General features: G+C 41.1%; 5 protein-coding genes across 6 annotated transcripts; 3 read left to right on the plus strand and 2 right to left on the minus strand.

Annotated features, from left to right (window-relative positions):
- Positions 1-3,746: 3,746 nt before the first annotated feature.
- Positions 3,747-10,391, minus strand: slc47a3 (solute carrier family 47 member 3). Its single transcript, XM_085796144.1, has 17 exons — positions 10,169-10,391; positions 9,936-10,037; positions 9,782-9,850; positions 9,528-9,676; positions 9,385-9,427; positions 9,005-9,049; positions 8,388-8,485; positions 8,188-8,285; positions 7,463-7,576; positions 7,311-7,378; positions 7,061-7,169; positions 6,675-6,750; positions 5,074-5,143; positions 4,845-4,977; positions 4,616-4,710; positions 4,484-4,526; positions 3,747-4,188 (listed from the first exon to the last, which is right to left on the minus strand). Exons 1-17 carry the CDS (start codon positions 10,298-10,300, stop codon positions 3,989-3,991), a joined length of 1,644 nt encoding a protein of 547 aa, XP_085652270.1. The 5' UTR covers positions 10,301-10,391; the 3' UTR covers positions 3,747-3,988.
- A 4,905-nt stretch (positions 10,392-15,296) lies between these two features.
- Positions 15,297-21,485, minus strand: slc13a5b (solute carrier family 13 member 5b). The gene is made up of 12 exons (XM_085796145.1): positions 21,363-21,485; positions 20,188-20,316; positions 19,972-20,108; positions 19,515-19,735; positions 19,213-19,393; positions 18,996-19,118; positions 18,648-18,860; positions 18,424-18,530; positions 18,204-18,322; positions 17,363-17,524; positions 16,105-16,242; positions 15,297-15,654 (listed from the first exon to the last, which is right to left on the minus strand). Exons 1-12 carry the CDS (start codon positions 21,462-21,464, stop codon positions 15,529-15,531), a joined length of 1,758 nt encoding a protein of 585 aa, XP_085652271.1. The 5' UTR covers positions 21,465-21,485; the 3' UTR covers positions 15,297-15,528.
- A 4,196-nt stretch (positions 21,486-25,681) lies between these two features.
- On the plus strand, positions 25,682-40,084 carry wdr81 (WD repeat domain 81). Of its 2 annotated transcripts, none has more exons than XM_085796146.1 (12): positions 25,682-25,954; positions 26,796-27,301; positions 28,053-31,618; positions 32,430-32,537; positions 32,657-32,856; positions 32,953-33,134; positions 33,441-33,606; positions 33,934-34,099; positions 34,207-35,040; positions 35,146-35,291; positions 35,451-35,633; positions 38,259-40,084. In XM_085796146.1, the coding sequence occupies exons 2-12, from the start codon at positions 26,940-26,942 to the stop codon at positions 38,583-38,585; spliced, it is 6,240 nt and encodes a 2,079-aa protein (XP_085652272.1). In that variant the 5' UTR covers positions 25,682-25,954; positions 26,796-26,939; the 3' UTR covers positions 38,586-40,084. The 2 variants fall into 2 exon arrangements, with proteins under 2 accessions (XP_085652272.1, XP_085652273.1); XM_085796147.1 differs by having other exon boundaries at positions 25,846-25,959; positions 26,802-27,301.
- Positions 40,085-41,467: 1,383 nt separating this feature from the next.
- Positions 41,468-44,324, plus strand: serpinf2b (serpin peptidase inhibitor, clade F (alpha-2 antiplasmin, pigment epithelium derived factor), member 2b). Its single transcript, XM_085796148.1, has 8 exons — positions 41,468-41,528; positions 41,644-41,718; positions 41,866-42,118; positions 42,277-42,420; positions 42,597-42,785; positions 42,981-43,123; positions 43,242-43,446; positions 43,565-44,324. Exons 1-8 carry the CDS (start codon positions 41,475-41,477, stop codon positions 43,915-43,917), a joined length of 1,416 nt encoding a protein of 471 aa, XP_085652274.1. The 5' UTR covers positions 41,468-41,474; the 3' UTR covers positions 43,918-44,324.
- Positions 44,325-44,953: 629 nt separating this feature from the next.
- rpa1 (replication protein A1) lies at positions 44,954-82,779 on the plus strand. The gene is made up of 17 exons (XM_085796150.1): positions 44,954-45,094; positions 45,491-45,538; positions 46,070-46,148; positions 46,550-46,658; positions 46,838-46,926; positions 47,092-47,169; positions 48,347-48,461; positions 49,560-49,662; positions 49,780-49,848; positions 50,171-50,363; positions 53,919-54,055; positions 56,817-56,965; positions 66,395-66,524; positions 72,609-72,785; positions 73,672-73,779; positions 74,110-74,196; positions 81,821-82,779. The coding sequence occupies exons 1-17, from the start codon at positions 45,068-45,070 to the stop codon at positions 81,923-81,925; spliced, it is 1,803 nt and encodes a 600-aa protein (XP_085652276.1). The 5' UTR covers positions 44,954-45,067; the 3' UTR covers positions 81,926-82,779.
- Positions 82,780-134,339: the final 51,560 nt, after the last annotated feature.

The following is a 134,339-nucleotide window of genomic DNA, read 5'->3' on the forward strand; positions in this document are numbered from 1 at the left end:
CAAACATCTTGCGTGTTCATTTCATAGCATAAATGTCACCACTATACTGTAGCTGCTGGACATGGTTTGAGGCTGTCAGGTGATAGTAGGCTACTTCGATGACTCAGGTTTGGAAAACGCTTTGATAAGATTATATAAAACACTGTTATTTATTTTTTAATGGACCCCTTACTGCTGTCCTTTCCAAATGGTAAATTACATCATGCAAAAATAAGGAAGAACGTGCAACACTCAAAAAAAAAAAATAAAGAAAAAAGTCAAGAGGTGCTCGGCTATAGAGAAACTCAGTACAAACAAAAAGCCAGCAACACTCAGTTTCCGTCGTGTACAGGCAACTAAACACACAGACCGGTTTTGACAGCTGTCTTCTTCAGTGTGTAGCCTATACTAATTACTGATTTGAATTGAATTTGAATTGCTGATGGTGTTGGTGATCCTTCAGTAGGGCATCATCATCCTGCTGTTGTTCCGTCTCGATCGCCTTCTGGGGTCTGCTCCTCAATGCCGAGGCCATCCTCTTATGTCCGGGCCAGGACCCTGAGGTGGCCAGGTAACTAACAGCACTAAATCTGCATGTGATACCCTTGCAACCACATCCAGACTGAATAATAATAACCCTCTCAAGTTTTACACAGACCATCTCTGCATTACAATATGTAGTCCCAGCAGGTTCACTGAACAGCTTGAGCACAAACAGTCTGTGTTTCAGATATTCACCTCTTTCCTAATTATATTATGTAAAGTCTCCTTCGTTTTATAGTAGTCTTTTGGGTTAGTTTTGATTTCAGAAAATGTTGATGAACCCAGCTTTAGTAAACAGGATGTTTTCCTTACTTTTGTGTTTATGAATGTCAGTGAAAATATATATGAAATTAAGCCAATGTTGCTCAGCACTGACTGCAGTAATATTATAATGTTTGTTTAAGGTCTTTGAACTGATGTGTACAGTGTACTAATTTCAGAATAGCCCAGCTCTACAGTGCATTACAGCCTTTCTCCCTGCTGTACTGCTGAGTCCAGACCACAACAGTAGCAACAAACCCTCCTTTCTGTTTGCTTACATTTGGTGGAAGAGGCTTCATGAGAAAACATGGGGAGGTGAGGGACAGTTGTGTTTAGTCTACCAGGACCCAAAGGTTTTTATCTCTCAACATAAATAGGAGTTGCTCTCCCCCTTCAGGCAGGTCTGTAGAATCACTGCAAGAGTGGGGCTCCTATTATACTGTGCTTTGGGTGGTCTTATTATGAACTGCAAGGATTTTTTGCGGGTAATCTATTGTTCAATGAAATTTGATTTCATTGAACAAGAGACAATATTTCCTGTGTGATCAGGGATGCTGAGTGAAGATAAGCAGGCAGCTCAAAATGCTGTGGTAATAATGTCATTTATCATGGTGTTAATGCTCCTGTGGTCAGAACACTAGGCTACATTTTAAATATTTTTTATTTATTTATTTATAATTTTCACCTTGTCTGTCAACTTGTCTTGTCTTTACACCACAAAGCTTGTAAACATTTTGACGGGTTGATGCAGCCGAGTATTTTATAGCCTTACATTACTGTGAATGAAGTCTATAGGTGAAACTATGTTGAATCTGTTGAAGTTCAAAGAAGAAGAACATGAAGAGTTTGAAGACTCACAGGCATTCTAAATCAGATCAGTGGGGACATAGAGGAGGCTCACCTACTTTAATGTCAAAGTCCAACACATACACACACAGACAGGCAGACACTCACACAGACAGACACACACACACACACACACACACACACACACACACACACACACACACACACACAGACACCGGTTTACAGCTCATTAATGACCTTCCCATATCTTTGAGGGGAATTTTTAAACATCTCAACATTTCAGTTTGTTCTCATACTGTAATGGAGATTTCAGACTTCATATCCTGGGTTTTGTCTTTCACCTCTTCAACCTTTACATTTTACTTTGAAGGATTTTAACGTTTTCTCATTAATTCCAACAATTCAGACTATTTCTCGACCATTTTTGGAGTTTCAATTTTTTCAGCTGAATGTATATATTTTCACACTTTTTCTTACACTTATCATAAACAATTCAGGTATTTTCATCCTTTTCATGTCATTCATCCTCCTGCTTACAAGTTATACTCTTCAGGTATTGTTTCATCTTTTTTAATATTTGTTCAACAAATATTTTAAAGTAGCCTACAAATATATTTATTAATTTGAGTAGACTTGAATGTTCATTTATTTTCACACTAATCTTCAAAAATTCAATCAATTTCCCAAATATTTCATAAAAATTCAACATCCTTCTTTTAAGTTCTACCTTTTAATTTTTTTCCCCCTATTTCAGGTTTCAACCCTTCAACTGTTAAACTATAAATATGCAGGATTTCTACATTTTCCTCAAACTTAAAAAAAAACAAAAAACATTTCTACTGTTATGTTCCACTTCAGATATGATGTAGTTATTCTTATTTATTCTTCCCTTTAAATTATTTTATTCTACTTTTACTCTTCAGATATCGTTTCATCTATATTAGTAATGGTTCAAAAATGTTTTCAAACTGTCAGTTTTAAATAAATCTGAGTAGACTTTAGCCTTTCAATTTCTTCATACTGATCTTCAGCAATTCAAGTAATTTCCAACCATTTCATACTCCTCATATATTGTTTCATCTCTTCAAGATTTCTTCAGCAGTTTCTTCCCTTAATTCATAATTGTTTCAACAATTTAGTCAGCTCATTCAGCTTCCATTTTTCAGCATTCACCCGTATTTCCTTCAGGAAATGCATTCTCTAGTTGAACTTAAGGTTTACTTAGCTTGAGACATGTTCAGTTATCTTCTGAACACTCTCAGAAGCAATCTCTTTTTCTAAGGAACTTTGTCCAAAATGATGACTACAGTTTATGTGCATGTGCCTGGGTTGGTAATGCTCTCAGGACAGGGGATAATGCCAGGGTAATCCACGCCAGCAAAGTATCCCTCAGTCTTGGTTGAAGGTCTGGTACTGAGCTCTACTAAAACAGTGATTGGCTTCATCTTCACCTCTGTTGAGTGAGTCTCCACAGCTGCTCTCACATTTCACTTCAGGTGATTGTTCAAGTACGTGTGCTACACATGAAGACCAGATAGGAGAAATATAGCTCTAACTTATAAAACCTTACTTCAGGAAGATCATAGGTCTGGTTTTGCACATGATGAATGCTTACTGATGTTACAGGGTGAGAGTGCATATTAATTAGAGATTTGTATTTACACCCTAGTGTGTGTGCACTAGAATGCTCTTGTGCATAGGCAAACAGAAGATACTGTACCAGCAGTGGATAATCTCACTTGTCACTACTGCACTGGGTATGTATAATGTTTGTGGCAAAGCTGAGGGCATTGGGTCTTTGAATTCATTTTTTCCTATCAGTTTTTGCGATCCTACGCTCTCCTTTTAATTTAACAAAATATAGTAATGGGGACTGTTATATTTCTTCTCAGTTACATTTCTGTAGCACATGTGGTCCAGCAGGTGAGGGGAAATTGTCTCTCCACCACCCAGCTGATCTTTAGGAGAGGCCTCACTATGTTTTTGCCTGTCGGACTTCTGGCTGTGGAGCAAGTGTGCACTTTCTTGTGCCCTTATCAAAGGCCTTTTCATCTGAGGTCGACTTTACCAAGAACTGGATCGATACATACACTCCTCCTCATCAAATAGTTTTAAATGTTCTGGTATTAAGTGAAGAATCAGAATGATCCCAAACACTCAAGATGACCACAATGAACTGTTTAATGTTGTAAATACAGAGGTTGTTGAATGTGGTTGTGAACTGAACACTCAGAAGAGATCCATTGATCATGGAGCATTTCACTTCCTGCTTCCTGCTCATCTGCTGCTCTGCCTCTCTACTGTGTCCTTTGACATCCTGGAGGGCAGACATCTGTATCATATTGAGCACTGGTGGCTCATGAATTACTGGACTGAACACAACAGACTTTGTTCATGTTCACGTAACCAAGTTAGTGATCAGTAGGTTTGTAATGATCCCAGCAGCCAGGACGAGAAGCATGGCAGCCAGAGCCAACCCCCTACGCAGAACCAGAGTCCTGTGAGGCAGCTCCTCCTTCACTGTTGGTTCCTCAGCGGCAACCAGGTCCATGCTGTCTATTTGGCCATGCGAATTACCCAAATCATCTGGCTGTGGACCTGGACATAAATATAAATATAAAGATCACATTTCCACTTAGACACATGAAACTATTTTTTGTTTGGTTTGTACTCTGTATACACACATACACATAGGCTACACATATGTACACATACACATACACATACACATACACATACACATACACAAACTTTAGAGATAATAGTCATGGCAACAGTTCTCTTTACGTCAGCAGAGATACAAAGATAATATTTCCCATGTTGACCAGAATCTGTGTTTTTCCTCTCTTTATAACAGGATAAAACGCTTCAGTCACTGCACAGTTCTTCTTACTTGTGTCTGAGGAGCTCCCACACACGCCTGCTCTGACTTGAGCCTGGAGGAAAAACAAGGTGTGAATGTCATATTCATAAAGAAATAGCCTCAAGCCATGTATAATGGGAGGATTTACCACTGAATACTAACCTCGACTGTTGCTTTATTCCAGTTCATTCTTGACAGGTAGAAAATCAGGAAGGAGCACTGCAGAAACACACAGGTAAACAAGCCTGTCCACAGACCTGTAAAAGAAATGAGTTGCTTGGGAACGGTAGCAAGAACATGAGCTACTAAAAAATAGACACTGGGGACACAACTTGAAAACTACCAGTCAACAATGTAAAGGCTAAAAAAAAAAAAAACATCGAAATCTCACCTTTGATTCCTAACTTCACGACAAACATCAGAGGGATTCCAATTGGGAAACCAACACCGTAATAACCAAGAATATTGCAAATAGCCCCAACTCTCTGTTTACCAGCTCCTTGTATAATGCCACTTGAGGCAGCCTAGTCACACACAAAAAATAAATATGTCATTTGACCAGCCAAAAAAAAAATACAACAATATATGCTATTTCATGAGATCTCAAAATATATACTTACTGATATGGCATCTAGGAGTACAAATGGAGCATAGAAAGTTAAGACATCAGAAACCCTTTCTCTAATTTGTCTGTTGACAAAGAGGAAAGACTCAAAATTCAAGAAATGTGTAAATGACAAGAATATTTTTTTGTGTGTTTTATTTTTGAGCAATTTCATACATATACTATTTCTGAGAAAAGAGAGTGCCTAGTCATTATTCCTGGATCATGTTAAACAGCATGAGTGCACCTGTCAGACACATTTACCTCAAGTTAATATGTAAAAGAATAACAGAGTTCATTGTTTTGTTTTGTTTTTCTTTGCAGGCAGTAACTTATATAATGGTGAAAGTTTACTAAAGACCTGTTATCTCTGACAGACTTGTGTCATGCAGAGCCAGTTCAGACCTGCATGGGGCCCTAAGAAAAATACTACTAAGGGGCCCTTCTACATGAAGTCACACATGGAACCAGACGCTCCCACTCCTCCCCCCCTTTGAACAAATTACACCACCTGTTGGTCTGACTAAATTAACAGACCAATAAAGAACAATGGATCTGTGCTTGTACTGGTTGATGACCCAGCATCTCTGGACAAATTTAAGCCTAGCACCTGTACATTATGGTTACTATTAATTCAGCTCCATAAAAGTTGGCTGCACTTGTTTTTCCTGCAAAATTTTCAAATAGGAAATTATTTATAGCACCACTGTAGAAATATTTCATGATTTGATTTACTAAGATATCTGCATCTATATTTGCCTGTGGGCTATCCAAACAAACACAAGCAAACAAAATTCAATCTTCAGTCAACATTTATCCATTGTTTTTTATTTTGTATAAATTAAAGGGATACTTCACCCAAAATTGATATTTTCACCAATTTTCTACTCACCGTCACCGATGAACGAACATCATGCAGCAAATCTCGCGCATACGCACAAACATCAACAGAGCCACTGGGAGCTACTGCTACAACAAGGCTAAAAACAGAGATGAATTTTTTTTTTTCTGAACTACTTTTTCATGTAGCGGCTTCAGGACACTTGGGTCAGTACGGACGAGCAGTATGGAGGTATTTGTATGTTTCATAGTGTGTGTTTTGGACGATTCAAAAGTGAGCGCTATCCGCCGCCATTACTACTGTATATGAAAATCCATTGCCAGCCGGACTCCAAAACTCCAAAAGTGTTTTGATGACTCTGAAAGTTCTCCAAACCCTTCCTTGGCATGACGGTGAGTAGAAAATTGGTGAATTATCAATTTAGGGTGGAGTATCCCTTTAAGTTGTAACTACATGTTGTGAAAATGAAACGCTAAACTTTAACAATGTGGACACACGAACACAGTTCACAAGTAGGCAGGTTATTTGTCGCGCTGGTCATTTTATATCATTTGTATTTACCACTTTCTGCAAAATATATATTTTGAAAATGAAACGCAGATGATGGAGCTACAGGAGTCTTTTTAGCCCCCCATTATTCGCATTATTTTGCAGGGCCCTATGCAACGTGCGTAGTGTACGTATTGGTCAAACCTGTACTGAGCAAATGTAACACACCCTGAGAAAAGTGAAAGGTCTGTAGTTAGAAGAATGATGAAGGAAAAAGATGTACTCACTCATCATATGTGAAAATGTATGACATATGGTCCTTCAGAGTCCCAATGAGAATTGACAAACACACAGACACTGAAACTTTGGTAAAGAGAAACAGAGTTGATTAGCCATTAGTTGCATCATTCACAAAGGGACAAACCAGCAGCTGTCTGATTTTGGCCAATAAGTAGCTCTGCTGGAGCGGCTCAGAGGCTTCAAGGCCATGTTCAAGGGCAGGTGAAGTGAGAGGATGTTCTACTCAGATCGTCAGTCACAACTTGTTTGGAAACCTCTGAGCTACTCCAGTAGTACTTCATTGTATGAGTGAAATTAGAGCAGTTCAAGAATTATCCCATCTTCAAATAGATGTCATTTAATAAGATTAAAAAATGTTCAATTGCACACTGACCTGAGCAGAACATTGTCATTTTAGCAGACAGTTTCGCCTGCTCTGTTTCTCCAGCTCCCAAGGCGTTTCCAACTCTTACGGTGCCTGCGACACTAAAACCCATAGGGAACTAATGACACACATATGTACAATGTTAATAAGATGTGCTGTTACACTGCCTAGAATAATCAATCATCATTTCACAAGCTAACAATTTAATGTCTGTTCAGTATTTGGTAGAGGAAAGATTATTTCACATAAGTAAAGTCACCATGTATGCGACATTGGCCAGCTGGTATACAACGGACTGAGCTCCAAGTTCCACCTCACTTATGAGACCTGTCAATGACAAACACACAGTTAGATGTCAGGTCAACTTTACTTCTCACAGCTGCTTTAAATCCACAACAGGACCTACAGTACCTGCAAGAAAACCTCCAATTTCATATGTCCACCACTCAACACACATCATGACCATGCCGGGGATGGCCAGGCGGATGTATGAGCCCCAGTCCTGCAGGCACTCTTTAGACCAGCCTGTGTAGTCAAACAATGGAACAATAAGTCACCCAGTTACCCAGTCATTTCAGAACAACAAAGACCCCATATGATTGTTCAGCAAAGACTCTTCCTCGAGTACTACTGCTTGCACAAAAGGGTATAAAACTACCCCTTAGTTTAAATGCCCTCAGGATATCAGATCCTGTATACGATGTTTACTGGTGTTGTAGAGGAAGAAATATCAACAGACAGGTGATAAATTAAATAAAAGGAATAAAAATAAATTAATAATAATAATAATAATAATAATAATAATAATAATAATAATAATAATAATAATAATAAATGAAATACAATGTTCATTAAAAAAATATTGTAAAAATAATAATAATAATAATAATAATAATTAAAAGATAGAATAGAAAAAAATAAAATAAGAATGATAAAGTTAGCATTAAGACAAGGACATGATATAAACAACTAAAATTAACAATATGGCCTAGGAGAGTTCTGGATGGCTCATAAATTCAAAGCAAATCTGATAGACAAGAAGGACTAAGAACATTAAGAGCTTTTAACACACACTGGGAAAAACCACTGGAGGCTCTGATTATATGATCACTATCTGCCTATGTAAATGGGCTCACCTCCCCATGTGGCCTTATGAAGACCTCGCCACATGATATAAGCATAGAGAATTGCAGCCATGGCAAACTGAGAAATGGTGTTGGCAACTGCAGAACCACTGCAAAGAATATTGGAAAATACAATTTTGGTTCTACAGTATGATGCCACCAGTAATGATGATACTGAAAAAGCCATGTGCAGTGCAATAAATGATACTCACGCTACTCCCATATTTAATGCGTAGAGAACGATGTAGTTGATGAGTGCGTTAAGAAGATTCACCACAAAGCCTGTGATTACCTGAGGCCATATGATGCCCTAGGGTATAGTGTCACAAATGATTCCTGTTAGACAAGGATAAAGAAAGAACCCACATGACTGTAGGAGCTCTTCACTTGTTTCCCCACTGTGAGTTTTTTACTCTCATTAACAGGAAGTATAAGTATGTATAATGCAACAAGACATGGATATGTCTGCACCGGATACAGAGCCAATTTGGACTTGAGTGATGTGGCCTTGTGAGGACAGTGTTAGTAGAAATTAATGTGAAAGTAGAAATGACGGCACAGTTTGGGACTTAGCACTTTGAGGCTTGTGGATTCACTCACAAGTCCCCTGACAAAGAGAAATTTAGGCAGCACTGACCTCATTACTGTTTGAATTGAGATAATAGTAATCCCTAATGTCACAATCAGTATGCAGCCTGGGTCTATCTACAGTGTGGCTAAATGAATAGAAACCGGGCTAATAGAATTTTTCTGCCAATCTCTGTGACCCCTCTTTATTGTATATCATCAAACTGTACTGTTACTTAATGATGAGTAATTATGGACTTACCTGGTTTTGCAGATATCTTGTTTCTAATGAATACATGAATGTTGCCTACGAAGACAAAACAATAAAGGTATCACATCTTGTGTAGGCCACAATATATATAAAGCAACAAATAACAGAGGAGGAAATATAGTCGGACATAAAAAAAATAAAAAATAAAAAAGTCAAACAGAATCAGTGATTATAGAAATCTGTAAATAGGTTCAAGGTTTAAAATCACCATGTGAGATGTCGTGCTCAAGATATAAAATGATTTCACATCTCAGTTTTATGGTACCAAGTTCTGGAGTCAGTCTTTTCAAGTTCACTGTTCACCCACAGGACATCAAAGTTAGAGATCTGAACAGCCTAAAATTAGTTGTAAAGTGATTAGACATACTCACAGGAAGGGCTGGCATAAAAATCTTCACATACATCTGAGCCAGCCTAAAGAGAGATATATTCCATCAGAATCAACAATAAAATAACAAGCAGATGGACAGGGAGTGATTTGTATTTATTTATTTATTTTTTTTAGATATCTGACCTGGCCACCTCTGGTTCCTGTTTGACAGCCAGCAGAATGGGCTCTGTGTTGATAAGGATTGCCCAGCAGGGAAAACATGCCAGGAGTAAGATGAGAATAGCCCGTTGCATAATGACTCCAACTCTCAGGAAGTTACGGCTCCCAAAGGTCTGAAATATAAATGTGTGCGTGTGTGGTTTTTTTTTTTTGTTTGTTTTTCAAACATTTGGCCACAATGGGTACAAAAAATGGGTATGACAAGCTGAAACTCTTACCTGAGAAATTAAAGTATTACATGCCGATGCCAACCCAGAGCCAATTGATATACCTGTAACATTAATGACCTGAGGATATAACAAAAATATATAGTGGGTTATGTTCTGTTGGTTTTACTTGTGAGAACATTATATTTTACACTATAGTACTTACTGCTATGGCTAAAGACACAGATGCCAGCTCTATCCTTCCCAGATGGCCACAGAAAATAGTGCTGACTAAACTCACAGCAAAAATCATGAACTGGGATATAACCTGAAGAGAATAACAAACATAAAGCCATTGTTATCATCACTCTTCTTCATTATTAATACGGTAAAATGATGAGTGAGAGAATGATTGGAAAACGACTGTAGATGTACAGTACTGTAATGGAAGCTACTTACCACAGGTCCGGCCAGTGTAGACAACTCTTGGATTTCTTTCTTGAAACCAACAGGGACCAACCTGCGGATCCGCTTCAGCACAAAACATTCACTCCAGGAAGAAACAGATGAGCCCTGTGCGCTGCTCTCCATGATTCAACAGGTATGTAGGCTATAGCTCCTTTCACAGGTGTATGTGGCTATTGAGACCCTCTGAGTCTGTTCAGTTGAGTGGAGGATCTCTGTCAGTGATTGTGTGTGTTAATGAAAACTGACGTAACACTGCTTTCACACATGTCATGTGAAATCTGTAACACTTAGTTAGTTCCTGTGAGTCAGCTGGTGTTAGCACCAAAGGTCACTGGGTGAAGAGACACCAGATGAAACGTTTTCCTTTGATGCCGCTTTGTCCCAACAGATGGAGCCATATCCCAATTTACTGACCTTACTCTTGATGTGAAGCTTCACAATGAATTTCATGTGTTTTCTTTTATGGACACAGCACAACATATATGGAATTAAACTAATCATTAACCACTGACCTTATACCTCAGAGATAATCTGTTAGTCCATCGAAGTAACTTGTTTATTCCTAAGTGTCCACAAATTTGCCTTTAATTCAACATGAAATTATGAAAAGTGCCATTGTTTAAGACTTGAAATTAACAGCCATTTATTTACAATTAATAATGGGTTGATTACCAAGCCACCAGTATTTTAGCGGGCCAAGGTCCATTTTATAACCCCTGAACCCTGTTATCTGGACTTTCTTGGTATAACTGTGAAGACCAATGTTTTAAATCATACTTTCATGTTTTATTTATCCATAATCCAATCTAGCCAATAAAAGTTGCTTAAAGGGAACTAAACAGGACATGTTGACTCCCATGCCATTATTAATCCTCTTACTTCACTTCAGAGCACTATCATTGCAGGGAACAAAGACAATTGTATGTTATCCTGCATTAAAGTGCATTAAAGGTAAGTGGTTTCACACAGGTTTGATCCTTATGACAAATACTGTGACTTTACCACTAGATCATGTGCTGGCTTGACTCTGTCATTTATTCTGACCACCTGAACATAAAAACAATCACAAGGATCTCTTTCACAAGAGGAGCATAAAGGCTGCTCATCATGTTTGTTACACCGAACAACCACAGCATCAGTTCATTCCTTCCGGGAGGTCTAAAGGGAAGACGTCATCGGTTTGGGGCACTTAAGAGTAGAGGTGCACACTCTTATGGTCACCAAAACGTCTGTGCTTTGTTTTGACATTCAAGAGAAAAACACACAGGCAACTTCATAAATGTCAATTCGGGACTCAATTGACCCCACAGTTCATCAAAACAGTAAACTGAAAAGTCCAAAGGGAGAAACACAATAGTAGGTTTGCATTGCCTCAACCTCTTATTACACCAAAAAATGGTCTTTCTGAGAGTGAAGCGGTGCATAGAACACATGAACTGTGGTCATACAGTTCGGTGAGTCATCCCTTACTCTGTTTCTGAGCACATGTGTGGCCCACGCAATTCAAAGTGTCTTAAAGTAGAACCATCGCTAAGGTGCAGTGTTCTGGGTGCAGTTCAGTAATATGCATGGTATCAATATCACCAGAAATAGAAAAGAGCTTAAATTAGATTTTGACCCATGATGGGTAATACAATAGGACCTATCTTTTCCCAACTTAAGTTAGAGTTCTTTAGAATATATGCCACTGAGTAAAACTGCAGCTTTTTAGGGGGTCTTGCTTTCTATCCTCAAGACAGGTGCCCACTTTTCCCAATTGATTATCCAGCCATGTATACACAGCACCACAAAGAGTCATAGCTGCTCTGTGAGGTTGATGGACTGACTGACTGACTGACTGAAGACCAACAATGACAGCATGGCTAAGAACCTGGATTGACAGGCCACTCTCATGAAGATGATGTGGACAAAGACTCATTCTTTGGATGTAAAAAATATTATGTAAGCGCTAAAAAGCTCTTTTTGTGGCATTGTTATCACCTCTGAATCATCACTGTTTTATTAATTCTCTTATTTTTACTATTAGTTTAGCCTGGTCAGTATGAATGTACTTCAGCCTGAAGAGTGCAAAGAAAGGCCCTCTGTCCTCCTCTGGATCTTTTAGCCTCTGGCCTCTTGTACGCAACTTAATTGGATATTCGGAAACCATCTCCACACACAGGTCTTTATGTGCCAAGGAGGATTGATTGTATCAAACAGGGTGCATATTGTTCTCCTGTGTAATTGATACAGAAAAGGAAGAAGGCCAGTGTGGCTTTAAAAAAAATCTTCCATCCACAAAATACTCTCCAATGCAACAGGTAGATGAAACACAAATTGTGCTTTTTGGCTTTTTCGCCTGGGAGATTTTCCCGAATCCCAAATGACTTTATATTTGTCTGAGAGTCATTTATTAAGCTTGCAACTTGCTTACTCTGCAACAATAAGGCCTAGATAATAACATGCTCTTGGGTTCAGCAGAGGTCTTATGTGTGCAGTTAGTCGCATGAAACCCCAGCAAAGAACAATTTGCAGGTTCAGTCCTTCTGAAGCCTTGTATATATAGCCAATAATGGAGGCTATGATACACAAGGATGTGTTTCAATTGGATAATGAGTGGGTGGCTGAGAGGCAGCAAAGGGAGAGAAGGGCACTGTAATTACACAAGTTCTTTTTCCCCAGTGGGCCCAAGATCATAGTGATCTCAACTGCTCTATGCACCCAACCGCTCGTTAACCACTTTAAAACCGTCTAAGATTTTAATTGTTGACCAGAGAACTTTCCCGTGATCCTTTCATTTCTCTCTCCACGCTACCGTTGCTGCAATGTAACATTTTCTATAGTAACACAATACCACCAACATGACTTGGGTCTGTTAATTGTCATGTATGTAGTTTATGATTGATGATCTTATGTCTTTCCTGGGATGTATGATGCTCATTGTGGTGACTGATAATCACCACATGCTCCAAGGGTTGTAATGTGGACTAATACTGTATATACATTTTCTGGAGTGATGAGAAATTCTTCCTTGAACTCTTATGCAAGACGATGCTGAACCATATAACTGCCTTGACCCTCTGCTCACGCACTGTCATGGCCAAAGGAAATGACACAGAGCTCATGCCTACAAACATTAGGTGTGGCCTCTCAGTGCAGGATTACAGTGACTTGCTGCACTGTGTTTACAGGATCATATAAGCTTTGTGCACGAGACGAGAGGTCACTAAGCGAGAGGCAGAGGAACACGTGAGCACTTTAAAACACAAGTAATAGTCATATTAAGTTGAGAAAGAATGGGTTGATGATGAAGGTTTTGGATGAGTGAGAGATGACAATACTGTTTTTAAACTGGGTTTCTATCCACCTGCTTTATTAAAGCCTCTGAGTTGTTTGAAAGCTTAAACCAGACTATTATGATATTTCTGTAAAACCAGCGACTTAAATTTTAAACCCAGTATTTTTCTAACATTTGAAAATATTGCATGAATGTCTCATTTGTTAAATTCCACTATGAGTAAGTGTGACTATGTATTCTATTCCAGTATTGTTAAAGCAGAAGTAAGCGATCCGGTCGTTTTGGCTACTTCTTGTCAGCCGATGGAGTTAGCAGTCCCCGCCCTCGTCATGGATCTATTGGTCCTCGTCCCTACGTCACCACATTCAGGCGCATCCCTTGGCTGCACACACAGCCCTTCATGCCGTTCTCTTTCCTCATTGGATAAAGGTTGTAGGATACAAGGAAAGTTTTCTCCTCAGCTTGCAGCAGAGCAGAGTGACTGACAGACGTGTGTTTCGGACCAAACACTCTATGTAAGTGATTGCTGTCGGAAGATATAACTATTTAAGACTTATATTAACACAAACATTCCGCTTACTTCTGCTTTAATATAGTTGTCACTATATGTAAATTGATGTTTAAAAGGAAGACACATTAAAATCCACTATAATAAAACGGATGTCTTTTATTTAAATTTTTTGTCATTGAAAGCCATGATTTCTTTTTCCTTCAGCCCACTGGACATTTAGGCAGAGAAGATCAGTACAAAAAAAGTACAAAAGTGTTGAATTTTAAGAAAAAATATATACAGTGATTACCAAATACCACTTTATTGCAATTCAGACAATATTATTTATTATTGCAGTGAAACATTTCACAGTGTTAGCACATACTATATACTATTGACCGAAATACTGAAACCTTGCTTACAGTACAATAGGTCAGTATGTTCATACAAGGGAGATACAGATGTCTTACTTCTGCAGTGATGATACCGTTCAAAGTTCAGCTGATGCTGGAAGTATGTCATCCCTTCATGTTCTGTATATGTACAGATATATATAAGTCAATGCAAGGGATGATTTGGATACAAAGGGGCAAAAGTCCATGTTAACTTGTGGTCAAGTTTTTGTATACATTATCTATTTCCAAACAACTTATCTGATTAAATGTTTAATCTGTTTTTGGAGATAGGAATATTTTATAACAAAATGTTTTTTTTATATAACAAAAATGTATCAAAAGTAAAGCATACACATAGAAAGCAGGACTACCATTGTCATATTATTAGTTGTAATTTTTCTTGCTCATTACCAGTGTGTTGATATAGACAGTTTTAATGTTGCATCTGTTTGAAGTGGGCTAATTATAACACCTGTCTGCAGAAGGCTAGTTATCATTCTTTAAAACCTGAAAATATTTTACAAAAGCATGATACTGTAGCCTATGTTTTCAATCTAAAATCTTAATGAAAAGCAACCACTAGCTACAACTGTCAGATAATTAAAATGTTTCTTCTGAAATGTAGTTAAGTAAAAGCAGAAGTATCATGAAATGTTTATCTTTGAGTGTAAGTACTTCAAAGCTGTACTAAAGTGCTGGACTTGGGTAAATGTGCTAAATTAAGTTCTTACATTATGCAGTATGGCTTACTGCTATCAAGATGTGACTATGTAAAACATCTTTGATTTCATGAATTCTTCCATTTGGTCATATTCATGTGATTTAAAAAAATGTTGGCTTGAATGGTGTTTCTGGAATTGACTGTTCGGGTGGATAACAGTCTGTCTACCGAAGTTTTATGACTATAAGGGGTCTGTAACTTCATTTTGATGCAACATAATGTAAAAAAGTATTTCATTCTTCAACCACTCTACTTCAATTCCCAATCATATTCATCACCACTTTCTTTTAAAGGCAATACTCAGGTGTCACAGAAAACAAGCCTTGTGTGCTTTGCCCTAGCAGCAATCAGACACATGCAGTCCACTGTGTGGTCCCATGCTGCTGCTTTAACCAGAGATCTTTGTGTGGCACTTGTGGATAGGGAGGGCAGGGTGTGCATGGATCATCTCCCATGGTGGAAGCAAACTCACACCCCAGTGACATTGGCCCAGACAGGGAAGGTGTCCAGGTCAAACATGGCCTTGCCCCAGCTGTTGATGGCCAGTGTAATACATAGGATGCCGATGATGTTCATGACTATTCCTGTTCTGGCCTGGTGGAGAAGAGGATACAGTACAGTGGTCTTAAAGCAACAGTTCAGTTGAGAAATATGCATATTCATTTTCTTAAGTTAGGTGAAAATCATTGTCAATACCTGCTGATGAATTCTGTTAAATTGTAATGTTGAATAAGATTTGCTACAGCATGCAGATATTTAAAATTAATAATAATATGTTTTTTAACAGGTAGTAAACTCAGGAGCACTCTTCAATCTGTCCATTAAATGTAAAGGTACAGCTAGCAGCCATGTTTCCTAAAGACAGAAACATGGGGGAACAGCTTTCCTGACTCTGTCCAAAAGCAACCAAATCTGTCTATGAGGTTATTGCTCCTTGCCAAGAAACATCACTGTATACTGAAATTTAGCAGGGTAACTATGGGCATAAAGGCACAACATCTTCAAGGCGTAATTTACTGAATACACACGACAAACCACACTCACCATGTCAGCGACCTTGAGGTAGCCATAAGAGAACACTATGGCATTTGGAGGCGTAGCAACAGGCAGCATGAAGGCGAACGAAGCACTCAGAGTACAAGGCACCATGACGTACAATGGATTGATCCCAATGGACTCAGACTGCAATAATCACACAGAGAGATTCAACAGTCTGAGACAAGGATGACAGTCTAGCCTTGATCACTAAATCCTCCACATCACCAGCTGGCTATTTTTCTTCCACCGCAACCACTGACTCATAACTCAGAGTGAAACGTGAGCAGCTCAATGCAGAGTGAAAACTCTCATTAGGTGGGTGTAATTAAGATGTAATTCCTGCAAGCTTGGGGCTGAGTCATGATATCTGGAAGAGAAAAGCACTACATATGTAGCGATAATGGCAGACTGCTGAGACACAGAAAACATCACTCTGTGGAATTTGCCTCTGAATTACATATCCCACAGCACAGCAGTTTATACACGCACAGTAATTTCTGGTTCTGAAAATAAACAAAGAGTGAAAAGACTTAAAGTTTATAGTTAGTCGTCTTTAAACTGCAGGCTGTATATCTGGTCTCCATGATGACAGTGTTTTATATCATCAGATGCTTTTTCTTTGAATCAAATTGGTGAAGATTCCCTTGACAGGATGACACATACAGTGACATGCCACAAGCCATGACTACCACAAAGTATTATCTCCCCACTTTCAGCTGCAAGTACGGTAACTGATCAGATGCTCTTTTCTTTCCCTCTTTTCTCTCCATAGCTATTTTCACATGAGGATTGGAACCCGTGTGCACCCAATTGGCTTTGCCTGCAATATCTATGTGAATAGCCCTGCTTGGGACGGTCTTTCGCAACCCAGCTTTGGTGTTCTTCTGAGTGCTTGACTGGCAGGCACAGTAATGCCATTCTTCAGCAGCAGCGGGGTGGGCAGCATCGCAAGGCACTGGGCTGAATTGGTGTGTTTGGCAAGTTATTAATGGGAGGAGGGGCCCGGGGAAGGGGACCAAACACATTCATCCTGAATGTACAACTAGTTGGGTGACCAAACAAGGGAAAATAGGCCGGTTCCCACTGGGAGTGGATTCAGAGCCGGTCTCCAATTGGGGAAATTGGGTACAAAAGAAATTACACTAGGAAGCACTCCACCTCACTGAACCCCTGCTGCTAAACATGGTTGTCTGTCTGTTGCAGGCTCAGATCCTGCCTCTGCTGTTTCTCCATCAAATACATTTCACTCTCTCTGAGAACTTACCATTGAGGCCAAGACAGGTAGGAAGAGGGTGGCAGTAGCCACATTACTAGTGCACTCAGTGAAGGTAGCAATCAGGAGGCACAAGACAATAGCAATTGCCCAGGGAGGGATATGTTGGAGTGGAGTCATTTGATCACCCAACCACTTTGAGAGTCCTGATTCCTGAAAGGGATATGTGACATAAACATATTAATGTTAAACTCTTCCCTTGACATGAACACAGTCTTTATCTGGAGGGCTGAGTTGACATATGGTCATTTACTTTGAGTACACTGGTTTGTCCACAAGATAGAATATTGTGTAATATTTGCCTCAGTAATGTATTGCTATGACATTTAAAATTTCCACAGGGGGATTAAATAAATAAAAATAATATGATTAATAAGTAATCTATCTATCAAAACATTCAGAGGAACATTTGAAGGAGTGACAGGACATTCATTTTGCAGTTTTCTGTTATTGCATCGCCAATGTTAGCATTAAAAGCTGTTTACGTCTTCTGCCCTTGATGGCTACCTGATTGATTGAGTGAATGGATCTCTCCCTGTCTGTATTATTTATGTGTTAAACTTCAATAAAAATGTTCATTACAAAAAAAAAAGCTGTTTATGTATAGCAGGTCAAAAGAAAGTCCATTCCTTTACTTGCCAAGAGACAATCATCAAGGCCACCTCCACCACTTGCTCCATGCAAGAATCTGTGCATTATATGACTACATTTGAATTTTGAACATGCCCCAGTGACACCATCAAACTGCTTTCCCCCGGCAAAAACATTATCATATTTTGTGTTAGCCTTCGGCCAGTTTTCCCGTCGACATACGACTGTCAGTGTCACTTACTTCACTGCCCTTGGCCAGGGCAAAACCACCCCCAAGAAGAAGCACAATGCCCCATGGTAACTTCTTCTGTACAACTTTCCAGGTGAGCAGAGGTGGAGTTGGGCCAGTTTGATGGGGCACTGCAGATCAAATAAATTCAATGTCAGCGTACAATCATTGCGCAGTCCTCATCTCTGTTTTGACACACATGACACATAAGCTACTCAGAAAGTCGACTTACCTGCGTCAAAATGTCGAGACCTCCATGAACAAAAACGTGGAGGTTTAGAAGGCAGTACAAAGAGAAGGACAGCAATGAAGATCGCCACAGTGGCATCTGTCACGTACCTAAGCGTGGGAGGGATGAAAAAACAAACTCAACTACATAAAGACTTTATCCTCTCGATCATTGTATTAGTGACAGTTAATTACAGACTTAGGAATTGAAAAATCTTGTATACAAACTCTGCTTTGGCGTTGAAGATATCTGTTGCCCAGCCATCAACAAAACCTGGATCCCTTGTGAACCACATCACCACCAGCAGAATGAAGAGACCCAGGACGCTGATCTCTCCAAAAGACATGGGCCCCAGCATACGATGCTGCTCACGGATCACATTATAGGCAGCAATCTCCTTTTCTGTCTTCACAGCCCCACAGCCCCACGTCTTCTTGAAGCTGCAGAGGGATCACATGGGAAAAAAAGGAGTCTCACCTCTGCACTTGGTCATTACTCTTTATGCGGTGCAGGCTTCTTGATGTTGATTCAAGTCTCTGTCACTATAATTAGGCTTTAGCCATCACCAAACTCACTTGAATCCCATGAAGACAAACTGCAGCCAAAGCCAGGCCAACGTGAGCATGAGGATCATGTTAGGGAAGGCAAAGCCAAACCAGGAGGCAAAGTTAATCACATCTCCATTGTCAGGAAACAGTCTGAGGAAAACAACAAAATGGATGGAAATATATTTGTTAAGAAGATTGTATTAAATATTGGGCTGCTACTTAGAAATGGCAAGACAACACTCACTGGTTCATCTGGCCTTTGAGCACCAGATTGGGACCAGTTCCTGTCAGTGTGGCGGTGCCTCCAATGCTGGCAGCGTAGCAAACACATAGGGTCATCCCTTTACACATTCTCTGCCTTTCCACCGCCTCCTTATGCCTGCCCGCCTCAACTGCCACATCTAAGAAAGTCACCACCACTGGGCCTTCAAACAAAGAGCAAGGAGCAATACAGTTTTATGAGTGGAAAAAGTCAATGATGCTGTGCATGTTATAAAAAGTTTTTTTTTTCTTGGCCAGACAGACAGACCATTGGGTGTATCTCACCTTGTCCCTCGGTTTGTTTCTCTGTCTGTGAAGGCTGTTTGCTGTCACTCTCTGATGTCTGGACCTGCTCCTCTGAGCTGAGGATCTGAGGCATTTCTGCCTCACTGTTGTTGAGCTGCTCTAGCACAGCTTGGACAATAGGCACCATCATGGCTGTGGTAGCCGTGTTACTGATCCACATGGACAAGAAAGCTGTCACACCCATGAAACCCAACATCAAACTGCCGGTAGGATTAAAAAAAGAAGAATGTATTACTAGTGTTGGATAGCAAGAGTGGCCTGTAAGTGTTTTACTACAACCAACAACAAAAGACAGACATTTATGACAGCAATAAAAGTCTGTTTCAAACAGTTGCTTTATCTATATCAGGTGTTACTGATTTCCAAACTGATTACAGTAGATATGATTTGAAATCTGCTGAAGAATCTGCTGTGAAGGTGTGAAAGTGTTACTCACAGTGCTGGGCGCACACCAACGAAGAGCAGCACTCTCAAGGCGATGCGCTTGTGCAGATTCCAGTGCTCCACAGCAACCGCAACCATCAGACCCCCCACAAACAGCAAGTTTGTGTCTTTCAGGTATTGCATACACACCTGAAACAGCAGAGTGGCTCATGTGAGCAGAGACATTCATCCTCGTGGACCAACTTCTGCACACAGCTGCTTCACTTACATCTTTGGATTGCATGATGCCAAACAAGGGGAAAAGTAGGGCTGGGAGGAGAGCTGTTATCGCCAGTGGTAACACCTCTGTGCACCAGTACACTGCCATTAGGATTATCACATAGGCACATTCTGCCTCCTGCATAAAAACAAACAAACATGTGAAGACATATCAGCAAATACAAACACATTCTGAAAATAATCAGCGACCTGTTGTAAAGATGTCATACAGCTACAAAACAGTTTCTGAGATTAGGAAGTATTGCATAAGCTTTAATGGGATGTTATGGTGGTTCAAAGGGTAAAGATAAGTGCTCTTTTTGTTGCTATTGTTTCACGCCCAATTGTAGTATGATTTTATGGCATCACCTGCTCGTTTGCCATGATTTATTTCCCTGCAACTCTTGTAATTTAGACTTTTAAAAACTTGAATATGCCTTGATTGATTGTCAACTGAAAACAAGTCTTGGGCTTTTGTGAAGCTTCCTAAAGCTAGTCCCCTATCAGCCTGAGTCTTCATCCCTCCAAAGAGCACCTCTGTTCACAGTGGACTCAGGCATGCCTCTCCTCTCTGTCCATGCCTGTGTCTGTCACAACATGCTTACAGCCTGTGTGCATGTCTGTATGTCACATGTAGTGATAGCAACGCGGACAAAGCCCTTTGACTCCTTTGTGTTCCCACGCTGGACATGACCCTTCATGTTAACAACAAGGAGTTAAAACAACAGGACTTTAGAGTGCACCAGCCTCAGGCAACGCAGGACAGCTCCCATGTAGTTTGCTCCGAGTGCGCTGTTGTGCACTTGAGAGTCGCATCAACAGGTGCACGAGAGAAACACTGCAGACTCACTCATTTAAAGGGCATTTTAGGCAAAAGAAGAAAAAAAAATCGCTGAATTGCTGAATACACAGAATTTACGCATGGATTAAGTTTCATAGTGTGTTAAAAAAAAGTAGGCGTCCGCATCCAAAAGAAGTTGCGTTGTCTCTATTTAAACTATAGCATTTAGAAATGTGATTAAAAAATAATAATAAAAAAAAAACTCTATGTGGAACAGAAAACCAATAAATTAGTTTATTGATCCAAAACTCGAATTATTCAATGCCAAAAACACTTCTTAACTTTTATCAATGTGGCGAAGTTTCATCAAAGTCAATATTGTTTCATCCAAATCAGCTACATACCGATGTCCCGATCACTAAAGGCAGTGGAAGAAGGAGAAATGGAGTTGAGAAGAGGATAAGCCCATTCTTAGCAGAGCGAAGATATTTGAAGAATGCCATCATGCAGGAAAACGGAGAAAAGGAGGCTTTCGCACCATGGATCGCGCTTTTGAGGCGCTGCAGAGAAGAGGAGGGGGAGTCCCACGGCAGATAAAGGAGAGGCGAATCACAATGAGGAGAGAGAGGGAGAGAGAGAGAGAGAGAGAGAGAGAGAGAGTTGCTCACACACCAAAACAAAAGAAGTGACGACTTGATTATTCAGAGAATCAACAAAAAAAAACTTTCTTCCACCTAGGCTTCGACTAAATTACCACTGAGCAAACTCAGCAAATGTTATCATTAATTCAGGTCACAATGACAGGTGCTTATGAGTCGGAGCCATTACTTCATTAACCACTATAAGCTATACAGTTAGGGACACTATATGTGACCGGTGCGAGAGTGCGTTTTCTCATCCTCCTTTTACATCAGCAGGTCTGTGATATAATGTGTGGAGTATGCAGTTCACTTTGTCTTGTGAAACTTCACAGGTTTTGACCTCAAGGAGGTAAAGGTCCACACAAAGTTCACTGCAATAACATGAAGGCACATTCATCTGAATCATTACTTTTCAATAAATGATTAATAAATGATCAGAGCCTTACCTTGGATTTTAAAAATAGTGATATGATGTGTCCAGATCCCCAGTGTCGCCCCACCCACCAAAGAAATATTTAACTTGCCTTTATTATCACTTTTTATCAGTTAATTTAAATTTCACATAACTTTGAGTGGTGTACAGTACTTGCTACACATTAGCTACAGCATACAAATATTTTATTTCCCCCCCATTTAAATCTAGATTTGAACGAAAAAAGGTGAAATTATCATAATGTTAAAAATCATGACATCATATCATTCAGTCAGAGGTTACATATAAGATGCATCCTAAAGACAAACAAAAGCAACAAAACAACATTTCTGAAGTTTTACTGAGATGCAAACACAAAGTCTCCATCCAAGGCAGCATGAAACCTTTAAAACATGTTGCGACCAAGAAGCCGCTGTTCTAAGAATTGTGTGTAATATTATCCACCCTCATTAAATAAATTGTATGTCACAGTCATTTCAGTGAATTTCCACCTCTTTCCTCTGCTGGCCTGGATACTATTGCCCATTCACCTCTCTCCCTCTACAATCTTTCAAATGCCTATAACTCCCAGAGCACATAAACTATCATTGTGAGTTTGTCGGTTTCAATCAGATTTAAGAACAGGGTCATCAAATCCAAAAGGGATTTTCACATTGTGCTGTGTTAGGTTCAGTAAACAGTGATAACTGGGAAACTGCCTGACTATTTCGGGCACTGGTACTACAAAATACAACCCACTTCCTTAAAAAATAATAACATTTCAGCAAATTTCATGGACTTCATTAATGTTTACCACTCAGTGTGTTTCATTCATTTGTGTGATTGGGAAAATATTTTGTAAGAAACTGACAGACTTCATGAATGGTAACCCAAATGTCTTGAACTGATGATTGTGTGTGCTTACAGTGCATCTGGTAACAAATAAATTGAGTTCCCCTTATGCCAACAGGCCACGTGACTTCCCCAAATGTCATCCACTAAATTCTGTATAGATCCATTTCTTTACCAGCAGACTTCATATTTCAACATAACAGTAATGTGGATTTTCCTTTACTAGAGTGCGTATAAGTCACATGACTGTCCTAGTTTGGCATGTTTGGTTAGTTTTTTGCGAGCCAACTTGTCTTGTTGCTTGTGTCATCTCAGCTCTACTGCTTTTAAAAAATATCTGAAATTACAGAATTGTGTCACAAGCCAAATAGAGAATCTGCTCCAACCGGCCAAACATGCAAGAGTTTGCTTTTGAGTCATGTGTTTGCATCAAAAAGTGATTAAACTTGCTTTGGGAAGAGTTGAAAGGTGTGTCTGTGTTGTGAGAGATAGCCTACTATAAAGTGCTTTATAAATGATCATATTATGGCGGTGGAAACAACTTTTATCACCCAAGGCAATGTAGGCTACTCATTGGATATACCATATCGGTTTTTGGTCAAAGGACACCTCAGGTCATTCCCTCAACCATGTAGACATTGGTGAATTCATAACATGAGACCTTCAATAGCACATGCAACAGTCACGCAGTGAAAAATAATGAGCAGTAACTACACTTCATTGTGTCCGCTCCCTTTAAATGTACTGTAAGTTCAGGATATTTGCAGGGAACGCTTTCAACCAAAACCAACGTTGTGCTTCGGGACATAAAACACATTTTGCTTGGCAGTTCTATAAAACTACTAAGAGAAGAACATGATATGCTGAGCCAAGGAATGTCATGTTCTCTGGCTGTAGCTTCTCTGTAAAAGTGCTGACAGTAATTATGCCGCATTGGTGGTATGCTGAGATGAGAGAAGCTTTTAATTTGTCTCCCTGTAATTGTGACTCTACAACTTGGTGTGGGATTTCAACATTTACTCATTTTACCAATTCTAAGGACAGGCAAAATTTGTAATCATTTTAACAGTTCATTTACTTTGTTGAGCTGAACTGTGACACAAAGTTCCTTTTGATCCACAACTTGATCAATGTTTTTCTTCTTTTTTGTCCACTCCATCCAAAAATAAATGGCATCCAAAATATGCTTGCAAAACATCTATACATAAAAACATGTGCACTTAAATGCCATATAAAGCAGCCTGCTTTCACAAAAGTACTTTCCTACTTGCTGACAACAGCATAACACATATCACTGTAAAAACACATTGCACAATGAAGTATTGTTCAGTAGTTCTTTATTAAATTGCATCCACATAACGTTTACAACATAGGATCACTGCAAATAGCCATATCATTTGAGTACTATAATGCATTGTAAAGGGATTTCAGCAAAGCAAGCATCCAAAATAAACATAAAAAAATCCTGATGATTGTGTCAACCTCTTCATCTCATTTGGCTACCAGTCACCACTTACACAGCTGTGGTGTTCAGAGGTCCTGGTGCTCATAGATTAAAGTTGGAGCCACTTGAACAAAATAAAGGAAAGTCAAATGACTGGAAATGTATGAACTCTAAGCTCTTACTTGCACACAAGTAGCTACTGAAGAAATTGTCTGTGAAATTGCAGATATAATGCCACCTGGTGGAGATAATGCTCCTCACATCCCAGCAACCGATGCTGAACTGAATAAGATGAAGAAGATAATTTCCTGGCAAAATAACAACAAAATCTGCCTAAAATGTGGAACTGTGGCAGAAATATTATTCACAGCATCAGCTGGGTGAAATAAGAAATCTTAGCCATTAAAAGCCAAAATGTGATAAATAAATAAAAAAATCTTTTCATCATTTTTGATTTATCAGGCTATATTTTTAAGTTATCCATGAGTTGTTCCAAGCATCTTTTAGAATTTGTGGATTCAGGTTGTTTCAGTGTCAGACTGACTCAATGATGTTGAGATCGGGACCCTGTGGGGCCCAGATCTCTTACAGGACTCCTTACTCTTCCTGAACCCAGTTCCTTATGACTTATGATGGTTGTATATTTGGGGCCCATGCTGCTGCAGAATGTCAGATGTCTCCTTGATGTTATGAAAAGGAATCTAAATAGTAGCAGTTTGCACAGTATGCTACAGCAGTACTTTGGTGTCACAGGATTGTCAGGGAACCCAGCTTTTTATTTAGGCTACCACATGCAAACCACTGGATTTAGGCTACCATGTAGCTAAAGTTAGGCTACATGTTAAACTGAAAGCCATTTAGAAGATAACAAAAACGAGTGTAATTGAATATAGAAAGGGCACAAAACATTTTTTAGACTTTTGCTTGCCACAAATTTTACTCGCCTATTGTTGTTTGTAGCCTACAGTGTTGTTTGCGTTATGATCTTATTCAGATAGCCTATGTGGTATTTTGTGATATTCTCTGGGCGTTTGTTTAGTGGTAATCATCAATAATCTCTCTGCCTGTGCATGTGCATACTGGAGACAGGTAGGCTTATGTTGAAGGAGAAAATAGGACATGTGGAGGCTGGGGTGATGAGCATCTTGGAATATGGTACCCAAGGGAGGAAGTGCATACTGTAATGCACTTTAGATATTTAGTAAGGAGATATGGAGCCTGAAGGAGGCAGCAACGCAGATAGAGGATGCCAGCTGTTCTTAAAACCAAAGGAGGATGAGAAGAAGAAGAAGAAGTAGTAGAAGAAGCAGGCTCACAGAGCTCGCTGAGGATGGAAGCGCTCCTGCTCTGTTTTTGTACCAGCAGCAGTCACATGAGATGGGGCTGGTGTTGTGTCACGTGAGATGTCTCCTCTGAAACATGGCTCCGACTAGCTCACAGGAAAACAACGCCGTCGAGACTGACCATCTTCTGTCCGCTGACACGCATCTGTAAAGAGCAGAAAACGTAGCAAGTAGCCTACACGCCAACCCTGCAGCATGTCCTGGTTGTGTGAAGTTGTTGCGGTACCGACTCATGATGCGTGACACCGGCGCTGCACCGTTAGCTTAACGCTAGCTAGCTGTCAACTGCTGCAAGTGGGAAGAGGTGAGCTAAACATTAAACAGTCCGCGCTGTTGTTCTGTAATAACTGCGGAGTTACGTTTAACATGCATAACTGCTCTTGTGTTTTCCGTGTCAATGATTACACCGTCTGAATGGCGGCTTTCTGTTCGTCTCGGTCAGGTTTTGTAACGTTAGCCTACCCTGTAAGCTAACTGTTAGCGTTAAGTTGACGTTACTTCCCCAATTGTCTTTGAGCTTATTAAAGCTGTTTCCCCCCTTCCTGTTCACTTCTAACGTTTAAGAGTGTGACATTAGCTGAATCATATTTAACGTTACATATTTTATTTGAGACATTGCAATGTTAAGTTTTGGTTTTAAGTTGGCCTTTGTTCTTTCTTAGATGTTATCTCTACCAGTCAGTCAGCTAGCAACGTAGCTAACGCTGCACAAGATTCATTCTGAAAACTTTTAGCTAACGTTACTTGTGCTACTGTACAAGAGCGTTTCTGGGCGCTGCGCACTCAAACAGAGGCACCCGGCAATTGTGCTGGTAGTGAGGGCACAGTTAAAATCACTAACAGTAACATACAGTATGACAGTTTATAGGATACTTGACACCAAGGGAGAGTAGATTTGTTGATGGGGCAGAAATCGTCCGGTCATGTGAGATGAGCTCAAACTTCAGGGACCTGCTGCAAAAGAGCAAGAAGTCATGTGCACTCATCAACATCACATCACTGTCAGCTTTTCTCCTCCCTCTGCAGAAAAAAATGTCTTGTTTTAGTATTACACAGGAGCATAGTTTTCAATGCGTGACAAGAAGGAGTTGTTGCTTATCTAATTTGTACTTAACCTAATTTATTAATTTCCTTGAAATCCTCAGTGGGACAGGCAGAAGGAAGGCCTGTCCTTGATGACTTTTATTTCCTCCTCCATGGGTGTTTGAAAAGCAAGCCCTCCGGAGGGAAACAGCAAGGTGAACACAGCTGATCAGTCTGCAACTTTGGATTAGCATTGGAGACTCACCATGGATTGGCTGATGCATGCAGTTGAGAAAGACTTGGGGATTGACCGACGGCAGCAGGGCCTGGGCCCCCGCCCCCGGGAGCTCATAGCCCTTGTTCCTACCCGCTGGATGATGGGCCTGAGGGAAAAAAGGATCATGCGCTGTGCCCGCTTTGACAGCATCAATGAGGCTGAAATCCGCACGTACCTTCAGTGTTCCCAGGCAAAGCTGCCCCCTGGCTGGACACGAGTATGCATCCAGGGTCTGAGGAAAAGCAAACTGAGCTACAGACTGGCCAGAGACCCATGTGATCAACAAATGGAATTAATGTCACAGGATTCATATGTCAAAACCATGCAGTGTGTTTCACAGCACAATGTCAGGTACAGTACATCATTTATTTTATCAGGTAGTCCTTACACAATGATTCGTCAAGTTGATAATTAAAAAGTTGATCTGAAACAATTTTTTATAACTTGTGTACTTGTCCCAGTCAATTTTCCTGTAAAGAAGCCAACTTTTCTCTGCCCTCTGGACAGTGAGAATTATATATTTTTTTCCCATTTTGTATTACTTAAAATTTCTTTATTAACTCTACATTATGAACAGCTGGTTATTAAAAGTGATTTGAAACCTTGGCATTTGAATTACGAAAGGATGACATTTTGGAGGGTTAGGGATATTACAAAAATTAAATTTTCAGACATTTATTTATAACAATTAATTGTTAAAATAATGGTTTGATCAATTGATAATAAAAAATAAATGTTACGCTTCCAACATCAGGGTACTGGGAGCTTCATTTTAAATGGACTAGATGTTGCTATGTACGTTGACCTGCAATGGTTAGAACCTGGCTTTTCATTCACTGTGTGAGATTCTTTATTACTGCACAGGTAATAACAGTCAGCATTTAGTTCTTGTTTATTTGTCGCTTTTGAAAGGTTTCTGTTGTCAGAGAGTCAGGGTTAACTGTTTGTCTAGACAGCTTAATTCTAAAGATTGATGTCAGGTAAATGTCTTGCATACAATAGGTTTTAAAGTTTACTTCTGTAAGATTTTGTGCAGATTTAAAAATGTAATTTCATTGAACATGTTTCAAATAGTAATGCATCTGCCTTTTGTCTTTTTCAGGAATCTGTGGCGTGAGTTTCATTACAAACTTGTGCAGCCGTATGCGGGAGCCAGTGAGCAGATGCATATTGCAGCTGCAGATGCAGTACGCCATGCGCTACAGAAGCTTTTCAATTCCACCTTCATCTCAGCAGACAGAGTGTCACCATCCCTCTCTCCAGCCAGAGAGAAGGAGAAAGAAAGCTTCTTGCCATCCAGTTCATCCTGCTTTTCCAAATCTCAGTCAGACCATCTGTGTCCTAATGTTCTGCCTGCAGAGTGTCTGCTGGAGACAGTAGAAATGCTGTATCTGATTCTACCATATACTCAGTATTCACTCCAAGATATTGTCTCATTCAGCCCAGCCAAGCTCGCTAACAGCCATGCCAAAGTGTTGTTCATTCTCTACCAGCTACTAATAGCTCTGCAGGCATGTCATGCAGCAGGTCTGTCTTGTGGCGAGCTCTCTCTACAGGACATATCAGTTGATGAGCAGCTCTGCAGCCGTCTCAAACTCAACCTAGCCCATTATGAAGAACTAGGGTTGGTGGAGGATGCACACAGTGATGTAACTGGCAGGCAAGTGCCAAAACGAGTCCTGCAAGGTGAGAGTGTATGTAGGAGCCAAGAGAACAAAAGACTTTGCAAAGACTGCTTTGATGAGCTCAAGAAGCTGGTTCTGGACTGGGTTCATGGACGAGTCAGCAACTTCCGCTACTTGATGGAACTGAACAGATTAGCAGGACGCAGAGAGGGAGACCCTAATTACCACCCGGTGCTGCCGTGGGTGGTGGATTTCACTGTGCCATTTGGAAAATTCCGGGACCTCAGGAGGTCAAAGTTCAGGCTCAACAAAGGGGATAAACAGCTAGATTTTACATATGAAATGACCAAAGAGGCTTTGGCAGCTGCTGCGGGTAACGGTGTTGGCGGGGGCGGTGTAGGTGGAGACCTCGGTGGCTCTGTAGGCTCTGGTGGCGCAGGACCCTCTGACCACCTCCATGTACCTCATCACATATCTGACGTGCTCTCAGACATCACCTACTATGTCTACAAAGCCCGGCAGACACCGAAGTCAGTGTTGTGCAGCCATGTTAGGTCCCAGTGGGAGCCTAATGAATACCCAGCCAGTATGGAGCGTATGCAGAGCTGGACCCCTGACGAGTGCATTCCTGAGTTCTACACAGATCCTTCCATTTTCCGCTCCATCCACCCCGACATGCCAGACCTGGATGTGCCTTCTTGGTGCAAGTCTTGTGAGGAGTTTATCGAGGTCCACCGGCGCCTCCTGGAGAGCAAAGAGGTGTCCCAGCATTTGCATCACTGGATAGACCTCACCTTTGGCTACAAGCTGTCTGGTAAAGAAGCTGTCAAAGCCAAGAATGTCTGCCTGCACCTAGTGGACAACCACACCAATCTGACTACCTATGGCGTAGTTCAGCTGTTTGACCAACCCCACCCGCCCCGCTTATCTCCCTCCCAGTACGCCCCAGCAGAACCTCCTCTCCTTGGCCTTGCTGCTCTTAATGTGCCTTCTTTACACATCCCTCAAATCGACACCGTAGCTGACACTGTGGATGGAATGGTGCCCGAGTCCACGGGGTGTGAGTCCAGTGGCTGGACCATGGTGGACAAAGATGAAGAACTCGAACAAGGTACCGAAGCCTTGGACTCATTAGCGTCCACTGGCTCATCCAGTTCAGTATCCTGCTCTGTGCCACTGCCAGGCGTCAGTACAGCGGGAGGAAAAATAGGAGGAGAGCACACAGCACTTACTGTATCACAGTCCCCAAGTTCATTCCCCGGTGATTTTACAAGCAGCTTAGGCCCTGGTTTACGCAGTGCAGTGTTACAAAGAGGTGGGCCAATGAACAAAAAACTTGGGGAGGGAAGTGTGGCTGCCACCAGTACAGAGGAAATCAAGATAACCCTCCCCGAAGGCTTCAGTCCATTGCAGCCTTTGGAGGAGTTGGAAAAATTGAACAATTTCCTGGTGAAGAGTCTGCATGCTGAACTATGGCATCCTGCAGGATCTAGCGACTGCATGAGAAATGGTGTGATGAGTGAATCTCTGCCCTCTCTTACACAGCTCTACCAAAGAGACATGCAGGCCCTTGGTGTTCTCATCGCTGAGATTTTCTTCTCCTTTAAACTGAGAGGACTCAAACCGGGCACCCCCCTCAGACGCCGTTTCCAAGCTGTAATGAAGCTGTGCTCCGCCAGCCTCCGCGATGTGCCACTGTCTTTACACCATGCCCTTGAAACACTGCTGCTAATAGAGAAACACTCTGGAAAAGCACACAGAGAAGTACCAGATTGCCCACGTCCACTTCTTTTCAAATATGACCCCATCTGTGATAGACTTCCTCCTCCAAACCCCTGCCAGTTATTGAACCCAGTCATCACTCCCTTTCCTTTCCCCTCTTATTTTGCAGCACTGCATGACTTTATCTTTTCCTATCGCAGTAAAATGGCAACTACATGCAGCCTTCAAGGAAGAGATGTTGTCTTTCACCTCTGGCAGCAGCTTGAGACCCTGTTGCGTGGTAACATCACAGCTGAGGGTCTTGAGATTCTCTTGCCCTTCATTCTAGCCCTCATGCTTGAGGAGTCAACTGCAGTCTATGCTGCTTGGTACCTCTTTGAGCCCATCTCAAGAGTGCTGGGTCCTAGAAATGCAAACAAGTACTTACTGAAGCCATTGATCAACGTATATGAAAACCCCCACTGTCTTCGAGGACGTTTCTATCTCTACACTGACTGTTTCATCCTGCAGCTCATTGTGAGGCTCGGCCTGCAGGCCTTCCTCTCCAGTCTGCTGCCCCATGTGTTGCAGGTCATCACTGGCTTTGAAAGCTCCATCTCAGGCACCGGTGGGGAAGCATGTAAAGGACTGAGAGCTGGCACATGTAATCTAGGCGAGGAAGAGGAAGAGGACTGTCAGTATGGTGAGGTGCGGCCATCATCAGGGTCCGTTAGTGGGAATATGCCCGGTAGCAGTGGAACCAGTGTAGGAGTTGGGGTGGTGGGAGATGCAGGGCTGGTGGACTTCTCCTCTGGCATCAGTCTCAATGACCAAGTGTTTCTTGCAGAGGACTTTCAGAATGGATTCTACGTTAACAGCGGAGCAGGTGTAGCTTCTGGAAAACAGCCGAGCCAGAACTCTGCATCCAAAGATCAAGACCAGGAGTCTCTAAGTGTGGGAAAACTGAGTGACAAAAGCAGCACAAGCGAACTCTCACTGGGTGATGGAGACTCAATGCGGGATCGAGCCAGCCTCAAATCAGCTGACAGTAGCCAGGACCTGAAACATGCGAGTGAGGGAGAGGAGGGAGGAGAGCTGGAGGAAGAAGAGGTGACCGAGACTGATGGTAAAGAGGAGACAGATGACGCTACTGTACCCAACCTGGAGCTCACTCTCTCTGGTTGCACAGAAGGTTCAGGAGCCACAGTCGCCACTTTAGAGGGTGAGTTTGTGAATGGAATGGCACTGGAAGAGACTGAGAAAGGCATTGTGGGAGAGCAGGAGGAAGATGACCACGATCCAGCAGAAAACTCTGAAGAGAAAGAGCAAAAGATTCTTCTAGGTGAGTGAATAGTGGATGTGTACACAATAAGCTTGTTAGGTATACTGGTATTAAAATGGTATGTGGTCCGAAAGCAATTAAAACAGTACTATACTGCATTTGAAAAAAAACAAACAGTATATGAATATATGAATGACTGAAGCATGTAGCTGTCTGTGTTGAGGGGGAAGAGAAAACAGCAGAGAGAGAGGCTTCTGACTGTACATTAAGTAGCAGCGGCCTGTCTATATTTTATAGAGATTCACAAACCTGGACCAAACCAGCGCGTCCAGTCGGATTGTTTGGGCCAGCACCAGCACAGGCCAATAATAACCTCTACTGAGGTGTCCTTAAAAATCTCCTCTCCTTCAGCATTCATGTTCTCACTCCACGCTGTTCCGTTGCCAATAAACACACAGCGAATGTGCTGCAACTGTTACATTATTGGCTGTTTGCCTGTCACTCGTAATGTCCAGGGATATGATACGCTGTTTCAATGTTGTGCATTTTGTGCACACCATCTTAGGAGAATCGAAGAGCTATCAGTAGGGCTTCTACTGTGTACAGTATGTACATAATAATAATAATTTAATAGTTTCTTTGTTGCATAAAATTGCAGTTCATTCATTTGTTATTCTCAGTGGTAGGTAGCCACAGGATATAGATTCTAACGTCATTTTTTGTGTTCCCCTTTTATTTTGAAAAATATCAAAAAACATATTGGTACCAGTACCGGTATCAAAACGTTGGTATCAGGACACAACACTAGTACACAATGCATTTGTTTATTAAGGGATAATGGCCAATGTTTGAAATGTTTTCCCACACACAGATACAGTCTGCAAAACAGTTCGCTGGCTGTCAGCGAAGCTTGGACCAACAGTGACATCTCGATATGTCGCCAGAAATTTGCTGCGATTACTCACCAATTGTTACATTGGTATGCCAATTTACAGCGTAAAGCTTTCTTATTCCCTTTACAAGTTTATATTGGCAAATTAATGCATGTGGCTCTGCATATGATTCCTTCACCCCCTTTTCCTTGTCCTCTGCCTGCAGGGCCCGAGAACCACCAGTTTGTGGCCCCTGCATCTGAGGAGAGCAGTTTGGACAGTGTAGGAATGGGCAGCGTTTATGAGAAGAAACCCGTGGTTGGCGATCAGACAGCAGGACCCGTGTTGGACTGTCTCATTTACATAGCTCAACTTTACGGAGAGCCTGTTCTCACCTACCAGTACCTGCCTTACATTGGATATCTTGTAAGAGGACATAAAATATATAAATAAGTGAACACATGAACTCACTTGGCTCTGAAATATTGTACTTAACATTTTACCAATGTGCATTGTTTCCAGGTGTCTCCACCGGCCTCACAGCGTCTTAACACTCGAAAGGAGGCAAGTCTGCTTGGAGCTGTTGCACTCACACAGAAGGTGGTTGTCTTTCTCTCTGATACCACCCTAATGGACATGCTGATGAAGATCAATCAGGATGTGCTTCTACCACTACTGGACCTTCTCACCACCCCGACTATGGGGTAAATAACAAACCATATCCATAAACACACATAAAGAAACGTTGAGGCACCATACACTCCATTGCCTGAGGGTTCTATGGTTCAAACACAGCTTGTCAAACAGCAGCGTCGTTGTGAGATATTGCAGATTGTTTGCTTTTTGTTTTGTTATTTTTCCCTTTGGAATTGCAACACACTTTGAAGTGTTCGCAGTTTTTGAAGTGCTATATCTTTTTCATGTTTGTGCTAGAAAAATAATCAAAAAATGTTCTTCAATAGATATGACATTCATCCTCTGCTTGGTTGTGCTCGCTCTGCTGTACTCAGGTTCCCCAGCGGGGTGCAGACTCGCACTGCCGTCTGTCTCAAGACGCTCAGCCTGATGGCTCTCATCTGTCTGCGCATTGGGAGGGAGATGGTGCAACAGCACATGGCTGACACTCTGCGTCGATTCTTTGCCGTTTTCTCTCTGCTGCATTCTCTGCAGCCCCAGGTATGTACACACAGACTCATAATACAGAAGGACTGACTGATCCCAAGTTTATTTCTGGAGTTTCAGCAAGCAGATCTCTCACAGAGAGCTGTATGTGTAACAAATAACACAAAGGCAGATGGAAATATGGATAAAAATAAAAACAGAAGACAGAATCTTGGAATGCGAACTGTATGACAGACGGAGAGAGAGAAAGTACGCAGTTTTGAGTGTGACTGGAGGGTTGTTGTTGCAGATCATTTAAATGTTTATCCATCAACTTCTGTCGTTGTAAAAATGGAATTGTAAAATACACAGATGTGGTGTGCTGTCTGTCTTATGATGTAGCTTGACAGTGCCCCTCGCAGAGTTGTGGGAGAAGTCACGGTGGTGGATGTTTGCACAAATGAACAGTCGAACGTGACATATGAGTTGGGGGTCTTGGAGGAGCTGCAGACTGTGTTCAGCCCTGAGATGGCCCATGCCTCTTACATCCCCTTCTACTGTCTAATTGGTAGGAAAATGCCTCAGTTCACGTCAAATATGATACGTTATCCAGCAAAAAGAATGCAGCGATAAATTACATGTCAGTGGTTTAAATCAGTTTTATATTTTGATTAGGTGACATGGCAATTCGGAGGCTGGTTCCCAACCATGAGCTGGTTTGGCAGTTGGCCCAGTCCTACCATCAGACTGTGAGCCAGGGGAGTCCAGAGACCAATCTCACAGCAGCATCCAGAGGAGAGCTGCCTCCATCCTCCATGGGTCTCTCCTCCGGTTTTGGCCGACATGTGGGTTGCAGCCCCTTTCCTGCACCCTCAAGTAGCTCCACCCCACTGGGAGACTCCCTCCCTGAGTCAGGCACCTTTGGGAGCCACCTGGTAGGAAATCGTATCCAAGTCTCCCGAGATACCGATTACGGTGGAAGCCCCAACCTGGGCTTGGCCAACTCTTGGGGTCGCTCCAGCCATACCACCCCAATCATCACCACTGCTTCCACTTTCACCACTCCATCTGTTGGCGCCTTGGCTTCATTTTCTACCTCTTGGGTAACAGGCCCTACCGTGGAGGACAGTGCCCTGAAGCAGGAGCTCCCTCGCAGTGGACGCTCCCTGCAGGGCAACTGGTTGGCCTACTGGCAGTATGAGATTGGCCTCAACCAACAAGATCCACACTTTCACTTCCACCAGATCCGACTTCAGAGCTTCCTAGGTCACTCGGGCACCATAAAGTGTTTGGCACCGTTGGCAGGAGAGGATTACTTCCTCTCTGGAAGTAAAGATAAGACCATAAAGCTCTGGCCACTTTATAACCATGGCGATGGGACACAGGAGGTGGAGCCTCGGCTGACGTACAGCGACCACCGAAAGTCTGTCTTCTATGTTGGACAGCTCGAAGCTTCACAAGAGGTTGTTAGCTGTGATGGTACAGTACACCTGTGGGACCAGTATACAGGTATGAAATTTCACATTGCATGTCTGCTCATCACCTGCACATCTGGAGTTTATAATGTTGTTCATGTACTTTGCAATGCAACTACAGTCTGTTTTTTGTCCTTAGGCAAGCAGATCCGCTTCTATGAAGCTGTGGATGGAAAGAATCCCATTACAGCTGTGACTACCATGCCAGCTCCACACTGCAGTGTTGTGTTTGGCAGCGCAGATTCTGTTCTTCGCTTCATTGATCCACGCAAACCAGGATTGCAGGTACCAATTTCACCAAGCTCGCTCTGTTGAGACCTGTGCTATGAAACATTCAGCAATTAATGAGCCGTTAGAGTGTTTTCATAAGCGCTAGCACTTTTTACACTTCTCCAAAGAGTTCTTTTAGACTTGACAGTGACAAAACTTCCCTTATATCCCCAGCATGAATTCCGTCTGGCATACAACAACCTGAGCGCTGGACTCATTCGCTCCCTGGCAGTGAGTCCTTCAGGGCGCACAGTGGCTGCAGGTTTCTCCTCTGGCTTCATTGTTCTCCTTGACGCACGTACAGGGCTTGTTCTGAAGGGCTGGCCAGCCCATGAGGCAGATATCCTCCAAATGAAGGTATACATGGCATGTAGTTTTCTTTACCTCTGTTTTAGTGAATAAAGTAGCCTTTGGGTAACATCTTAGTTAGTGGGGCTAAATAAATGTAAGTGGTTATATTAAACAATTTGTGAACATTATGCAAATGTTAAAAAAACAAAAAAACATCAATGACAAATCTAGATAGTTGGATTTTAAGTTCAGTAGATTTGTTGAATGCATTAAGAAATGAGTAAAAAAATTGTTCTAAGGCTCTATTAAAACTACTGCTGGGTACCCAGCTGACTTTAAGAAAAGGGGAAAGTAAATGAGAAATACCTGAATCAAAATTAGCTTAATGGTGCAACTAACATTTATTTTGAAAAAATCTTAAGATGTACCAAGAGAAGATTTTAAAAATGGCTTCTTTTGTATTACCTTATCATGATAATGTGTCAGGCATTTCACATCAAAGAGTGTTTCTTTAAAAATCCTCATTAGGCCTACCTCTACAACAACAACAATTTAAGGCATAGAATATCAGAACCTTCAAATGCAAACATACTAAATACACTCTACATTCTTCGTATGTTTACACAGCATGAAAATGTACAGTGTGGATCCACAATAACTTGAGCCCTTGTTAAGAACCAATTTTCAACATGGTGCTCAATACTGAGCTGATGAATGGGACTTTCTTAACGGTCAAATTGTTCACAGAGGTGATGAGCCTAGGGAAGCAGGTCAAAGGAAATTGCTAATCATTTTCTATGCTGTGGTCATACTTATTCTGTATTCTGCCAGATAAACATTTTCTTCTTTGTTATTTATATCACAATAAATACTTCAGGTGTTTATTGTTTTTTCTGGTGGACAGGAGAGTAACAGGAGGAGAAGTTTCTGTATTGGTGCATTAACCAGCAGAATCCAGTGGGTATGAGATCCTAATCAGATTCTCTAAGACAGTGGTTCCCAACCTTTTTCTTAAGGGACCCATATTTTTACCATTGAAAACTTTGGTGACCCCCCCCCCCCCGATGAAAATAAAACAAGATAAGGAACATCATAACTTCTTTTACATGAAATACTTTATTATATTTGAGTAATTTAATAACAGCATGGAACAAACAATCAGGAGAACCTGTGTATGTTTTTAAAAGTACAAGTTCTGAAGAAATATGTTGTAATTTTACACAGGTTTTTTCTCATTTTTCCATGCTGTTTTCCAAATTCATTGTGCCTGATATTGCCCTGCTGTATATTATGTATTTAATGTTTTAATGTTGATATTCAATCATCTATTGATATAGGCTTATAATTTATTTGTTTATCTATTTAAATACACAAATAAATGTTTAATGTGGCCCTTGAATTTAGTTGATTGTGTCACATATATGAATTAAATGCTTAGCCTACTCATTTATTTAACATTTTAATTACATTAAAATTATTAAACCTCTTAAAATCAAAAGGGCTTCGCGACCCCCCCTGGATCTTTGGCGCCCCCCTTGGGGGGTCCCGCCCCCCAGGTTGGGAACCACTGCTCTAAGAAACAATGGAAACTTTTATACGTTACTGTATCAGCTGTGGAAAAACACAATACGTGCCATGCAGCTGCGACTTGTCACTTGTGTTGACTCTTTATCTGAGTGACTCACAATACTTATGATGACATGTCTAACACATCTGTGTGGGTTGTCTTAATGGGGTTTTAATTTTATACCGATACTTATTTTTTATTTTGATAAATGTTGAGAACTGCCTGCCCCTGATGAAAAGGAAAAGTGTTTGCTATAATTAGAAATCAAAAGGAAGACATTTAGCACCCTCCAATGTATGTAAAGACCTGAGGTATTGTATAACACTAGTACTGATCCCCAAAACTCCACCAGAAAATTGTTATACTGTATTTCTGGGCATCAGGCTAGAAGGTGTGGCTCTGCTTTCCGATAATCATGTGATTAGTTTTGAAAAAGACAATCAGCCAAGTGGCTTTTATTTTGACATATCCCAAAGGCTGTGGTGTAGAGATGGTGAAAGTTGTACCCAGCAAATCTGTTGTCAACAAAGCGCAAGGATGAGCAAACTTTATTTAACCCCAAATTAGGTCAAGGATTGTAGCTCTAGTTTTAAAAGCACAGGTTTAGGCAAATATGGACTCAGGTTACTCATTATAAAGACCATGGTGGTTCTCATTGGCACATCGATATTACTCAGATGTCCCAGTGTTTTTTTTTTTTTTTTTTTTCATATTAAATAATAACTGTAAAAAAAAAAAAGTTTTACCTTGTTTTATCTGAAATAAATATTAGGATTAATAAAGTTGTTCAAACTTATTTCCTTTACTCAGGAACATACATTCATCAATTTTCAAGTGCTTACAAATAGGAACTGTAGATGATAAGAAGTGAGGGATTAATATAATCAAAAAAGACTCTTTTTTTGCTCTTGCCTGAATTATGTTTCAATGTTTTAAGTATCATTACTTCAAGGATATTGTATCACATGTTCTTAAGTCTCAGTTTATAAAAACATCTTTATATTATTACTTTGCATGTAATCACAAATGTTGACAAAGGACTTTGGAAAATGTCCCCTTTCAGTATCTATCAGCAAATTGATTGAAGTAGCAGTCAGTGATGTCCTTTCTTGTTTCCTTTTCAGGCTGCAGAAGGAAACCTGGTCATCAGCTCCTCCACTGACTACACGCTCACTGTGTGGAAAGACCTAGAGAACAAGCCTGTACGCCAGTACAAGTCACAGTCTGACCCCGTCCATGCCTTTGACCTTTACGGTTCGGAGATTGTAACAGGAACAGTGGCTAACAAAATCGGAGTCTACTCCATGGCAGATATCTCCCTGAGCCCCGTTAGCAGCACAAAGCTGAGCTCAGAGAACTTTCGAGGGACTCTGACCAGCCTGGCAGTCCTGCCCACCAAGAGGCTTCTGCTGCTGGGCTCTGAGAATGGTGCAATTCGGTTACTAGCTTAGATCTGTGGTTCCCAGTGACACTAAACACTCTTACCGCTGACCATCAAAGTGTCTTATTTTTGAAGACAGCTGGTGTCTGAGCTCTCTCTGTCCCTTCTCCTGTGCTCAAGGTCAATTGTCCTGGTAGGGCAGGTTGTCAGTTCTTCTAAATGGTTGTTTGAACGAAGCAGCACAAGTAGAGGCATATAAACTTCATGTCTACTGAATCCTTACGCTCTGGCTGTTGGCACTGAATTTGATAGACCAGAAACGTGTGTCACACTATCGACATTTATCATGTACAGTAAATCCCATTAATTTTTTTTTAAAAAGACTATAGATGTATAGATAATATATAATGGGAAATCCTTGACAAGGTCATTTATTCTGTTCAAAAGAATGAATCAGAAGATGTGCTCAGGAAGGTGGAACCAAACGCGGTTCTCATGTAGTGTTTACACTTTCCAAATAGATGCATAACAACACCAAAAATACATTGACCTCACCTTTCATTTCCCTTGATGACAGAATACATGCGTATCCAAATGCACTGATTAAACTATGCAGTATTTGTGGATCAAATCATTTGTTTTTGTTAGTGATTCTTCGTTGTCCCTGAGACTTGTTTCAGAGTGGTGGGTTTATACTTCATGAACAATAAAAGTTCACTCATTGTTTCAACGACCATCTCTGTACATCCTCTCAGAGTGGAAGCATTTCAGTTATCACACACAAATGTCAGTTACTGATGCACAGCCTTTATTCTACTGCACAAGTATGGCCTGAATTGTAACATTTAGATTCTCACTCAGATTTTAAAGACTGAATGTTTTTATCCACGAATAAATTACTTGAAGTTGCTTTGGGATTTTCTAAACTGTGTTTAGGGATTCTTGATTTAGCAGTTAGAATCTGTAGCAGCGTTATACTGGTAGTTTATCTTGGCAGACACCACTTGGACTGGGTATGCCAGTTAGTAGACTCACCACTTTCTAATCTGACTACAAAAGCTCACATAGGAACAGTCAATGCCAAGATGAACAATTTTGTATTTTAACATTTATAAGTAACTGCATATGGAAGTTATACATCGATAAAAATGTGGTTTAACTTGCTTTTTAGAGCGTAATACACATTAATGCACATCGATTTTGTTCCTCAAATCAAGACCAGTTTTCATTCAACTGTTAATGGATCTAAACACGCTTTCAAAGCCCACTATTATCCAACAATGAAAGCTTTGCTCTTTGTATGATTTTATCTCTGTTATGTTGTAAGACAGTTTTTCTAATTATTTGCCCAAGGCTCAAAATGCTCTGACAAGTGTACTACACTTTTTGATATTTTGTGTTTTTGTAAGCCTGAGGTCAATCCTAAAACAACCATCTTGGCTTCAAAAAGAACATTTGTAGTTGCACGACTGATGTTGAAAAATCTGATCCAGAATCTCTGTCAACATTTTAAAAGAACTCCATGAAAAAGCTTATTTATTAACTGGATTAATAAAAAATACTTCCATGTTCTCTGTGTTACTGTTGTGCTTTGTGATTCACATGCCTCCCTCGCCTTACAGTCTGTACTGAGTCACAAGGGTTCAGATTGGGCAAAGTCCCCTCTAGTGTTTGCAGATGGTTGTCATGTGATCGTCTTTTCTTAGCAGTAAAATGTTAGCAAAATCAGATGAACAAGTTTCTTTTCTGCTTTATTTGTTTAAGTCACTTAAATATATTATTGGTCACAACGTGTAACTGATTTTTTGACCAAGCAGTTAAGTGTGGCTGTCAATTTTGTTAAATTGGTAGTATATCAAAGCCAGTGGTTTCCGCTAAATGTGTGCTTGTGTTCTCTGACATCAGTACCAGCAAATTGTATTTGTTCGCCCACAAACAATAGGATTAACCACACTTTTGCAATTAATCATGTCATGTTTGCTGTCATAGATTTAGATGTGTCATGATATTATCACCTGCCTATTCACATGCAATCTAGCTAAGCATTTAGGCTTCAATATTTAACCCTGCGAGAGTCACGGTAGCTACATTTACAAACAAATAGTGGTTTAAATGAGGCCCCAATCAATGGAAGTTGATATTTAACTGTTTGCTGAGCAAGTGCCAATCTTTTTCTTTCAGGAATTCTGCCATCCACAGTCAGTCGCTCCTTTTTTGGACAAGGCAGCAAGTTTTTTTTTTCTATTTAAATTTAAGGTAAGATCAAATTTACTTGAATACATTTATTGAGATACTACTGTACATTTGAAAAATTTGAAGAGTATACTACATACTGCTCAGTTATCCATATATTTTAAGGTTGTGTTAAGTCTGCAAAAGTAGTTTTGAACCTGTATCAGTTACTGATACAGTACTTAGACCTAGTTTTATTTTGATTAAAATGCACTGGCACTAAAACTTTTCTCTGCGGAGGCAAAAACAATTTCTATAAAAGTGTTTTATTAAACTTTAAATCTCCAATATTAGGATATGCCTCAAGACAGCCTTGGTAACTGCTGAAATCCACTGTCACTTTAGCTGTGACACTCTTACATGGTTTACAATAAGAATCTTTTATATTTTAGACACATTTCCAGATGATCCTCTAACAGTGTGGGTGACTAAGTGAAGAGAAAGCACTTAAGACTTGCAGACAATATAGTAAAGATACCATTTTTGAACTAAAGGTGAGAATGTTACGCTTTATGAACCTTTTTGTTTCTTATTTTTACCAGCTTCAATCTAAAGCTGGAGGAGTGAAAATGTAGTCTAAAGAGGGATATTGATTTATTGCACAATACCTTACAAGGCAATAGGGTTTTTGAATAAGATAACTATATTTACTGCTTCATAAAAGTGAGCAGGCCAGACATTTTTCAGCCATCATAATTTCTTTTTTCTACAGTTACGCTATAAGGACATGGACCTTCGTCTGACACTCCTGTTGATCTGTCTCTGCAGCCAAGGAGTAACTGTAAAGCCCTGTTATGACTAATAAAGCACATCAAAGATTATACAAGATGACTATCATCTATGGCGATTATATAATGGTTGTATAGTTTATTTCATGCTACCTTTCTGTTCAACAGAATGCCATGGAGGCAGAGGATGAGTCAGTCCCCTTGGTGCCTCTTATTCCATTGATGCCCAGCCACCCCAGAGAGGTTAGAGGCAAATTAGAAAAGTTTGAATAGAACATTTTTCTCTTATTGTGCCTGTTTTGTCAGATTACTGTTCATCTGGTCATCTTTAATTCACCGTTTGGAGAGTGTGTCCTTGTGCTGAACATTTTCTCCTGTTTCTGCCTTCAGAAAGTAGACACCACGCAAATGCCTACACCAGCAACGACCATTACTAGTGGGCCGAATGGGGGCTCGTCAGAAGAAGAGCAAGATGGGGGTTGTCTGTCTGCCAGCCGAAACCCAGAGTCAAGAAAGGTCATTGCTGCTGCCATTCAGAATCTGGGTGTGCAGCTGCTGGAGAACCTGGAGATAACACCAGAGCAACCAAATATCATCATATCTCCTTTCAGCATATCACTAGCCCTCTCCCAGCTGGCTTTAGGTGTGCATGTCCTGCTGCAGCTTAAATAGAATGTATCTAAGCTTGTATTACACATGTGTATTTACCACATTTAATGAATTGTGTCAGCAACTTGCCCTTTTTATTGTCATCTAGAGACCATTACTGTTCTCATTTAGCTATTACACCCCTCTTCACAGGTGCAGTAAATGAGACAGAGGAGCTCCTGATGCATCATCTCCACGAAAACACTCTCCCCTGCTACCACGAGTCTCTGCATAAAGTCTTGGAGCAGCTCCGAAATGATGACTTGCAAATTGCCACACGTATCTTCCTGCGCCAAGGTTACCCCTGAAAAGAACACAGATTTTGTCAAAACTATTTTTAACTGTGCTAAAAGTTGTGACTGCAGAAGCTTCTGCTTGCAGAAACTCTCTTGTTACTTATTTGTGCGGACCTAAAGAGGTGGTCTATGAGAAACAGGGTCTGAAAATGCATTTGTGTTTATTGTGTGTTGTAGGGTTTGAGCCAAAGCAAGACTTTGTCAATGAGTCCCAGCGGTTATATGACTCAGAACCAGTAGTGTTGGAGAGCTTGCAGCAGATAAATGACTGGGTAGAGAGGGCAACAAAAGGAAAGATGACCGACTTCCTGTCTGCTTTACCACCAAATCTGCTCCTCATGCTTATTAATGCTGTCCATTTCAAAGGTGAATGTGAAATGAAATTTCATCATATTCATGTAATGCAAGATGTGATGGTTGTGGTGAATACTAATTTCCCTAAGATTTCAATGGGACATAATCAATGAAATTTCCTGTTTGCAAATTGTATTTTGTCAAGCTTCTGTATGTTTAGTTATGTCATTATATTTTAACCGAGATGTTAAAATATGTTCCCCACAGGCGAATGGAAAGCTCGATTTGACCCGCGTTTTACTTCCAGAGGTGTCTTCTACCTTGATGACAACCGCATGGTTGATGTTGAAGTGATGGAAGACGCCAAACATCCCTTGAGTTTATTTATTGACAACGACCTGGACGCTCAGGTTAAATGTAGTTTAATCTATTAGTCAATAGGTTACATCACTGTTCTTTACATCTACCTGTTACCCAATTTAGAAAGAAGGAATGTCTGACAGAAGTGTGTGTCCTCTCCCTGTGCAGGTAGCGAGCTTCCCATTCCAGAAGGGAATGAGCTTGTTGGTGGTTATGCCTTTGTCCAGCCAGGTAGATGTGTCTTCCCTTTATGCAAAGCTGAACATCTCGGACCTGTATAATCGCCTGCCTAAGGAGAGGGCCGTTCAGGTTAAAGTCCCCAAATTCAAACTGGAGTATGCTCAAGAGTTACAGGATGTATTTATCAAATTGGGTAAGACATATTTCACTGTTACAGTAGTTGTTGTTTTTTGGTCACTGATAAAATGTTATTTCTGACAAAAGTGAATTTCATACCTTGAGTTGAACCTTTGCTTTCTTCTCTGTGTTAGGCCTGGAAAAAATGTTCTCTAATCCCAACTTGGCTAATATAGCAGATGGCCTCCTGATGGTGTCCAGTGTGATACATAAGTCCACCATGGAGCTAAATGAAGAGGGTGCAGAGGCTGCTGCAGCCACCACTGTGGTCATCTCACGTGCATCCAACCCTGTTTTCCACCTCAGCCAACCCTTCTTTTTTGCCCTATTGGATGATACGACTCAAATACCGATCTTCATGGGTGTCATCAACAACCCTAATCCGGGAGCTCCTGTCATGCAGAGGTGGGATCTTGGAAGCAAAGATAAAGTGGGATTCCCAATTGACAAGAATCACTTTAGTTCATTTGGAGGCCCACCTAAATAGGAGCCAACAACCTGCCAGGCTGTCCGATGGAAATTCAGACCAAGACCTTCATGATTGTACAAATTAAATGTACATTATCATTTAGCTGGATTTGCGTGAAAACATCAGTTCTTTCTTTATTTCATTTCACAGTAAACAATATGAGAAGCCCAGTATCCCATTTAAAAGTAAAATATTTGACTAAAAATAATCATAGAGTTGCTGCATTAGATTCTGGTCAAGAGACTCTTAAAATTATAATTAGATACAAGAAATGGTTCATGTTTTATTTGATAATATATTTGCCAAGGTGTCAATATATGAAGCCAAACGAATCTGGTGTGATGTCACACTTTTACAGCATCTGTGTATGTAGTTGAATTTCGAAAGATGTTATCTAATGGCATAATAAACTAAATAGATGTGGATTAGTTGTCACAGTGTCGACAGAATCAAACGGTAAAACAACTTGAATGAAAAATGGTTTGAAGCTTCTTGCCAAAACATGACATAATCATGAAACTGATAATGTATTCGGTCTTCCTACCACAAATGTTTTCTCCTTGTCTTATTTGCGTGTAATAACTGACTGCAATTAAAAGAGTTGATTACAATTTAAAGTGTCCCAATTCCTTTTAGCCTAATAGGCCTAATGTTTTATAAAACTTTTTATCAGTGCTTTGCTCATGCCCACTTAATTCTTGCTTTCAAACTGACAGGAAAGTAGAGTTTTGTGCATAATGTGTCATAAGTAGAACAATGACTGTAAATTATGTTTAAGTTTGATACACTGAAAAAACACTCATTTATCGGGTTGTTTAGAAAATGAGCCCGAGTGGAGTAATTTCCCTGTGGCATTGAACGCATCGTAGTATCAATCCCTGACGTCACGTTAAATTTGGCGCTGACTTTCGAGCAGCTGGTCTCAGGTCAGTTTACTGGCCTACCAAGGCTATGAGAGCGACGGTGCTGACAGAATGAAAAACAGACGTCGGGTCTGTGAACGGAAACGGAAACAGGAGCAGCTTGTAAGACGCTTGGCGCGTTTGTCCAAGTTGTTGGCGCCACTGACACAACTCACATAGTGCTGTGGCTGAAAGGAGCACAGAGTTATTATCAGACTATTTCACGAATATTTGTCTTTGTTGGCTTGAAGTATCCATTCGCAGACATGAAGCTCTCAGATGGCGCGATAGAGGTAAGGTTAAACTGCTAAATGAGCTAAGAAGATTTTTTTTCTTTCTTTCCAAAAACGTAAAACTGAAATGAAAGATGGTTTGGTGTACCTTTGTTGTATAACGTTAAAGTTAGTCTTTGTTTGGCTCCAGTAACCAACAGCCTTTTGTTTACTTCTGTGCTTAGTGTAACATAAAGACGACGCGTTACCTGTGTCGTTGATGTTTGTGTCTTTAAAAAAAAGTAACGTTGACAAACGGACAGTTTTGTCTGACACGATGGAAAATGAGCTACAACGTTAACCGAAGATGTGACTGTTTAAAGGCTTTCGAGGAAAACAATTATTTGCGACATATTTACAAGTGAAACATTATGCAAAATACCCAACGTCAAAACAATTAAGGATGTGTGTTTACAGGCTCTGTCCAATGGCACCGGTGGCAACGACGCAGTGCTTCAGTTGGTGGTGAGTCACTAACAAAGACCTAAAATATTACCATCAGTTTTTGCTTCTTTTTTAAACATTTTTAAGCCACTTCCTTACATTACTGTTTATCAAATGAAATAACTATCCAGTGATTGACTGATCTAGGAGGCATTATGCGAAACAAAACTGCATACTTAGTTTTTTTCATGGTGGAACAGCTCCTGAACATGTCCTAACATTCAACTTTGAGTAAAACACCAGAGTCAGTGTCAGTGAGCAGCTGGTTCAGGGTGGGGGAGTACAATACATATATTCAACAGCAGGGCTGACTATTGTAGGAAACTGGGTATAGTATGTTGATCAGTGTGTGAGAAGCTGAGCTTGTGTATTTGTTTTATTTACAAAAGAAAACGCTAATGCCAATGTTACCTTTCTGCAGATGATTTTTGTTTGTACCATAGAAAACAAATGAAATAAATGCTGTCATAAGATGCACAATCACACCATCAGACACACAACAATAAATGGGTCAAAGATGCTGAACAGTTGCATTTTCCTATCACCTTTCAGCACATTCGCAAGATTGATGGGGGAAATGGTCCAACTCGCTTTCGGGTGATGATGAGCGATGGACGCCACTCACTGTCCTGTAAGTTTTTTGTACACGCCTATTATAAAAATAAATAAATACTAATAGTAGAGTGACTTGTGTGTCCTCTGACCAAATTGTCTCATCCGTGACTCTAAAGATTCAAAGCGGTGCATTTTTATCCTTATACGCAAACTGCTGGACACACAAGGTCCACAGCCACTACATTTAATATGATCAAGTACAACATGTTACTCCAGAGAGCAAGCAGCATGTAGTTATGTGTTGGACCAAATTACTCAGTTAGACTGTAAGTCAACTTTGTTATGTTCTTTATTTCTGTTAAATACTGGATGGAGGATGTGCATGTGGGTTAAAGATGATGCTTAGAGGAGTAGTTATTCCCAGTCATGTTTATTGTGCTCATGTCTTCTTCTCTCTTCACCTCTGTGCCTCTGCAGCCTTCATGCTGTCCACTCAGCTGAACTACTTGGCGGAGGAGAACACACTGTCCCCCAACTGCATCTGTATTCTGAAGAAGCATGTGACCAATATACTGAAGGATGGACGGTATGTGCTTTGTTTATGCATTTCTTAACTGCTTATTTACTTGATGAACCAGACTAGAGAAACGCAAGTGTTAAAAGATTGTGCTAATGCATGTTTGTTTTTACTGTGAGCTTGACAAACATTTTGGACAGCTAAACATGAGAAGATAAACTGTTATTAATGGAAATTATTCTTCACAGACGAGTGGTTATCATTTTGGAGGTTGAAGTCATCCAGTCAGGCGAAGACGTTGGCGAGAAAATAGGTGACCCTACTCCTTACACTGAGGGTAAGGCTTCACAGTTTGTAATATTTGCTGCTTTTAGAATAACTAATGTACATTTAAAAATCACACTCAGTGAATCTTTTTCAGGTGATATTGCTATTTAAATGCACATGAGTCATACACATTGGGTTGGAGTGTCTGTCTGCTCACGTGAGATGTTTCTTGTAGGTCAAGCTAAAGGCCCACAGTCGGCTCCAAAAGCTGCTGAAAGCCGCCCTCCACTGCAGCCACAGAATAAAAACGAAGGTACGTTTTTATTTTAATGAACATGAACGAAAAAGGGTGGAGGTGTTCAGAACTCACAGTTTTTGTGGAAAAACACAGCAGAAAAAGTGAATAAAAACCCCACCAGATGGCACCATTTCTCTACTGCTTTGGAACATTTAGGTGACCCCCAGATTTACAGGACACAAGTAATTTTGACAGCCCCGCTGAGAAACATGTTCATTTTTAGCTTTCTCAAGTTTTCTCTTCTCAGTGTGATTGACCCTCTCAGCTCTTCAGCGAGAGAACTTTAACAACTGTGAGATTTTGTTAATTAGTAGCTGTCTTTGCGTGTGCATATTGATCATTGTTTACCTTTTTTTCATGCAAAGTCGAATACACAAATGAACAAACGCATATTAACACAGGCTCCCAGGAGAACGCATATTACAAACAGATTTCTTTTTTGAAACATTGATACTTGTTCATGTCAGAGATAAGCAGAGGATCACAGCATAGCAAATAACTTGGACCAGGAGAGATGTGCAATCCAGCAGTCAGATGGGTTTTGCTGTCTTCCAGTGTCTGTCATAGCAGGTATTCATCCGTCTAATCTGCCGTGTGGGAATTGAGGTTGTGGCAAGCACCCTCCTCATCAGCACAGTCATTGTTCATTTCTCTGTGTGTGCCGCTTGATCTGGGGGCTTAATTACCAGAAGTGCAGTGGTTGGCAAAGTGGGAGGACTTAAGTGGACACTTTGAACTCTAATCCTCCGCGTGAGACGCACACAAATCAAATGTGCAGCGCTTGTTCAAACGGAAAATCTCAAAGTCAGGCAGCACTGCTCTCCGGGGGAAGAGCAGCTCCAGTTTGTTATAGCATTTCACACTCTGCCCGGATTTTGTGAAATGTGAATCATCTTTCTCACCAAAATGCTGGATCACACATCTCCAGCAACTTGGTTTGACAAGATTTTTGTTTGCTGCTCGAGTCTTTCCTCTTGCTCGTCTCGACGGTGATGAATTTACTTTAAGTCATTAGGTTTTTCTTTGAAACTTCCCTCATGAAGTGAGATAATTACAGTGATCAGAGTTGCAATCCAAAGAAATTGGATTTTTGTAATTCGTCTCTGATGAATAATGTATGTGCCTCTCTCTTGACTCCTCTCCATCACTGCTCTTCATGGATCATTTATTTCTCTCTTCATTCCTTTAACAGTGAACAGAGGTTTCAGTAGAGACTTTGGGAAGAAGACCCCATCTGCTATGCCCAGTACTCCAGGGGGAGGCTCCAAAATTGTGCCCATTGCCAGCCTCAACCCCTACCAGTCCAAGTGAGTATGTTCCCTAGTCACTGGGAAATTTAACATCATGCCAAAAATGATTTATATTTGCTGTTTTTGGAACAGTAAAAACACATGATTATTGAAAATGTATGAGAAAATAGAAAATTGCAACAACAATTTGCTTCACATCAGCAAGACTGTGTGAAGTGTTGCATGTGGAAGCTTGATGTTGAAGATAACAGGAGATTTGCACAATAACAAATGCCTAAATAATTTAATGCAATTCTATACAAAAGCACTGAATCAACTCTGGATTTTGAAAAAGCTATAGTTTGTTGTGTGGTATTGGATTGTCCTCTATTGGAAGTTGCAGTGGAAATATTTTTACATAAACTACATCTTGAAATTGGTCTTAAAAACCAAATTGTGCCATCTTAATTCTCACATGTCCATATTGTTTTATATGTTCCACGATAAGTAAAGAGGCAGTGCAGAACAGAAATAGAAATGTGTAAGGTGTGATTGAGGTCAGTGCCTTCATTGTTTTTCAACAAGAGAGCAGTGAGATTTTTATTTGTCCAACTCAAAACCATCCTGCAAAATGCAAATCTGCTTGGTACAGATCAAGGTCACAACTCTGATATATTGTCGTCAGTTTGTGTACAGCGAAAATGTGAGAAGAGTTGCTAGAAATTAGATATCTACAATGATTCTGATGCCATCGTAAATGTTGAAGGCACAAACCTCTCCGCACAACTCAACAGAGCAGTAATGTCTCACAGTGGACATGTTTAAATGGCCAAACACAGGTATCACTGATAACGTTACTAATGACTTATTTTCTACTGAGGAATGGCAGTTCAGGGCTCATGGTACTGATTTACCGAGTTAATGTCCTTGGCAACACCTGTGCTTTTCTCCTTTTCATTTAATTTGGAATAATCCAACTAACCCCCGACAAGCTGATTGCAGTGGAGGCAAGGTTCACAGGTTTAATATTGTCCTTACATGTCGTCATTCACCTAAAGGGCCACAAGGAGGCAGAAAAGGCTGAGTTTGTGCATAAATAAGAGTTAATGAATCAATGCATATGTGTAGGTTTAACTGAAGGGTCCATTCACTAAATTCAGCCTTGTCTCGTGATAGGTGGACCATCCGTGCTCGTGTAACCAACAAGAGCACCATCCGTACATGGAGCAACTCTCGCGGCGATGGCAAACTCTTTTCCATGGAGATTGTGGATGAGAGCGTGAGTGTTAATGTGGCCCGATTGTCTATTTATGCAAATAGACCACAAGATCCTGAAAATCCTCCACTGTGTCTGCCCTACTTTTGACGTTAACCACATTGTTGTGTTTGCTGACAGGGAGAGATACGAGTGACAGGTTTCAACCAAGAGGTGGACAAGTTCTACAGCCTGGTTGAGGCTGGCAAGGTGAGATCTTCCTCCAGATAATGATTCACGGCGTCATAATTATTTGCCAAAACCTTCTTCCACCATACTGTTAAAGACAGATTTGGCCGCAGCATGTTCTATCAACAGCTGCCAGTACTTTGTGAGTTGAAACCTCAGAGACTACGAGTGAGTCATCTGGCTACACTGTACCCATACAATAAGCGGCTTATGATCATCTGCCAGCCTTTGTTGATCCCCCCCCTGACTGTCTGAAGTTGTATCTTGTTTGCACCATTCAGTCAGGTGAAATGCTCCCCCAGATCACTGATTAACATGTGGTTGATCCATCTCTGTGGGCCAGGTCTACTACATCTCCAAATGCTCCCTCAAGATCGCCAACAAACAGTACACATCGGTGAAGAATGACTACGAGATGACGTTCAATGGAGAGTCCACAGTCATCCCATGTGAAGACAGCTGTGATGTTCCCATGGTGCAGTGCGACTTTGTCTCCATCGCTGACCTGGAGAACAGAGACAAAGATGCTATCGTTGGTAAGGAGCACAAGTAATGATCTCAACAGGCATCTCTGAGCCCAGCCTGTGTCACATCAGGCGGCTTTATGATTTTTTTTTTTCCTCCCTTACCTTTCCAGACTTTACTTTGAAATTCAAGTACTGAACAGCCTTCAGCTTTAAATGCATATACAGAGACATTGCATACTGTCAAAAGTAAAGCCCTGAAATGTAATCAGCAAAAAATGTGTAGAGTCAAGCTCAGGCCTGATACCTTTATTATTAGATAATTAGTATATGAACAGTTCAAGTTTTGTTTTTTGAGGTTGCTGATCCCTCAGCGCAGGTTCTTGGCTGATGAAAATCAATTCAGGTGCTTATAAATATTTAATGGGTGGATTGGATGAGTGAAATCGTCGACTTTGGCAAAGAGAGTATAGCTAAATAAGACTTCTTATGTCAGATATTAAATAAAATTAGCCTACAGCTCTAAGGGCCCGTCCAGACGAATACGCGGCTTCACTGCATCCGATCATTTTCTTAATCGTTTTGAAAAAAATCTCCGTAAACACGGCATCGTTTTCAGAAATATCTGCGTCCACACGGATCCACTGAAAACGACCCAAAACGCTGTAGTACATAGGCCAGGCGTGTGTGGAGCGGGTGGAGCGTGTGTGGCGCTGTAGCGCTGCCACACATAAACACTTAAGACAGAGAAGAAGACGGGAAGTCCCCGCTGAAATTCAATAGAAGAAGAAGTCCCCCGCTGTATTCAAACTCAAACATGGGATTAAATGTTGACAGGGAGTCGTGTCAGAGTAAATATTACGATCAGTGATGATTAAACAGGCGCGATTCCACTGCAGCGTCTGAGCGACCTGACGGTAGTCGGCCGTTGTTGTTGTTACGTCCAGACTGTCAGTGTGTGTGTCTCAGGTTTAGGGCCCGACCGATATGGATTTTTTGGGGCCGATGCCGATTACGATTATCAGGGGGGGAAAAATCCGATAACCGATTAATCGGCCGATTTTTTTTTTTTATATAAAGTTTTAAAATTTTATTAATTTAAGTAATATATCTACATAAATTATATAATATATAAATTAGGGCTGCCAAAATTTCCTTGGTCAATTGGTTGCAGGAAAAAACAACAACATTTGGAGCCCTGTCTTGTCAAAATTAAGTCAAAATCAATATGACTGAACTGTGAAAGGCTGTAGGCTTTTAATTTGAAGGGCCACATACAGGAAGTCATGACACGTGACACTTTTTTGTTGTTGTTTTTACACGGCACGGCGGTCTCTCTCTCTCTCTCTCTCTCAGCGACTTTTTCCAATGTTGTTCCAGACATTTCTGGTTTGTTGACTCTGACGTGGAAGCAGGTATCACTGCTGTTTTCAACCATTAGCGGGTGCTGCCGCGAGCCCCGGTCCCACAGCGCTCACAGGCGGTCAGTCTCACAGTCTCACGGAGCACAGACATGATAGTCCCGCTGCAGTCAGAGACCCGCACCGCCGCCCCTCCTCCCCCCCGTGTTACAGCCTCAGTCAGCTCAGTCACTCACCCACCTCATTTAGGTATTAAATTTACTGTGTGTATTGGTGATAAACGGGCATACTGCCGGTAATTAGCCTACGGTAAAACCCGACCGGCTTGTTGAATCTCGGACCCAACACGGCCGGAGTCACGAGCATTAATTAATTCACCCGACCGCGGCAAAAAAAAGAAAAGAAAAGGAAAGCATGTCCTGCTCAGTCACTCTGCTGTGCTGTGAGGTGGATAGTGGAGAGAGAGGATGCGCCCTCTACAGGATAAATAGCCTAATGTCGGGGGATCTTTTTTTAATGGGGGAACATTTTCAAAGTAAAACCAAGTCTTATTCCCTGCATTTTATTTCTGAAAATATCGGCGACAATCGGCGTGTTTTGGCTGATTACCGATTATTCTCAAATGGGCTATACTCAGGTTACAGGTAGAGTGGCGGGGGGCATGCCATCATCATTTCAGAAAAAAGCCGTATTGGCCTTCCAGACGAAAACGCTGGGGCGGCGTTTTCAAATTTTCCCACTCTGGGACCCGTTTTCAAAAAATACCGTTTTCACCCCCTGAAAACGCCGTATTCGTGTGGACGCGAGGCCAATCCGATAAAGTATTTATCCGGATTTTAAAAAAACGGATTCGTGTGGACGGGGCCTAAGTGTAAATATATGGTAGGGGAAGAAAAAGTTTGCATTATGTTAATTTTTATAGTTGGAGACTCTTTCCTGATTAACACTGTGACGGCTATCCTTTTTGACAGAGGAAGTAAAGATAAGGTGGTGAATTGGCACTGCTTTCACAACAGATAAGTGAGCATAATTTGCATTTCTTGAGCATTTGAGTTTTGCTGTTGAGAAACCCACCAAGCTCCAGACTGTCTCATGTTTATTACTCAGAATCAGGTCGTGTAAACCCTTTCAGGAAAAAGCTTCGGGCTCAGTTTGTTCCTATGCTGCATTGTTGTAGTGGGATGATCCGTTTAATATGAGCTGTTTGTTCAGTTTGAATGGTGGCAACGTTTTGCCAAGCCATTTTATGAGACATTAGTTTTGATGTTGGCTCATGTATTCTGTGCCCCTAAACAAATGTGCAGAGAGCAGGTCTGTGTTGCACAGTGCAGGTCTGTTTTGCACAGTGCATAGGGGAGCGGGTGCGTCATTTCCCATCAGCTACTGCACCATGCATCAAACTACAGGCATAACCAACCGACCAATATATCAAAGCCCACCTCCTAATGAAGTGTTCCCAAGCACAGCACCCAATAATAAACTATCATAAACAGAGGATAGAGTTTGTAGCAGGAAGTAGAGCCGGATATGCTAGGAGGTTGAAGTAATTACAGTATAGGAGCAGAGAGATAAAAGTGGTATTAATAATACTGATGACAGTAATAGCCTGTAGTGCAGATTGACTTTGGGCCCCATGGCAGAGCTGATGATAAAATGAGAACCTGCTGTCACAGGTAAATTGAAGTAATAAGGAGCCTGTTGTAATTTTTTTAATGTACTGCTGTTTGACTAATTTCTCACCTGCACACCAGTCAGCAACAAAGTGTAAATTTGTCATCACGGTTGAATACAATGAAAATCCCTTTACTCAGTGTTATGTGGGGAGGGTTTTTTAGATGAGCATGTTAGTAATGCTACTCCTGCTCCTTTACAAATAAATGGTTACGTCCCCATTTATTGTGCTTGATTACATGAGTCAACAAAATGCGCATGATTAAGTGTGTCTGTAGAAATAATTAAAGCCTGTTTCACAGATTCTCTGCTATATTATGGATGTAAGTGCCCACTATACAGGCCAATGACCTGCAGGAAATGGATGAATTACTTATTTTCCAGCAGCCAATTTGTGCTGGAAACCATGGCTCCCGGAGTGACCTGTGGGTGTAAACACGACAATCAATATTTATGATATGAATATGTTTGGACAATCAGTTTTCCAGGAAAATAAAATCACATGTGGTTCAGGTATTTTTTGAGTGTGAGTTCACAGTATGAATCATTTAAACCAGTTTCCGCTGCTAATGTGGAACATTGTTTTTCATTACAGATGTGATTGGAGTGTGCAGGAGCGTAGACGAGGTAACCCGCCTCACAACAAAGACCAACAGAGAAGTGTCAAAGAGGACACTCGATCTGATGGACCAGTCTGGAAAGGTGGTGAATGTCACACTGTGGGGAGAGGAAGTGAGTATAAACAGTAGATGATAGGAGTGTAACGGTTCACAAAACCCACGATTCGGTTGGAACTACGGTTTTTGACTCACGGTTCGGTTTAAACCTCGGTTTTTAAAAACATAGTATACTGAAAAACCTTTTGAAAAACTTCCAGAAAAAAATGTCTGGATTTTATTAAAGGATTGTTGCATTGTAATATCAAGAACATGACTTAAGTTATATTAAGTATAGTATATCAAGTAACACTTCTCTTTAGACCAAATTAATTAATTAAAAAAAAACACTTGTATTAATATTAAAATTATCTATCCAGAGATACAAAAAATAAACATTTGTCTTAAGACCAGTCTACATTGTCTTTTAGCACAGAGCCAAAGGGAGACCTTTATGAACCTGATTACAGATGCTGAACTGGAGTTAGAACGGGCAGACAGAGAGAGAGGAGGGACAGGGAAGTGACGAGCAGTTGGACCCACAGTTGTAGCTGTGAGGGACACGGTGACCGGGTGATGATCAGTAATGCAGCGCAGTCTGTGATGGAAGATCAGACGGACAAACGTACACAGACGACAGCGATTAAGAGGACGATTTGTTTTTCTTGCCGTTATAGTGAGGCGACGCACCAGCCATGTCCACTGAGCTCTGGCTCCGCTGACCGGTGGTCAGATGGCGGTTAGATCTTCTTGTTAAACTCTTTTTATTCAAAGTGCAGCCAAACACCTGGCTGAGAGAGAGAGAGAGCTAGCAGAGGCTCCTCTGACAGCTGCAGGTGAGCTGGCTGGAGAGTGTAGCGCCGTGTTTTTGTTGTTGTTTTTTTTTAGGGGCACCGTCCTTACAGGTGATGCACGCTGTCTGTCTGTGTACATTTGTCGGACTGATCTTCCATCCCGGACTGCACTGAATTAGGCTACTACTGATCACCTGGTAACACTGTCTCTCACAGCTGTGGGTCCAACTTTAGCTTGTCACATCTCAGTCCCTCCTCTCTCTGTGCTAACTAAGTTCGGCATCTGTATGCGGGAGGGGCTGGCGGGGATGAACCGATCGGTTCGGGTAGATAGAATGAGTTTCTGATCCGTAGTCCTTTGAACCGCGGTTTGGTTTTGGTTCAGAACCGTTACACCCCTAGTAGATGGGGAAGTAAAATGCGTGGGCCTGCGGTATTGTTTGGAGCTTTATAATTGGCTAATGGAAATCAATATAAGCCCTATAATGGAAGCACATGCCTGTTGGAAAAACACGTGTTGTCAGAAGATATCTTGAGCCTTACAAGTATTAATAATCACCACAATCCCTGGCCTCGAATCTAGACAATCTTTGGACCTGTCGACCCCCTTAGAATCTCTCACACCAATTTAAAAAAAGTTTAAGGCCATTCAGTTTGGGGATTTTGGTGATGCTATGTCACAAAGGTATTTTATTTAAAAAAAGTCTTTTCAACACCCAGGCCACTTTTGAGCATTTTCAGGACCAGAGATGGTCAACAATGTGTGCAATTTTTTATAGGGGCAGAAATATTTGACTAAATTCCCTGTCATGGGCTGATGAAATAACTGAGCCCCTGCAGTTGATTTTACCTGTGTCTCGGAGGGACTGTGCTGAGTGTGCCACCATTTCTTTCCTCCTGACAAGAAGCACAGCGTTCCCTGTTTGTTTGTTCGACAGATACCCCTTCTCCAGAGGGACATGCTGATGTACACAAGATGTATGTTTTACAAAGAACAATGGCAATGCCAAACAGCAAGTCTTGGAGATAGTTTCCTTGTCCCTGAAGGCGCTACTGTTGCCCCTCTCCCCTCATGCAGTTGATGTCCTCAGGTTATTACAGAAAAAAACACACAGAAAAGAAATGGAAAAATAAAGTAAACACACAAAATTTGTGAGACTAACCTTGGAACTGAATGAAAAAAGTGCTCACACATTAGAAGTTCAAGAAGTAATCTTTGAAACCCACTGTGGTTCAGTCTGTACCATGAGGCAGCATATTACTCATTGCAATATCTTAAAGCATAGATAGTCAACTGGTGGGTTGCCACCCAAAAATGGGTCATGGACCTGTTCAGGGTGGGTTGTGAACCGCTGGTCCAAAAATGAATAAATATTTATACTTCCAAAGCAATGTATAATTTCCGTATCCGGTGTGCAGCCTTGGCCCGGTTCTTTTACCGAGTGTATAATTCTTATAATTATGTTTTCATTCATGCAACTACAAATTGTTGTGCTATTAGAATGAACCCTTTCAACCAAAATGGGGATCATGTCCTCTCCCATGGAGCCTGCATGTTTCTACAGCAGCTGACGGCCTTCCACCATTTTTATACTATCTGAAGGTTACTGTAGGCTCTCCTTCATGCTTGAAAAGGGGCTGATGAAGAGGAAATCAGTCAGTTGTAATCTACAGCAACACCACTAGATGCCACTAATTCCTACACACCGGTCTCTAAATATCTGATCAATGTCATAATTAAATTTTGTACAGGCATTAACAATACCTAATCAGTGTATCCATGTTTCTTTGAATCTCAACTATTAGGTCAAATCCAGTGAAAATTGGTGCAGATTTCCTGAGTTACCAAATGATGAATGCTCAGTATTATAACTATTAATGATGAGCATGTCAGCTCACTGCACCACTAGCAAAGCCGTGAATTCTTAATTTTCTCATACAGTACCAAGTACCAACGCTTACCTTGATACACAAAGAAATACAAAAAAATTAAATGAAGTTTTAATCAGTGTGCTATTTGTCCATGTCTGTTTTGTTGTGTAGGCAGAAAAGTTTGATGGCTCTGGACAGCCCATTCTAGCCATTAAGGGGGCGAAGCTTTCAGACTTTGGAGGCCGGTCTCTCTCTGCATCCTTCAGCAGCACCCTGATGATCAACCCAGACATCCCTGAGGCATACAAGCTCAGAGGCTGGTAAGTGAGCCTGAGGTCCATAGATAATGCAGTGCAGAAAATTGCCCTATGTCCCAGCAATTGTATGTACTCTACTGTTTCTGTAGGATTAAAACATGTGTATACATTCAACGCCAAAGGGCTTTTTCTTGTTTATTTCATCCCGTGGAAGCCAGCTTCTCACACTCGAGCATTACTGTTGGAATTTGAAGAACTCGAAGGATTTAAACCCTTGGTTTCCATTTCCCAAGTTCTGAGAGTGCATGCTCTGATTCTCATTATCAAGATTAGCTTCCCCCCATTAGCCGCATTGTGCTCCAGTGAAGCATTACATATAAATGGAAATCATACTTAATCTGTGGAAATGCGTTTTTTACTCCCTTAATCGCCTTTCGAGATGAAATGAAATCCAGACTCATTTCTGTGCGATTATGTTGATTTGTGGCATTTCTTTTATCTGTGTGGGGTTGTGCAGTGTTTACGTTCTTTCATAGTAGTTTTTCCCTTGAACACAAAGGATTATGTCGAAATTAGACAAGATATCTTCATCTTTAAAATCAGAGTGGTTACCTGTGAACGTAGTCGGTGGTTGCATTCATTAGATGTACTACAGCCACATGCAGAGTTGTATTACACTAACACAATTAAGACATGTGACTCTATTCCTTGAAGATTTTCCGTTGGCTTTTCTTGCAAATGAATAGAGAAACATTTAAGACTCAAGCTTTCATCTTTTCTTTTGGCTCCCGTGCCAGTTCCTCGATTCTTCATTTCCTAAATTATTTCATCTCCCTGGTGGTACAGCATGACCAGAAATAAGTTTGCACAGTGTGTAGTGAATCTCTTTGTGCCAGAGGTCTGGGTAGAAGGCATTTTTTGTTATTTATCTTGTCTATTTTTAAACAAAGACATCACCTGGTCAGTGTTTGGTATACTTGACCTCACTCCAGCATTGTGGCACAGTGATTGATCCGTCCTCTTGGAAATCCTACTCCAGGAGACTCTCTCTACCCCTCCTCGCTGGCGTCAAGGCAGAAGTCTGTTTTGAGATTTGTCTGTGTTTGTGAGCAAAGATATAATTGATTCCATTCAAAGGATTTCATTTATTTATCTCCCAGCATCATTGCCTGCTTTGTGCCGATAAATAAAAAGACAGTAAACAGTAAGAATTTATTCTGTGATGAGTCCAGTGGAGTCTTTTCTCTTGCCTCTTGACAAATGTGGCTGTGAGTATTTGTGCTTGATCAGAGAACCTGATCTGCATAATCAGAGCAGTGAAATGTGACTCTACTTTGCGGGCGAGAAAGAGGCAAATCACAAAATATGCTCAAATGTGCCTCTTTAATCAGATGTCTTGGTTTATGGTAATTTCTTGATGATAGTTTTAGCACTAGCCTCTGGCTTATCTAAATATGTCATTGCTCGGGATGCCAACAGCTGAACTGAACTGCTCTTAGGTTTTTGTAATGAGATTATTTCATATTTCGTAGTGATAGAAAATATTGTATCATAAAGGCCGCTCTACACTCTTCTACCGGAATACTATAAGTCCTTAATAGTTTCTGCATCCCTGCTCTAGCATAGGGTTTTTTTTTGTTTTTTTTTTACTTCCCCTGCTTAATGACTAAAGATTGTTCTGCACCTTCTCCAGTCACTTCTCAGTTGGAAAGCTAGGGATAATGATCCTTAAATCCTTGTGTTGGTTTATCCACCACAGAAGAAGGATTGGCCCATGAGGGTCCTCTTTGGACAATGGGTTCCTGCAGGTTTGCAGCCATCCACTAATGACCATTTTAAAAGTCACAGATGAAAGGAGGCTAGAGCATGACTCATTATACTCGATCCAAGTCAATCCAAGTGAGGACTATGGCGAAGACAAGATCGTTACACAGTATGTTGGACAGCTAGCTTCATGCTGTGAAGAGAATAGAGGAAGGAACCTCTTTAGTAATTCATCTTTATTTTATAGCTTCATGACAGAGAAAGTATGTAGTGAAAATAACCAAGTTGTTAGTGTGTTTTCAAGACTGCTAGCCATTGAATACATAATGAGAGTTTTGTTGTTGGTGATGAGCTTCAGGAAGCCGAGTCTCAAAATGGAAGCAGACCAATGTGTTCCCTTTTTAATAATTGTTCTGTCAGCCAAAATGTGAGTTGTGGAAAACAGAACAAGGAGGCAAATCAATTAAACTGTGAAGATGGATTTCATTTTTTGCATAGAACCTAACACCTTTTCTCCCTCAGCCTAACAAAGATGTGTCTTTACTGTACAGCCAAGGCTGCTGAAACAACATTGTTTTACTTATGTGGAGGCGTCTTAATTTGATTGTGTTTTGGCGCAGACCTCTGGGACTTCTTCAAATGAATAGTCTATTGGTGGGCTGTTGACTCACATTCATGCAGAGTATTAGTGTTGCTGCTCAGCACTTTCCATTGTTGTTATATGGAAAGCTGAGTAGCATCCCTTTAATGTCACACTAATTAATCTTGCAGAGGTGAAAATAGCTTTAATTTCCTTAAATAAGAATGTTGTACTATGCACTAATTATCTTGATCCTTGGGTTAATCTCGGGTCTTAGTGCTCTGTTAGCTTGGATATGCTCCCTGCCCTCCACCTTCTTTTTGAGATCACTCGTCGTCATAGGCTGCCAACATAACAATAAATGTACAGTTCCTTGAGAAAATAATAGGTGTGAAAATCAGAGTCACATGCTCTTTGATCCATCTAACTGTACAGAGGCAGTTGTCCATTAGGTGGCAACAGCACATCTAGAGATGGCCGTGCTTCCTTTTCCAATACTGTCAGGCAGGGCAGCCAATTCTTTTTGTTAACTACTCTTTTGTCATGTTTACTCTGAGTTGTTGATGCTATCAGTTGCAGACATTGACTGTTAATTCATTTACTCATGCAAGTACAAGCTGACATTTTCTTTCTTATCATGACTCCAGTGTTCCCAGATACACACGCCCATACATAGCTCATAGTCTGGGAAGTAATTATGTCAGCCGAGAAGCAAACAAACTTTAACGCAGTCGTCTAGTGAACATGATGCCACACTATTTAATTGACTGTTATTTTACCCAAATTGTTCCCGGTGCTGCATTGAATTGAATTTCTGATTTATTGGCAGGATTAAATTGGTGTCTGACATTGTGAACGTTTTGAATGTGTCGGACACGGTGAAGGATTCTGTCAGCGGTGAATAACAGAAAGCCGCTGGGCTACTGTCACCACTGTCAATTTAATCTTCAGCCAAAGACGCTCAGTCCCGAGATGCTTGACTGCTATGATATTCAATTAAAATTCAAAGAGGTCTGGTTAGAGAAAACTTGATCAAGCAAAGGGGCAGAGTATATAACTTGTGTTATGGTTCTGTGCCATACATATAGCCTAGTAGTTGTATGTAGTCAACAATACAGACTGTAAAATCAAATAAGACAATTCAACAATATTTCTTCCATTTTGAATTGAACTGGAGTGATTATAAATAATCTGTATCTTCACAACAATGGAGAAGAGCTGCTGCATCGCGCAAACGATAATGGTAACACTTCTCCACATGAACATATTGATGACATGTTGTAAATATAAACTTGACAACTGAACCTCACTCACCCTAAATTCCGTGTAAAAATGTAGATCTGTTTATGAGCTGCTTGGATACCTTCTAGGTGGTTGCTCCTCTTTGAGATGCTCGGCCGTCTGACTTTGGTCGTCTATAGCTCGTCTCTCATGACCCCCATCAAATACGAAATATCCATACACCAGTCTTGGGGTGTGTTTTCTAGGTATTTTCTTTCCACAAGTTACCTGTTACTGTACTTCCTGCTGCCGTTCCACATGTTTACTGCGCCAGCCTTCCCCAGACTAGAATTCTTATAGTTATATAATACTGCCCTCATCAGTGTGAAAGAAAAACATGTATCATCACGTACCAGAATTTTGGATTATTGTATGTGGATCTGAGCATACTCAAGATGGCCACTTTCCTCACATGGCCACAAATAGCTTGTCAACCCAAAGGGGATACAATTCTTTGACCTGAACCTGTTCTTACACTGGTGAGTGGTGTGCACAGCCTTTCTGCGGGTCTTCTTTGAACACCTCAAGTCTCCTATAGAAGGAGCAGGCAGCTGTCATCAGGTCACAAACTGAGTCGTCCTTGTCCTGTGGCAATGCCATTCATTCAGATGGATATTGTGACTGTTTTCCTTGGTACCACTTCACATCTTCCTCTCATCTTCATGGTACTGCCTTCTGGCTCTGCAGCTGTGGCAACAAAGATGCAATTTCCCCCTGGATGGACTGAACTCCCTGCCTTTGCCAAGCCGTCTTGTTGTGCAGCAGAAGGTCATCAGCATTTGTATCAACTTGTCTGAGGAATTCTCTGTACATACAAAGCTGATGGAGAGATGATGCCCTGAGAAAGTTAATCATTCTCATCATTGTGTTCATCACCTCAGCATACTCATCTGACAGAGTCGAGCACAGGACTGATTGATGAATTATGCAATGGTAAGAGATGAGCCCTGGATTGTACACAATCATTCTCACTATCGCTCCTTTCTCTCTCCCTACCATGGCAGGGGCTCCATCTGTGGTTATTGAAACCACTTGTTTCACTTTATTTCCCTCTCTACTGGTCTGAAGGGATGAAACGCCTAACAGGTCGTCACAGAACTCTTTCTGAAAAACCTTATAGCTGAGTGTTGCCTATCTAGCTAAATCTGTGAAGGGTGCCCTGTCAATTACCACACCCAACTGCAGAGATGTCCCATCAATAGAAACCGAGGGGGCACATGCCTCCTCAGATTTGAGGGATGATTTTTTTTTTTTTCAACCAATTTTTTTTTTACTTACTTCACCTTAGTTATTATTTTACCATCTGGCTATGATCAGTGGTCATATTGAGTCTAAATAATGTCATAGTCCATCTCAAAAAGACAAAATTGCCTTGTCCAAAAATCACAACCCCCTTTGGTCGGCTGGCTTTGAGTTTGGGTCCTATCCAACCTCATTTGAGGACATCCCCCCCAAAATTTTGAGTTTACTATGCTATTTTTCAATATTTTAGGCATCTTATTCCCTCACAGTTGCTGTATGGCTGCTGTAGGGAAGGAGTTATTGGTAGTCCTGCTTATTACACACAAAAATTAAGTAGGTTTTGCTACTATTTGTAACATTATGTCTCTATGTATCATTGTTGTTGTTTTTTTTCTCCTAAATGTGTCCACTTAGTGCAGAGACTGGGTACAAACAATCTGTCCATGTGACCAACCAACTATTAAAAACTCAGTCAACTCACTCTTGTTGTATTATAGGGGGGAGCGGGTCCTTTAATGCCAAGTTTTATTTGGCTGCGTAATATATGAAATGATTTAATATGCAATTGGTCTGTGGGTTTCTGGGATGTAAAACCAGTACTGTAAAGGCTAGAAAAGCTGAGGGCCAGTCAAAACATAAGGGTTAGGGTTTCAGGTCTGGATCCTGATGGTTGCCATATCTGCCTTTTAGTGCCCATGGCTGCATCTAGTCTGTTCAGTGAGCACCAAGAGCTAAGTTTGTTTGTTTTTTGTTTTGTAGCTTAATTGATTAGTTGATTTGAAATTTAATCAGTTCGTTGCTTTCCTCTATTAGTCTTTTTAGATTTCTTTGGTTGTTTTTATTCTTGTTAAATAAATGAAAGATCTTTTCATAGATTGAGATAATTGATGGGACAAATAAAAACATTAAACGGCACAGGCTGGTTTCTGGAAATTTAGAATGAACACTTCACAATTTCTGATTGATTTGTGGAGAAAATAAAAGGCAGAATAATCGGTAACGAAAACAAATTATTTGCACTTTTTATAGCTAGGCTTTCCAGAGATAGTTTATATCCCAATACCCAATATACAGATTAAAACATAAATGCTTTTCTTATTGAAACGACTCAGATGGAGACTACATTTGACTTTCAGAAGATTTACAAGAATGGGAGCTCTGTCAATCTGTCTCACAGATGAATAACTTTTCTAACTTTGGCATTTTTATACATGTATGCTGATGTCCAACCCGGGAGTTCAGTTTGCGTTATGACTACACATTTGAAACCCCTGCTAATCAGAAGAATACTGTAGCATTTTAATAACTTGCTCAGTTTTTCAACAATATAATTTCTCTGTGGAGCTCTCAATACGACAAACTCATTAAAATTCAACAACTGTAACACATAGGGAGTCTACTGATGCATACAGAATGGTTTCAGGGGGTAGAGATGACATGTAAACATTTGATTTCTATATTCTTCCATCTCTTTTTTTGTATTTTCCTTCACGCACAGTTTTCCAGTTGTAGCCCATGTGATCTGCCATCTGTACACAGAAATGAATGGTTTTCTGTGCTTCTATCAGTATGAGAAGAAAGGAAAACCTAACCTTTTATCCACATTTACATTTGAACAACATACCTTTTGTGGTTTCTTTTAAGTTGCTGCTAGTTCCATATTTGACCACATGTCACTCACCACAGATGAACAGTTTAACACCATGTCACACACAGCATGAAGTTATCGTCTCAGCCGAGGCATTAGGGTCCTAGCCTGGAGCTGAGAACACTGCTTACTGAGAATTTCCCATCATACCTTCTGCTTTGACACAAATCTGCTCCTGTCCTGTCCTTACTCATTGACACACCGACATTTGACATGTCTATGGTATGCACATGCTTGTCTGCCTCAAGTCATCCATCCCTGTGCTCCTGCAGATAGTTTGTCTCACTGAAGCCATGCTGCTCTAAGCTGGGTTCTGTCTGCTTTCAGTACACTGTTACACATTTTCTGCCAGATCTATTTATTTATCCTCTTTTTGTCTCCATCATCACGATCTCTGTCTTCAATGCCATTTCTGCTTCCTGTGCTCCTTGCTGTCTGTGACGATGATAAAGACGGCAGCAGCCATCACACTGGATGCTCTTCACTCTGGTGTCTTGTTGAGTGTTAAGTGTTAACCTTTTTAGGATGTCTGTCTGTCAAATCGGGTGTCCAGAGAAGCAATGTAACACTGAGCCCCCAATTGGTCTGCAGTCTTGCCTTAAAGTGTGATGCATGATGTTGTCACTTCATTTTTCTCCTCTGTAGAACATGTCTTTGGAGAGATGGTAGGCCGTGACAGACAATGGTGCCTACTTTATATGTAAGATTATCTTTTTTTCTTTTTTAAACAACTCCTGCCTGGGTGCAAGCACAATTAAAGAACAAAACAGCACAGGTACACCAGTGAGGAAATTGGTGCCACTGAAGAGAATTGCTCACATTTGTCAGTGGGAATGGGAAACTGGCAGCTTGTGCATTGCTCAGGCCACAGTCTGCACAGTTAATGGGGATATTTTCAATTAGTCATGCTTCCAGGAGCAAGGCATGCTCTCCCTGTATTTACAACCCGACCTCCCCATTGTGCACCACTTTGCCTTGTGGCCAACAGATTAGTAAGCTCTATTGATCTTTGTGACCATTTTAAACTGTTATTTTCTTTTCCCACAACTGCATTTTACCTCCACCCATCTTTCTTCTCCCGCCTTGCCTTTCCTCTTCGTCTTCCCATTGTCTTCCCTGAATTACCGGGGACATTGGGCAGAAATGGGTTTCTGATATCACCGTAACAGCCCTGACCCTGGCCAGCTCATCTGTCCCTTTGTGGTTGATTCATTTCACAAGCCTTTCAGCCTGCTTTGCTCTCAGCTGAGCCACCCCTGCTCTGACAAACACAAATGGATGCTCTGCCCTGGAACAAGATTTTTTTTTTCTCCCTTTTTAAGCTAACTGTTAATTGGATAGCCTGCAGTCTGTTGACAGCCATGTGAAGAGCAGTGTATTGTGCCTCCTGTTTCGGTTTGGATATATTAAAATTAATAGTGCTGCAGACTGAAAGTGGGCATCTGCATACCAACGATCCAAATCTCTCAAGTGAAAATACAGCATCATACATCTTAAACCTATGTTTTTCAAGTTAATGCAGCGTGAACCATAGAATATACTTACTTAAAGAAGGGGGTGCACTCCACTGCACTAATGCATATGTAGGAAAAAAAATGCAGAGGGAACTGCACAAAATCTGGATTACCTCATCAGTCTTTTCAGGCTGAAGGCTAGAAGTTTCCACATGAAAAAATGTGTGTGTAGAGTTAGAAAGAAGTGATCTTACAGACCTCCTCGAGGCCACTACCCTGAGGCTACATTAGCAGCTGTGGGTATTACACACTCAAATCTGTGACAGAGCTGTTGGCACTCCACTTGCATTGTGAGTAATGTAAGTGCCAGGTTTTGACAAGGTAAAAGGATATGTGGTTATTAGGGATGCACCGATCGATCGGCGCCGATTTCCTTAAAAGAATTGGCTGATCGCTGATCCCGCAAGATTATGTGAAACCGATCTTGTCTACTGATCTCATCTACCTCTGCAAAAGGCTGAAAGTCAGCCACTGTCCCCTTCTGCTCTGCCGTGGGAGAGGGCTGACTGACAGTCACGTCTTCACGACTTGACAACAGTCACCCGGAGCATGCTCAACCAAGCATGTCGTCAGTGTGGAAGTATTAAGGCCCCCACATAGTTGGGCGGAGCGGATGTCGTACTCGGAGTCACACAATAGACTGCTCGGTGGGAAGTCTTCACATCGACCTGTTTTAAATGTGACACCGTGCACTCGGCTATAAAACCTCAAACGTCCGTGGACAGTGCGCGCAGAGTTTTGTTTGTTTTGTTTTTTTAAAGTAAATTTTTTTGGGGGCTTTTAATGCCTTTATTTGATAGCACTGTTGAGAGAAAGACAGGAAATGGGGAGGCAGAGAGGGGGAATGACGTGCAGGAAAGGGCCGCCTGCAGTGAGGACTAAATGAAAAATGAACGACTAAAGAAACCGATGTAATTTAGTACGTTGGACAGCATTGCTCTGTTGTTTTCATTTATATTTGAGAGAACTACCTCATGTGCAGTTAAAACAACAAGTTGTATTGTATTGTTTCATGGGTATTGTTTTTCAATAAGATGAGATTCGAACATTGAAAGTGTATGCTGACGGTTACAAAAAAATTGGCCAAAATTGGAATCGGTAGGTCAGGCTTTTTGAAAATCAGTGATCGGCCAGGAAATTGCAATCGGTGCATCCCTAGTGGTTATATGTGGCTGGAATGAAAGTTAATTAATGGTTTTAGTGAATTGATAGATTGGGAGCAGTTTAAATTTTAAACAGTAGGCAAGACATTTCAGTTTTTCTTCTCAAATGAGATATTAAACTATTAGACAAAATAAACAAAATGAATATTCCAACAAGGGTGCAAGGAAGCTGCGATGCACATTGAACAGCTGATCAAACCCATAAATATATCAATTAGTCATGAATGTATTTGTTAGTGATTTGAACCCAGCCAGTCAAGTAAAAACACTAACAGGTATACACTCTCTCATTTCACACAGGTATGACAAGGAGGGCCATGCCATGGATGGACAATCCCTGACGGAGTTGAAAGGTGGCAGCGGGGGAGGAAACACCAACTGGAAAGCCCTAGCTGATGTGAAGACCGAGCACCTGGGACATGGAGACAAGGTAGACACCTGATCAGCTTTGCCTTGATGCACTCAAACATTAAAGATATGGTAACCCAAGACATATTGCTATTCAAGACTCTTTGAAGATATTCAAGGACACACTGAATGGCTGGTGTTGAATCCCAAACAACAAATATGAAAGTGCACACAGTCAGCCGCCTTTGTTATTAAAAAAGCCACAGTACACACTCTTGGTGTATGGAGTTTAGCTGCAGTGTAACCTTGTCACTCCTTGCTCTGCTTTGCAAAAGTACTTTTAGTTGACAGTCAACATGATGAATCTTCATAATCATTTATTCATAAAGTCACTGCACCACCAGATATGTGTAGTTAAAATCATATCCCACAAAGGTTCCCGATCCCCCCATGCTCATTAATCCCACTGCTTTGAGGGTGTCCTCTCAGAGTCTTGGTGTGTGTGTGGGTTCTTGGTGAAATCACATTTATCTCTGGTATTGATTACAAAAAATGCATAGGCTCTATTCATTGCCCTCTGTAATGAAATTACTGCCCTCTGCTAAGTAAAGTAATATGTGTTCTTTAATTTCCCCAGATGGTGCCCACACAAGTGTGTGTGAAATATGTGTATAATGTGACCTGTGCAGGGATCTAAAGTAGTGTAATTTTTTACATAATTTAACATGCTCTGCACAATAGTAATTGTCACAGTGTGATGGAAATATCCCATCAACACCAGGACAATTACGAGATACAAGCAATTATCATAGGGCACCAAGTGGCACAAGATTGACAGTTTTGCACTGGCTGTACAAGACAAGAAGATGATGCTGGAGGTGTGGGATGTGCCGTCAATTTGGCCCATTGTTTCTTAGAAGCCAAAGAGAAAAGCAAAAAGACATGGATTAAATGAGCAGCAGTTATGTAAAAGCCTCAATTAAGGGAAAAAGTATGTTTTGGTGAATGAGTACATTCAGGTTTTTTACTCTGTGCTTCCGTGTCAGCTGCCTGAGGCTGTGAGTGACCCTATCCTAGTTCTGGTGCCCTTGTAATTCTTTCATCTATGTCCAGCACTGCAGGACCCCAAGTCGCAGATAGTGAATGGCTCATTGCTTTGCCTTTAATGGAGCCACTTAAGCTGGTCTGTCATCTGGACCCATTCAATGGAACTTAAGCAGTCATGGGTTTTTTTCTTCCTCTTAAAATCCACACCCCAAATCCTGACTGTGGTCATTAGCCCCCTGTCAGGTGAGAGGCATCTCCTGGCATCAGCTCCCTGCTGTTAAGGAGGAAGGATTTGACCCTGGGCTATGCAGACTAGCTCCTCCTCAGCAAGGCATGTGATGCATCCTGGTACTGACAAAAGAGCTGAGCTGAGGATGTCCTCACCCCCTCTGAGACGTTCCACACACAGGAGTGTGGGGGTCAGGCCTCTCACCAACCCACCCCAAGAAACCAAGTCTGTTGCAATTAATTGTCCCTGTCGGAGAGTCTTTGTGTCACAATCTCAGGTTTCTACATTGCACCCATGCCCTCTCTGACAGAGAGTAGTCACCCTCCTCCTGTTGGCTTGACACCACATTTGTAAAGGTCTGTGACAGAGTCCCCTTCCCACTGTGGCAGAGCTGGTCAGTCACACGCTAATTGAAGAGCTATTTGCTAGTTTAATTGAACCTCGTTTGAAAAGGAAGCAGAGACTGATATCTGGGCTGTTTTTGGTAAATCAAAACATTAATTAAAAAAGAATAGCCTGCAGCTCTGTGTCTCAATGGGATGATTATCTGTTTTTTTGTTTGCTGACATTTACCAACTCCAAAGGGCTCATTTATCCAGAGTGATACGGAGAATGAATGTCCTATTATTTATTTATTTTTTTACTTTCTTAACGGTCAGCTTCTTAATGGTCAGCACTTGGAGAAGATGGAGAGGAAAATTGATTTTTCTCCATATATGTTCTATTTTTGAATGTATTGCGTTCATGTTTATCTGTTAATTGTTAGAAATATTAGTAGGCTACAGCTTGAAATGGTGATCTGACAGTCATCACTGATCTTACTTTGGCATATGATTTACTTCTCCAATGAATCCGACAGGTTGTCATGAAAAGGGGCTACATTCAGATATTTATTTTATATCTCAGGTTCAGTCACTGCCAGGCCTGGAATTTCGTCATTTTAGGGGCAGGGCCACTTGGCCTTTCGTGTTGTCAATTTTTTGAGGGCACAAAGGCCAAAAGCCAGGGCAGCAAGGCCATAAAATAAAACATTGATTTTAAATCCACGTCTTTAATGAATTTACTAACTACCGGTATCTGTTAAATTAATACATAAAACGGGCTCAAGCAAACCAGAAATTTTCTACTTTAAATTAATTTATGCATTTAATTTTTTGCACAAGGGTCCAGTCCTATGTGGCTGTTTTGAAATTCCTATCTTACTTGTTCACTATTGCACTGGGCGATATGAGAAAAAATCCTATCACGATAATTTTTTTCAGTTGACATCAATTTATATCACGATATAGGCTAACTCAAATCACTATTTGGTCAAGCTTAAATATTCCCTTATTGTCACAAGTGAGATTTGAAGTTATCAGAAGGTTATTTTGTGATTTTTTTTTTCCTGTCAAAAATTAAACATAACAGATGTAATGATGAACATTATACAAAAGTATCATATAAATAAAACAGATGTTAGTATAGTAGCTTGCCTTGGTCTGGGCAGTGTTCAGGTCGGCATAGTGGATCTTTACGCCCGAGTGCGGTGTGTTTGTCCGCTTATTGGGTGAACCCGGTCGGACGTCGGTCTGCTCCAGCTGTCTGGCGTCTCCATTGTGAAAGTTTAGCGTTACTGTCAGAGTTTCAACTGGATCATGTAAACATGACGCACCACGCAGCTTTTCACGGTCAGTCATCCGAGTTCTCCTTGACTCCTTCACATTTTCTTCAGAGGCAAAACTCTTTTTTTATTTTTTCTATTTTTTACCGGCGGTGTCCCTCTGCTGACGTGCACAGCTGTAGCAACCCAAACACTTAGCACGTGTTGGCTCTTTTCCAGCCACGTGATTGGTTCGGCGGGTGAGGGGTGTTTGATGAAGTCACCTGGTTGGCCGATGATAGATTGGTCATCAAACTGTTGTTATAGCCGCCCGAGCGGTTTATGCCAGGCTCGAATCAAACCCACCCCGTGATGCTGCTGCCAGAATGGCATCAAAATACGCATTGTTCTTTCTTAACAGACGCAGGTGTCAAAGCCGTGTTGATAGGAAAGAGGCAAAGGAGAAAACCGCAAAATCAACCGGGGCAGTGCGGGTGGGGCATCAAGGCCACTGTGGCCTTAGGGCAGATATTTTTTTCAAGGGCACAAGGCCAAATCGGACGGGCACGAGGGCCATGGCCCTCGTGGCCCTCGTGAAATTCCTGCGCTGGTCACTGCTAACAAGCCCCCTGTTACTTGTTAAACAGCTGGCCCTGTTCTGCTCTGCAGCCTTGACAAAACTTGGTGCAGTGGCAGATGAACCAGTTCTCTACCTGAGCAGAACAAGAACCACCATGACCGGCCACAGAGCATCGGTCTGCTCGTGCGGCGTGACTGACTGACAAATCAACTGCACTACTAAGTGACCACAACACTTTTGTGTAGCGTCTTATGAATGAATAACCGCTGCGTTCAAATGAATGGTCCATGTGAGCAAACAAAAAGCGTGATTAGTTGTGACACAGTTTGTCAACAGAAGATAGTATTGTTGCGAAGAGCAGTTGTGAGCAGACAAACATCCAAAAAAGCACAGAACCAACATAAAGATACAAATCCCAACTTTTCGAGTGGAAACAGCGGAAAATGGTGATTTAGATCATCAGTTCATTATATCATTCTCTGTCACTACTGCAGATTTCTGTAATTTTTAATAAATAGAGACCATAATATGAGATCTGAGGAGGGGGGTTATGAACCAGGAACAACGAACTCACCAGCCAAAAATGATCCATTACATTTGCTTCTGTAAATTACCCGACACATGTTGGTAGAACAACGAACATCGTTCATTTGTAGAAGGTTGTTGTGTACGATATAGTGCTGCTGCCTCAAGGACATGAGTAGTGTGTTTTTTCCTTCTGGTCAACCGGTCATTCAGCCTTCAGTGGTGACCCCCAAGTCTGATAATGTTAAGGTAAACCCTGTCTGTGTGGTAAAGCTATTATGTTAACATATCCATGTAGTTAAACATAAATCAGCAATATGTATTTTATGTTTCAGTTCAATTTTCAATTGTTTGGCCTTCACTTTATCAGAGACAGTATGGAAAAAAATCTTGTGCACCCCTGGTGTAGAGTATTTAAACGTGATGGCTGATTTAGAGAACAGCAGCAATAGTTATGTATACTAGAGATGCACCGATTGCAAAATTCTTGGCTGATACCGATTTCCGGTTTTTAAGGAGGTCTGACCTGCCAAAACCGATTTTCTATCTAAGAAATATAATCATACAATAGACACCATATGTATGTAACTGCAATTAAAACCACAACTAGTGGTAGGCTATATGATGCTATCATAACCCCCCTTTTCAAGAATAAAACATCACAAATAAGAAATAGAGTGAGAGTTTCAACAGTGCTTACACTTCTGCCCCTCTGTGTGGGTGTTTATCTCTCGCGCGCTATTTAGATTAATAAACACAAATAGGCTACAAACGTACACACATTGGCCTCACGTATTTGTTAATTGCGGTGTTTTATTTTGAAAATTGACTGGATCCTCTCGTGTTTCTTTGTGAGACTCACCGCCACTCTTTAAAAAAATCCTGGAGGAAACACTGATCCTCCATGGCTTACTTTTGACTTGCAAGCATTACAAACAGTGTGTTTTGGGTCGTCCTGGCACACAGTGAAATAAGTCCAAACACAGAAGTTCTCTGGTCCAAATCAGCAACATGCTTTCTTCCTGAGTCTTCTGCTAGTTTTTAGCTTCGCTGCTGTTTTACTCTGGGCAAGTTGAGCTGCTACGCACCGCGCATGCAGGTCAGTTTGATCGGCCGAAAACCGGAAGTTACGACAGTGACCGGCCGGTCACCGATTGGGGCCAATTGGATATAAAACCGGCTTTTTTAATCGGCGGCCGATTGATCGGTGCATCTCTAATGTATAGGCTACTGTTATTTGTTCAGTAGGAGTCAGGTAATATAACCTGTAACATATTGTACACATTGCAGATGAATATGACTTGGCTGTGTGGCTTGAAAAAGAAAATGAATTCCAAAGATTTTTATTTTATTTTTTGCTTTAATCCCTGAGTGTGTCTCTTCACTGTGTATAATTTTTTAAAAGCTGTTCTTGACAGTGGAGATTGGGCAGATGACTGTAATATTTTTAAATATGCATTTTGGATCTTTCAAAAAATATTTTTTCAATCCCCTCGAGAACCTCTAAATACAGATACGGTACTCATGGCCCTCATAAGTCCTTCACAGTTAGCAATGATTACATTTTCATAGAAGCATGACTCATGCATCAACGCTTTGCTCTCTGACCCTGAACATGCACCTTTATCCTTTAGTCTTCCCTCAGCTGTCTCCCAAAACAGTCAGCTGTTAGAACGTGACAGCCGTAAGTTGTGTGTGCATTAGGGCCTGCTCTGCATGAGGATGACGAGAGGGGATGCGACTCATCTGCCAACATGTTGAAACTTTTCATCTCTTCATTAGAGCACATCCAGAGTTTTTTTTTACATTTGTCTATTTTGGTCCGATGAGAAATTCATGTCACCTAGTTGTTTTTCATGGAACATTTCCTGAAGGCTGTTCTGCGCAGACAGTCTCTAAAGTTTGCTTCCTCCTCACAAAAACAGCAGCTACCTCACTAGTTTGCATTTGTGTCAGAGCCATTAGGATTCTGGTTGGGAATGTAACCTCTGCATCTGCTGCATAAATGCTGCTTTCTGACTGTTCGCATTTTCCTCTACATGCTTTGGAAAATGTCATATTAATGTTAATTTCATGCCAACAGTCCACATATTTAACATACAAAACAACAAGAGCATCTAGTAAAGTAAAGTACATTTCAGTAACTGGAGTTGGCACTGAACTTTTGTTAATGGATTTTTGTTCTTTTGTCTTCCTTTTTCAGGCGGACTACTACACCTGCATCGCTACCATAGTGTACCTGCGCAAGGAAAACTGCCTCTACCAGGCCTGCCCGAGCCAAGACTGCAACAAAAAAGTGGTCGACCAACAGAATGGCATGTTTCGCTGCGAGAAGTGTGACAAAGAGTTCCCCAACTTCAAGTACCGCCTCATCCTTTCTGTAAGTGACTCAGCAGTCCCCAGCCATTCCCTAAAAATCTAAATGAATCTTTCTAAGCCGTGCCACAAATGCACACAGAGCTTATATTCTAATGCGCGTATTCCTGAGCAGATACTTTTGCTGAGGCAGGTGTCATCCTTCTTGTCCTTCTTATAGCCTTGTCTGGCTCTTTACTTCCTGCTCTTATTCAGCTTTCTGTCTCCTGGGACACAAGCCACTCTTGCCCGCCATGGTTCAACATTGCCCTTTCTGATCTTTGAAGTTTAAATGAGAGACTTTTAGAACCAATTCTGGTGTTTGTGTGACATGGCGTAATGAGGACTTAATTTTAGTTTGTCTTTACACTTTGTGTAGTGCTTTGTCGGGTTAATTGCTGGAGCTTTCCATACTGTGCTGCAGAAAATGTAGAGACAAACACTTTCTCTTTACAGGCTGAGCTCTTTTGCAAACAAACATTGATTTAAAAAAACAAAACAACCTTAAATAAAAACACTCTTTTTGTCACCATCAGAGCAATTTCAGCCAGGCATCTGAAATAAGCAGCTTTTGTTGTGCACCCGTCACTAGTCGACATATTGTTATTCTTCACAAGCTGTAGCATAAGCTGTGAATTTGCTTCCACTGTAAGTATCACAAGTGCACCGTGACTCTGTTGACTCTGTATGTTTTTCCAGGCTTTGCAGCAGGATATAGGCTAATTTAATGATATAATGACTTCTTAAAAGCTGTGTTCAGTTAACAACGTACCATGTTTAAGCATCCAACAACTTCTCTGTCAAAGCAAACAACCAATCAAGACACTTATACAAAAGTTAAACATTAATTCATACTTGTGTATGCCCGCCTATTCACTCTTTCTTTCTTCTGTATCTGTTTGATTCATCAGGCCAACATCGCAGATCATGGAGACAATCAGTGGGTGACGTGCTTCCAGGAGAGTGCAGAGGCCATCTTGGGTCAGAATGCAGCTTACCTGGGGCAGCTCAAGGACTCGGTGAGACTCCTCCTCCTGAATCTAATACTGGCCTCAGGAAATGGCAGAGCAAGAGCTAAACCTCAGGCTTTGTGACCACTAAACACACACGCACACTCACATAGTCTTGCATAGACAGGTTTGTGTTTGAGACACCTACTGGGCTTTGTTCCTTCCAGGCATAATTACTGTGAAAATCACAGAAGTTGCATCTGAGTGTTGAGTTACCTGAACACCCAGACACCTACTTTATTTTGCACTTGAGACTGAGATGAAACTAACATTTAATTAAACGAAGCCTGTCTACTTCTGGCCATGGAATTGAGCCAATCATATTTTTCTCATTTCCAGAATGAAAGTGCCTTCGATGAGATCTTCCAACAAGCCAACTTCAACACGTTTGTCTTCCGCAACAGAGTGAAGCTAGAAACCTATAATGTAAGTAAAACAGGAATGTTTGTTATTTTAATTTAAAGTGCCCAGGGCTTTGTTGTCACTGCAGAATGTGCAGCAGAAAATATGCCTTTGTGAGGGGGAAAGAGATTCCCTTAACCACCACCATTCCTTTGTAAGCTTTACATTTTTTTCCTCTTATAGTTTTCCCATTCATTAACAAAACTACCTAGCTTTTGCTTTGACTGACAAAAGCATCTTAAAAACCTGAGTTAGAGAATGCTGCTCATTTTCAGTGGCTCTGTGAAGGGTGCACACACAGATTAGTCGTGGCCACCATTTCCTGTAGGCCACACAGATAGAGGTTTGTTTTGAGGGAAGCACATAAAAGAGTTGATTGGGCTGGGACTCTGAGCAGGAAGTCTGGAGCTGAGCCAGAGGCTGCATCCGCCTTCAACACACAGAAGGGGCCACTGTGTCTGTCACATTCAGCTCAGCATCCTAACTGCCAATGGCACTGCTACAAGCAGGTATTGGCTGCTGCTTCCAAACCCCATATTCCTTCAACAGAGACACCTGCAACCCCTCTCTCAGTTTTTCTCCTTCTCAATTCAACAAGCCAACCATTGTGGCGTGCTCTCGCATGTTACCATGTGTACAGTCGTGCACAGGCTTGATGTAGGGCTAAGCAGGTCCTTAACTGTTAATGGCACTCGTCCATCCTGTTGTGTCACACTGGGACAAGTGTTGTCAAGAACTCTTTAACAAGGGTTGTCAGAAGAGTTAAGATAATTATATGCTCATTTATAACCGAATCGGGGCCCTGCCCCAGCCACATGATAAACTGTGATGTAATGATCACCTGTTAGGCCATTACAACAGTAAAATAGACTGTCAACGTGTTTAAAGGTCACCAAGGTGTTAACCTAATGTCGGTGCAGTAAATGTCAAATTTTTAGCCACATGCACAGACAGTTAGAGATGACACAGTTAATCAATTGGTTGGTTAGCAGAAAATCAATAAATTCTGATAAGAGAAGAATTCTAAGTCCTTACTTTTTCTTTTTTTTTTTTTAAATCTTAAAATCTGAGGGTTTTGGGGAAGGTGGGTGCCCTCGTAGTTCACCTCGTACACCTGTATGAAGGCTGAGTTCTCACTGCAGTGGTCAAGAGTCTGGCCTTGGCTCTCTGCCGCTCTTCATTCCCTCTCTATCCCCTAACTTTCCTGTTCATCACTACTTTTGCTGTAAAATAATTTGAAATGCTAGAAAATCTTTTAAAGCTAAATCTCAGGGTTTTGAACTGTTGGTCAAACAAAACAAGCAAATTGGAGACATGAAAATATGACAGGTGTTTTTCACGTTCTTGACAGTTTATACACCAAATGTTTAATGGATTAATTTAAACTCGATTTATATATTGTTGGTGAGAGTCTTGCAACCCTGTTATAACATATAGTGCATTATGATATAGTCCACTTTTAGTTGACTAATTATTTTCAAGAAAGCTGAAGATTCGCTGGATATTAGTATTCATTAAACTAAACTATTGCCATTTGTTGCTCGACATCACACTCAACCAAAACTCAAATTAACATGAAATTCCTATTAAACAAAACTGTTGAGGAAGGCTACCAGTGTCAAAACATTCAAGTGTGTCCAGCCATAATTAATTTCATTCTGGCACCAGAATTCTTCAAATGAGCATCTTTTGAGGACAAATGTGGGATTGGCACTGGAAGCCCTGCTAAATATGTCAAGATATGTCAATTAATGTGTTTTTCTTAATGCCTTAAATAAAAACACTTCATGATTAATTACAGTTTATTTATCAAAACAAATATGTGCAGTTGGTTCATGTGGGTATGATGCATTGTGTAATTACTGTCACACCAATCAAGATCAAAGTTTCATGTAGGCATTCAAAAATAGATTTTTTTCCCCTGATCAATTTGTTTAGGCAGTTATGTTGACAGTAAATAATGTGACCAGATGAATGAGTTTATTACTTTACCTGTGTTGCTCCTGTCAAAACATACCTTTTTTAAATATTACCTCTCAACACATGTCTGTTTGACTGTCTTAAATCTTTAACTTGACTGGGATCAAGATTGCCTGCTTGCAGCTATAATATTCAAACGTCTGTGCTGTTATTAAGGTATCATGGTCCCTGTAGGGTATATACCGACATTGTAAGTGATTTAAGTGTCTCGAAAGGGTGACACTGATGGAAAAAGGGAATATTGATACTGTTCTCTTTCCAAGGCTCTCAAGTACTGCCACAATCTCAACCACATTTCTGTTTCCATTGCAAATAGCTGTGTGGTTAATATTTCTTCTGCTGCCCTCATAAATCCTATGTGCCTGACAAGATGTGACCATCACTAATTATGTGATGGAGTGTGTCACGCTATTCAGAGGTTACAGTGCAAGGTGAAGATTTGAATATGGAGAATAGTGAAGTGGTTGCAAACACTTGTCCCCCTGAGTAATGCTGGTTTTTCATTCCACCTTTTTTTTCTTCCTCTGAAGATCTAATGCACTTAACCGGTTTCCAAGGCTGGGGCTTAATCACCGGCGTATTTCTGGGTGCAAAGGATCAAATACACAGATAACATAGAAGCTGTGTAATAATGCTAATGCTAGTGTCTGAATTTTCAGTCAACTCCACATCCCTGTTGCTCCTTAAAAAGGCTGTGCGGGAGCTAAGACGCCTTGATTTGCACGTACAAAAACAGTTAGTTTCTATGGCTGTTCTTTGCTGCAAGTGTTCCTGGCAGGTTTAAAGTTGTTAGAAAAAGGTCACCATGAAGCAAATTAATGTGTTGTTCCTCTTGTGCTCATGTGTATACACACACGCAGCTATAGCTGTAGGGGGTCCAGCACAGGTTGTGAGTATGTTGATCAACAGCCAACTTGGCTGTGTGATGTTGGCTGCTTACACGCATCTTGTCCAAACTCACCCACTCATCAACTGCAGTCTGCATCAGTGTGTGTGTATATATTGATCAGGTGGTCAGATCCATGAAAATCACTCTTATAACTGTTACTCATAACTTATAATTTTTGTTAAGGTAAAGTAGAGGTGGTTGTTTTTCCTTGAAATGAGAGCCTATTACTGTTGGTCCTGAATTTGATATTTGGGTAGGAAATAGCATGAGAGATAAAACCCAACTGTTCAGAAAATTAAGTTTAACATTTTGAGAGAGATTGTATTGACACTTAATTATTTTGGTTTGCAACTAAAAGTTATTACTGCTCATATTTAATTTCTAGGCTTTCACAACATTGATCAGGAAGCACTGTGCTGAAACCAAGAAATTAAACAAACAAACAAAAAAAAAGATCTGTTTTAAATAACATAATGTACAATGTTATGTCCCTCTTTTGCCACAATGTGACTTTTATCAGAGTGGTAATGTAGCTGGTCAGACAGGGGCATCGAGGTCTAAACTAGAGCTTCATACTTGGTTATTAAACTTTTTTATTTTAAGTTAAAGAGTTATTATAAAGGAAACGTCTGCACTTGTGTTGACATTTGAATCTCAGAGCTAAGCATCTGAAAGATAAATCCCCTGCGACCTCCCGGAAATACCCAGCCTGCCATTGAACAGCACTTACAGGTGCCCTCTGTGGTGTTTTCCAGTAAACAAGAGTTCTGTTTACATTACCAAAATGCCCTGCGTGCCTCTCTGAGACCAGACAAACATGATGAATGTATTTTAATTTCTTACAAAGTTTGGATGGCTGGTTTCTTTAAAATATTCAAACAAAGTCAGTTCGCTAGCTCGCCATCCTCCTCTTGCCCTGGGTGTTTTGGTGTTTTGCTGTATTACTGACTGCGCAAGTGCGCAGGCTACCGTTAACCGCTGTCACAAAGATATGAACTTCAGAAGGTCTTCTGTCCACCTAGATCAGGGGTTGGCAATAGGGATGCACATGATTAACCGTTTAACTGTTAACCGATAACAAGAACTTTGACCGATTAATACTATTAGTTAATTTTTTTAAATTATTAGCTCCTTATGCTGTCAACTCGTGTTGACACGTGCAGACGTCCATGTGCCTTCAGTCATAATTCGCAGCAAAAAGTTATACAGGAGGACTGACAGTAAGTGCAGGGCAGCCCCTGTGAAGGAAGATCAGACAATAAATGTAGTTACACGGACATAGATGTGAATCACCTGTAACAACGGCACTGCAAAAAAGAAAAGAGGTCGTCGCTGATTTCCAGCCTGTTCACCTGCAGCTCTCCTGCAGCTCCACAGATGAAATGTCAGAGGAGCTCTGCTGTTCCTCTCGCTTCAGTCTGGTGTATCTGGTGTATACAAACAGTTCATTATTGGACGTTCTAACCTCCATATGAGCGGGATCAGCTGAGACAAAGCACCATGGATGTGGTGCTGATCAGCTGTGGCAGTGCATGTGTGTGTGTGTGTGTGTGTGTGTGTTAAAGCAATTCTTACCGATCTGGCATTTCTCACAGCACAGGACAAACATTTGAAAATCAACAGCTCCACCTCCCTCACAAGTCCCACCCACCGCTCCCTCCTACCGCACCTCCACTAGCCCCCTCCCTCCCCGCTGCATGCGTTGGCATGGCAACGGTAAACAGAACATGAACGCGAGTGAAACGGGAACAACACAAACAAACACAACACAGGAGTTTTAATCCATATAAACGGACTGATGATGACTGATGAGTTTTATAATAAACTGTTGTTAGCCTACTGCTACTGGAGACGCAGGGGAAGTGATTGTTACAGATTACAGTTCTCAACGAGCCGGGCTGGGGCCGGACCAGCGCCACCTGATGCGCTGGTTCAGGGCGAAAATAAATCCGGACTGGGCCGAGTTGAGCCGTGCCGGTCCGGAGTTCAACCGGGTCCGGACCATGTAGAACTCACAGAGCTAACAGTAGCCTAGCCGTTAGCACTGAGCTAACAGTAGCCTAGCCGTTGCCGTTAGCACTGGATGCTTTATAGACACGTGACTTCCTGTGTATCATTCGGGGCTGCTCACTTTTAACGTTACAATATCAGACATGAAACTCTGCGACCAGCTGCAGCTGCAGTTATTGGTCTTTTAAAAAACGATTTATTTCCAAAAACCTTCTTTCTAGTGTGTGTTGTGACTCTAGTCTCCTCTGCTCTCTGTGTCCTGCTACTGCTCTGGTGTCAATAAGCGTTCTTCCTGGTTGGGGTGGGGGGGGGGGTTGGGGAGGTGCACAAAGTGATTACATATTAAGTAGGTTCGGTTGCTCGTCAAATCTTATTAATTGGACCGAATAATATTATTGGTCAGACTTTTCTCAGAATTATATGAGAATGAAAAAATGATGAGTTTTTAACCCTGTTGGGTTTCTCTTACATTTTAATGTATCATCAGATTATTAATAGCATTTTAACTTAGACAAAGAAATGTGCAAAAGTTCCAGAAAGGTAAGAATAGCTTTAAATGGCAAGAAATTGATCGCTCCCACAAGCGTTGTAATCTTATTGGTTAATGGTTAATAATCGGTTAATGAGCATCGGTTAACAAAAAACAAAAAATTAAAATGTGCATCCCTAGTCAGCAACCTTTAGCATTAGAAGATCCGTTTGGGCCCATTCCCACCAAATTAAAACCCACCCGGTGCCACAAAACCTATTTGACCACTAAATTGATGTGCATGAAAAAACAAGCGCATTGCACCGAATGCGCAGTGCTACGTCGTTGTTTTTGGTGGTGAGCCCGCATGATGCGCGTCTACATTGGAAGTAATGGGTCTGAGTGCGAAAAAGATGCTACATCTGAACGGCCCCCCATGCACATACACACATGCTTTAACCAAGGAGGCAGCCAAAATCACAGAGGCAGCCAAAATCACCCAGGAAGCCTGCCTTTGCCTCAGATAGGCAGAGAAAACCCTGCATTGTAAAATCAGCTGCAGCATATTCTCTTTCATTAACAAGGACAAACCAAAGATATGCCAGTTTGTCTTTTTTTGATGTCTTTTTCAGTGTGCCGTCATTCCTAATTTCCTCATGTGGCATACAGCAGCCAACTGTCAACCTGAATATGAAACACAAATACATCAGTTCAGGGTCCAATATAGAAATATATATTTTCAAAATAATAAATTATTTCTCTCACCTGGTTAATGTGATTTCTGCCCCTGAACGTAACTGCACAGCGTATCCATATCAGGGTTGTAAGACATCACTTTAATTTTCAAGCAGGATTGCAAGCTCTCATCTGTCAGGTGCGAGCAATGTTTACGTTTGATGTAGTTCATGGTGGAAAAAATGTGATGTGACACATAGGCATTTTGACTGACACAATGTCAGAAGAGCACCTCAATCTCCAAAGAAAAAACCATTACAACAAAAAAACTAAATAAACTAAATCAAATCAATTTAAATGAAATGGCAATTATTTATTCACCCCCCCACCCCCCCCCCCCAAAAAAAACCCAACAACAACAAACAAAAAAACCCAAAACAAAACACGAAAACCCTTTGAAAACCACGGGAGCCACAGCAGAGGGATGAAAGAGCCGCATGTGGCTCCGGAGCTGCATGTTGCCGACCTCTGACCTAGATCCACACGTTTTAAAAATACCTATGTTGCAAACTTTTCCTCACTCTTGTCAGGAGGTGGCCACTGGCCAGAGGTGACACTTGCTCTGTATCACACAGTAACAGGTCTGTCTGTATTGATGTGAAAGTGATGAAAAGTGTCAAACGCTCGTGTCAAATGCTCTTATTACATATTTTTGTATCATGTACATGGTTTTCTTGCATGATGAAAGACAAACAAGAGAAGTGGCTATAGGGCAGGTTGTTCTTAAAGAATGTGAGCACTTAGGAAGATGATTTACATTTCACCCACCTCAGCAGAGGAGGATTAATGGAGACAAAATAAGTGTAACCTCTGTTTTAAATGCAGAGAATAATGGTCCTGGTAGAAATGACCTTCCCCTGTCTAGACAGCTGTAGAGATGGTTATGGCTTTAAAAGCTGCCTCTTTTAATTTGAATGCCAACACAATTCAGATCTCCAGTCAAAACATCTCGCATTAATCCACTTTGAATGGAAGATGTCTGCATCCGTTGCCAGCTGATAATTAATATATTACATATACGTATATGCCAAGTTAAAAGGTCGGATGCATTTTCATTTTGTAGCGTATATAGATTAGCATAGAAGAATTAACATGAAAAAAAATCAGAAAGAGCTCTAATTGGAATTGTCCTGTCAGAAATGCAACTTTGCAACTACTATTATGTTTGATATGCACCAACAGACAATGCTTTTTAGAAACTGCAGTTTGGAAAAGATTATTACATCACGCTAGAACATGCAACCATAGCCACGTGCACAAATGTAAATATGCGCCTTTCAGCAGCGACCTCTGTGGGGACTAGTCTGGATATATCAGTGTAAAGGCTCGCCTTAGACTCGCATCATATTAAAGCATGGCAGAGATACACATACACTATGTCCCCTCCACCCACCTGGTTGCCACCTCTGTCATCTTTTTCAGTCTTAGTGTGTTTGCAACACTGCTGACTTGCTGGTCAATGTTAAACTGAGAGAGGGTGTCTCTTATCCTGTGACCTTGAACTTTTCTGTTGAAGAAGTGACTCTATATCTCATACCAATGACTGCTGTTGTTTTCTTACATAGGATGAATCCAGGATCAAGGCAACAGTGATGGATGTGAAGCCTGTCGACCATAAGGACTACAGCAAGAGGTTGATCATGAACATCAGGAAACTGGCCGCACAGTAGGAAACTGTGATCTACGCCAAACCTCCTGGTTTTGTTTTGTTTTCCCAAGTTGTCCTGTTTCTGTAACATACAGCCAACAAAAGCTCTAAATGTGTTTCAGATTGTGCTTGTGAAGCATCTGTTTAGTTTTGTCATTAATTTACCTCCCTGTGAATGATCCTCGTAGGTACTAATGGAGTACTAATGGAGTCAATATTCACCTTTTCTTTAAGAAATAATGAGTTTGGGTCTGATGCTACGAGCTGTCTTTTTCTGGTGAACATAACAAAAACAGAGTTTTTCTTTCTTCCTGTAAATGTGGAGAAGCAAACCAGAGTGGGTCAGTAAGCCACAAAATGAATTATCGCTGTCTGTCTTTAAGTCAGTCGGTTGTTCCTGCATATACTATGTGCCATGTGGGAGGGGCAGCAGATTTCAGCCGAAGACCAGCACAGTAGCTAGCCCGCTTTTCACCCTCTGACGTGCACTCAGAATGGCTCGGCTGGACCTGCACATCCCTGATAAGACCGTTTACTCTCCCACTCTTCTTTTGCTTCGTCTCTTACATACTTGCAAACATAAGCACATATACACATGCACTCTGCAAACCTAAGGGGAAATGTACTGCATTCTATTTAAGTAGATAGAGGGTGTATTTTCAATGCCTGTAACCGTTTTGTGAATTCTGTAGTTCTGTTTTTTTTGTTTTTTTTTCATGTTAATTAATTGTAAGAATAAAGCTGTTTGGAAGTGGAGTTATTGTCTGTTTAATGGTGGATACTTGGCTCCCTGTCAGAAATATATTACAGGAATGCAGAAATCTATTTAGCTTGCAGCACTTGATCCTCATCTGTGACAATTAAAAGCAAACAAAACATGTTGGCTAATTTTTTTTAGGAGTTCCACTATGTTTATGGGATTTATTCAGGGCTGACACATAATGCCCTCTATCCCCCCAGGTTTTGCTCAGATGTGCAACAGATTCCCCTGCAAACTTGACTTTCATGTAGCATTAAAGCAGAACATCAATGAGACTGCACCTCCCTATTTTACTTATGATAACATCTCTTTTCTGCTGAGAGCTGCATTTGTTGCCTGTAGTGTGCCGAGATGGATTAGACCTGTCTTTGGGAAGGAAAGCAAAGTTTTTCCTCTTTATTTTTAGTTTGCTTGGACGTACCGAGTGGACTGTGCCAGAGATTGCCCTACATCTCAGCCATCTGACTGTGCCTCCTCTTCCTAAATGTTCTAATACACATCTACATCTTTTATAACACCGGAAGTTAGACACTGTACATGGTGTCAAAGGCTGCCAGAAATTCCAAACCCTACTCCTGCCTCAAAATCCCATTTAATCATACAGCAATAACAGATGATAGGACCTAGTGGCTCTATTGCCACCTGAACTGAAATGTTTTATTTATGCAAAACTTTGCTGAGAGAAAGGTTTGTGCTTGCTGCGATAAATCAGAGTTTCCCCTGGGACTTGGGTTGAGTGAGTTATTGTCTACCTTTATTTACAGCTGTTCTAACTGTGGTTCAAGCCTCAGTGAAAGTGAAGTCACTTGATAATGCAATTCTCACAACTGTTTTCAAGTTCTGATTAAGCTGATTATACAGTTTCAGTTGAGTTAGAATAGATTGTGATGCACTTATAATTGGTTTTGCATTTGTCAGAATGAGACTGGCTAACTAACTGCACTGAATTACATTTGTTACTCAGGAATAGTTTGTTTTATTAGCTGTAGATTAGCATGGCTAAATGAAATTGTCACACAACGTGGTCAAAATTACAAAGTGTGATTACAATTTGTGAGATGGATGTGTTAGGGTCATTGGACTGTTTCTATCCCATCACCAGCATCTTCACTGTAATGAAAACCCAGAAACTATCAAGTTGAAGCAACGCTAATAAAAGTTTAGATCAAAACTTACTTCATGATTGTCATTGATGATGACCTGTTGAATGTCAACAATTACTATGAATCAAATTCATGTTTGCAAAACAATAACTGTTGAATGTGACAGCAGCAAACAAATACAAGTGGCATTTTAGAAAGGTCTATGTTAATATTGGTCATTCAATGCAGAATTAAAGCAGAAGTAAGCGATCCGGTCGTTTTGGCTAACTTCGTTAGTTAGCAGCCCCCGCCCTCGTCATGGATCTATTGGTCCTCGTCCCTACGTCACCACATTCACGCGCATCCCTTGGCTGCACACAAAGCCCTTCATGCCGTTCTCTCTCCTCATTGGATAAAGGTTGTAGGATACAAGGAAGTATACAAGACGTTTTCAGCTCGGCTTACAGCAGAGCAGAGTGACTGACAGACCCGTGTTTTGGACCAAACACTCTGTGATTGCGTCGGAAGATAACTATTTAAGACTTATATTAACACAAATATTCCGCTTACTTCTGCTTTAAACACTAATTAAGTAGTTTGACTTGAAAACCTCTCTGTTTGGAGCCTAAACGACTGAGGCAGAAAAAATTCTTTTACTTTTTTTTTTATGAGTAGTTTTGTTTTTTATCATCTTTGTGTTTTACTGAATGAGTCAGAACCTGATGGTGAGTCTTGTAAAGAATATTTTATTGGGGTGCACAGTTTTGGTCTTGTATGCTCTATTTATTCAGCGTAATTTACATAATTTATAAGGTTGTCTTGAAACATTATCTTCCGAGAATCCCCCCCCCCCCCACAGCATTATAACTTATCCTCAGCCGATTTATTGGCCAAACATGACCCCTAAAAATATATCCAAACTGTAGGCTATGTCGAAGTGTTATGCAGAGGGGGCGCCCTTTTTTTTTTTTAGGGTCGTGGCCACTATTGTTTAATTAGGTAGCAGGCTGTTTCAGGTGTGTGAGTGGGTAAACGCATGCGCGTGAACAGGTGGAAAGAGGTCGCATGATAGGAGCCAGTTTTTTTGTTGTTGCTTTTTTTTTGTTAGCCTACACGATTTCTGTTTTGTTTTGTTTACGTCTTTTATTTTTAAAAGTCTTTGACCAGCCGCAGCCTCATCACAGGAGCTGAACCAGGCGACGAACATGGATGTATCACGTCATCAACAGACAAGCAGAGCCAGGGAGCAACATTCACCTCAAACCAGACATGGAGGTAGGCCCGCTCCTTTATCTGTCCACCAGCCTCTAAAACTACGTGTGTAGGATGCCTATCCTATCGAGCTGGATTGAGTTTGTTTTCCACCTCAAAAGCAGCTGGCGCCTGAACATGGGAAGACTGATAGATTCAGTGTGGTTTTTGGGAAGGTCGACAATGCTGATTGTTACAATGTATTCTGCGGACTGGCTGCTTTCAGGTTCCACTAAACATGCAAGGGTTATGTTTGTGTTTGACATTCAAGGGTCTGAGCCAGTTTCATGTTGTGCATTTTTATTATTATTTATTTATAGAATAGCCTACTGTTAGGCTGGTGATGGCCGGGGTGACCTGTCCTGCATGAGTCCATTGTTGTACAGACCAGGGCTTCCTTTGACTGACTGGCAGATGATTTTCTGATGGTCGGCCTGTCTGAGTGTGAGCCTGGCAAAGGACAAGTGACTTACGGTATGCAAGGTTTAGGGCTGGCAGGTGAGGATATTGGGTATGAGAAGTTGTCTGATGGAGAATGTGAAGTGGCCTTTTAGACAGATGAACACTGGCACCATGGCCAGGTTTTCATCATCTTGTCAAGTTCACCAGTTTAAAGCTGATTTCAAAGGCTTGTTTATTCAGCAGCCCTGAGTTAGGGCCCTTTCATCAGGTCTATTCAGGTGATTTTTCTGGCTGGTCTCAAATATTTGGTTGATTAATTCTGCATTTTGATAAATATCCCACCATGGTGATGTTAATTGTAGCAGGTTGTGCCAATAAGCATGAATCCCACAGCAGAGAGGTTATCGTCTTGGTTAAGAACCTTTGAGCAAATCTGTTCGACTAGCAGAAGTTTAATTGCAACTATACTTGATAAATGAAATGCTTTGCTGCTTTACTGTCAACAGATGTGAGCCCGTTGAGTCATTGATTTCTGTGTCGTTGTGCTCATCTGATTTACTCGGGTGTCTATGAGTTTGACATTTTCTGTGCGGAAAAAAGATCATTTATAAATTACTCTTCGGCCAATTGCCGACACGCGTCGGTGTGTGTGTGTGTGTGTGTGTGTGTTTGTATTTATTATCAGTGGTACTCTTTTTCTGTCATTTCACAATTAGACACTGTGTGAAGTCATTAAGCCCTCTGCTTAAGTATATTACTACATGGCCTTCTTGTTACAAGACACCATAATAAGGCTGCTCCCAAGACTGTATTTTTTAAGGAGACTGCAACTGTACGAAGTTGAGCAGAAATTATGTTTTTTGTTTTACCAGTCTGTCCTGGAGAGCATCATCAGATATGGTATGACCGTTTGGTTTGGGAATCTCCCTGTTTCAGCTAAATCTAAGCTACTGCACCTGGTTCAAACTGCTATAAAAATTATTGGTCTCAAGATCATTACAATCTGCAGTCTCTGTTTGAAAGGTGTGTACTGAAACAGGTGAAGAGAATCCTAAAGTATGCAACTGTATGTGTGTGAATGTATGATACTTATTTTACAGCATTAGAAAATTCTCCTGAATGATTGTTCACAAACTGAATTTCATAGATGAATTTGATGGTGTCATTACAGACATTTACTGACTTTTGACTCTGTGTACTGCACCCAACTGAATGTGGACCCACTCCCACCAAGGGTGTCCAGTCAAAATAACTACCAGCATATTCTTTAAAATTATGAAGTCCTTGTGTACTGACAACACATTAGCAGCCTGCAGGGTCTTCCTAATGCATATCTGCAAATCAGAGTTATTGTGATCCAAAAAAAAAAAAAATCAGAGTTATTGTGATCATAGCCAGTTCCAGTGGCGGCTGGTCAATAGGGGGCGCTAGGGCGCTGCCCCCATCAAAATTTCAGAAAAAAAGTGTAAACACAGTAGGCCTAAACATAAATAACATAATAAAAAGTAATTACTATCTGTTCAGTGTTCACTCATACAATGGGTTGTACTTTGAAATTTGTAAGCCTGGCCAATCAGCGCATTTGGGTCATTTTTTCATCCAATCGGATTGATTCATGATAGGCTACCTGTCAATCAAAGTCACTCCCCTGGCAGCGGAGACGTGCCTGTCACTCAAACAGTTACAGACGCACCCGCGTGCACACGGAGCAGACAGACAACAACAACAACAAGACAGAAGACAATGGCGGCGGCAGCAAAAGAAAGATCAGTTGTTTCTTTACGAAATAATCCTTTCACGAGGAATTCGCTGGAGTAAAAAAAAAAGAAAAAGGATAAAGGAGCTTGGACCAGAGCAACCTGACTTAAAAATCCAGCAGCAGGCAAGTGACTGTGGACGGAGTTACACGACGCTTCTCCCGTCTGTGTCATGCCAAACACAGTCGACTGGATGTGAAGTCAGCAATGCTCTTTATTTATCTTATTTATCTGACGCCCCCCCCCAATTTCTTTTAGCACCAGCCGCCACTGGCCAGTTCATAGCACTTTCTTTAGCCATGGCCTAGTCCAGACTCCTGGTTGTTTAGGTTTATTCCTGGTGCTTCTCATTTGGACATGTGGAACATGGTGAGACGTTATGCAGTGTGGAGCCTAGTCAGTGTCCCTGAGACAATAAAAACAAATGGGCATGCGGAGGGCCCTTGGGGTAATGTTGTAATGAATGGGAGTAAGCAATATGAGTATCCCAAGATTCATTGGTCTGGTTCCTTTCCTGGGCCAGGGGTATTTTGCTTTTTTATGAGAAGAGACAGATGCAAGACTATGTATTTGAATACGCAGCAGCTAAGTCTAGGAGAGGGACCTGGGGCCTGTTGTTCGAAAGTAGAATAAAGAAATCCAGGATAAGTGGAAAATCCAGGTTAGACAAAGTCTCATAAGTCCATCCTGGTTTACTTGCTTGTTCGAACGCCGAGCCAGGCTGAGGAGGGGCGGCTTTGTCAAGCCAGGTGTAACTAATTCTCTCGTCAGTAGACCACAGAGATTGATCACAGATTGACCGATGAGAGGACAGGTGTGGCTACTTTCCTCCAATGAACAGCGGATCTTAATGCTGACGTCAGGTGACACACCTCTTAAAAAAAAAAAAAGCACCTCCGCTGTTGTAAAGCTCAAAGCACGGCGGACAACTGCGGATTAATTGAATACTCCAAAACTATAATCACAACTCAAAGTTCTTTTCCCAAATTAACAGTTGTGCACTTTGCCTTAATGATTAGCAGTGGAAGTTGATACATTGCATAATATTCTTATATTTAATTAATCACTTTCAACTGTTGCACTTTTGGCTACTTATTTGTTCTGTATGAACTTCACTTTAGATTAGTGCAATCTGCTGCGTCAATAAATTGCTGATAACAATGTTCAGATGAGGTGTATAAATTATTTCGAAGGTGCCTGCTCACACTCACTCAGTTTTATTCTTGTTTTCTTACCTCAACCAATATTAATTAATATATTTTGTAACATATTTTATAAAAATAAAAATAAAACTATTGCTATTTTTGCTCCATTACTTTTTATGAGAAGCCAGTGATGTAGTTCTAGTGGTCATAGAAAATATCATAGATAGACAATACTCACTATTTTCCCTACCTGTGTCCAAGTATTGTCTGAAGAACATCCACAGTGAATTATGTGTTAATGTGTTTTACAGAATTCACAAACTGTCAGACATCTGTATGCCCTGCATGTGAAGAAGCAGGCAGCGCTGGCAGATGCAAAGATTCAGTGTGAGAAGCACATGAATAGGACTAATTATGAAATAAATAGCCTAATAAATTCATGTTTTTTGATTATTGTAAATGATTGTATTTTGTTTGTTTAGAAATACATACATAAGAACATGGAATAACTGTATGAAGCACATTGATTTCTGATCAGAGTGGCTGCTGACTTCACAGATAAAGACAACAGAGTCAACTAAGCCTGGCTGTTAGCCTGGTCTGGAGCAGGCTAGCTGCAGAGAATAAATCACCATAGTAACTTGACCAGGATAAATTGAACCTGCTTTCGAACAACCGACTTGAGGCTAAATTAAGCCAGGATAACCAACATATCCCGGCTTAATCCCCTATCTTAACAGGCCCCTGTTGAGTTAACACTGGTTATGTGGATGCAACAAAGCTGGTGAGTGAGAGAAAGGATAAGTGTGCCTGGCAGTATCTGTGCCCTGTTTTCAAATGGGGTGTGGAAAATTGCACTGACAGTCAAAATGTCTGGCAGGTGGAAAGCTGATTGTAACAATCAAATAAAGTGATAATCCATTGTTTCTTCTGAGTAGCAGCACAGATTGAATCTGTAGATACAAATGTGTTTCAGGCCCCGATCCTGTTTCCACTTGAATTGGATTTGGGTATAGTTAAAGTTCGGTTTGTCTTCTTGAGCAGGAGATTATAAGGTCATGTAGTGACTTTGTACCATAGAAGTCCTGAAGAACACACTTTGCTCTGATTCAATTTCAAGGAACTGTTTTCAGTTTTTGTTTTGATTCTCTAACATAACTACTATACTAGAGCAAGGACGCACATGCTGGGGACAAAATTCAAATCAGGTGACAGCATGAGTCAGAGCTGCACAAAAAGACCAGAATCTGCAAATGAAGGCGGCCAGGTGCAGCATCAAGTGCAGGCAGAACAGGAACTGTCTCAATCCAACACCAGGAGACTTTGGGATTCAATCAAACAGAGGACCACCATGGACACAGGAAGGATGTTTGTCCACAACAAAACTGTAAGGGCAAACAAGCTGAACATTATTTTATATGTGCTTTGAAACAGATAATGTCAGGGAATGTGGCACAGTCCTAGAGAATCAATTACAAGTTACCTGTTAAAAAATGTAATCGCTCTATGAATCACAAAATTAAAGGGACATTTCAAAATTTTGGCAAATTCGCCTGTTGCCATAATCCCTATAGTTTTAGGAGTATGTTCATTACCTTTAATTGTCGATGCAAGCTGTTTTTAGACGGAGGGGGAGAGGCGCGAGGTGTATGGTATTTCCACGTTTCCCAAACTTTATCAAACTAAATAAACAATCTAACAACTCCAAAAGACTCTTGTGGACAAGTTGTGACCCGCACATTCACCACGCTATGAAATAATAATAGAAAGTAAAAGTAAATTTAAAAAATAAAAAAAGTAAGTAGTTCTGAGTATTTGCTTCATGTGTCATAATGCTACATATTATTTCATAGCATGGCGAGTTACCTTGGATTACTTCAATACTAAAAATGCAAATTAAGAATATCATGCAGTCAGCGTGCATCAATCCACATACAGTAGATTGGATCACTCAAAACAGGAAGTCAAACACACTGAGCATCCGGTAAATTTCAAAATATAACAATGGATAAACTCCTGATTTTATGAAAGTAAACATCCATAAGCACACAAACATAAAGTTAAAAAAATCATCGTAATTAACATTTGAACATCTAATCAACCACAGAAAAGCAAAGGGATCAGTTGGTTACATTAAACTCACTTCATACACGGCTGTTATCACGTTAGCTCCTGTGCTCTTGTGATCTCAGGTCTCCAGCTGCTCTGGGCCCCGGAGACGGAGCAGTGGGGCGATGGTTTGATCCGACAGTCGGAGCTAAACCACAATGTAGACAGAACAGTGTGTGGAAATTGGGGTCACGTTACACACAGATCGAGGCTACGCGGGTGGTTGTTTCACATGTTGGTTTCTTGTAGTGCTGTGGACAGGTTTGTAGACTGGTGTGATGCACATGGACTTCATATCAGTATGAGTAATACTGTTGAAATGTTGCTAGACCCCAGATCAGCCAGAGACCACAGCCCTGTGTGGTCAAACACAGTCATGACATCAAACGGTGACCACCTACAAATATTTAGAATCTAGAATTCATCAATGTCTTCATTTTCTATTTTAATCCTTTGGTGTGGTATCACCAGCTGGTTGGGGAATCTAACAGTTAAATCTAAAGCTCAGATCCTGAGTCTGGTCAAGACAGCAGGCACAATCATGGCAACACCTGCTCCTCCTATCGGACAGTTCCCATACACTATACCAAAGACGGTTTATCTTTGACTCTCTGCTCTGTCATTTCCTGTTTCCATGTTTCGTATTACTGGCACAAGACTAGTGTAGCGCCCCTCGATGTTAAGGAGACTTATTGGATTTCGCGCAAGCGCGGAACGTACAGGCTGCTGTGTAGTCGGCAGAAGTCGAGGTGGTGTGATTTTAATGCTTCCTTTCTGCCGACTGTGTCTGACAAGAGGCGACAGAGTCGTCAGATGAAGGCAGTCGGCCGTCGGCTCTCGTTGGGGCGGTGTGTGGGGGCCTTTAGGGAGGAGGTACAGGGTTCCCTTATGCAAACACAACAGGTACAAACACTTTGTGTATGTGTGACTGTATGTTTGTATGAAGGATGATTATACACAGCTCATCGTGAGCCAGTGTTATCTGCACGTTTGTCCTCACTATTGTCAGTGACTTATTGTGTTTTTATGTGTGCAGCAACTTTCCCTTGTTCCAAGCCAATTTTCTCTCAAGGGAGACTAATAAATAAACTTCCCTTGACTTGAGTCAAACAAATTAAACACTGGGTTAAACACCGCCCCTCGTCAAAGTGCTGTATAATCATCCAGGTGATTTCTTTTGTCATTTTTGTGTCTCAGCCTTCCACTGGAAAACACATGGGCTTCTATGTATTTATTCACTTGTTCAAATTTGGTCCTGTAAACCAGCATTCAGTAACCCTTATCTTCATCATGTGCTTGAGATGGGCTTATTCATGTGGCCAAGCGATATGAATTCCGCTTTAGGTGTAGTTCACCTCAAACATTGCATTAGGGAAGAACAGTATTAGATGAAATGACTTTACTATCAAGCAGGCAATATGTCTTTTTAATTGAATCTTCCTTCTGTAACCTCTGTATTCTGGTAATTGGACTGAATTGTTATATTATTGTCACTTTATTACAGTGCATCACAATCAGAGGAAAAAAGGGGCCATATGTGAGCAGCAATTCAGAGGTCTGGGCGGGCCTAACTTATTACAGGATAACAAATTGAACTATTTTTCATGTGACTGTGTCCTTTAAATGTATCTATTATAGGTTATGATGACACTGTAACCATCAGTATCCTAGTGGATTGTGAATGCAACATTAGCTGGAAACATCAAATAGTCTAATGTGGCCACATAAATATAAGCCTTTTAATTGGCCATTCTGGGATTATTGTCAGCACGATTTACACACTGCTAATAGCCCCTTTACAGTATGTCTCTGAAATTACACCATGACCAATCAGGACAGGGAAGGTGAACAGAACAAGGTGTTTCACAGAACCCATTAACATACTAGGTGTAATCAAACAACCTTTGTTGTGGTTTAAATATTTACACTGTGCATTTATCTGTATTTTTTTTTTTTAATTTTGAGCCCTAGATAAAGAATTTTACCTGTGGGTTTTCAATAAAATCTTTGTGATATATTTTGTAGATTTTATATACCTTTTTTGGATTACAGTGTGCTAATTGCTGCCTTATGCAAACAGATAAAAATTGTACATAAACCAAAGCTTTTTAAAAAAAAGCCATATGTATTCATTTAGTTTTTGGTCAGGAACATTGTGTGTTTGTAAATTGTATGTATTGGGTGTTGTTCGTAATTTATTTATTTATTTATTTTCTCAAGTCAATCAATGTCCTTTGCTCTCTTGCCACAGAGTATCTTTGTTCCTTGGCTACTGATTAAAGATTCTCCGAGGAGGCTATTTATGTTGAGTATGCAGTCCAGGCCCTCGGCATAATTACTGTGCGTGCGTGTGTGTGTGTGTGTGTGTATATATATATATATGTGTGTATATATATATATATATGTGTGTATATATATATATATATGTGTGTATATGAGCCATTTGCTTAAAATATCACACAGCTATTGTCACATCATGTTACTCCATAAACACTATTTGTCTTTCCTAGTTCATATGGAAATAAAAAAAAACACACAATGGGGATAGTTTGTCCTGCAGGTATCATGTGTTTTTAAGGGGACCACAATCAGCACCACAGGGGTGTTTTGAAAGGTGCTGCTTGAATATTTTTCAAATACTTATTACATTGAAGGAGGAAAAAAAATGGAAGGAGAAACATCAAAGGTTCAGCACGTCACCAAAATTACTATTCCTAGTATGGTTTCCAATATCAAAATAACTTTGAAGTTTCATGTTGCTCTTTTGTAAACCTCACAAAGGAACTGACACCCCATGCTTTGAGAATGGCTATTCTTCATTCAGTATGTACAGGTGCAGATGACCTTGTCTGGGTTCCCTCTAATTGGATGACCCATTGCTTTGAATAAGGGCTGCTCATCAGTGAATACTGAGGAGTGGTATCATCTCTGAGTTCATTGAAGTGTCAAGATAACAAGTGATTAGACAGTGCAAGGAGACATGGTGTGAAACTGTCAGAGTCTATCACCATATTGAAAGTAGCCGTGTGTGCGTTTCATCCCCTCTGGAAGCACTTCTGTCTCCCTGAATGAACCGAGGGAGTATCATAAACAGTAATTTACTGTGAGTATGATACTGTAAAGTTCAGTTTTTGTGCATCATCACTTGATCTACCCTCTCCATCCCGTCCCCTTCCTTCCTCCCTGCCTGTCCACTTTTTCACCACTTTGCTTTACTCTCCTTTCCAGCTTATACAGAGACATTTTTAATATTCCCTGTGGTGTGGGATTTGGACAGGCATTTTAGTTATGTAACTGGGCCCTGCTTGTGCTGCTTCTGTGTCTCTTTTTCTCTCCCACCTTCTCCACCCCACTCCCCACCCCCTCTTTTGGTGTAGCTGCAGAAAGATACTTCCTTCATCAATTCAGACGAATCCCTGTGTCCGGGGTCCCCCCGTTCATTCCCAGTGAGGAGCTGGAGCATGAGCTGAGGCGCCTCGGGACGTTTGCAAGTGGGTTCGGGACAGTGAGTCTGGGCTGCAGGGACACCGAACTGAAACATGTTCAGTCACCGAGTAGACAGGTATTTGTGTTCCTGGACTCAGACCCTGGAGGTCTCTTATGTGGGTCACAAGAGGATATAGCTTGTCCTATAGGCAGAATGTGGCCAAGGCTCTTTTTGGTGGTGAAGCTAGGGGCTCTGCAGCTGAGGCTTCTGTCGACAGCAAGGCTGGGGGCTCTGCGGTGGAGCATCCTGTAGGGGGGGGGGGCGAAGCTGGCAGCGCCAGGGGCACCGGAGTTGCTGGAGTTGCACGCTCTAACAAATGATGTGCTGTAAAAAAAATTGATTGAACAATTTCCATGGATATTTTTAAGTTATTTCAACTTTGCTAGTAAGTAGCTACATGCCACATGACTTGTCTAGTTAGGCCAAGTCAATTACTTTAGTACAGGCAACATGATTTGCCTTGTTCTCTACAAGCTTATTTAAGTTAAACCAACTTAATTTTAATTGTGATACAATTAACTCCTTTTTTTTAAAGTATATTTTTTGGCATTTTTGCCTTTTTATTTGATAGTACATAGTGAGATAGACAGGAAAGGGGGAGGCAGAGAGAGGGGGAATGACATGCAGGAAAGGTCTGCCCGACACGGGATTTGAACCGGGGACGCCTGCATTGAGGACTGTAGCCTCTACATGGGGTGGCCGCCTTAACCACTGCGCCACGCACCGCCCCAATTAACTCCTTTTGTTATCTAATCAGAAATGTCCATGGAAATTGTTACATTAATTTTTTTTTTTGTACAAGAACTTCAGAATATATCACACAATGACTGCGTTTACATGCACTTCAGTACCCCGATTTTAATCAGGGTTTTTAGAACCGCCAACTGCCGTTTTAATAACGCAGAAATTCTCTAGGGGGTGATAGAAGTTACGCACTAGCTTTAATTGACAGATTACATGCACAATAAGCAGAAATGTCATGCATTTTGAACGTCTGACCACCCACCCGTCAGCGGCGCAGAATGGCTGCACCGCGGTCACCGGAGCCGATCACTGCCTGTCTGCCACTGTAATCACAAGCACCGGGCGCACCGCGGCTCGTCTCAGCAGCGTTGCACATTGTTCTATTTTCGACGGAGGTGTGTGTGTGTGGTTGACGGACAGTTTTTTGGAAAGTATTTGATGTTTTGATGATGTTTCATTGGCCCAATGATGGGAAAGTTGTGCTACATCAGTGTAAATAATGTTGTGTTAAAAGTAGGGTTGTCAGAGTTAACGCGTTAATCGCGATGCGATTAATTTAAAAAAATAACGCGTTACATTTTTTTAATCGCTGTTAATCGCCGGCCCATTTTGTCCTCTGTCTGCTGGACTGGGGGACTGGAGTGTGGGACCTCCAGTCCAGTAGGTGGCGGTAAGGCACCTTCAAGTTGGTTGCTACACAAATATACACAGTCTAACATATATCCACAGCTCCATCCATTGATTTTTTGAAGGCTTTGTTGTAAACAAATGCACATGGCCAGGCAGAGGCATAGCAAAGTAACGGGCAATTTCCACAGGATGCAATTTGTTTCAATTCTGTGTGAGTTTCATGCATCATGTGTTATGATTAGGTAGGCCTACTAGGTCTGGTCTAAAAGTTTTGTCTAGAGATTACTTTGGAGTGTTGAAAGTCCAAAGTGCCATATATAATATTTTTAATAGAGATTAATAGCGAGTTAACTATGGAAAAAATGCGATTAATCGAGATTAGAAAAATTAATCGTTTGACAGCCCTAGTTAAAAGTCAAAGTTTCTCTCGCTGTCTGTACACTCCACTCAGTGTCTACATTTATATTATTCCTCAGCGTTGAGATTCACTTAGATTTTCCTTTTTTTCCTTTTATGTTGTTATCCTATGTTACCACTGCATCTATCCGCTCCGCTGTGAGCTCCTGTATATTATCTCCTCTGTGCAATGGGAGTCCAAGTAGAACTCATGTATTCAAACATTGTTTGTTTGAATTAATGCCAAGATCTTGTTGGTAAAACAAAACTCGCTCCTCTGTTTCTCCCCGCAACACGGATTATATCTCCATGTCAAGTGGGCTAGGCTGGGGCAAGCTTCACCCCTTGAGGGGAGGCCTCAGCCTCAGGCCCTGCTACAAAATGTCTCAGTAGTCTGGCCCCCTTGATACCCGGGGTGATGCACTGCAGTGTCAGAGTAATTTTTTTTCCTGCGTCTGCACACTACTCCATTTGCACAAACCCTTTTCTAGTTGCCCCCTGTTATGAGAGTGCAAAAGCAATTGGCTTATTTACTTATTCCAGAAATAGGAAAAGGTTTCACTGACAATAAGATGAAAAAAAAAGAAAGTCAGGGAGAGCGACTCTGCTGTCTCAGGAACTGACAGAGTGCATGCACAGGCAGCTTTACACACTTCCTGCTGGAGATGATATTTTGACATCTTTTTACAGACCCCTTGAAGACGGGGATAGAATCTAGAGAAACCTTTTTCGTCAGTCATGTGAGCACAATGGAAAAGAAAGCGCAAAAATGCCAAAGAATGAAGGCTGTAGTTAAAAAAACAAAAAGAGTGAGTCGGAACCATTTTCACTGTTGAATGTGTTGCTCTGTTTATATCATGATTGTCTCATTTAAAGTATTTCCAGAAGATTGTAGTGTTTTGAGTTAAGTTCTGAGAGGATGTCTGTATTTGCAGATATTGAGGCCACACTCTGTACCACACACAGCAGGCCATAACAATTAGTGCTGCACAGAGAGAAAAGCTGTAGTTTGGTTAAACATTATATCTGAAATTGTGATAATATAGGCTTTACACAATCAGGATTTTTGGGGCTGAAAATAAACCAATAACCAATCACGATCTGATCACGTGAGGGAGTAATATATCTATTTAAATAACTTGTTTATTTACTGTATAAACTTATGGCTGTCTTAGCTTTTCCATATGATGATGATGATGATGATGATGATGATGATGATGATGATGATGATGATGATGATGATGATGATAATAATAATAATGTTTAAAGTAGTAAAAAAAAAAAAAGATTTTAACACGTAAATTAAGCATTCTGGCGTACTCGAGAAGAAAATAAACGTAAAAGACAACATTTGCTTCAGATAAAAAAAAAAGCAGATTTAGTACTTACTGAGGTTTGGCAAGAATGGCTGGAGTGTATGAAACTGGTCTAGTGGGGAGCGGTGGCTGGTGAGCAAAAACAAAAATCGTTTTTAAAAAAAAATCTTTTGGCCTCTTAGCCTTTCAAGGGCCTGTTTCCTCAGCCTCACCATGGACCTCTTTCGGGCCACACTTAGCTGTTCTACCACTTCTGCCCTATTCTCATCTCTATCTTGATAGCTTACAGTCAGATATTAATATATAAAAGGAGGCCCCCACATGCTTGAGCTTTACTCTGCTGAATAATCAGAACAGGCATGTCCTGTGATTTTCAGCCTTCTATGATTATATTTTCAGCCTATACTCTTTAGCCTACTGATCTATCTGATGGTACAAGTCAGGGTCCTGAAATGTGTGTTTCTCTTCTATAATAAACATTCTACAGTCCCATTTGGAGTTTGCAGGCACGCACACACATGCACGCCTGCACACAACGCCTATTGCTCTGCTGTCTCTCTCTCCTCTGCTCACTGGACTGGGCTGCTTGGCTGTTCTTTTGGGCTCCTAGGTGTGCATGGATCTCTAAGGGCTTGGATTTGAATTCTCAATGGACCGGACGCATTATGTAAATATGTAGAAATGACTCGGTCAGGTCGGGCAGTACCTCTGGCTTTTTTTTGTTTAGTTTTTTTGGCCAGGTTCAGACCAAGAATTAATGCTAGTGTGTTGGTCGAAAGTTAAAAGCCGGGTCAGCTTGTTATGTAGAGTTCAACGGTCTAATGGCCCAAGGGAAGAAGCTCCTCCTCATCCTCTCTGTGTTGGTCTTCAGCTGTCTATAGCGCCTCCCTGAAGGCAACAGGGAGAACAGTCCATTGTTTGGGTGTTTGGGGTCACTGGTGATCCTCTTTGCTCTGGCTCTGGCGGTTGTTGTGGATGTCCTGCAGGTTTGGGAGGGCGGTCCTGATGGTCTGCTCAGCAGAGCGAACCACCCTCCTGAGAGCCAGCTGGTCCTTCTTGGTGGCATTACCCAGCCAGTTAGTGATACTCCCACTCAGGACATTCTCTATGGTGCAGGTGTAAAGGCTCCTGAGTGTCCTGAGTGGGAGTTTGAAGTCCCTCAGCCTCCTCAGTTAAAAAAGGGACCGGTGGCCTTTCTTAACTAAGGTGTTGATGTAACAGGACCAGGAGAGGTCCTGTATGATGTGGACACCCTTGTCCACCCTCTCCACCTGGGCCCCATTTATCCAGATGGGTTGGAGGTCTCTTTGCTGCTTCCTGCCAAAATCCACTTTGAGCTCCTTTGTTTTGCAAGTATTGAGTTTTAAGATGTTATCCTCACAGTCCACAAGGTGGTTGATCTCGGTCCAGTAAGCAGACTCGTCGTTATTGGAGATGAGCCCCACTACAGCTGTGTCATCTGCAAATTTTATGATGATGGTATTGGAGTCTGTGGTGATGGTATTGGAGTCTGAGCTTGGTAATGTATCCATTTGACAGATCAGTACTGTCTTGCAGGTCTCTTGCAAGTCAATCGTGGGGAAGTCTCTGCAGCACCAGTGACTTTTGGTTGTTTCTTTTGCTTTTGTGGGACTTCTAAATTGCAGCGTCTTCTTCCTTTAACTGACTCTCTCATTGTCATCCTGAAAAAAAGAAGAGATGCTGTGGCGCAGGCAGACTATCCAGCTGTCAAGGTGTCTCAGCTTTCTACCCTGCCAACTCTGTGGCTTTAATTCAGCAGATGCCCTGCAGCTGTCATTTCACATCATTACTTACAAGCCATTGTGCGTCATGTTTGACTAATAAAATCAACAAACTGCAAGTAGGGTAGAGGGGGAAGCCGAGGGATGCTTTATGACGATCATTAATGAGGGAAAATTAAGGTAATTTGCTGCATTACTCTGAAGAGCTATAATTAAACAAGAACATCCAATGCCAACTGTGTGTCTTCTGAGGAGCTGCAGGCGATGCATGCATGTCTGTAGTAGGAGAGATAACACTGCTGTGTGGGTGGGAATGTCTCCTCAAGCCAGTAGTAGCCTGAACTAGCACCCATTGTTTTTGCCTAATTGAAGTCTTGATTTGGCCAAGCAGTGACCTGTGCGTTTCCTGGCCGGTGTTTGAAGTTTTCGTGGTGAGGTAGCCGCAGGGGGGGAATTTAATGGTCTGTGTATTTTGGGCAGAATTTGGACTGTTTATCCCGTCAGCAGTTGCACCATAGAACCACGCAGCAAACGAATTGAGTAGATGAGCAGGAGCAAAATATGTCACATTTGAACCTGAGGATATGTGCTGGAAGCTGTGCAGCGGAAAGCAAGGTGGTGGGACAGTGTGGTACTGTAACATGCCTTACATGCAGCCTTCAAAGCCAGGTGGAGAGATGTTCGGGTCAACATCTAAATCCCTTCTTTCATGCCTGTCAGTTCTGGACTTCACAGCAACCCCTTAAGACTGAGGTTTATACTGTGTATAAAGACATGGGACCTGCTATTGTCCCTTGCCATGTTCTATACCCTGAGCTATCCTGATAAAGAAATAAGCCTAGGATCTGGTGTCACCAGGAGCACTGCTTCAGTCACTGGGGATTCTGTAAGGTTGTTGTTTTTTCTGTTGTGAATAAACATTGTTGTACAAGAGCTTGTGCTAGAGGGACGGAGGAAGAACACACTTTCTGGTAAGAATAGAAATATACAGAGGACATGATATCATTTTCAAACAGTATTATGTGGGAGTGGTGTACAAAGTATTGTTTAACAACCATGGCACAAAGTGGGAGGAACTGGCTGATGTGACAGAATGTAAACATTTTGTAATTGGATGTTTTTTTCTTAACTTCTCGTGTGTTCATGCACACAAGTCTGTACTTTGTTGATTTTTAATTCAAAAACTGTTTTCAATATTCAGCTTTTTTGTTGTTGTTGTTGTTTTTGATTTTTCTTTGCTAAAAATGTACTAGTTGATAAATTAATAATTACTGTGTTCCCCCTATAAGTGTGCCAGACCCCCCCCCCTCCCAAAAAAAAAGACAAGTGAGACCAAAGGCAGTAAACATGTTGCCTGAAGTGCACAGTCTGTTTACTTTCATGTAGGCTATATTTTTTAAATTAAACAAATGTTCTGTGAAAAGCTAGATCATGAAGCAATAGAAAAGTACTCAAGTCAGCAAACCGACACATGAATGTCAGTCACAAAACGATAACTAGCTACACTTCTTAACATTACAACTAGCTATATTACATCCCTGGGTTTATGGAACTGAGTGCATTTATAATTTATGAGTTCAACTTCATATTTATGAAGGGGATTTTTTTTTCTTCAAATTGACATTGTCTCACTTAAAGTCTGCGTCTGCCATTGGTTCACAGCAGTTTGAAGGCAGAAAAACTCAGAAATGCAATTTTGCACTTCCTTTTCTGCTGATATGTGCTCTAACACTAGAAAAATGCCACAGGAACATGTGAAAAGCATGAAAAACACGATTTTCATGGGAGGGGGTCTTTAAAGAGCTTCAGAACTAGAAAAGTTTCAAGAGCAGTTAAAGTATTCAGACTTTTATTGTTTGGGTCTTCAGATGTTGCTGTGAATAGTTTAATGGGGACTATGTTTTCAGGAGAAAATACTCTAAATGAAAACAGTTCACTGTGAGGTCTGTAGATTAAACAGAGTACCACAGACATTGTTTTTGGAGAAGCATCTATGCTGCTGAGGATTTTGAATTTCATTATCAGCCTTTTGAGCCCCACAACAGAATTCCATTCACCTCCATTATTCTGAGGTGAGACACGAGTCTGGGTAGTGGATATCTAATGAAATAATAAAAGGAAAACTATCTACATTGTTGGACACCACAAGGAATAAGTGAGAGAATATGTTTTATATGAACTGACCCTTAAACAACAGTTAGTGCATATACAGAGATTAGTCGCTCAGGGAGGTCTTTGTTTTGTTCACCTTTTCTTGGAACTGCCTGTGGACAAAATATGACTGGCATTGTAATATAATGTACTCTAACACGACAACAAAGCCACACATTGTAGCTTCAGTTTACAATGGAGTTGATCTTATACCCTCTTCACTGTCTCAAATAAAGAAATGTAAGGAGCTTGGTAAGGGATTTTTTTCAAGATACAGTGTGTAGCTAATGCAGGGTATGTAAAAACATCAGTGGTCTGTTAATGTGTTCATGGAACCTGTTTCCTGCAGTAAAAAAATCACTGAATATGATTTGACAAATCAGTAGTTATATCTTTCACACATTAACAGCTGCCACTGAAGACATGTGGGAGTGATGCTGTTTTTTGTTTTTTTTCAAAATAAATGGGAGCCCAATGTGCTATTGTGAATGTCCTTTCAAATATTGACACATCTGCCAGTCTTTCTAATCCTTAATGATAGCTCTCTGAGCCTACAGGGACACCATTTCCTCACCTAACCACATCTCAACATGTCAGTATCTGCTGAAAAATACAGTGAAGGTGGGTTTGATAACATTTTATAACTCATTTTATTTACAGATTCAGTAAAGCAAGTGCTAATGATATCAATGGGCAACACATTTTTCCAACCACACTGATGCCACACATTAAGCTGATTCCGTGTCGTCTCATGAGGCAAGAACTAGCAGTTTAGTGTGTGTGTGTGTGTCAGCCAATATCCTACATGCTGTTTCTTTTCAAACATTCCACCAATTGTCACAGTGAAATATTTACTGATACTGCTACTATATATTTTAGACTTTTGTTTAGACAACATGAAGGAAGCTTTTGTGGTTGGAGATGAAGAGGTGTTTGCATCCTCATCTACACAAACCCACCACAGGCTGTGTATATTCTGTATCTTACAAAATGAGTATTAGATTAGTTCTATTTCTCCGCGAAGCTTCCTGCCTATGAAGGCAAAAGCAATTATTTCTGAGACACTTGCAGCCTCCATTTAACTCGTACATCACACTGACCAACACCGGCGTTATCTGTCACTGAAATGTTGCAATGGTAAATACGATAAACAAACACCATTCCTGCAAAAATCTAAATTGCTTAATGACACAATTTCAATTATCTTCAGCTGCTTTCCCGGGCCTGCCAGTCAGAGTATCATGAACAAATGAAATGAGAAGCCAAAGCTTCAGCTCTGAGGCTGCTCAAAGAGAGTGAAAAGCAAAAGCATTTTGTGTTTGCCACAGTGATGCAGTTGTATCCACAAATGCCAACATGTGTAAGGGTGATTAAATCTAAATTTTGAATTTCACTTTTCATTGGTTTGCAAGGAGTGTTGATTTTATAAAAGAGTGTCTTGTGTGCAGCTGTGAACTGAGAGATAATAAAAAATAAATAAATTAAAAAAGACGCAAACAGCGTTCATGGTGGTATGTAATTAAAATGAGCATGTTGAGAGGGAACTTTGCCTTGAAAGAGCTATACAACACGGCTGTGTGTGTATGTGTGAGTGCTGTGTATTGCTGCTTGATAACATCAAGTAGCAGACAATAGAGCTGAGTCAGATAATGGGCAATAGAGACTGATAGAGCAAACTGTCTGAGTGACAACTCAGTGAGAATATAGTCCCCAATTTCATCTTCCACCGGGAGTTAGTGATTTAGCTAAAACTGATTATGACTTGAAATGGTTTTTCAGTGGACTGGGCTAAACAGAAATGGGTGATTGAGTTAAGATACATTATTGGTCATTAGGTTTGAATAAAGACATGCCCCTGCCAAAATGGCAAGTACAGGCCATTGTGACCATCACAAATGATGAGAGCAAGACAAATCCTGCCAGAGGTCGCTCTTTACATACACAGATCAACAAAGGCCAGTAAGTTTTTGTTTACAAACTGGATCAACACAAAAATACATTTTATGTGCCTTTCTTAATACTTAACTAGATGTGCATCCCGAGTCTAATCATGACACAAAGCAACTTCTGTCACTTTGTTTATTGTCCAACATAGCATGCCTTATGGCTGCTCACTGGTTAAGAGGATAGGTTTATTTCCAAGAAAAGAAGGGATGTCATGTATTGGGTTAGGCTGGTCACATGGTTTGATACACAGAGTCCAAATTTCCCCACAAGGAGAATACAAGTGCGGTATATTGGATTGGACTTGGAAGTGTTGAAAACAAACTCTCCATGATACCAAACATGACTGGCTTTTAACATATTGTTTAGCTTATGTGACAACCCCAAGTGGTTGTGTGTATGTGTGAGTGTGTGTGTGCGGCGCCCCTCTCGCTCTCCTGTCTCTCCTTCCCTCAGGATTACTCATGGGCCTCCGGTGTGCGTGCCGTAGGGGGGCGTGGCTATGTTCCTAAAAGCCGGGTGGAGATCGCCGTCTCCCTCTCTCTCATCCCATTCATGACCTGGCGTCCTGCAGCTCCCCCGCTGCGACTGTCCTCTTGGTTTTAATGCACAGACAACACCTACATATCCATCCATGCACCCGCACTCACCACTGATATCCTCCACTACTGATTGTCTACCTTTGATTGTTGTTATAAATAAATAAGATTATTGTCGGCACCTTCCCCTCTCCGCGTGTTGTTTGTCAGGAAAAGGAGCCAGTCCTGACAAAGTCAGTGACAAGTCTGGGTTTGAGCCTTTCATCATAAAGGCGCGTGTGTCCTTGGTGGGCAGTACTGAATGTGTTCCTGTGAGAGTGTTGCGTGACACAGGGGCCCTGACACTTAATATCAACTCTTTTCTTTAGCTTAACAATCATCCAACAACCATATATATATATATTTTTTTTTTCCAACAATAACTTTTTAGCCACACTTTTCACAACACATCCCCACTTATTGTTCACTTAAATGCAGAATCACAAAAGCTTTCAGGTGCCCTATTTAACCCTTTGAGGTCTAGTTCTTGATATCATGCCTGATATGTGAGTATCCTATGTCTTGAGTGATAATGAGCCTCTGCTGGTGTGTCCACATCAACTACACGACTCTCCTCTCCTGGTGTTTCTTCCTACTGTGCTTTTTCTTGGGCTCGGTTGCCTCATATCTTTTCACATGTGTGGTGTTTCACCAATAGCGTGCTCCTGTTGGAGATTCAACTTGATTTCTTGTTTTGCTCACAATTTTGTGTGGTATTGCATGGAATGGTGTCGAGAACTTGTCCACTCCACACTGTCTTGTTGTATTCAGTACTGTGTCTCCATTGTACACTTTTGAGTACTGAGCCCCCCGTCTTTGACCAGCACATAATTTTGCCTTTCCTTTTTGCTTTGCATCTCTATCATGTACCAGTGCTGCTGTGCGTGATTCACAGGTCTGATAATTTTTCCCCTGTATTTCTTGGTCAAAGAGGAATTCAGCAGGGCTTTTTTCTGTAGCTGCATGTTCTATACTCTACACAGTTTTTACAGTCACATATTTTCTCAGTTCAGATTTCCAATCCAGTCCTCCTGCTTAAGCAATCTTTATTTTCTTCATCAGTGATGAGTTCTGTCGCTCAACTTCTCCATTTGCTTGAGCCCATTTTGGTGTTGTTGTGACAGGTAATCCTTGTCTGCTGAAGATTGACTCCATACTGTCAATGACTTTCTCTATTGTTGTCGAGGTCAGCACATCATATTTATAATAGCGACTAATCTAATACTAGAAGTATGGAATGATTAGTTGGTAGTGGTCCCAGAGGTCTCAGTGGTTCAAGTGGGTCAAGTCTGGCTACAATTGGACATCCATGCCAGGCCACCACAGCTTGGTTCTGAGATGCTGTTTGATTTACACATAGTTCACTCACAATAGGTGCATATGGTTTGCAATTCTCAAAGTGTCCATTTGTGATTGATTCCGTCACCTCTCAAGTGCTTTGGCATAGTACTTACTGCCACAAATTTCACATACTCCTCTGACTCATGTTTGTGTATTTCTTTCTTAGCCGTGTCCCCGAGCAGCCGTGACAGTAGGTCTGCTATGTTCTGTTTCTCTCTTCTGCTCAGAGAACACAATGGAGGTGAACGATACAGGTCTCCTTTCCCTCAAAACACATCAAATACACAATCCAACAACTCCAAACAAGTTGTGACCTGCACATTAATCACACTATGAAATAATAATGTAACATTACAAGACAGAGTTGTTTTCGAGGCAAATGCTTAGCCGGAACTACATTCTAGACATGGCTGCTTGGTGGAGTGATTTCAAAAGTGCACGTTTAGTGCAGCTACTTCCATCAACAAAACAAAACTCTTCCTCTGTGTATTATGGCTCAAATAAATAAGGTTCTGGGTCTTGGTTAGTAAAACAGAAATCATCATAGTTGTCCACCACAAAGTCCGCCATGATCAGATGTCAGCTTCTTCCCAAAAAGGTATTGTTTTGTTGACCAAGCATTTTATACATGCACATGGTTTAGAATGCGTATTGTACTGTATATGACTTCCAATGGCTGGTGGTCGGTGACTAGGTAAAATTTCCTGCCATATACATACTAGATGATGTAGCCTCTCACAAACCCACACCAGAGCTAATGCTTCATGCTCTGTCTCAGAGTATCTCCTCTCACAGGCTATCAGGCTGTGGCTCACGTAGCACACAGGTACCATCTCTTCCTGTGGGTCTTGTATTAGCACTCCTCCTAAGCCTATAGGACTTGCATCTGCTGTCACCTTTACTTTGTTGGTGCTTCTTTATCACAGTAGGCTAAGATACCAGCTTTGGCAAGCTCATCCTTCAAAGCCTGAAATGCTTGATTCTGTTCTAGTCCAAATTTGAATTGTGTGTCTTTTCGGGTCAGGCATCAGAGTCCTGATAGTGATGCAAACCGGGATGTAAAGTATAAAGCTGCTATAACTGACCTGGCCTGGGTAGCTTCTCTTCTCTGTGGTGTTTGTACTGCTACCAAATATCAGACTGTTGTATCTGTATATTCCGTTGTGTGCTGCAAATGTTATTTCCTGCGACTGGTGTCAGTTCTAACTGATCATCGATCTATCTATCTCTCTCTCGCTCTCTCGCTCTCTCTTGCATGCAAACTTTGGCATTTGGGTGTACACACACTTCTAGTAAGGATCCTATGCACAGTTTTATAAATGAGACTCCTGATGTTTGGCAGAGTTGAAAATATCCTGCACATCTGGTCCCGCACGGTGCACGGAGCTTGTCTTCTCTGTTTGGTGACATCTGTTGCATCTGTTGCATCGTAATTATTAGTCCATTTCCATCCACACAGAACTCAAACAATCAATGAGTCTTGCCCTAGCATAGCTGGTTCCGTGTAGCATGCAAGCGGTTTAAGTCCAGACTTTTTCATGCTAGCTGCCATTCGACTTAACTTGGCTGCACTTTTCTTCAGAGGTCCGACATCTTCGTCCCCATTGTTGTGTGCCTGTCTTAATACTTTTTTTTTTAACAATTTATTTATTAACATTTTTTCCATACAGTTTACAGCATCAGTAACAGCAGTAGAACTTCAAATGCCACCCAAACCCACCCCCCTCCCAAATCAGGCCCATAGGCCAACTCTTGCCTTAATCCCTAATAATAATAATAATAATAATAATAATAATAATAATGAAAAATAAATAAATAAAATAATAATAAAAAAGGATGATAATAATAACAGTAATAATAAAGTAGATGATAGATAAATACAGTACTCAAGTAAATAATAGAAAAATAAATTAAAACCATAAAAAATATAAAGAAAGTACAAAGCACAGTAAATTACATTCAGCAAAGGTCATGATATTGGCTTGGTCTTACAGGTGTAGTAACAACCAACAACAGCCAACAACTACCGCTACACCATTGACAGTACTCAACTAGTTAACTGTGCGAAGTTATCCAGATATGTTTTAAAGTCACTCCAGCATTTTTCAAAAAGATGGGGTTTCTTTTTCACATTGAACATAATTTTTTCAGAGGCCATGTATGATGCAACTTCCTTAAGCCACATTGAGACAGTGGGTGGGTTTTCACTATTCCACAGTATGGCAATACATTTATTTCCAGCAATTAGGGATAGCCTAATAAAACATGTTTTCCTTATCCTGTTAGCGGGTAAAACAGATAAATCCCCTAGCAAAATCAATCTTGGTGAGTGAGGGATCTCAATCCCTGTGATGCCCTTGAGTGCATCCAGAATATGATCCCGAAATTGTTTCAAATTTACACAGTCCCAAAACATATGAATAAGACTTCCTGTTGCGACCTTACACCTAGGACAAAGTTCAGAAATAGTACCGTACATTTTTTGGAGTCTCTCTGGTGTGAAATAAATTCTATGAACAGCGCTTCCCAATCAGTCTTCAAAGGTGAAACCAAGATCTTGCTCCCATTTAGCCCTTGATTTCAGAGTTTTATTTGTCAGGAGATCTAGTATTCTGCTGTATATCACGGACACCATGCCCTTAGAGTGTTGAATGCCCTTCAGAATGTTATCAGGAGATTCTAGAGGGGTTGGGTGCCCACCCTGTTGAGAGCAAATAAAGTGCCTGACCTGCAGATATGTAAAGAAATGTGCAGCAGGAAGATTGAAGGAATCTTTTAATTGTACAAAGGATTTGAGTATATTATTATCATAGAGGTAGCCAAATGTTTTAATCCCCATGCTGTGCCACCTCTTAGTGAGACCATCTCTTAGTACAGGTGGGAGTGCTGGGTTATTATGAAAGGGGGTGTTACTATGCAGTAGTTTCACACTACGGGTACGTAGTTGTATAGTTGACCACAATTTAGACATATGGTTGATAAATGGATTAGCTGTGCCATCCTTCAAAGTATGATGGGATTTAATAAAGGGGATACCAGCCAGTGGCACATCCGCTGCATGGAATTGCTCTATTGTGCCTGTCTTAATACTTAACTAGATCCTGCAACTAATCACGACACAAAGCTTATTCTGTCACTTTGTTTATTGTCCAAACTCTGATAGTACAAGTGAACATTGTATGCCTCATGGCTGCTCTCGGATTTCAATATATCTAACCATGTGGCCTATACCTAACCCAATAAATGAGCATTTTGTCTTATCATACTAGCACACAATTGTTTGTTGATGTCTCCACACATTAAGAGCTACTGTAAATTCCCTTCACACTCTTAAAATGCTCTGTGATCCCTCAGCACCAGCAAGGTGGCTCGTCGCGCCCCTCTCTTGTGCTTTCACACCTAATAGTCCGGACCAAGGTCCGGACTTAATTTTTTTGTTACATTGTTTCCATATAGTCCAGTAAAGTTCGCTTTCACACTGCTATTATGCCAGCGGACCAAAGGATCTACCTATGTCATGACGTCATTACCTGCAGGGGCTGCGCCTGCTTATAATTGTCAGTGATTGGGTTGTGGATGAGCGTGCGTCTGACGTTTGATGACGTTTGACATTGATGAGAGCGGCAGCGATCAGCGATCAGCTGTAACAGTGTAGTGGAGGGAACACACACGCTATGCGCACACACGCGTGATCCTCCTCTCAGATGCGGCTGCATCGAGAGGGGTCTGGCTGCAGACCTCCACTGTCAGGACGCTTCCTTGCAGACCTCCACTGTGAGGCCACCTCCACTGTGGGGACGGAAGTGATTCGAAGCTTTTCAAAATAAAAGCGAATAAACCGGAAGCATGTATTTATGAAGTTTTTTTTTTATTTAAACATGAAGAATAGGAAAAAGTGGTCAATAATGGCAGGGTTTCCTCTACATGTAATTGATCGTGGCCCACCGCCACGGCAAAATAAAAGCCGCCACACCTTCAGAATGATGATTTTTTTTGGGTGGGTGGGTGGGTGTGGTTAGTACTCGAGTTAAACTCACTCACCCTTAAAAGACGTGGTAACCAATATGCAGAGTGCCCGTTGAGCTATTGGCGAAATGGTTAGCATCGTCGCGGTTCGAAACCCGTTCAGGGCAGGGCACAGAACAATTGATATACTTCATTTTTTGGGGCTTTATTTTATATAATGTAGGTAAATATAATTTAAAAGCGAGTATACCAGGAGGAACCTATATATTTTCTAGTTTCCCACATACTTTATGGGGCTTAATAATGTAAATATGATTTATGTGTTCAATCAACTTCCGTCCCCACAGTGGAGGTGGCCTCACAGTGGAGGTCTGCAAGGAAGCGTCCTGACAGTGGAGGTCTGCAGCCAGACCCTCTTGGCTGCATCTGTCACTTGTGTGTGTGAGTGTGAGAGAAATAAAAGCTCTGACTTGCTGGGGCAGACGTTGTTTGGTGTCACCCACTGATTATATCCGTCTTTTTCAGACTTTTTTCGACGGAAAAAAATATATTCGGGTCAATGTATAAAAAAAATAGGCTAATTAAAAAAAATGCATGCATCATTTGAGGATTTATATTAAACACTCTACTGTTTAATTCCGTGTAAACATTTACAAGTGTACACTGACACACCCCTCCTTCTGACCAAATCTGGATAGTATTTGATCTCCTCTCCTCAAGTGGCTCATCTTTACTTTTTTTTCTGTTTATTTACTTTTTTTGGCACGAGCGAGCGAGACGGGTGAATCTGACATGACTTCCTGTATTTGGTCTGATAGTTCGAACCTTCCAAAAACATGCTTTCACACTACGCAGCAGCGGACCTTGGTCCAGGATAATCCGGACCGAGACCACCTCCTGAGGGGGCTTTCACACCTACCTCCTTTGGTCCGGACTTTCGGACTTTCCAGATAGATCGGATCAAATTGACAGGTGTGAAAGCTCCCCGGACCACGGTCCGGACTAAAGACCGAGTCTTTGGTCCAGCCTCAGGAGGTGGTCTCGGTCCGGATTATCCTGGACCAAGGTCCGCTGCTGCGTAGTGTGAAAGCATTTTTTTGGAAGGTTCGAACTATCAGACCAAATACAGGAAGTCACGTCAGATTCGCTCGTGCCGAAAAAAGTAAATAAACAGAAAAAAAGGAAAGAGGAGCCGCGGCGACACTTGGGGAGAGGAGGAGATCATATTATATCCAGATTTGGTCAGAGGGATGGGTGTGTCAGTGTAGGCTACACTTGTAAACGTTTACACGGAATTAAACAGTAGAGTGTTTAATATAAATCCCCAAATGATACATGCATTTTTTTTATATGGCCTATTTTTTTTATACATTGACCCGAATATATATTTTTTCCGCCAAAAAAAGTCTGAAAAAGACGGATATTTATCAGCGGGTGACACCAAACAACGTCTGCACACTTGTCTGCCCCAGCAAGTCAGAGCTTTTATTTCTCTCACACTCACACACACACAAGTGACCTGGAGCGATGCAGCCGCATCTGACAGGAGGATCGCGCGTGTGCGCACGTGTGTGTGTCCTCCACTACACAAAACAGCTGATCGCTGATGCTCTCATCAATGAGAGCATTTTCGCTGCGGCACGACCCTCTTTTTTCTCTCCTTTCATCAGCTCCAAACTCACTCTTCTGCACCGCAATTACAAACCACAGCATGCTTTCCAGCAATATATATATTTACACATATTTTTATTTTATTTTTTTCAGAGCACTTTCTATGTGCTAATGTCAGACGCACGCTCATCCACAAGCCAATCACTGACTATTATAAGCAGGCGCAGCCCTTGCGGGTAATGACGACATGACGTCGATAGATCCTTTAGTCCACTGGCATAATAGCAGTGTGAAAGTGTACTTTACTGGACTATATGGAAACAATGTAACAAAAAAAAAAAATTAAGTCCGGACCTTGGTCCGGACTATTAGGTGTGAAAGCGCCCTGAGGCTGGACCAAAGACTCGGTCTTTAGTCCAGACCGTGGTCCGGGGGAGTTTTCACACCTGTCACTTTGGTGCGAACTATCTGGAAAGTCCAAAAGTCCAGACCAAACGAGGTAGGTGTGAAAGCCCCCTTAGTAAAAAAAAAAGGCCATCAGGACAGGAAGCCTCTAGTTATCATGGTGCTCACACACAGTGACCCTGACTAGCTTTACCGAATGCTGGGCAATTGGGCACCAGGCTGTTCATTGGCAGCCACTGGGCTTCTGGATTGGCTTGGCTGCATCTGTATTGTTAGTGTAAACGCTCCCTCATTAACCCAAATCATTTATGCTCAGGATTAGAAAAGCTCTGGCAAAGCTGCCCCTTAATTATTGCAGCCATAATGATTACTTTGTGAGATTCTTCAATGCCTGTGTGAGCGTGCATGTATGTGTGTGTGTGTGCATGTACACTTTTGGAAGAGGATGCAACATTACCCATGTAGTGTAAATGTCTATTATGTTGATTGATTATATGCCTCTCTTTGTTTTATGCCTGGTTGCTGAGGCCAGTGCCTCCAAACTGGGAGCATAACAAAGACCAATTAAGGTTTTTTTGTACTTGTCATTGTTTTTATTCTAGCTGACACAGACTATATTGACACATAAACACACGATACTTCACTAAAACCCAAGTTTCTAAGCCTCCATTTACTGATTGACTTATTTATTTATTTTTGCCACTTGGGGGCAGCAGCATAAACATGGACCTGTCATTCTTTAAGCTGACGGGGCATGCTTGGTAGCAAACAGTAGTTCCTCTACATACACGAATTCAGAGCAACATTAGCATTCAATCTAAGTTGTTTCCGACCACCTGGGAATGCAAGTCCGATATTCATTTTCCTTTTTAGCTCTGTTTTACTCAGGCAAAGTCCTGAGGGAAATATCTACCTCTTTAGCTGCTAAATGTTCAGCTGTGCTCACTAGATGCTTGCTAACTTTGTCTGCTGCCATGTTCTGGTAGTGTGTTGTGGGTTTTAGAGGCATTTTGCTGAAGCTGCCTCCTCCATAAACTTTTCTTGTGACTTTGAAACTTTGATAAGGAAAGTGATATATAAATAAATCGCTGTAATCTTATTGTGTGTCTGGAACAAAAGGCAAACACGGGGATGAGAGTGAAACAAAGGTAATGATCAAAAAACCATAACAGTTACTTGAAGCCAGTGTTTTTCAACCTTGGGTCACCTGAAATGTCTAGTAATTGATAATAATAAAAAAAAAGAAATTACTGATATAAATATATATTTAAAGTAATAATTATTCTTTTTAAAATTATGATTAAAAACACCACACACAATCTTAAACTCTATTCTATACTTTCACTTTCTCAAATATAAATTGAGTTCAAATAAAATGCAGCATTAAAATATCTGACCTGGAGCATCGCGATTTAAGTGCAGTCACGTGATCGGGGGGGCGCCATAAATTTGTGATCAAAATGGAGTCACAAGCCAAAAAAGGTTGGGGACCACTACTTTAAAGCAGAAGTAAGCGATCTGGTCGTTTTGGCTAACTTGGTGTCAGTGGTGTCACTTGGTGTCAACTTCAGTGTCAGTGTTAAATATTTGTTTCTGGATCACTAAAATAAAAGAAACTAGAAATGTATTTCTTATGTTGTCTGTCATTATGATAGGGCTGCACAATTAATCGAATTTTAATCACGATCACGATTTTGGCTGCCACGATTAAATTAAGATGATCGTCACGATTATTAACATGTAAAAAAACGGGCTGTGCTGCATATCAAATCAAGTGCTTTTTCAACCAATAGTCCGCCAACCACCAGGGGGCGAACGAGAGGTCAGGGCTCCATGAAGCTGCCTAACTAACAAGTGAGCGCATCCTCCCTTTACATGTTGTTTACAGTCCAGAGTGTGTGTCCCGGCCGGTCAGTCGGCACCTTCAAATGCTGCTGTACTGTGTCACCTTCTGCGCCCGGTGTTACGTCTCACTCAGACTGTATGGATCTCACTCTGAAGTGAGAGTGAGACGATGTCGGCAGCAGACGGTGACAGTAGACATGACGTGTGTCTGTGTCTGGTCAGTCAGCACCTCCAGAGGCTGTCTACTGTCGCCGTCTCTCTCTGGATCGGATCGAGGTCGGGCTGCGGGGTGGTCTCGAAGCTGGACCGAGACCCCGTCATCCCACGCGGCCGTTTTGGTGTTAATTACATATTACATTGTGTAATTAAAACGTTCCGACCGTGATCATAACGGCCGGTAACGGCGATCTATGGCAGTTTTGGTGGCAGCCCAGTTGAGCTAGGCCGACCTGCTGGACACTGCCTGTGTGAAAACACTTGGTCTGTTCATTAAATGTTTTTAATTCGTTTCAAATTGCTGCTGAACCACCCGTGCTGTGCTTTGGTCCATGCTAGACAGACTCTTGCCCACACATCTCTGTGTATCATTGATGGCAAAAATTAATTTTTACCTATAGCCTACTTTGAAATTACATTTCAGAGCCTGTACTTTCTTACTTTTATTTGAGTAAAGGAGTTGAATCAGCAGCTACTTCTACCAGATTTATTTTTTATTTTTTGTTTTTTACACAAGTATCTGTACGCTACTGTACAGAATGACACCTCTGCACTCTGCAATGGCATTTATTTTTCGCTAGCCCTTTGTCTTGGGTAAATTTTATTTTAGGCTATTATTTATTTTAATTTTACGTTTTATTTTGAACCGAAAGCCTTGTTCACATAGCCTATTGTTTGTTTCAAATAGAAAGTGCAATAAAAACATGTTTTATCCAACATAATGTATAATCGTGATTAATAATCGTGATTTCAATATCGACAAAAATAATCGTGATTATCATTTTGGCCATAATCGTGCAGCCCTACATTATGATGAACATTCTTTTCATGATGTAGGCCTAAGTTTGCATTTGGTTAACTAAAAGCCTTAGCATTGATGGAAAAAAGTCTAAGGACCTTTGCAAGCATAGGCCCACTCAAATTCAAACTTTATTTTCATATCACCATATTAAATGCAACACAAAGTGCTCTACAAGTTAAAAGACCCGACCCCTCCCTCCCACACACATACACACACATGCCCATAGTACCACATACACACCCACCCACTCATTTCACTCAGGCACACACGCGCAGCCACAAACATAATGCTCCTTAAGATAAGGCTGGGCACTGAGGATCCAGGTGAGGAAAGCATTATTGGGAGCCATCCATGGCGGGAGGTTTTGCCGCCACAGAAGCCCTCACTGCAGCCGTAAGGCCACGGTGCAATACCCCCCAACCATCCAGGCCAGGACAGACCTCAGGCCTTCATCCCCGTAGGCAGCCCAGGCTCAACTCCTGGCATGGAGGGCCCCCTATGACGACAACACTGGGGCTAGAAGGTAAAGAGAAAACAAGATAATATCAACACTAAAAGTAGCTAAGAGTAGTTAGAATCAACACTAAAAGAACATTTCAAAGACTTAAAGCAGAAGTGAGCGATATTTTTGTGTTAATATAAGTCTTAAATAGTTATATCTTCCGACAGCAATCACTTACATGGAGTGTTTGGACGGAAACACGGGTCTGTCAGTCACTCTGCTCTGCTCTGAGCCGAGGAGAAAACTTTTCTCGTATCCTACATTTTTTATCCAATGAGGAGAGAGAACGGCATGCAGGGCTGTGTGTGCAGCCAAGGGATGTGCGTGAATGTGGTGACGTAGGGACGAGGACTGTTATGGTGCATTCAAAGCAACTCGTAACTCATGTTTTTCCGACCTGTGTGAAGTCGTACCAGTTCGATCTGGTACGAGTTCACGGGTCGGAAGTTACGAGTGGCCGTTATAGTGACTTTCACAGGTAAAACAGGTCGGAAAAACACGAGTGGGTTGTCTGGAACGCTACAAAGTCGTAAATTGTGACTTGAAGCTGTAATTTACTGTTTCAAAAGCCTGCCTGGAACGCAGCATTAGCCAAAACGACCGGATCGCTTACTTCTGCTTTAAGATATTGTTCCTAAAACGTTATCCTAAAAAAGTTCCTAAAAGCAACTTAGTGCTATAAGATCTTAAAGCCCCTGTACGGAGCTTTTAACTGGATACGCAAAAGTCTCTGGTTTCTGCTGATGTGTCTCTGTTACCTACAACAGCAAATGAGCACATCAGTGTGAAGATACGCTTTTTCTAAGTAGTCTAATTATATTCCTCTGGAAGGCATGGTCGGGTCGGACCACTGACGAAACAATACGAATAGATACATTACGCTGCAAAAAAAAAAGAAAAAAGCCCCGTCTTCTTTCCGACGTTTCCAAAATAAATCTACACACGCCGGCCAGACAAACGTCTTCATGACAGTGGGAAATGCAGTCTTCATTCCGCTGCTTTCGTCCACAGAGGCCGCCAAAATCAACACTAAATGAAAAGTCTGTACAGGGACTTTAATTAAAGCAGAAGTAAGCGATACGGTCGTTTTGGCTATCTTCCTGTCAGCCGATGGAGTTAGCAGTCCCCGCCCTTGTCTCTACGTCACCACATGCTCGTGCATCCCTTGGCTGCACACACAGAGAGGACCGCCCCTTTATGCCGTTCTCTCTCCTCACTGGATAAAGGTTGTAGGATACAAGGAAAGTTTTCTCCTCGGCTTACAGCAGAGCAGAGTGACTGACAGACCCGTGTTTCAGACCAAACACTCTATATGTGATTGCTGTTGGAAGATATAACTAAGACTTATATTAACACAAATATTCCGCTTACTTCTGCTTTAAATGCCACAACTATTTAAAACAATTTATAGGAAGGATTACAGGGAAATCAGTTAAAAGCCAAATTAAAAAGGTGGGTCTTGAGCCTGCTTTTAAAAATATCAACAGTCTCTATGGCTCTGAGTCTCTCCAGCAGGCCATTTCACAGACATGGGCCATAGTAATAAATGGATGCCTCACCGTGGGTTTTTGTTTTAACACTTGGAATCACTAAAAGGTTGGAGCCGGAGGACCGGGGTCTGCAAGGTTTGGTAGTGTAAAAGCTGCAGGTCAGATAGATAAGGTGTCCCAGACCGTTAAGACACTAATAACTAATAAACTGCACTACAATAAAATACACTTAACACTTGACTAGACTGTATTACAGTCAGATTTACAACACAACTTCAAACTAATCACTTCTCAGTGATAAAACGCGTGGAGCAGGATGCCGAAGAGAAAAACAGGCCAGTATCAGACACTTTATTTTCTGTCACAGGAAACTGAGCAGATAATGCGTTTTTTGTTTATTATTCATTTAAATTTCCATTTGCGTCGGAGGAAAAGTTAATCCTTGTATTTGTGATGTCAAGAGTCCATGAGATGGGTAGAGGAGGGGTGGACGTCTCTGAAGTCAGCACAAACCATCATCAGGTTGATGGTGCTTTTCTGAAAGGCTCAGGAGAAGTGCTGAGGACTCTCACTTTTGTACGATGGGAATACAAGAGAGCTCTTCATTTACTGTTTACATATTTTTGTGTCAAGTAGAGTGCATTCTACAGCTCCTTTATACAACTTTATAGTACGAAGTCCCACCACCACCACACCTCATTGGTGTCTTATCACTTCGGGTTGTAAATGTCTGATTAAAATTGCCACCATGGTGATCATACAGTATGCCCTCTTGACCTCATACATCTTTGAGAAGGCATATTTAGAATTCTGAGTGGCAGTGAGAAAACCCCTCACCTCTGGGTTGAAGACCTCTGTCATGTATTTTTGACACATGATGACAAGAGTGCTGTGTGAGGATGCAGAAAGACATTTAACTGATCTGCCAGTATGAGTAGGATTATGACTTTAAAGAAAAGTGTCCCTCGATGTTGCCGATGTGTCAACCTGTCTTGAGCAGTGGCATACAGGCTGAATGAAGTTGGCATCAAACCCAGAGCCATTCAGGTTTTTAAAAATGTGCAACTGCAAGGGTGGGAAGAGAGGAAGCTTTTGTTCATACTATAGTTCAATTTTGGTGATTTTGAAAAAAGCCATCGACTTTTAAACTGTTCTTTCAGAGCTATTTAATACAAATAAATGCACATTTGTGGATCAATGACTTCTCCAAGTCCCCTTGAACAACACATCCATGTTTAATTCTAATTTCCCGAACAGTATGGATTTTGCTTGATCATTGAGAAAAGCTCCCAGCTGCTATCTGCTGTTTCTCTGTTTACCATTTAAGCTGTGACATTTAATTAGCCAGTTTAATAAATCCAGTGGAAGAGACATGAGTGTTGTCTCCGTCATTTGATTACAAGTCAAAGACGCTGATTTAACAGAAACACAGTAAAGTTTTTCAGTTTTTCCTTTTTTTTTTGTGGCAGCAACATTTTAAGCAATCATGCTTTTATTAAACTTCTCATTGAGCCCTGATCTTCCAGCTTGTCAAGATAATAGATGAACCATTATGAGCAATGATGAAGAGTTTGTGATTTTATTTCACCACTGTAGATTACAGAAATCCCCCTTAAGACTGACCTTGGTACGAGTACAGGATGGACATTTTTCAGATCCTCTAAGCCTCGAACAACAGGTTACCATTCACACACTGTGGGCGCTCAGAAAATAGAATTACAATGGACAACAAAGCACATGAAGTACTAAGAGAGATAAATGATGCTATGTCAGTTGAAGGTTGACATTGTGTGTTTTTAGTGTACCCCTGTTTTGACCTTAAACAACAAGACTTTGCAATTAAGTGTTTTACTTAGAGTGTCTCCTTTAACAGACACTTCACGCTACCTCCTGTTGAAAGCTCTGACACTACAAGTGGTTTTACAGCTTTGTCTGCACTGTATAGGCTAAGTGCACTGTATAAGTTGAAGAATTTTAGGGATTTTTTTATTTGAAATTAAGAATAGGAGAAATTGTTTAGCGTGCCCAGGAGACCTTGAAAGAGAACAAATTGCACATAAAGGAGGAATAGTAGTGGAGCAGTGTTGAGTAGAACAATCTTGCAACAAAGATCAAATTTGACACTGAAAGCATCAGTGTATTCCCAGCTTGGTAGTACAGGATGACTGTAAGTGTGTCCACCATGTGAGCACTTTGTTCTTGCACTTATGCGTGTGTGTGTATTTGCTTGTGTGGGTGTTGCACAATAAATACTGAGCCATGTCCAGGACCAGGGCATGTGAAAGCAGATCAAAGGCTTTCACGGAGCATGTTGTTAATTGAGTGCACTGGACAGTGTGCATGTGCGTCACAGCATCTCTGGGCAGAACTGATGCTTGTCCGCAAATGTCAGCTTTCTTTTCCTCACTGGGATTTAAAGGCATCGCCTCTCTTCTTCTTGTCCTTGTGGGGGGTTGTTGTGTATATGTGTGCGATGCGTGTGTGTGTGTGAGAGAGAGAGAGAGAGAGAGAGAGAGAGAGAGAGAGAGAGAGAGAGAGAGAGAGAGAGAGAGAGAGAGAGAGAGAGAGAGAGAGAGAGAGAGAGAGAGAGAGAGAGAGAGAGAGAGAGAGAGAGAGAGAGAGAGAGAGAGAGAGAGAGAGAGAGAGAGAGAGAGAGAGAGAGAGAGAGAGAGAGAGAGAGAGAGAGAGAGAGAGAGAGAGAGAGAGAGAGAGAGAGAGAGAGAGATGGGAAAGGCAAAGTAAGCCTGTTTGATCTGACAAGCTTGAATTTAATTGACTGTGATGGGGCAGCAGAGGACATGAGAAGAAGGGACGGACAAGAAGCAGAGGTGGTTTCCATTTTTTGCTCTGCTCTTTCACAGGACTGACAGAGAAGAGCAAAGAGCTTTACATATGTAAAGTATGGGTTGTAAAAGTTTGCAATCAAGTTTTTCTCCCACCACAGAGCTCCTATAGGTGGGGCCAAAAATATTCTGTTACCCACAAAAAGAAAGGTGGAACTGGAATCTGTGTGTTTATTTACCTTTTTTATTTTGGTGTGGGTTTACAAATCATGGCATCCCAACTATCCTGAAATATTTTCAAGTCTTTGATCAGAAACCCGCCTTCATGAAAAGACCTTGAAAAGATGCATCTCCTGCACACCATCTTCCACGCTGACTGTACAGAGGTGGTAATTTCAATGCATAACATGGCTTTTTTAGATTCTGACAGTTGCCTCCCTAGTGTCTGTGGGATTGAGAAGAGTTACACCAAAGCTGATGGCATAGATGGAATCTCTTAGAATCTCCCTGCTGAGACGACTTAGCAAACGAAGTGATATGGGAGGCAGGTTGTTCGAAGGGTTTAACATCTTATTTTTAGCAGCGAGGAGAGAGAGCGGCACGCTGACATGAGTAGCGGTACCACTAGTCCCCTGTGATGGAGTGGCACTCACAACGCCACCACACCGTTTGTTGTCAGTGCTGTGGGGATGTGACGAGGGAGCTTGATTCTCCAGCTCAAAACCCCCAGGGAGATGGCAAAGGACTCTGTAGGGTACATTTTTACATTTTTATAGCACGCTCTGCAAACGTTTTTACAAAAGATGTCAGGCCATTCCCAGCCATTAAATTAAAACAGGAAAAAAAAAACTTTACCCTGCTGTTGCCCTTTTAGTATTCTGTTTATCTATCTCCCTCACCATTTCACTGCTCATGTTTTCCTTCTGTCCATTTAACCACTGGTGCCTAGTATGAATACATAAGTCAAATCACTTTCCCTTATTGAGGCTGATAAACATTCAAGTCAGTTTTTATCTTGGGGACAAACCTTTTTTTCTTTTTCTTTTTTACATTCCTCAAAAAAAATATTGGGCACTTTGTAACTGTAGCTACTACTTGAACGTAATGTCAATCAAAACAAAAAAACTTTTCCTTCAGTCCTTTATTCATGTGCAGGGTGTGGACAAAACACTGCAGTCATTTGATAATGGTTTACGGTCCAGTAGAAGAAACCACCAAGGTTATTATCGTTAACGAAAACGAACGAAATGACGAAAACTAGAATTGAAAAAACATTTTCGTTAACTGAAATAAATAAAAACTATAATCAAATGAAAAAACGATAACTAACTGAAACTGTATTGTGTGTTTACAAAACTAACTAAAACGTACTGAAATTATAGATAAAATTCCCTTAGTTTTCGTCTTTGTCAATTTCGGATTGATATGAAATCGATTCAGGCATAGGCGCCGATTCCGTGGCTGCTCTGGTGCACCCACTGATGCGCATTTCTCCGTGCAGCGCCTCGGCCCCTCAGCTGTGTGTCTGTGGGTATGTGTAGGCTATGTGTAGCCCATGTGTAGCCCGTATGTGTGTGTAGCCTGTGTGAATGTGTGTGTTAATCTCTCTCGCGCTCATGAATAAACACACGAGCCTGGCGCGGAGGTGCGCGCTCTGGCGCATCTGGCACAATCGCGGCACCGAAAGGAAACTGGCTCCGCTCCGCGACTATTTCGCGTCTGACGTCTATGTTAAGCACATGTTATTGATATTGTAGCGTCCGACCCGACGTAACTACAACAACATAACACAAACTTATCTGACAGCTCTCACTTCTTCCTCTGCTCCTCCTCACTCACTCACCTACACACACACACACACACACACACACACACACAGCTGTCTTCCTCACACTCACCCCGGCCCCTCAGCTTCTCATCCAACCTGCCTGGCCCGTACCATACACATTGACAGTCAGTCAGAAATCACACAACTTAAACATCATAACAAGAACAATATTATCAGCTGTGCAGTCGGCTATTGAGTCCCATTGCTACGTGGCATGATATGCGCAGCAGTGTTTGTAGAGCCCGGTTCAGGTGTGCTGTGTTCACTTTATGCTACTTTATGTTTAATACAATACAACATGTGAGGTAGGCTACTGTAAGCCTATTGTTACTTTACTGTACTGATATGTAAAAAAAAAAAACTGCAGTAACTGAACACATTGTTAAATGGGATCTTTTGAATTTTATTACACAATACTTGCTCTGATCTTTTTGAATCCTTCAACTAACAAATTAGCCTCATAAACCAGCCTCTCGCGGAAGTGCATTTCATTTCATTCCGAGGGAGAGTCTGGCCTCATCCCCATTCTAAGCGTTTGGACTGAAACCCTCAGAAGGCCGAGCCAATCAGCGTCGCCCGCTGTGATTGACACAGCACGTTGGCCAATCAGGGACCGACTGGTGCAAAGCCCCGTCACTACACCAACTTGCTGATTGGCTGAATGGGGTTGTCTGTCAACGCTACTACCAAAGATATTAAACCGTCTTTGCTACTACTCCCGCCCAGCTCCCGCCCACCCCAAACGCTTAGAGGGGGGATGAGGCCAGACTCTCCCGAGAAATGAAATGAAATGCATTTCCGCGAGAGGCTGGTTTACGAGGCTACTAACAAATAACCCAAAGTATGAAAAAACTAATACTAAAACTAATAAAAACTAAACTAAAACTAAGCGTTTAGAAAAAAATAAAAACTAACTAAAACTAGAAAACCCGCTCTAAAAACTAATTAAAACTAACTGAATTAGAGAAAATAAGTCAAAACTAAATAAAACTAAACTATAATTAACAAAACAAAACTATTATAACCTTGGAAACCACCACAACTATTGTCTTCAAAATGACCAGAATTTAATTAACTCTCCTACGCAGGCTCAGAAAGCACATTACAGTTTTTAATTCCAGCTGATTGTGTTAAAATGTATCGGCCCAGATGAACAGATAGTTGGAAGATCGATGGGGGCACAGAAGTTGGATGAGAAGCAGGCTGTATGCAGGGCTCTTAATGTGCCTCTCCTGTAGTAATATACTGCATTAAATAATGGACATTAAGGAGCAAAGAGACCTCCCTCACATGTTGGTTGCACATCTGTGTAGACCAGCTGTGCTCTCCCCATGCCAAGAGAAGCATGATGGGTGAGGTCATTCGGGGCTTGACTGTAGGAGAGGATATACACCTGTCTGTGTGGACTTTTTAATCCCCAGTGATGTTACTGACCAATGTTTTTTCTTTCAATTTTGTGGCAGCAGTTGATACTGTATTACAGATCTGCAAGGGCAAACCAGTATCAAATATGTTTTTACTACTTTCTGAAGCTCAGCCAGAGGGACAATCCCAAAACACTATGCCAATGGTTTGCCTCCTGAAGTCCTCACTGTCTTCAACACTTTGCATCTTTCAATGTTGTTTTCTGTTTAAAGGGACAAAGAGGAGTTTGTATTTCGTTATAAAAACGTCTCATATTAATGTGGATGAATCTACGTTACCCACACTTGTTAATGGCTCCATTTTCGATAAATATATCATTTTGTCTCCATCGTTATTTTGTTATTATAATTAGTAGTGAAAATGCTGGGCGAGCTGACCAGCATTTCCTTACTTTCAGTTTCGCGGACGCTGCCCGGTGGGTCAGGGGAATAACGCAGCTGAATCACTTTTTATCGTCGGGACTACGACGGTATCTGATCGTCTTCGAACCTCCGACTTTCACACTTGAAGAATGAAAACATTCTTGGCAAGACGTCCGTCTTGCGCTGGTCCAAGAATTTCACCGTGCGCGTGGAGGCTCATGGTAAATGTAGTGTGAAAACACTTCGATTTCCAAAACTCCTCGTTGTCCCTTTAATCAGTGGCGCCGCCAGCCAGAATCCTGTACGCACTGTGCGTACAATTTTTTTCATAGGTGGGGGAAAAAAAGCAATTTTGTTTATTTTGAGTGGGTGTGATAAAGACTCTTGTTGTTTGTAACAGGCTAAACGTGCTCAGTTCATTGATTGTTAAACCAGTCACAGAAGCCTAACGTAAAAGCCAGTGATCGTCGTTTACGTCATGTCATCTGTCACTTTTAGATTTCTGGCGCCTATTTACACTACCGCTATGTGATGATTACGCCCGGTCCAGTATAGAAATGTCAAAAAGACAGATGAGCTTTTTCCAGGCATTTGAAAAAAAAAGAGATAACCCACGATCACAAACACGCAGCAGAGCAGCGATAATCAAGGTGCTACGTGAAGACTCTCTCCTCTCGTTAGCTCCAAACTCACTTGTCTGACAACGGCGCCGATTCCGTGGGTGCTCCGGTGCTCGAGCACCCACTGACCAGACCAGATGTGCATTTCTCCGTGCTGGTCGGCAAGCGCCTCAGCTGTGTGTCTGCGGGTATGTGTAGCCTGTGTGAATGTGTGTGTTAATCTCTCACGCGCTGTTAAGATGAATCAACACAAACCGCTGCAGAGCGCGAGTCTGGCACAGAGGTGCGCACTCTGGCGCATCTGGCACAATCGGTTAACGGCATAGAAAGGAAACTGGCTCCGCTCCGCGGCTATTTCGCGTAGCGTCCGACCCGACGTAACTACAACAACATAACACAAACTTATCTGACAGCTCTCACTTCTTCCTCTGCTCCTCCTCACTCGCCTATACGCACACACATAGGACTCTGTCTTACTCACCCCGGCCCCTCAGTTTCTCATCCAACCATAGCCTACCTGCCCGTACACATTCACAGTCAGTCAGAAATCACACAACTTAAACATCAGAACAAGAACATTACTGCGGGGTCGCTACATTTGTTGTGTTTGCCGTTTCTGTGCATACATTGAAATTGAATCCTGGCGGCGCCACTGCCTTTAATAAAAAATGAATAATACATTTCCACCAAAACTCCCACCACAAACATGTTGGTGCATTTCCACTGGAGTTTACAAACACCAAAACAATCCTCATTTGATATTGCAGGGTTGTCCTTTCTCTCTCATTTTCTCTCACACAACATATTCTATACTAGTGTACTGTATAGTCTTGATTTGATATGCGTCAGTCAGTTAATATCAATATTGGAATTCCTGTCAGTTTCGTCTCATTCTCTGCTAGCACCGACACCAGCACACAGGTAAAACAATACAGATTTGTGCTGATGAGTTTCACATCAATTCACTCATCAACAGTTGTCCACAATGCTCCAAGAAAAGTGGCAACGTGCAGGAGAGAGGTAGCAAAAAAAAACCTGTCTTAAAAAAAAATCTCTTCAAAATTCTTGTCAGGACTGCAATTCAATCAACTTCTTCACAAGATTCGGAGCGATTTCAATGAGTGTGCATGCTTACATGGTTCCTCATATGAGTTATCTAACACTAGGTTGGAAATTTGTTGTTGTTTTACACACCCACCACCGTTACTGTTGGGCTTTGTCACAATTGCGCTGTGTACCTGTGACCAATGGATGTTTTGAATTATAGATTTTATCACTCAAATATAGTTATTACCTCCAACTAGAAGATTAGGTTCTATTTCATTTCTACTGACCGCTGGAAGCACTGCCTCTGCCGGTTATCCTAAATTCATAGAACCGTTGTTACATACATAACCCACGTTTTCACCCAAACCATCGTTTGTTAGTTAGTTTGTTTCACTTATTTTTAAAAGGTTAATTATAGGGTTTATGCAAAAAAATACAGAACTGGTTTGTACCAAAATTTCATTAGCGGGCTGGGGGCAGAGGACGGAGAAGAATCCATTCAGTTTAAGTATGGTTCCAGTAAAAGAGAGATAACAGGAAAAAGTAATTTCTTGGCTCTGCTTACAGCAGAAGTAAGCGATCCGGTCGTTTTGGCTAACTTTCTGTCAGCCGATGGAGTTAGCAGTCCGCCCTCGTCCCTACGTCACCACATGCATGCACATCCCTTGGCTACACACACAGAGAGGACTGCCCCTTTATGCCGTTCTCCCTCCTCATTGGATAAAGGTTTTAGGATACAAGGAAAGTTTTCTCCTCGGCTTACAGCAGAGCAGAGTGACTGACAGACCCATGTTCGGACCAAACACTCTATATTAGTGATTGCTGTCGGAAGATATAACTATTTAAGACGTGTATTAACACAAATATTCCACTTACTTCTGGTTTAAGATGTGGGATTGTTTGGCCTTGATGGGAGTAGGCGCTGAGTGCCATTCTAGTTTTATAGTGATAATGAAATTATTGTTATTATTACTTGTGCTCTGTGATATGTCTGTCTGTTTTTTTTATGTGAGGACTGCGGATGGAAATTAGCTCTGAGCTAAATCCGGCACACTTACAGGATGCCACGGCGTTAACTGTTCATGAATGTGCACTGTCCTCAAACAAATAAACAATAAATGAAATGAAATGAAATAACTGAGTAGAAATGTCATTAGTGTAGAAACCCACCTAGGTCATCACTGCAGAAAGGTCAGTGGTGGAAGCAAGGACACTATTCCCAGCTGCTGTTAACTTCCTGTTTGATGTTGTGGTCATTTATTTATTTCTTACCTTTTGTGTTGAGTGGGATACAAACTACCAGAAGATCAATTCTCCCACATCAGTTAGCTCACTATCACCTGCTGCAGCCAAGTACTTACTCTAACAAGGATGTTTTTCTGACTTCACACATCAGCTATTGACCAAAACACTTGCCTCCCAAGATGATATTGGCGTTACAATGTTGTCACCGCAGAGACACATCAGCGATAAAACAAGACTGGTTCTCTGCCACCGAGCTTCAGTGATTATTCTGTACAGAGTATCACACTGGTCTGGTCCCAGCAGCAAGTCTTGAGCTGCCATGCCCTTGTGCAATTATCTTGGGGGACTGCAAATGCACATAACCAATTAAAGCAGAGTCTGATTCACTTGTCACAAAATCAATGCAGATCTGTCCCCCGATGCGAGAGCCAGTGGTGCCTGAGATGGTGTGAATGAAATGACGTCTTTCCTGCCCTCACCGTCCGTCCTTCTGCTTGCTGAATGCTATGTAACAGCCCCATAGTATTGAAGTACTGTCAGTGAGCAGCAAATGAATTGTTCGAGCAACTTCATCGAATCACAGACAAGTGTTTTGTTTTTCATATTCTTTGTTGTTTTGTGGAATGGGGTGTATTTTGTAAAAACAGAAAAAAAAACCCTCTGTAGGATATTCTGGTCTTCATGCAGCCTGCCATCTATCTTCCTGCACAAGTCTGGCACATTTCAAGACTAATGAAAAGGAACTGACAACCATCTCAAAGGAATATTTCTCTTTGATACAACATTTTGTCTTAACTGCATGCTTACTTAACTTTTGGCAGTAGTTGCCCTGTAAGCTTATTCAGCTTTTTCTGTTTTCTCAGCAAAAGCTTTTATTGATAATAAACCAAATATAGCTTTTTCTTCTCTATAAACATAATGATGTTGCTTCATTAAAAATCAACACGAAAATAACACCGTGATACATCACTGACTGGATAATGTTTTTCTTAATATCCTGTTTTCTAAATGGAGACACCGGTTTGCAAGGGAGTCATGAATCTCATCCTGCTTTGAGGGCTTAACATCAGAAAGGCTGTTGTCATTCTATAAGGCAGTGACTAACATACTTGTAGGACTTGAATACCACTCAAAAAACCATCGCTATCCCCACACTGAAATATAATCATAGGGTGATGTTGCCATAAATGTCTGCCAGAAGTGCTAATATAAAATGTGTAGGCCTAAATATATTGAAAACATTTGTATATTAAATATCTGTACATCTTTATGTGGTAAATGTTACGGCCATATATTGACACTATATCCCTTACATACTGTTCGGGTCAAATTTGACCCGTTTTGACATTTCACAGCAGAAAAAATACCCTAAACATCATTCTTTTAGGCTGAAATTTTATGACTTTTCCTAAAGTGACCCAAAATACACAAAAATGAAAATATTTTTAAATTGTATACTTTTGAACAGGTGCTACAAATTTTTATACACTGAGGCTGTTTCGGGTCAAATTTGACCCGTATCTGTTTAGATGGATTTTAGATCCACCAGTGTGGGTCAAATCAAGGAAAATTGTGGTTTTAGGGAATCTTGAAACTGTGGAACTGTACAGGCCATGTTTGTGTGTATAATTTATGGGACAGTGGTGACAGAAACAGAGTTCAAGGGGGACTTTGACACTGTCACGAGAACTGCCTGTGTTCCCACCACATTTGCCCAGAGACAGACACCTGCTGGTCTTTGAGGGGGCATGGGGGAACCTCGAAACAGTGAAATAGTAAAACAGCATAGTAGTGATCATATATGGTGCACAAATGGAACAGAGGTCATCTGAGGTCAAGGGGTGCCTTGACACAGACACGAGATCTGCACCTGCAAGCACCTGCACCTGCAAGCACCTGCACCTGCAATGTAATAAAATAATCTATAAAGTAACAAATTTGAATCAATTTGCGTTGGGAGGGTGGTGGTGGGGGGTCATGACATAGAGGTTCCTGAGCTGCCATTTCAGTGACTGACATCATGGCAGCGAGACTTGGTACAACAGGCCCTTTATCTGATCTTCCAAAAGGAGGAGGTTGATAGTGATTTGGTGGAGGATGTGTCAGAGCAGGAAGACAACGCCAAAGAAAACCATATTATATATAAAGCAGGGAGAGTACATTTTTTTTATAATAAGCATTTTATTATTTAATGTTTTTGTGTTCTAAGTGGTAAATGTTGAATTAATATTGATAATTATGATTTCTTATGATATAGCATCTACCTTATAACATATAGCACCTAATGGTCGCAATTGTTAAACATGGTCATATTATGAATTCCAACAGTTTCACAATGTTCATGCCATTTTAAAATTCAATGAAATATATTTAAATCATTGTGGCTTTTATGTGTTTATGTCTTATGTAGAACAGGATGTAATACTGTGTAATAGTAGAAGTTTTTCTCCAAAAACGAGTGTTGTAAAACTTAAAAAATGCACTCTCCCTGCTCTCTGAATTTTTTTTTAACACTTAATCATACATTAATTTATGTGTCATATGCTATTTAAACATTCTAAATAGATCTGTAGTTTAAAATTCAATATAGACACTTACTATGAGGGAATTCTTGGTCCGGGTCAAAATTGACCCGAACCATACTGTGAAGGTATCAAATTTAAACAGTATGTAAGGGATATATTCATACAAGTTAGTTAAAACATCTGTAAATGTAATGTATAACATACCATCATTTAATTAACTTAATAATTCCATAATATATTTTACATGGCAATTTAATCAATGTAGATAATATTTGGGGATGTTTTAGTCATTTTAGTTTTTTGCTAAATGACAGAATTATATAAAAGTGAGCCTCTTTATTTTGTGGATGAAGAAATAACTCCCTGAACCAGAGGAACATATCAGAGCTCAAACACTTTCATCCTCATGGGTTTCGCTGGTTCTTGCGTGATCAGGAACAACCAGTTACAAACTTTTGACACTGTAGGACAGATGTTACTAAAGTATTGTTGACTATAACTCTTTTTATGTGTTTTCTTTTGCGCAATGATTAAACCCGTTCAAATAAAAGATTGAGTAACTTGCACACAGATTACAGGATAACAATTTTTGCTGTTCCCAGCCTTAGGGATAGGGTTAATTTATGCCAAAATGATGTTCAGCCAAATACATGTGAAATATGTGTGAGATTGTTTTACATCTTTTATTTTTGTTATAATTGAATAATCTAATTTGCCAATCCCACACTGTTGCTAAATCACCACAGAGCCCATTGCTCTTTGTGTGGGCTTGTTTTCAACCTGTTTGACTTGATCTCACATTTAGTTAGTTTAGTTAGGCAATTGGTGGCGACCTCAAAGTGTCTGCCTCAAGGACATAGGAAATGTAGGGAAAGGGAAAAAGTTAAATCTGTGATCATAATAATGTAGTGTGTCAGAAAAATAATTAAATTAAACTTAAATTAATAAGAAATGAAAATATTTTTGCAGTTTACAAATCTTAAAATTTGTTCTGTCTGTGATTATATGTTAAATTATTTTCCCAAAATGCAACTGAGAATTTGCACATGGAGGGCATAAATTCTGTTGTAGCATTAGTCTATGCAGAAGTCTGGCATTTGGCCACCGTCTCTGAGTTTATCAGCGGGGTTTGTTTTTCTGTAAACACAGCTGGGGTCTGGTACTTGCGTGGGTGGTACAAACCTACTTGGAAGCCGTACAGGCACATTGATACACCCATGTACACTGGTGTGTGTGTGTGTGTGTCTCAGAGAAAAAGGGCAATGAGCATCACATGTAAAAATGTGCTTTTCATTGCATGTCCGTGTGAGTATTATTGTAATGTGCAGTGCTGCATGTCAGTGTGGGTGTGTGTGTGTTTATCTGAGTGATGCCTGTGCCGTGGGGCAGGAGCACGAAGCGAAGGAGTGAGCCAAGCTTGAACTCAACCTCAGACACCCCGCAGCTTCCCACTGAGTGGGAGCATGTAAATGTGAGGGGACAACACTTGAATTGTCTCTCTTTTGTTGGAGTGGCAAAACTTGTGGCGACAGTGTAATCTAGAAAAGGCAGCAGCAAATTCTCATCGGACGGAGTTGCACTCCCGCGCTTTCTGTCTTTCAGTGGTAATTTTAAAATGTGGCAGAAGGTGTTTTATCTCTGCTGTCTTTGGTAGTTTCCATATCATAGTCTGTGGTAGGCTAATTCTTGAGATGGTGTAAATTGCAAGACATAGAGAAACAAAAATCCTCTTTGATTATTAAACTCTTATGTTTTTGTTGTTGTGAATAATCAGTACACAGCTTCAAAGTATTGGCTTTGGGAGTGTTGACAGTGTGGTGTTGAAATATGTGCAGACTGTGACATGATAATTAGATGCCGCTGGCCCAGTGATCAGGCCCATCAGCTGCAACCGACACCCTTCATTGCATTTCAAACAGCGGCGTGCTGTAGCACAGGGGAGCGTCCTGACTGCTCTGTTATTTCTCTGTACTTAGAGAGGCACTGAGGATTAAGTGGGTTTGGGAGGGTCTGTCACTGGCTAGCCTCAAGGTGAGTGACAAAATCACTACAACATCAGCATATTTCATTCTCTTTGTACCCAGCGGTAAGGCAGCCAGAGAGCCATTTTGTCAGTGGATCAGAACAGAGTTTTATTCAAATTAAAAACTGGGAGATATCTGGTCATGGACTCCCAAAATGTTCTCTGGAGAAAAAAAAGCTCCAATTTTCCTTCTCTTCCTCAGTCCTCAAGGAGAGCAGCTGCATGTTGTTGCCCGGTAACTACCCAGAATTCATCAGGATGAATTCAAATTGACATGTTGCAACCAAATCTGAGCATGATTTGAAAATAAATGTATGATAAGTTGCTTAATAAATTACATTATCACTTTCTTCTGTGCCCATAATTACAAAATAACCTTCTAGGATTTTTGCTGGGTGTTAATTTAGTTGTGTTGAGTTAATCAGCAGTTGGTGATTTCCTGAGGAATTTCCTTGAAAGAGCTTTTTAAATGAAAAGTTGTCATTGCAGTGTGCTCAGCTATTTCTTGGTCGAGAGTCGTAACTTTGTGGAGCTTCCGCTGATTGCTGTCCAACTTTCTCCAGCTGAGAAACAGTTGGACAGATAATCCTCTGCCGAATGGTGATTTTTATCTGTTTTCCTCTTTGTGTTAATTAGTGAGATTTAGTGCGGCTGGTAGGTGGATTTTACTGCCTTTGAACAGAACCAGAGTGAACTGTTTTCAGTCTTTGTGCAAAGATAACTGTCTCCTGGCTGTGGCTCCGTATTCAAAGTACAAACATGAAAACATGGCATGAAAACAAACACGCGTGCTTCCTAAAATGTCAAACTTTTCCCTTAAACCCAAGTAAATATTCATTCATTATTCATTTGATATGTAAGCTTTTAAATTTGTGAGTGTCTGTAGGCAAATTTCATATTTTTTGCATGTTGAGGCAACCTGCTGTGCACTGACGAAAGACTGAAGTTACCAGCACTTAATTGGAGGTGCACTCACTGCTCATATTAGTTTAATATTTAATTGTACAGTGTATTTTAAGCAATAATTACCACTAAATTGTGAGTTTCTTTAAGGGAATAGTTCTAACATGACAAATAAAGCATTTCACAATATTGCTATAATTTTTGATTTAAGAAAAAAGTGTAATTTATTTCCAAGCAAATTGTCAACATAAGGTTGTTATGCCCTTATTGCCTAACATCTTTTCTTCTTTCCTTGAGATGTATTTTAAACCTACTGTTTACATTAATTTGGATAGTGTGGTTTTTGTACACAGAGTACTAAAGTACTAGAGTAAAGAATCACTGCAACAAGCTTTTTATTTTCCACCTCTCTGATGCCTATTTTTCTTAGTCCATGGGAGCTGCTGCTGTGGGAGAAGGAGTTAGTATTTCTAACCCCTGAGTTGTGACAAATGGAGGTTCACAAGTAAAGAAAAAAGTGAATTGTGAGATTAAAAGGTCGCTGAATCTCTATTTCCGTCCTGACTCCTTGTGACCTGTGGATTATCGCAGCCCTGCAGCATTTTTTGCACATAATTTTAAAGACTCGCAGATGCAGACACTCTGAGCGCAAGTGTAAGATTTGGTCCTAATCTGATTTGTTGCCTTTGAGTTCCTCCAGCACACACTGACCAGTGGACTGATGGAAAATGGATTTTATTGTAAGAACTGGACACAGTCTCAACTTAAACGTCTCTTTTGGCCGTCTATGCCTGGACTCATGTTCACATCTCTTATTCTCTCTGTTGCTCCTGATAGCTCACTGTGGCCATCTGTTTTCTTTGTATGTGAGTCCTATTTGGTCCAGGACACAAACTGCATAAAAAACACAAAAGACTCATTAACAGGCAGCATCTGATCAGTCACCACACCTAGCACTGCTCTCATCAGCTCCTCTTCACACTTCTCTCTCTCCTGCAGCTGTTTCCTACATAAAAAGTGGAACAAAAGTGGGAAAACTAGGGCTCATCTACATCTTACACATTTCTACTTTCCTCCTCATTTAGAAATTCTGGATCGGGCCTTGTGCCCCGAGCAACTCTGCTGCTTATGCTATATGGCCGGTTAAAGAGAAAAGATGGTTGGCAGATGATGGGCTTCATGGTTGCTTCACACTCAAAGGATAACATCTGATTCTCAGGCCTCCACGATTGATAGTGTGCATTAATTGTTAGTATTGATCAGAGCAACAACAGACCTGTTGAAGAGTAGCCAGTTGAAAAGAAAGAAAAAAATACCAACTAGCATTCCGATTCCGGGAATGCAGAGACATACCAAAAAGGTGTCTATCCCGACAAGAAATGGGCAGTCATGATCATGCAGATTTGAACAAACCTCCAGGCTCTGCATGCACACAGGTTTGGGTGGGTTTTCTGTCGGCGTGCACTGGATGCATCTGCTGGAGATAACCTGCCTTTATTCTAACCAGTGTGCTAATGTCCACCACGAGTCGCTGGAACGTCTCCCTCACAGCTCATGCACACCCCCTCTTTACGCTCCACTATTTTTTACACACCACCTCCTCTAGAGCATCTTGCATCTCTGGAACATAAACTCACTTCTGAATGGATACATACTGTACCAGATTAGTAGGTGATATTTTGTCTTTTGTCTTGTTTAACTTATAAGCAGTCTAATAATCTCTGTGCGTTTTCTTACAATTGTTAACAAAACCAATAGAAATGGTTGCAATAACGTTCCATGTTGTCATAAACCAGAAGTTTCCTAACCTCTTTTAAAAAGCTTAAACGTCCTGGTAAATCATGCAGCTCAAGCCATAGGCGCTACGGTACTCTCTCTCACCACTGTAAAATCAGCAAGAGGGAAAAGTGATTCATGAAAGTAACACTGCACTAAACATCCCCTCCCTCCTCCATCTACCAACAACAAAAAAAATCATTTAACCTAGATGTATTGTTATGGAGTGACATGCCACGCTGACTTTCAGTAATTTTTCTTTTTTTGCATTTTCCGTTGCATATTCCGTCTGACTTAAGGTCAAACACGAGAGGATTTGTGAGTCTCTAATCCATGCAGTTGGTGGTGCGGCCTTGGGCTGCTCGACTCCTCTCAGTTTAGTATGCAGGCTGGCTGGTTTGGAGAATTGGAGCACACCAGTGCTCTGGGGGAATTTTAAGCTAAATAAATAGACAAAATAAAAGAACTGGAATAAGAAAGGGTTTTATGGAGAAAGAGGTGATATTAGCTTTGTGATTGAGTGGGGAGAGTGGGACTGGGAGAAGACGAGGGAATGAAGAGTCACACTATAGGTGCAAGTGTTGTGGCATTTTGTGGTGTTTCTCTTAATTATCATGTCCTCCAGTGTGCCATCTCCCTTCCCAGCTCACCCACTTCCTTCATCTCCTTTTCAATTTTCTAATTGCTTGGTTTTAATTAAAGCCACACAGCAATGACAGTGCATCAATTAAAAGATGGAAGAAATGGGCACAGATAGTCAATGACAGCCTTTTTGTTAAGGGGGGGGGTATTCCTGTCAAGAGTGTGTTTTATCCACTGTGGCCACCCCCCTCCCCCTCTGCTTGTGGCTCCTTTGTGTTTTTCCCATTTTCTTTCCTTCCTGTTCAGGAGGCTGGCAGAGTAAAGAGATGTGTCAGGACTCAGGAGAATAAAGTCACACCTGACCTAGGCCTGCACAATGAGAGGAGAATTTGTGATGTGCGATAACACAGTGCAACATGACTATATGATTTGCAATAAGTAAACAAATATTGAAACAAGTTTTGCTTACTGAAGCATAATGAAGAGCACAAATAAAGGCCACTATCAGTCATCCCCTCCCTCCTCCTTTTGCTGCAGGTAGCACTGCAGAGAGTGAGGGATGGGGGGAGGGGGGCGGAGTGGTTTGCTGCTGTCACAGGCTGTACTTACTGTATACATTTGCAAGTTTGTGGTAAATGAAGCTGCAGTCTGGAAGCAGCAAGTTTTCCCTTTAGCTTGTTCATAATACTTAAACTATTAGCGTAATGTTGGTGCACTGCACTTGTGTAAAATAAATCACAGCACAGTTGCCTTTCTACATGTTTAAATCGTGTTGAACAGGTGGTGTGATAATAGAAGCATTTTTTTTATTCACAAAGATTGTGATGACACCCACAGAGCTACAAGTCCAGAAAAAGCACTGCGCCGTGAAAACCCTGTGTGACAGCACCATGCATGTGTGAATGAAATTATTTCTTCTTTTTTATTTTTTTAATTCATCAGTTGTTTGTGATGTATTTATTGTCAAGGTGTGGAGGCTGATGCACACCTAAAGAATCTTGAAAAACAGGTGCGTTGGAGCATAGGATAGGCGTGGACAAAGGAAAAAAGGGTCTCCCGCACACTGTCAAATAACTTGCAAAAGACTTTAATAAAACAAACAACGTTTCGGTCCACAGGACCTTTTTCAAGCAGAGATTTAAAAAAAAAAAAAAAAAAAAAGTATTTATTGCAAATGTTCATGTCAGAGCAATGATTAAAATAGGATTTATTGACCCACACCAACATGAACCCTCTTCATGAGAAATCCCTTCTTTCTCTCTCCTTCTCTAACCCCCACCCCCCACTCCCACTGTATGGATTGCATATTTTACACTTCGATGCACTCACCTGACCATACATGTTCCATCTCGAGCTAGTTCCTAACATCCACAATACGTTCACCACTTCGAATAAAACAACAAGCTGTTTCACTCTGCATGAATAAGTGATGTGAAATCTCTCATTCTGCTAAATGGAGAAGCTTGTTGTGTTGTGGGCTTTTTTTATTGCATTTTTTTCTCTCACCTCTGTTCTTCTGTGCCATTACCTGACATGTGATAGCACATGTCTGTGTGTCATTTTCTCAGCCCATTCCCTTCCCTCTCACTTCTCAATAACTTACATCCTCTAGCCTCCCCCTCTGTCCTCTCCTCTCCTCTCATTT

This window comes from Trachurus japonicus, chromosome 13 (assembly GCF_045865225.1).
Source record: "Trachurus japonicus isolate A0001 chromosome 13, Traja_1.0".
NCBI lineage: Eukaryota > Metazoa > Chordata > Actinopteri > Carangiformes > Carangidae > Trachurus > Trachurus japonicus.

Coding starts and splice junctions, on each gene's coding strand:
- slc47a3 (XM_085796144.1), bottom strand. CDS start 10,300: ATGGAGAGCAGCGCACAGGGCTCATCTGTTTCTTCCTGGAGTGAATGT. Junction 9,428..9,527: donor CAGGAACCAGAGGTGGCCAG/GTCAGATATCTA, acceptor ATCTCTCTTTAG/GCTGGCTCAGATGTATGTGA. Junction 7,379..7,462: donor AATTGGAGGTTTTCTTGCAG/GTACTGTAGGTC, acceptor TGTCATTGACAG/GTCTCATAAGTGAGGTGGAA.
- slc13a5b (XM_085796145.1), bottom strand. CDS start 21,464: ATGATGGCATTCTTCAAATATCTTCGCTCTGCTAAGAATGGGCTTATC. Junction 19,736..19,971: donor GTTGGTGTGCGCCCAGCACT/GTGAGTAACACT, acceptor TCCTACCGGCAG/TTTGATGTTGGGTTTCATGG. Junction 18,531..18,647: donor ATCTTCAACGCCAAAGCAGA/GTTTGTATACAA, acceptor TCCCACGCTTAG/GTACGTGACAGATGCCACTG.
- wdr81 (XM_085796146.1), top strand. CDS start 26,940: ATGGATTGGCTGATGCATGCAGTTGAGAAAGACTTGGGGATTGACCGA. Junction 31,619..32,429: donor AGAGCAAAAGATTCTTCTAG/GTGAGTGAATAG, acceptor TCCCACACACAG/ATACAGTCTGCAAAACAGTT. Junction 33,135..33,440: donor CTCACCACCCCGACTATGGG/GTAAATAACAAA, acceptor TGCTGTACTCAG/GTTCCCCAGCGGGGTGCAGA.
- serpinf2b (XM_085796148.1), top strand. CDS start 41,475: ATGGACCTTCGTCTGACACTCCTGTTGATCTGTCTCTGCAGCCAAGGA. Junction 42,421..42,596: donor ACGTATCTTCCTGCGCCAAG/GTTACCCCTGAA, acceptor TGTGTGTTGTAG/GGTTTGAGCCAAAGCAAGAC. Junction 42,786..42,980: donor TAATGCTGTCCATTTCAAAG/GTGAATGTGAAA, acceptor TGTTCCCCACAG/GCGAATGGAAAGCTCGATTT.
- rpa1 (XM_085796150.1), top strand. CDS start 45,068: ATGAAGCTCTCAGATGGCGCGATAGAG. Junction 45,095..45,490: donor TCTCAGATGGCGCGATAGAG/GTAAGGTTAAAC, acceptor GTGTGTTTACAG/GCTCTGTCCAATGGCACCGG. Junction 49,849..50,170: donor GCCTGGTTGAGGCTGGCAAG/GTGAGATCTTCC, acceptor TCTGTGGGCCAG/GTCTACTACATCTCCAAATG.